We start from the raw sequence: 144,179 nt of genomic DNA on the forward strand, positions 1-144,179 counted from the left end.
GAAAAAGATAGAGGGATTGAATGCCAATTAAGGAGTATGAACTTTACTTACTAAAGCTTGGCACACCATGACACATTTTTAAACAAGAAAATGCCATGCTCAGAGCTCTGCTTTACTAAGAGAAATTTGGAAATAATAAGAAGTTGATTAGGAAAAGAGTAGGCTTGAGGTAGACTAGTTAGGATTCTACTGGTAGACTGGTTAGGAGTCTAGTTAGACTAGTCCAAAAGAAAATTAAGAATGGCTAGAATTAGAGATATGATACTGAGCTTCATGCAAGAAAGCATTCAAGGTTAAATGAAGAGCAGTTAGTTAAAATCAGCCAAACACAGAGTGGTAGGAAGCAGGTCAAGAGGAAAGAGTATGTAAAAATGTGGAATATAATTTAAAATAAATACAAAGTTTACAGTACAAGTAATATTAAGAAATTATTGTGAATCAATTCAAAATGGATAAAAGACTTAAATGTAAGTCAAGAAACCATAAAAATCCTGGGAGAAAACATAGGCAGGAAAATCACAGACATCTCACATAGTGGAATTTTAACAGATACATCTAGGTCAAGAGAAACAAAGGAAAAAATAAACAAATGGGACTACATCAAACTAAAAAGCTTCTGCACAGCAAAAGAAATCAGCCTCAAAACACAAAGGAACCCAATGGTCTGGGAGAACATATTTACCAGGGACGCATCTGACAAGGGGCTAATTTCCAAAGTGTACAAAGAACTCATACACTCAGCAAGAGGAAGACAAACAATCCAGTTAAAAAATGGGCAAAGGACCGGAATAGACACTTCTCCAAAGAGGACATACAGATGGCTAAGAGACACATGAGAAAATGCTCAATGTCGATAATCATCAGAGAGATGCAAATTAAAACCACCATGAGGGATCACTTCACACCTGTCAGAACGGCACCATCAACAAATCACCGAACTACAAGTGCTGGCGAGGGTGTGGAGAAAGGGGAGCCCTGCTGGTGGAAATGCAGACTGGGGCAGCCACGGCCGCACTGTGGAAAACAGTGTGGAGTTTCCTCAAAAGATTAAAAATGGAACTGCCATTTGACCCAGTGATCCCACTTCTAGGAATATACCCTAAGAATCCTGAAACATTAAGCAGAAAGACTATATTCACCCCTATGTTCATAGCAGCACAGTTTAAATAGCTAAGATCTGGAAACAGTCCAAGTGCCCACCAGTAGACAAGTGGGTAAAAAAGCTGTGGGACATTTACCCCATGGAATACTACGCAGCTGTAAAGAAGAAGGATCTCATACCCTTTGAGACAGCATGGAAGGGCCTAGAGAATATTATGCTAAGCGAAATAAGCCAGGCAGAGAAAGACAAGTATCACACGATCTCACTTTATGTGGAATCTAATGAACATAATAAACTGATGAGTGAGTGGGTGGGTGGGGAGAGATGAACCAAAGAATTTACATGCATATATGCACAACCCATGGACACAGACAATAGTGTGGTGAAGGCCTGGGGCAGGGAATGGGTGCCCAGTAGAAGGGGGAAAAAGAGAACATCTGTAATATTTTCAGCAATAGAAAAAAGACATAAATAAATTGTATGTAAATAAAATAAAGAAATTATTGTGAATCAAAATCAAATATGTTACTAACCCCTGCGTGGAAAGAGTGTTGGTGTGTTGCTGCCTGGCCGTGAGCTCCACCTACACACGGCTTCTCCTCCTTGAGACTGTCTGTAAAACTCACAGGCACTCCTTTTCCTTCTCTGAGGATGCGGAGCCATATGTGTGACTCATTAGCTCTCCCGAAAGCCCTTCACTTCTTAGACTAGCATGACCCACACTCTGCTACACTTCAACCACCCGCAGGTCAACTATGAAAGGCCAGTTTATGGCCACAACCTCGTATCCCTTTAAGATGCCATCATGAACATCAGGCGCCCTGTGACTGCTCCTTCTTCCAGTCTGACACCCACTTTCATCATGACTTTTCTTGTCACACTGCCACATGCTTTATGGCTTTCAGGCTTCTCTTTTCTGTATTGTCCACGTATCCTGCTGATTTGCCCAGAGTACTCCAAGTCAGGCTGCTTTCGCTTCTCCGATGCCCCCACTACAAGACTTCCTGCAGAAACTGAGTTTCACCAAGTTGATATAAATGCAAATTGATGACCTCCACTTGAACATTGCTAAGGACAAATTCTTTTTAATATTCCTGGTAGGCTTTTCCATCCTCAGAAGTAACAGATCACCCTTTCCCAGCAAATAAGCTTACCTACAAATTCACAGTGAAAACTGAGACAATGGAGTACTGTTAGCTTTAAATTCCACAGCTATAAAATACTATGATATTTATTTCTGTATATTTACTCCTTTCCTCAGTGGTCTCAAAAGAGAATTGTTATTTCTTGCATTCAATGATAATGCATCTATCATATCCATCAATCCCGCCCCATCCCCTCAGGGAAATGACCCTTCAATTATTCATTCTTTCCCCTGTGCTTCCCACCTCACGGTGTCTCCTGGCTCACTCTGTGCAGACTGTAAATATGTTCCAGTCTTTTTTATCTTAAAAAAAAAATCATTTTCTATCAGCCCAAAGATTTTTTATGAACCAAAGAAACATAAATAAGGTCATACAGAAACAATTTGAGTGTAAATATAGTTTATAATAAGCTGTGAGGAATTATAAGTATAAAGTCAAAGATAAAGGAAATTAACTATCATATGCAAGCCACTATTTTTCTGCCATTTACAGCTGAATCTAATCCTGCTTAATGCACAAATTTGAATGTGTCTACCTCACCATGTTTACTTTCTTTCTTTTCTTCATCTTGTACTTAATGCAATAAGACTTTCATCAAAATTACTCCACCACAATGGCTCTGGCTAAGATCACTTATGGCCTATTGACAAATTACAGGCTTTGTTGTAATTAATGTCTCTATGACATTTAACATTTATTTGACCTTCTGTTAGAGCTGCTTTCTTCATTTATTTAGTCAAGAGATATTTATATTCTAAACATTAGCTTGTGCTAACTATAAACTTATAATGATTAAAAATTCTTTTTTACTCCAGGGATTAGAGGCGGGCAAAACAGATGCAGGTGGTCGAAAGGTGCAAACTTCCAGTTGTCAGGTAAGCAAGTCGTGGAAGTGTAATGCGCAGCATGGTGACTGTAACACCGTGTCGTATATTTGAAAGTTCTAAGACAATAGATCTTAAAGGTTCTCACCACAAGAGAAAAATGCGTAACAAAGTGTGTTGATGGTTGTTAACTGAACCTATTACAGTAATTCCCTTGCGATGCACTTGTGTATCGAATCATCATGATGTACATCTGAGTTAAAACTAAGACCAGCCTAAAACTGAAAACAACTGATGTCCAATAGGTAAATGAATAAAGAAATTGAAATATATTCATGTAAATGGGCTATTACTCAGGAATAAAAAGAAATAAACTACTGATATGCACAACACGGATAAGCTCAGAAACATTCTGAGTGAGAGAAGTCAGAAATGTAAGAGCCAACTATGTGATTCCGCTCTATGAAGCTTGGGAATAAGCGCAGTTCATCTAAGCTAATAAATCCTCTCTATTCAGGGGAGAGATCAGGTAGAAAGGAGTAAGAACTTTTCCTAGGAAGGTCAAATACTCTCTATGAGCTGCGTGAATGAAATCGTTCACCAAGACTCACTGAATTGCACGTTTAGGATGTGAGCTTGTGTGATTCATCATACATAAGTTAATCTCAATTTAGGAAGAAAGACTAGAAACTTCAGCTTACAATGAAAGTAGTGGCCTACGAAGAATAATAATAGCTGAGCACTTGCTCTGTGCTGAAACCATGTGCAAGGCCCTGTCCATGTGAGTATTCTGTAAAATAAAATCTGTCATAGGCTATCTTTTCTTACCTTTATGTCTCCTCTCCTCAAGGAGATTTAATGCTCCAGAAAGCATGAGGAGGGTCTTCCTGTTTCCTAAAATGTTTTTCTCATTCCTGAGCTCTCCATGCCTGATATTGAGCTTCTGATTTAATTTTTAAAAGCTCTCAAAAACAAAAGATAGAAGATTAAAATGTCTCATGTATTTCCCTCTTCCGTTTAAGTCAGAATCTCATCTCTATTTCTAAGTAAGGGAAGAAAGGCAGGTCATGAAACGTAATGGGATAGGGGCACATCGAATGCAGAGCTAACTAAGATAAGCAATACAGACTGTACTTTTGAAATTTAAAAAACATATTATGGAATAAAAAATGGTTCCTGGGTCTTGAGAACCTCTCCTCTGAGATAACCAGTATGGAGATTAGCAATTTGAGAGACAAAGAGATGCTGAAGAAAAATAAGGGGCATATCAGAAAATTAGCAATTTTTATATCAAGGTCCCTTGGGTATCTTGTAAAACTTGGTACTTGGTAAAAAAGAGCTCAGTCTGCAATAGACTATTATTATTTTACAAAATATCAGTTCAAAGGTGCTTGCTGTTAACAATCACCGACTAATGTTAAAATAAACAAAGAGAGCACTGACTATCTGGAATTCTTTATTTAAAACTCAAGGGTGTATTATTTACCAACAGCACACTGAGCTCCAGGTGAGCTCCCAAACAAGAGTAATTAAAAAGCGCCAGATTATATAATCTTTTATATTCTCTCCAAGGTAAAATAAGGTAATTAACCACTCTCCATTGATCTCCAGCTATCTCAGTATTCCTACACTGCTCTCACTCTTTTATTCTAATAGGGATAATAGAATTGCCTTGACACTGTGATACCCTTTACAGGATTTTTTTCATATCATCTGGGTTTTTCCCCCAGTTTTTGTCTTTCATACTTCAACTTGTGTTAGTTCCTAAAAACTTGAGAGGTACTTTTATTTGCAACAGTGAAATGGAAAACTGACTAAAACTGAAGAGGTCAGGACACTGAAACCAATTTTACCAGCTTTCGTAAAAAGCTTAAAGAGTAACCTTCTGAGGCTGGGAATGCCTTTTTCTGTAGAAATGAAAAAGGCATCATAAAGTGACATTTACTGGGTTCATAAAATTCAAATGAATATATTATTACAAAGTTTCACAATATTAAAAGACAGATGAAGGAAGGAGAAGTGAAATATATGAGCAAATTGAAATTGATCATCAAAAATGCTAGAAATAAAAGCCCTAAAAAAATTCACTGGTAAACCAATTAGAATTATATTACAGTTCAAATGATTGCCATAAAATCTGATATAACTTAATATGAGGTTTCATTTTTCTATTTTTCCAAGGATATGACAGAACTTAGCCAAGTATACTTAAAATTCTTGTCATTTATCAAGTGTCTGATAACCTGAAATAAATCAAAGTCTGAAATGGTGATGTGATACAGTTATTCAATAAGATTCTGGTTAATTTGAGTAAAAAAGTTATGTGCCCTTCCTTCATTTTTTATCTAGTAACTAAAATGAACAAAAAGCTATCATTTGTATCTACGATGCTAATCATCATTTGTTCTGTCATTACATCTCTTCTCCAGTCACTTCAGGCCTATAAAATGGAAGCAGAAGCCAAATGAAGCTTCTATTACTTATCCGACTGATACCAACTATAAAATACTCTATGGAACTAAAACTGTCCGTGAAATCCAGCCTCAGGTAGGCTGCCGACCAACGAAATGACTCTCCCACAGAAGCAGCTCTCTGTCACTTATGAGCTGTTGGGGAAGGGCAATCATTTCTTTTAAGTACCTGACTGTAGAGTGATCGTACCCCTTTCTACACACTGATATTTTTTCAAACAACCCTATAATAGTGCTATTTCTATAATTAATTCTCTTCATGAAAGCAAAGCTATTGAATACGAAAATTAAAAATTTCCTATATAGTCCCTTCCCTCTCTCATCCTCACAATTGGCCCTATCATTAACATCTTGCCTTAGTGTGATACATTTGTTTCAACTGTTGAACCAATATTTACGCATTATTATTAACGAAGTCTATAGTTTACCTTAAGGGCCAGTATGTTGTAAAGCTCTGTGGGATTTAGCGAATGGGTAGTGCCACATAGTCATTGTTACAGTATTATACAGGATAGTTTCACTGCCCTAAACCTCTCTTAAGCGTCACCTAAAACCACTGATCTTTCTCCTCTCTCTATAATTTTGCCTTTTCCATAAAGTCATATAACTGGAAACATGTTATGTAGCCTTAAGTGAAAGAAGATTATATACAGAAGATTCCGTTATATACAGAAGATTAACAAGATTGATCATATCCAGTATTTATAAATCTATGGGAAATGGAAACTCATATATTTTTTATGGTGTCACCAATAGTTTGGAGGAAAAAAAATAGTGATATCTATGAAAATCTTAAATTGTCAAACCCTTTGAACCTGTAATTCATGTGGGGTTTTTTAATCCTTAACTGAGGATATTTTTTCCATTGATTTTTTTAGAGTGGTGAGGAGGAAAAAGAGGGAGGGGGAGGGGGAGGGGGAGGGAGAGAAAAATCGATGTGACAGAGACACAAGGATTGGCTGCCTCTCACACCTGCCCTGACCTGGGCAGGGATCCAGCAAGCAACCAAGGTATGTGCCCTTGTCTGGAATCGAACCAGGGACCCTTCGGTCCATGGACCAATGCTCTAACCACTGAGCAAAACTGGCCAGTGCTGTAATATGAAGTACCAAGAAAAGGTATAGAAAAAACTTGCTAATTAGAAATGCAAAAAACAATTTGTAGAATATTAAATAGAATATGTCCCCAATTTTTCTGTTTTGAGAAAATGATGGCCCAATATAGACAGAGTAATACCAAGGTAGCTAAACAGAATAAAAGGCTGAAAAAATATTAATCTACCTATAAATACTAGTTTCTATTGCTCTTAATTTTCTGTTTTTATGATGTGCTTTATTATTTAAATATATAATTTGTGAAAAAAGTTATTAGTATCTGTTTTCAGATAACTGACAACAGTTTATAATCAAATTGTCCTTTTCTGTTTTTATAAAAATGCTTTATTCAACAGATGTTCCATTTGTGTCAAACTGATAAAATGTATTTCACTTAAATGACATTTACTTTCTCTACCACCTTTTGCTTTTGAAGACTAATGCTTGAGCATGTGAAGTTGTGTGGCAGAGCCTTAGACTTTAAACAACATGTCAGTCACTTAAATTGCTGATTAATTTTTTCTTGGCACCACTTATCATTTCAGATCAAGAGCTTGATGAAATAATCAGTCATCTGTGCCCACTTTGAGAAATTAGCACACATGTTTATTTGTCAAAATGTCAAAGTGACTCTTTAATCCATAAAAGCTGTCCTGGGTCGTATATGTCAACATTTCTCAACCCTAAGAGAGGGACGCTCTCAAAGCACAAAGCACGGAGAACCTTGATTCTTACAACAAGACCACCTTTGTGAACTTTTTTTGTGTGTCTGTCGTCAGAAATTAAGCAGAGCTAGAGCTTCAGGCTGAAGTGATGCATTCCACAAAATTTTCATCAGAAACTATACTAAAAGTTAAACAGGTGTTTGTTTGTTTTTAAGAAAAAGGCTATTGGCATTCTTTTACTTAATAAAGTTATTGAATATAAAACAAAGTGCTATTCCAGGTGTTGGGGGAATGAGCCAGAAATGATCCCCATCGTGGGGGTGGGGGTGGGGAGCGGGGAGTGCTGAGCATAGAGTAAGCACTTTGAAATCAAATGAAATCCGTAATACGAAAATTTCAATGACTTAAAAAAGGAGTTGATGTCATTAACCCCCAATAGTAGGACCTAGAGTTTCATATACTTTTCTAATAGTAGATGGAATTGATGCTGATGCAATGTATTCTCCTTTGTAAGAACAATTTTATCATTAAAACGTATAGCTTTATTTAGTTGTCTGTTTGTGGTAAACTAGTAAAAAGTTTACCCTTCTCTAAATTATATTATCTGCGTCTTAAATATTCTTTCTATACGATGTATGTAGATAACATGAAAATAAAGCTAAACAGAAATTTTTGTTAACCATTATTTGAAAGTAGATTAATATAACCCCATAGATGAAAAGAAAATTAAATACATTTGAAAAGATATCACTACTTCTGACTGGGAAATGTAAAATCAATGCCAGAAATGAGAGATAGCTGTGTTGCAGTTTCTAACTTTTGCACACTCTGTATATGAGGTAGACAAAGAGTTGAATTAGAAAGAATAGAGACAATGTCAGAAAGATGTGATAAATGAGGCAGTCAAGTCCATAAATAAATATTTGCTGAGTGTTTATTATGTTACGTTCCAGACATCTGAATGCTCAGTAAACAATGTCTATTTTCATAGGGATTACTAATATAAAAGTTAAAAATTGCAAATATCCTTCTACGTGCTGCCTTAGCTGTATTCCCCGGCTTGATATGTTGCATTTTCATGATTATTCAGTTCAAATACTTGACAACTTCCCATGTAACTTATTCTCTTACCCATGGGTTATTCAGAAGTTTGCTGCTTCATTTCCAAATATCTGGAGTTTCTCCAAATAGTTTACTGTTGTGTGATTGACTGAATATAAATAAAATATAATTTATTTCTAACGTAATTTTATAGTGGTCATAAAAGATACCCTACATGATTTCAGTTCTTTTAAACATACTAAAATTTATTGTATGGCCTATAATGGGGTATGCCTATATTTATTAATGAACGCATGCCTTTGAACTACAGTTGTGGGGTGACGGGATTTGATGGGTAATTGACTGAGGTGTATGAGAATGAAATGGAGAGGAAAGTGATAAGCATGTTTCTTACTTGGAATAGTGCCTCTCACTGAAACAAAGCAGAAACAGGAGTGAAATGACAGGTGCGAGATGACGGTGTCAATGAATTTGTTTGCTGCGTACACAAGCATGCTGCAGAAGAAATGGTGACCAGAGATTGTACCTGTATTGAACGTGCTGAATTTGAGCCAATGGGAAACCCAAGTAAGGATGTCCAGTGACAGTTTGCTATGTAGATAGATCACTCGGGTGGGGGTTTTAGAACAGAAATATTATGGGGGGGGAAGTGAAGTAGGTCCCAGTGAGACTATGCAGGGGCGGGAAAGTAGGTTTACAGTTGTTCATATGGAAAGTAATGCAATAATTAATAAATAAGAATACAAGAATAAACTGTGTTTTGCATACTCACAACTGTAAACCTACCTTTTTTGCCCATCCCTCTATATGTTGAAAGAACAGAAAAAAATTAAGCAAAGGCAAGGTTATACATTTCCTGGATCAAATACTGGATTTTTATTTTAATAAGTTTACTATTATTTAATAATTTATTCATGCACAATACTGAGTCAACCTGGCAATTGTTTTTCATTTGGTATATAATAGCGAACAGCTCAGTGAAAAGAGTTGATAAGCCAAGTAAAGTCTAACAAATTCACTCTTGGAACAATGTCTGAGTTTTAAAATGTATGCATACATACACACGCCCAAATATAATTAATATCTCTTGCAAAATTTTGTCATTATTTTGATCAGGATTTATACCTTTTTGTCTTCTGATGAGAAAAATTACTAGTCAAATTATCTTATGTAAGAAAATATAATTACATTTTCAATGTATAATGCAGGAAGAGAGAGAGAGAGAGAGAGAGAGAGAATGGCAAATCTGTTTAGCCAGAGCACCATATTTCCAAAGGCTTTCCTTCCTAGGGTTACCAAAAAGCTGGGCTCCTCTCTTATGGGAGGTCTTTCTTTATAGAAGAAACAAATACAGGACTCGGTAAGGAAAGGGAATGCCCGTAGCCACCCAGATCAGTCAGTCAGCGTGGTGATCACTGAAGCACAGGGGCCACAGATGTACATCTTCACGTTTTTTAAACATAGGTTACAGAAGCCTTATCTTTTTATTTGAATCATGGCTATAAACATTTTTTCTAAGGAAAAAAAAAGAAGCATTAGTCATAGCCTCCTTAGGCAAAGACGCTTAAAGTTCTTGAAATCACAAGGCAATTAGGTTTGGAAAGTAGTGACATCTAATTAGAATGTTAAATTAAATCCAATAGTGTTACTGCGCTTGTTTATACATTCACACCAATTTCATTAGACTAAATTTAGCCAACAGAGATTATTTACTTTGTCACCACCCATTATAGTGAAATTATGAAGGAGATTTAGAGGTTTGATGGTGAGTGTCTAACTCTTCCCACTTCCCACTGAAAGATTCATTGAGAAGGAGGTGGGATGGAAGAAGAGCAGAAAAAGAGGGAGGGGAAAAAGCCCACCAGGAGATCAAAAGTCCTGACTGCTTGGAGACCAGCAACATTAATCAATGCTTTATCAAGTCTCAAAGAATTTCCATTCATCTAAGCATAATTGAGTTTCCCAGCACAGGCTTGGGGCGCCCCAGGCCTGTCCCTACCACAGCCAGGAGAACATCCACAGGCCAGTAAGTGCCACTAGGTAACCTTGGCCCACCTCACACCCTTTCCCAGAGATTTTGTTTCTCCTGTTGATAGTGAGAGATCTATGCACGCACGTGCCAATTTGAACGTCTCAATGAGAAACGACTTTGTACTTTTCTGATATGAATCAGGGCTCACCTTGAACTTTTACAAAGGGACCGCTTAAATGTGAATCAAAGAAAGAAGAAATTAAAAACAAAACTCTGCAGATTTTAATGTGGAGATTAACTGATTTGGTAGGAGCGTGAAGTGGAACAGACCCCTGGGAGCTTTGAGGTTGACATGTAGGCAGAATTCAGGAGAGTCAACGCAGGTGACTCTCAGCATTGAAACACATAAACCCGGGCAGGGGCATTGTGCCAAGTTCTCCCCAGCCAGTGGCCCTCAGTCCAGACAAATAGTACTGCTGATTCCTAAAGAAAGTCAGACAGTCCTAAGACAGTAAAAACATCAATTCATTCAAAGATTGATTGTAGATGAGCTGGGATCCCAAGAACAATGACACGAAACAGACAGCAGGTAGTCCATTGTCGTAATGACCTGGTGTGTTGAGTGCAAGACTAGTTTTATCCATCCATTGCTTAGAATCTTTATTTCTGGGAAAACTACCAACCCAGAATGCCTTCTCCCACTACGCAGCTTACCCCAGCGTCCCCTCCTGAAAGTATGTGGCAGGTAGGCTCAGGGCATGCAGGGTCCTCAGAGCAATTTTAATCTTCTTCGGTCCTCAAATTTGGGGAATCCCCTTTTCCCTCCAAGCAAAAGAACAAAATTTAAGAAGTTTGCTTGAGGCAGTTCCCTTGCCAATTCCCTTGCTCTATTTCATTATGATTCTCTGACTGGATGGTGGAAAAAAGGTAGCTCTTGTTTTTCTTTCTTCTTTCTCCTAAATTTCATTACTGCCTGGGGCATGAATTGATGTCTCCCAAGGGATATTCTAGGCTCCCTGAGCATCAGCAGCATATAGGAGCCTCCTGCTTCTAGATTTTTTTCCCCTTCAACCTGTGGCTTGGTTTTTGCTCCTCTGATACGAATGTGTTCATTCTGTTTTCCTCTCTTCTGTCTTTCCACATCTAAATCTTAAATAGTTATCCCAAAACAAATATGATAACATCTCAGCTATTAAACCAAAATAGCATCTTAAACCAAAGGGAAGGTTTAGAAAAACAGATATGTATATGAAACATTTGGGGGAAGAAAGAAGAATTTGGAGCTTTAAAAGAAAACAATAGTAGGAAGTTGTATAAAAGCCATCGGCGCACCTTTCCTAATTGATTTGGTGAGGAGAGTGTGTACATTTATCCCTTTAGATTTGACCCTGTAGCAGACATGTGTTTCTTGTATATGATTTTAGAATTACTTCTTCAATTCCTGTTGTAATTTTTATTAGAATTTCAATATAAAGTAATGCATGTCATTGTTTTGGCCACTTGAGTGGAATCTTTAGTGCACTGCAGCTCAGTGAATACACCAAAACTCTTCGTTTTCTCTCACATTAGCCAGCAGAAGCGAAATCTACCCACAAAGGAGTCAGTGGGTCTCCAGCTAGATCATTAGAACATCACCATCTTCTGCTTCCTCGCTCCTGCCTCAGAAAGGAATGAGTCCTAAGGGGTCTGTGCACCACCCTCTTCCTCACAGTTTTCCTTGTTCCCCTGACTTCAAGGCCTCCGCAGAGAATGACTGAAATGTACCTACTCTGTGCCGGAACATGGGCTGTTGTGAACATTCTTTCATCTCTTTGGCACACCATGCTCATTTTTTAAGCTGTTGACAGTTTCTCTTAAGCATTTGCATTATAAAGAATTCTCCACTAAACCAGTTCTAGTAAATTAGTTTTGCCCTTTGCCAAAGGTCATAATTCCTTAAATGGCAGAGCTTTGCAGGCCCCAAGCTCTCCCAATGCAGGGTCCTCCTCACTCAGATTTGGGGATCATTTGCTCTGTGTACTTTCACTTGAATTGCTTTTTTTAATCCTGAGCCACTTCTCCAAATGGATCGAGCTCGGTCCTTTCATTTTGCCTTCAGGACCATTTCACTGGATTACATTCCCTGCAGCTCCTATGCATCCACATTCGCTTTCTAGCTGGAACTTCATGCCACTTCCATCCCCACAGCATCTGAAAGTTTAAATCTGTACCACCCACATTCTTTACTAAGACAAGTTATCTTCTGTGGTAACTGTGTTAGTCAACATCTGATATGTTAAAATGAGAAGCCAGCTAAACCTTTCAGCAAATATATATTGAACACTCTCTGTGTTTTAGACAATGTGCTAAAAGGCACTAACTATTGAAAATACAATTGTCTTTAAGTATGAAAAAATTATCTACTTTCATGTTAATATTATGGGATGATGGAGCTTTAAGCATGTGCTATTAACTCTATAAGGTTTAGTAAAATTGGTTAAAATGTGCAGGCATTGCACTTGCTTGGCACATTCAGATATTACTTTCTTCAGTTGGAGATATTTTAGTCAATAAGTAATATATTATATTGTGTACATTCACATATCATCTAGAGCTATATTTTCTTTTTTAGGAAAATAGAAGCCTTTATAAGTTAATTTAATAAAGTATCTATATCTTAAAAGCAAGTAAATACTAATTTTAAAATAAGTTAATCTATGGTTTAAAATATACTCACAAGGTTTACTTTTATACACATATATTATCATCTCCAATATCTGAGGGTTTTTTTCCCTTTAAAAATTATAGATTAGGTAGTTTCTCTCTGGTTTTAGGAATTTCTGGTATAAAAAGTAACAAAGCACCATTTCATCTCTGCAAAGTAGTATCCCTTACTTTTCTGTGCAGAGATGAGGGGAAGATAAAACATGAGAGTGATCAGCATTTAAAAGTGAAAAAGAGCATGTTCTATAGCATTTCCTCTTCCTTTCCAACCGATCTTTTAACCTGAATGCCTATGTTCCAGTTTGGAAAACTTATTTTTCTCTTTAAGGGTCAGTCACAGGAGCATCTCACACCACTGCTCACTCTTTTATTCAACTAGATTATGGGCCTCGCATTCATTTAAAGTAAAATTCTGAGAATTAAAAGAGAAGATTTTTTATTTTTGATTGCCCCTCACTAAGAATTTAATAGCTTCTAGTTGGAAAGCTTTACAGGTGACTTTGTAAGGTAGATAATTATAAAAATTATCACTTTGCTTCCACCCAGAGCTGCTTGACACCTTAATACACAGTGAAGTGGAAATTCTGTAATTGTCACTGTTTTATAAGGTGATAATTTAAGTAGTTACCCAAAGGGATTATGTGGTCCCATCAGTTCTCAAGACGTGATGCCAGTGCACACCTGAGCATGAATACGGGGGTTGTCATGGCAACACTGAAATTTGGAGACCTGCTCGGGAAAGGGAAAGGGTGCCTGCATCTCAGAGATGCCTGACTGGTGGTTTCTGCTCGCGGGCTTTCCCGCTCACCTGGTCAGGATATTGCGGCCTCGGTGCAGTCAAATTCTCAGCTCTGTCCCCAGTTCTACTGGCTTTTGGCGCTCAGAGGAGCACTGCTCATTTGACCTTTGCTTCAATCACTTCATCACTCTCACTTGAATATTTGGAGAATGCATACTATCCAGTCAATTTCAAGATGGACTTTTGATTTCATTTATAGCAGTGCATAATTTGAAAAAATATATAAGTGAATGTTGGCCACAAAAGACATCAAGGAATGTAGTATGAGAATGGAATGGGATTCCAAAGGTGACTCTAACTGAGAACAGTTGGATCTTTCTTTTGTTTTTTCTTTTCTGGAGAATGAGGAATTACAGGTGAGATGAATTATTTTATAGACTCAAACATTTTAGAGATATGACCAAAAAGATATTAAGTGTTGATCTTCCATCTAAGTGAATGCATACTTATAAATGAACATAAAAAGCCTTGAAAAGCAAATATTTAACTGTTTTCCTCCAAAACAGAATAAAATGTTTTCTAAAACTTCAACTAGTATGCCAGCACAGTTTTACACCTTATGCAGTAATTTCTATTTGCTTCTAGAGTGAAATTTACAGCACTTTTCTAGAGCTTTTGAGATCTAGATCATAATTTACTTTCTTATCAAATTGGTCTTCAATATATTTTCAAATCACCAAGACCAGAGTGTTACTAGGAACTTGGAACTACTTGATCTGTCCTCAGAAGCAGAAAATTAAACAGGGCAATCAGACACTTCACTTCAATAACTCTTATAAGCTCTAAGCATTTTGCTGCATTGTAGCTGATGTCTCTTTAGAGAAGGAAAGAGGAAAGATGCAGGCAAAAAGGAAAACCTGAACATAGAACAAAACAGAGGAAGAGCAGGGGGTGCAATGCTCCCAGCCAACCCTGCCAGGACTAAAGGACAGCTGAAGGCTAAGACCCGGGAGGGTCTGAGACGGGAGCGTGAGGAAATGAGCTTAGGGAACAGGTTTGAAGCATGTTATAAAAGGCAGAGTGTTTTAAGAAGGGGTGTAATATAATCAAATTTGTAACTCTAGTATCTGTGTGGAAATGGATTGAAATAGAGAAGGCCAGAGCTGGGGAGACCAAGCCAAAGGAATTAAATAGGATAGAGCCAATAGAGAATAAGAGAAGGGATCTTGAATTTTATGTCAACACACACTAATATTTTCCAAGGGCTTACCGTGCATTTGCAAGACAACTGCTTTTCAAAAGATAGCCTCATTTCATCTGCCCCAAATTCTCCCCGGCGCTACTATCATCCCCTATTCATTGATGAGAAACTGAGGCACTGAAAGTTTAAAGAACTTCCCCCAGGTTCACACAAGAGAGAAATATATTTTAAATCAAATTCATCTGATTCCAGAGACACATCCATTGAACCGTAAAGAGGAAATGAGCTAATGTTTTGGGGGTTTTTTAGGCAACAAATCATTCTTCTCATTTTGGGCTTTCTATAATCAATACCTCTTTCTTTAAACACTTCCATTAGGTAGAAAAAGTAATGAATCCTCTGCAATGATTTCAATTAATTTCACACAATAATAATGAAATTGTGGTGCAGTTAAATAGAGGTACATTAACAAATATTATGATATTGAACTATTTTAGAGGCTGAAAAAGTTTCATAGAGTATAATAGTGTCTTTTCTTTCTTATTTTATCTTAGTATCCTCAATATCTAGCCCGGTGAACCAGGAAGACACAATATATTGTCCAACAGGGAGGCTGGGATGTCAACCTGACCAATCTTGTTGTTTTACAAATCAGGACCTGAGATCCAGCTGCATCCTGTGACTGGACAAGGCAGGGCATAAAACTCACATTGTCTGATTTCAGTGGCTCCAGGAGAATTTTTACAAGGAGTTAATTTATTTTAATAGAATACTTACGGAAATAGCTCGGAGAATGGGCATTACAGGTATGTGTTCACATATATAAGAACCCAACTAGGAAAGTGGAGTCAGTGGATGGAATGTATTCTCCAGGGTGGGGAGAAGCAGGTTGACAGTTGTGAGTACACACAACACAGAGTTTATTCTTTTATTATTTATTGTATTATTTCCAATTATTTATGAACAACTGCAAACCCACTTTTCCTCCCTAATGTGTATAATAAAATGTCATCCAGTTGTCACCAATAATAAATTTCCTGGTTTTAAAATACCCCGAAGTTGGCATTATCCAGAACAATTTAACAAGTTTACTTATGCCTGTTACAATGTGGGATCTCTGAAACTTGTTTACTGAAACATTTTGACTCGCCTTAGTTGCTATGTCCATAGATTTAAATTAAATTCTCACACCAGTGAAAATGGAAAAAAATAAGATAACTTGCTAATATCTGATGATTCCGTGGCCTGTGCTTTTATTTCTTATCATATACTTAGGCACCTCTGGTCCCACTGGGTCCCATGGAAAACTGCCAATAACAGGCAGAATAAATTTGTTGTTTAGTTGAAAATAAAATGTTTCCTCTCATAAAAGATTTTCACCATGTTGTCCACATATGCAGCAAGCTGGCAAGACACCTCCTAGCATGATTGTTATACATTTGCCATAGGTACCAGGCAGGGTGGTGAGATCAATCGGACCAACCAGAGAAGCCTCGCTTTGCTCCTGGGAAGCTTCCGCAGCAGTAAGTGCAGATCTGAGTCCCAGGCAAGGTTATTGCACCAGGACGCAGGAGTGAAGCCTGTGAGTCAGTAGGCTTGTGATAGGAGATTCCCCAGTGCCAAAGGACCCAAGCAGTGATGAGCTTCCTTCATTTTCCAGCCGAACATGCACTGTTATCGGCTGCTTTTATAGCTGGCTGCTTCCTGAATGTCTTAACACCCCTTGGTTTGTGGGCAACAAGGCATTAGAGCAATGCCATCTAAGTGTGGACCCCAAAGTGGCTGCTGACTGCAAATCATCTCTGAACAGATTGATACTAGAAAAGGAGCTGGAGCCAGAACATAAATCAGCTCTGTCACTAAGCACACCATGTAGTTCACCTGGCAATGTGTGTGTTGGGAAGGGGCACGACTTTCTCGCAAAGGGCAGCGGTGCATAGATTTTTGTTCTGGAGCAAGCCATCTTATCTTTGACCAGGTTTTGGAGAACTTACATGGCCCCTTTTCTCCTTCTGATGAAGGTCTGCTAGCTAGAAACAGTGACTAGTGCTAGAAAGCAAGCTACAGGCCCAGCAGAATAAAATGATTCATTTTCTTGACTAAATTGTACATGATTTATAGTTAGCCTGACATAAGTAAGCACTGCATATATTATGATCTTGGAAATAAAAAATATATATAACTTTAGTTTTCCTTTGATTGAAGATGTCATTTGGCTCTTTAAAATGTATTACATTGGCTTTTTGTAATTTATTATTTCACCAATGTTCATATTAATAGGAATTAAAAATGTTTTACAGCTCCTAAAAGTTGCTATGAAGTGTGCATACTAAGATGTTTGGAGGGATTGATAATTATCAACTTCATGTTCATGATTTCTGAGCTTCAAGTCAACCTTCACATTGCATGAGCAAGGGAAAAAACATTTTGTTTTCCGATTTTTCTATGGATTTTACCCTAGATTCAAACCAGGTTTTCCTTTCTTAATCTGGGCAAACATGTATTTTTTAATTATTCAGAATGTTCTACAATGTTCTACTTTGTCCCCCTAATGCTGGCTAGTTACGATATAACAGAAATGCAAGGCGTTAATGATCCCTGCAAAATATATTAGATGTATTTGGCCACTTCTTGAGTCTCAAACATATTTGTTTTTATTTTCATTCTTTCTTTTCAAAAAGCAATTTAAAAAGTGAAGCATAGTATAAATATTTTGTTTTCACATCAATTTCAAAGATAAAAGGAGTAGTTTAGTGGAGTGTGAGAAACAGCATCAGTTTATAAAGACATTTATTATTAGTGTAGAAGCTTTTAAGGACATTCCCTTTTAAAAAGAAAACAAGGTAGGAAAAAAATTTAGACTCTATATTTTTCTGTTGTTTTAAAACTATGGTGCTGTCATAGATTGCACACTATTCTAGATTAATCAACCATCTTATGGGGCTATAAAATTGAACCAGAATACCAGCACCATTTCAGGACTAAGCAAAAGCATTATGGAGAACTAGCATATTACACTTTATGGAGAACTAACATTCACAGTAGGTAAAGCTGGGTTCCCCTAAAAGACATAGGATTGGAAATTCATGAGTGTTTCCTATAGGTTTTCTCATTCTTTCAATCAAAAGTTAAATGGCTTGAGAGCCGGAGTGATATTAATCAAGAGTTATATATTACAGGTCTTCTAAAAATACCACCTTATTTGAAATAGTTGTTTCTGTGGTTAGTTGCAGACTTTTCAGAGAATGAGGACACAGATTCTAGCAGATTCCTAAGATCAACTAAAACAATGAGATACACGTCTGAGCACATTTTATACAACTACGTTTACCGCTGTAGAAACCATTAGTCAAAGCATCTGTTAATGGTGGAAAATTAGCAATCTTATCTGTCTACAGACAATAAAGTTTGTGAAAAATTCCTCCAATTAACAGCTGCTGCAAACTATTTTATCTTTTGCATGTGAAGCTGTTTTGAAATACTTTAGAAAGTCTTCAAGATGAGCTTTTAATTGGGCAAAAGCACAGTTTTGATAACTTCACATATAGGTACATCTATGTGATCCTACTTATAAAGGAGGGATGATCAGCATTGCAAGGTGCAAATTTTTGTGTGGAATTTATTGGGGTGACATTGGTTAATAAAATTGCCTAGGTCTTAGGTGTTCAATTCTATAATACATCACCTGTATCTTGTATTGTGTGTTCACCACCCCAAGTCAAGTCTCCTTCCATCATCATTTATCCCCCTTATGACCTCTTCTCTCTCTCCTCACCCCTTTTACTCTGGCAATCACCGCCCCCATTTCTGTGCCTATGAGGGGTTTTGTTTTGTTTTGCTTAATCCCTTCACCATTTTCACCCAGCCTGGCAGCAACTCCCCCCGCTCCCCTCTGACAGCTGTCAGTCTATTCTCTATCTATGAGTCTGTTTCTATTTTGTCAGTTTATTTTGTTCATTATAATTCCACATATGAGTGAAATCATACGGTACTTATCTTTCTCTGACTGGCTTATTTTACTAAGCCTTCAAGCCTTTTTTTTTTACTATTTTATGATATTTTAATGAAGTCTTACTTATCAATTTTTTCTTTTATACCAGGTGTTGCTGTTTTTTTGTCAAGTCTTAGAACACTGCTTAGCCCTAGGTTCTGGATATTTTGATGCATTTTTTTTCCCCTAAAAATTTTATAGTCTTACATTTTACATTTAAGTCTAAAGTGCATTTTGACTTATTTTGTGTGTGTATAAGGTGTGAGATTTAAAAAGTCAATGCTTGCTTTTCTGCCTATGAATATCAAATGGCACAGCACTTTCTTTAACAGCCTTCCCTTTCTCCATTAAATTGCTTTTGCACCTTTGTCAAAATCAGTTAATACTTGTGGGCCTTTTTTTGTGTCTCATTCTATTCCATTGATCGACATGTCTATCTCTTCTTCAGAATCACACTATCTTGATTACTGAAGCTACGTAATGTCTGAATATTGGGTAGAGTGAATCCTCGAACTTTATTCCTTTTTGGCAAGATTTTTAAAGCTATTTCAGGACCTGAGTGTTTCCATGTAAATTTCACAATAAGCTCGTCGATGTCTACAGAAAACCTTGTGGAGATTTTTATAGGAATTATATTAAATCTATAAATAATTTTGTGGCGAATAGACATTGTTATTTTACTGTCTTCCAATCCATGAACACAGTATAACGTTCCATTTACTTAGGTCTTTGTGTTCATCCAACAATATTGGTAATTTTCAGCCTCTTGACCCTGTACAATGTTTTGTTAAATATGCGTGAGTGGGGATGGCTTAGAGATGGGTGTTGACTTTGAGTTTTCTAAATTACATCTGCATGCAGGCCTTCAGTAGATTATGCATTTCCCCAAGTAGCTCTCAGCAACTGAGTACAGAAAAAATAGAAAAGAAAAATGCTGGAACTAGCGGAGAGCATTTTGTCAGGCAGGTAGGACAGGAAAGTAGTACAAAGTAGGGCTTCTAAGACAAGTGCACACCTGGTTATTGTACTCAGGAAAGGAATGATGAGGCCAGGCCAGGCTGTACAGATGGGGGAATAAAACATGATGTTGACTTCAGCTTGGCAAAAAAGTAGAGATAGAAATGTAGTGGAAATCTGTATGAAGGGGATAAAAGTTGAACAAATAGGCATCAGGAAACACATAGCAAATTAGAAACAAAATGACAAGAATATCCACAAGAGCAGGAAAGGAAATTAAGACGCTAAGAAAGAAGTTCTGGTCAACAGTTCCATCAAGAAAAATCCATTGTAATTTACCATTCGCCAGGTATCACCCCACCGGTGTTACAGAAGTTAGTGCAAAGACGGGAGCGATGCAGTGATGAGGAAAGCAAAGTCCCTGCTCTCCAGAAGCCCACGCCTCAGCACAGGCATGTGACAACTACGTCAGTCACCGCGTCTCCACCTAATAAGCAGAGCCCTGACTGCGGCACAATTAGAAGGGCCCCGAGCAAAGCCCAGAGCGAGACATCACAGCCAGCTGGGAAGTCAGGACAGACTCACGGGGGACGGTGGGACAGAGGTCCAAGGATAGACCGGACTCGTGTAGACTGAGAGAGAGGTAAACAGGGAAGCCTTAGAAAAGCTGGAGTGTGCCCAGATGGCAGCGAGCAACAGGGGTGAGAGGACTACAGCTTTCAGACAATTCAAGTAAACACCTTCTGAAGTTTTGAATCAATGGAAGTGCTATTTCCTTTGCAGGTCTTTAGCAGTTCAATATATCTGTTGGTTAATACACACACACACACACACACACGCACACATATATATATATATATATATTCTTATCTGCTAAGTCCCCACAGTGCTAAAATGTTTTTGTCCCTGATATTATGAAGAAAGTGTTACTCACACACACAAATCAGCTGTTATGGTATTTCCTGCCCAAGCATAGCTGATCATTTACAAAAAATAAAAATAAAAGAGCATATTGCCTACCATGTTTGGCAACAATCCACAAGACTAATATCATTTTATGCTTCAGGGTTTTTGCAAATATAAATACATTTTTTCAGGGTACAAACAATCTGAGGAACCACAGTGTTCCTTAGCTCATCACTGGAAATGGTAATTAGCACATCAGTAAATTACCTGCAGAATTTTATTCCCATGAACAAGAAAATAATGTTATCTCACTCAGTGCAGCAAGCTGATGTGAATTATGACTTTCAGAAAAAATAAAACCTATGATTATCCACCAAAGGTGCAAATTCAGGATGACAATGTTACTGTTCCAGAAACTCATTATTTGCAAATGCCCAGGAATGCTCATGGAATATTCTAAGGCAGCCCCTAGAATAGCTGGAACACAGGCATGCCCTGCTTTATTTCCTTCCCTCTGAGATTGGGGTTCCAACCCTTTTACTATTTCCCTTTATTTGGCCTGGTGTCCTTAAACAGTCCAAGAAAACCTCTTCAAATCTATGGCAAGTTGCTGTTGTACCACAGATGATTTTTGCTAATTAAAATTTCAAGGAGAAAGCTGGTTTAAAGGTTGATGAAATGATACAGGCTATTATATATAATTACCATCTGCACAGCATTTATGTATCACTTTAAATCTAAAGGTAGCTTTTAAAATTAAAAATAATTCTACTGGTTCCTTCATTTTTCAGTGATTAAAATTTTATTATTCAACAGTTTACAGAAAAGAGATGTGATTGTTTTGTGAAAATATGCCTTTTCTTACTGCGTTGAATTGCCCATTAGGAATCTAAAAAAATCCCTGTGACTAATTGCTTTGCAAAAAGTGAAATCATGAAATAATAGAATTAAGCCACTGAAGTGAAATCTTATAAAAAATCTGACTTTAAAAACCACCATGCTTAAATCCATTCTACATAGATCCCATCAAGTCTGTTTACCCTATGCTTCAATAACTCCATTCACAGAGAACTTATTTCCCTTAATACAGTATATTCTGTCTTTATATACTTATGGTAGTCATTCTTTTTTTTTAATACATCTTTATTGATTTCAGAGAGAGGAAGGGAGAGAGAGGAAAAAAAACATCAAAGATGAGAGAGTCATTGATCGGCCGCCTCCTGCATGCCCCGCACTGGGGATCGAGCCCTCAACCCAGGCATGTGCCCTGACTGGGAATCGAACCGCTATCTCCTGGATTCTAGGCTGATGCTCAACCGCTGAGCCACGCCAGCCAGGCAGTAGTCATTCTTTATATGCCCCTTAGGGGTTTATCTACTGTTCCACACTCCACCTGTGTAAGAAAATAAAATCTGCTTGTACATTATATTGCTGTTTCAAATTTAGTTTATTTGTTTCCAAATAATCTCTATCAATCTACAAATTAAAGGGATATAGATTCTTCTTATGAACTAATGAAGAACCTAAAAGAAATACTTAAAATAAATCTACTGATGTGTATGGTGATAAATGTCTTTAAAGATAATTAGATAACATTCTGTAAAAATTGAAGCAGTAAGATTAAATTTCTATGTTTAAAAAGTCAGAGTAAAGACAATTATTCTAATCTCAGGAAATCATGTAAGAAGCAATTAAAAAATAACTTTATTAAACAAATATGTATCATGTGCCCAACATGTTCCAGAGATTGTGCCAAGTACCCTTAGTACAAAAATAGATAAAAGAAACATGATTTATTTCCACGTGGAACATGCAATTGATTGAGAACTTAAAATCTAACAATATGCTCTACTGATACATCTTTGAATAATGAGAGGATTTCATATTTTCCAGAAATTATAATAAATAAATGAGGATACATAACATAATTATAATAGGCAGAAATTATTTAGTCATTTCTAGCTTGCTATGTGTGACAGAATTGTCTAAATAAGTGTGACAATGTTGACTCAGAGATGATTAAATTAACAGATTAGCATTTTTCCCATTTATTGCACTTTTGTTTTATGTGCAATGAATATTTTGCAATCTAATATTGGAATGTACTGTGTGTCATGTATAAAATTTTAAAAATGTACTGTTATGATGCCAATTCCTTTCAATAAAAAATATTTAGCCTCATAAATATCACTGAAAATTACAAATGGTTTTGTTTAGAAGATGAAATGTAAAACACTATAGAACGCAATATTATTTTATTCTTAGTTGAACACATAGGCAAAAATTATTTATCATTTAAAATAGTCACTATAAGCCTACTATGCATAACATCTCAATGTATTTCTATACATTTTAAGTCCAGGAATTTTACTTCTAAATAATCTCTATCAATTAAGAGAGAGAAAACAGTTTATTATCTAATAAGATATTTAACTATACAGATACTATATAGTGATAAATGTATTTTAAAGTCATTGAAATTCTGTAGTATTTCAAACAATAAAATTAAACTATGCTTTAAGAGGTGAGATTGAAGAAGTTTCCACATGTCCTCAGTAACCATCATTAAATAACAAGACCAAGAATCAGAAGCCCAACTCCATCCTTTAGATCTAAGACAAAGCTCACAGGTCACCTTTCTCCGAAGTGAGAGGGACCGTAGTGATATATTTTCACTTTGGTAGTCCTCCAGATACCTTCCAGGTTCATTGACGTGAGATGCTCTGCACCCCCCCTTTGTCTCCCTGGAACACTCTCCCCCAATTAGTTTACCTGGCACTTTGACTTATCCTTCAGGACTTTGCTTAAGGTCACTCCCTTCTTTTTCTGTCACTAAAGCATATAAGCATCCCTGTTATGGTATTTTCTTAAAAAAAGACCAACTGTTATTCACCACTTATGTTTTTGTCTGGTGGACATAAAAAAAATCCTGAATTTTTAAGGATAATGTCTCTCTCTATTATTTATCTCTATGTCCTCAGGACCTGGCCTTACAGCAAAGACTCAATGGATGTTCATGATTCTAGGTGTATTATGAAGTTAAAGCTATACTCCAGGTATCAGCAAAGGGCAAAGGGAAGGGGGTTAAGTTCCCAATAAGAGCAACAAGGCAAGGACTTGCTTAAGAAGAGCTAGGGAAAGTCATATCCATAGGTGGATAGGCTGAAATTAGGGACAGGAAAGTAAAAACATATCACATGACATAATGCTTATGTAAATAAAATACACTTTAAGATTGATAGTCCATCAGAGTATGGCATGTAATATACAGAAGCCCGTTTCAGATTCTGCAGTCTGGACAAGTACAATAAACAGAATTCTAAGGTGACCAGGAGACCCCCCCCCCCACCCCGTTACACACACTCCTCCTTTGAGGTTTTCAATGAAACATTCATCTAGGTACTTCTATAAAAGGATTTTGCAGAGATAGATTTCAAATCAGTTGACTTTCAGCAAGTTGACTTGATAAGACTGACCTAGTCATGTGAGCCCTTAAAAGAATCTGGGCTCTTCTTGACAAAAGAAATTTGAAGTGTGATAAAGATTCAACACAAGAAAGATTCTCCATTTCCAGCTTTGAAGGTGAAGAGGAACATGTGACAAGAGACTGAGAGTGAGTGACCTTTCGCAAGGGAACAGGAGGCCTCAGTCCTACAATCATAAGGAACTTAGGTCTCTATCACCTGAATGAACTTGATATAGGACCCTGAGCTCCAGATGTAAACACATCCTGTAGACACCTTGATCCCGGCCTTGTGAGACTGGGAGTGGAGAGTCCAGTTTTAGTGTGCCTCTACTTCTGACCTACAGAACTGTGAGATAATAAATATGTATAGTTTCAGCTAGTAAATCGGTGGCAACACACTGTGCAACAATGGAAGACAAATACAACAGGAAGCTAATTTTATAGCCCAATCCCTTCCTAATGTGTTTGGTCAGGATTGTATTAAGAACTATGGATGGGCCTTAACCTGTAGCTTACAGATCTTTAACATTTTCATGTGGACAAGATTTAGGAAGGCAGGATTGACTTTAGCACACCTTCTGTAGACTGAGTCCTATCACTGAGACTCAGTACCCATGACTGGAACCCAACCTCCTACTGTGAAAGGAATTTTCTGCTACCTCCTGTGACTGACAACCAACCCCCTACTGAGTTTTGAAGCTACATAGATATCTTTCAAATGCCATTCTATCTTTTAGTTGCTAAACGATCTTGGGCAAGACATTTAACCTAACCAAGCCCCTATTTCCTCATCTGTAAAGTGGACATTGGAATAACTATTTCAAAAGGTTAGTATGAAGATTAAATTACATAATTATTGTCTTTAAACTTTTGGCACATTTCCTAGATTATAGTAAACACTCATAAGCATTAGCTAATATTAATTCACTCTCCCAGACAAAATCTTTTCCTTCTCTAATGTTCTTTCCTGGCTTAAAAGACATAAATATATATATAATGGCCAAGAATGAACACCCATGTGTTCAGAATATAAGAGACAAAATTTTGTAAATAATGTCTGTCTATAAATGTTTGCATATAAATGCAAATAAACTTATCTGGCTTCAACAGCAGGTGGATTTAAGTAAGTAGAACATAGTTAAATAACTGGGATTGTGTCCATTTTACCAAGACATTTTGTAATATGTTGTCTATATTTTAATTGCAACACCTGCTACTAATTTCTGAACAGAAAAGTGTTGTTTATTTATACTTTAATTAAGTTAGACAGATAGATATTACCATGTTGCTACCCATCATATATTCTACAATTATTTAGTGTTTCTAAAAAAAACTTTCATTATAAGAAGTTTAATAGAAAATTTTAACTCAACAGTTCAATCAAGCATCCTACTAGATGCATGCTTAGCTAGTTGTGTGAAGATATTAAAAAGACATTGCCCTGCCTTAAAACTGAGGAGATACTGGGGTAAGAAAGACTAACTAGAAATAATTACTAAAGGAAGCAATATGGGTGAACTAAGGAAGGACAAGCTTAAGGAAAAGGGAGACACCAATGAAAAAATGTTGCTAAAATAAATCAAGGGAGCTTGGGAACCAACTGGGTGCAAAGTATGAGGAAAAAGTACGAGCAAACCCTGTCAAGTCTATTCCCACAACTCTGAAATCAGAGATTAAAAAAGAACACAATCCTGTTTAAGTTAGACAAACCTGCTGGTGCTTAGATGAGTCCTCTCAGAGACTCTTCCTTTTAGGTTTGGGATATTGCCTTTCACCTCTCTTCTCTGAGCACCTCGGCCTCACTCTCTATACAGTTCTCCCTCAGAAAATATATTCCATAATCATCTGTATCAGAATATTTTTTAAATCTATATAAGGTGTACACCAAAAAGGTAATAAAATGGATTTTTCTATGACTTATGCAACCATATCCAGTGCCACATGGGCCCTTTACCTTTCTAATCCTGGCTGCATGGCAGTGATCTAACATTTACTTTCCTTGGAGGTATACAGATAATCCTGCTTTCCAATACAGCTAAAATAAAACTCAAATATTTCTGCCAAATCACAGCTTTTTAATATGAACTGTAATATCATCCCACCCCCAAAAAAGAATCTAGAAAATTGATAGGCCTATATCTATTTAAGTCCCCTTGCCAAGAATGCTGTCTTCATGTTGGGCAGCTCACTCTTTCTTTAAGATCCATCTTCAGTTTGAAACATTTTTTGCCCTCTAGTCAAGTATGCTCTCATCCTCCCAGAACAAAATTCATCTAGGACATACCCCTGATTTCTGCATTTACAGAATTCCTTTCTGCATTGTGAATTACTTCCATATGTGAACATATGTTTTCCCACCATTAAATTGGAATTATCTCAAGAAAATGAAATTTCCTTAAAATCTTATAGACACACAGTTGTCGGCACTATTCAAAGAAGGTAGACCTCATTAAAAGTTTGTTTATGGTTATTTGCACCTTAGTGTAAATTGCCTTTTCAGCTAACTGGTTTTAGTGCAGTGAGGAAATGAAAAACTTGAGTTGGAGGAAGAACAATGTTGAAAGGAAACTTAATAGAGAGATTTAGTGTGGGCAGAAAACTCATGATCACCTGGAAGCAGAGAGGAGGCAGAGAGAGAAACAGGGGAGCAAACAGAGAATGGTAGAAGAGAGAAGACAACCTATTTGTTCAATTCACATTTTATTGAGGCAATCCCCTTCTTCAAAGTCAAAACTATAAGCTGCAGCACGCCTGACAAGTTTATGCACTTAGAATTTTTTTGTAGCATCTTATGAAAATATTCAAATATGCAACCAAGTTGAAAAAATGTTAATATACAACCAGTATATTCACTTCCTAGGCTCTGCCATTAACATTTTACTTATGTTTTGTTAAACATATCTAGTCATCTACATGTCTATCAATCTCTCTGTTTTTTATGCATTTTAGAGTGAATTGCAGAATTTGTACACTTAAACTTAAATACCTCAGATGCGTATTATAAACCAGAGTTCAATATTTCCTTATAGTTTCTTTAAATGCAAAATTGATGGTGTAAGATACCATTATCTGACAGTTAACTGGGATAGCTCTGTGCTTATTTCCAAAAATGCCTAGAAGTCTGGTACCAAGATAAGAAAATGTGGGCTAACTAAAGATTTATAATGTGTTGTTTAAATCTCAAATTTTATACTCAGGACCGACTTGTTTATTGACCACTTACACCTAGTGTAACTGGTTAACCACCCTGGCTTGGCTATGTGGCTACTGGGGCATAAAAGACTGCTGGATATTTTTCCTCACGGCCTCCTGAAACTAAGATTCCTGGCTCACATACCAGTGACTCACAGGCCACAGACTAAGCGCATCCGATGAGACTGAAACAGACCCCTGGAGCTGAGCCTGAGAGCCTCTCTGCCCCCGCTTGCCTACATTCAGATAATGGCAGACCATTTTGTCTTTGCTTTGACTAAAACCTTAGGTGAATGTGCTCTGTGAAGTATTGTAAGTCTTGTTGTTTATCTAATCCTGTGAAATCCTTACATCTATATACAATTAAATATATAAAACTTAAGTGGTATGTATTGAGATTTGGCAAATGGATTCAGCTGTGTAACCCAAACTCCTCTCGTGACATAGAATATCATTATTTAGCCCAGAATGTTTCTTCATGCTCAATCCCTAGTCCACCAGGGACACCTACTGCAAAACTTCATAAATATGGAAGGAACCATGCAATATGTGCGTTTATGTCTGCCTTCTTCATTGGCATAATTTTGGGATTCGTTGTGTTGATATGGTGTTTCTTTTTATTGCTGAGTTAATATGTCACTGTATGGATATACCACAGATTGCTTATCTAGTCTCCTATTGATGTACAATGTTTTTTTCCCCGTTTGGAGCAATTCAGAATAGATTAGTATGAATATAATTATAAGAGCCTTTTTGTTTTCACAACTTTTGTATAATACCAAAGATGAAAACTGTGGGGTCCAAGGATAAGTGTATGTTTAGTTTCACAAGAAGCTTCCAGTACTTTCCCAAAGTGGCTACTTCATTTCACATTCCCATCAGCGATGTATGAAATTTTAGTTAATCCATATTCTTGCCAATATTTGATGTTATCTGTCTTTTTAATTTTATTCACTCTAGTGGATGTATAGTGGTATCTGATTACAGTTTTAATTTATATTTTCCTGATGACTGATTTGAGTAGTTTTACATATGCTTCATGAACATTTGTATATTTTCTTTTATGAAGTGTCTGTTAAAATATTTTGCCCATTTTCTAATTAAATTGTTTGTCTTTTTATTATTGATTGTGGGAGTTTATTATATATTTGGGGTGCCAGTCTTTTTGAGGTTATATGTTTTACAAATATTATCATTGAGGCTGTTGCTTGCCTAGTCGTTTCTTTTATTAATGATATCTTTTGATGAGCAGAGATGTTCAATTTTAAAGAAGTCTAGTTTATCAAATCAATCCGCAGAATCATAAAAAATAATAAATCATTGTGGTTTTAATTCATAATATTTTGGGGGTGGTTTGATATCCAATAATATACATTGATACTAGCCTATATCCACAGATTAAAAGTGAAAAAAGAGGTTTATGTCTCATGTATCCCCTAAAAAATCACTGGACAAGTATAAAATTGAACATGTTTACTAGAATAAATATGGGTCATGGCTTTCTGATATATTCCCCCACCCACGCCTGATTACTGAATGCAAACCCCCAGGTGTTATGCAAGGCGGACGCACAAACCCTTAAAACCTCCCAGTAATGGAGCTCCACTTAATAATTTTGATTAGTACTTTTTTTAAGTGCTGGCTCTTGATAATTTGCTTGACATAACTAGCAGCGCCTCTTCAGTGTGAAAAAGCAGTTGACTAAAATTACATGAAGCACAGAAAAACTGAGACTAAAGTTATGTAATTATGGTTGTTCTGCCTATAATGTAAAACAATCAATTATAAAGACTGTAAGAGTGTCCTTTGTCATACGCACCAGGGGATAATACTTAATGATATGATAGACTCTTACTGAAGGTATTATCTAATGCCACTGAGGAATGTGATTTTTTCCCCTGAGAAGACAATTACAAACTATAAAGCTGACTTCGACTCATTTATATTTGAATACAAAGAGATGAACGTGAAAACATATTCAGTACAGAAATTATATTATTTTGATTTTTAAAGTCCCATGGCATTTTGTAAAAAAGAAATAAATAATCTTAAGAACAGAATGGCAATCTAATTTTTAGGGAGAGACGAAAAAGGTTTCATAATTTTCTCTCAAAGTAAAAAAAATCACAAAAATATACAGTATCATTATGAAGTGATTATATTATGATAAGGATACATTTTAAAGAGTTTTCCCTTATTCAGGCTAGATTGGGTCCTTTAAGATTTGGTTTTTGTCTTGAGAAGGTAGGTGAGGATCTACGTCCATTTACTCCTGCCCCAAATATCTACTAGGTGCCAGCTGCATACCACATATGGTTGAAAGCTCTGAAAATGCAAGGATAAGCAAACTAAAGGGTGGGAAAAGCCATTCCCTTAGCTTGCTTGAGAAAAAGTGCTCTAAGCAAAGCAAAAGAAAGGGTAAAGGCTTCGTGGGATTATGCGTGAGGCTGGAGCAGAGTGACATTAGGGAGATGACGCTGGAGCCAAACCAGCTAGCGTCTGTCAGGCGATTGTAGACTTTTGATTTTTTTTCTGACTGCGAAAAAAGCCATTAAATGATCTTGAGCAGAGGAGGGATATGATTTGTTTTATAATTCCCTCTATCTGGTGGTTGGAAAAGATCATAGAGAGTAAGAGTAAAAGGAGTGACACCAATTAGGGGACTCAGCAATCCAGTTGAGATGATTTTGCCTGAGGCCCGGAGAGGTAACAGTGGAAATGATCAATGGGCAGCTGCGTGATCAAGTCGGAAGTTCGAAGGAGAAGACTGGATCGGAGATGCAAATTGGAAGGGCCATCCCCACGTAAGTGGTATTTAAAGCCTCCAAAGTGGGGAAAACAACTTTCTAAGTTTGTGAATGAAGAAAGAGTTGAGAAAGAACTAGTTAAGAAATTAAGGGGTAAAGCCAGGTTGTAGGTCAACTAGAAGAATGTTGTTTCCCATCAAGCAAGTGAGAAAAGTGTGTCAGGAAACAAAGGAGGGACAATCAACGGTGTCAAACCCTAGGTTCAGCAAAGTGATGACTGAGAAATGGCATCGAATGTATCAACATGAAGGTCACCAGCAACGGGAACAATGTTAAGGGCTTGGTGTGGGCAAACACTCTAAAGAGTAGGATTGGAGTAGCAAACAGACACAGTTCTTCCTTGAACAAGAAAAGGAAATATATTTCTTTGTTAGAAAATTCTGAAACCTATTGGGCCATCTTTGGGAACACATACCAAATTCCCACTCTCCCTAGACACGGTCCCTCCATCAGGAAGCGACCATCCCAGAGAAGCAGCACTCGCCTCTCTCTGTAATATCACTACTCCAGCCTTGGCTTCCTAGCACATTTCTCTTCCTCTCCTGGCTTTTTTGGAAAAAGTGGAGAAAAACCTTCTCTGAGTGCAAAAGGAATGCACCTTCACCGTGAAAAAGATAGGTTAAAGAACTATAGGGAAAAAAATAGAGCAACATTGCTCAAATTTTTACCCCTCAACATTTTGGATTCATTTTGCAATTACTATGCAAACTGTTTAGCAAGCACATAAAATTTGCATTTAAAATGATGCAGCCATGATTTTTTAATGATAATAAAATGCTAAAGCTGTTTTATAGGTTATACATCCATTCACTGTATAGACACACCATTGTTGAGTTGGAAATATTCAGGTATTGCCTGACTTTGCCATTATGAAACAGGACTTTTAAACTCTCTCTAAATCTTTGTCTTCTCTGAGGAATATACCTTAGAATATATATTCAGAAATAGTATTTCTGGGTCAAAGTATGTGAGCATAGTTAGGCTGTAGGTCATAGTAACAGTTTCCAAAAAAAGTTATTTTCCAATTTATACATCCACTAGCACTAAATACTAGGGTAATTATCATATCTTTCATAATTACTGAAAATGGAATATCATAGTTATGATTTACCAACTCATTATCAGTACCAGTAATCTCTTTCAAATGTTAATTGACCATTTGCCTTTCTATTTTTGTGAATAGTGCACGAGTCTTGTCCAATTATCTGAAGCTTACTTTGGGGTATTTTCCCTTTGTGAAGTGGGTTAATGTCTTTATAAATTAAGAGTAATAACAATCTGTCACATTTTATTTCAAATTTTTTATTTAATTTAGGTTTTTTTTCTTTTTTGTTGTTTTGTTTTTACTTTTTTGGCCATTCACATATTAAGTTAATTTCACCAATATTTTCTGGGGTTTTTTTAGTTTCAATTTCTATGTTTAGCTCTTTCATTCTTTTATAACTTATTTTGATGAAATAGAGTGAAGTATAATCAAAATGGATTTTTAAATTAGCTCATCAATACTCTCAGCAATACATCTTAATAATCCATCTCTTTCACCTGATTCATCAGGATTTATTTATCATGCATTACATTGTGGGATCTGCTTCCATGAGAGCCATTCTGTTCCATTGATCTGCTGGTCTATTTTTCACCCACTAATTATGTAGTTTAATCATTTAAATTACACATTTAATTATTTTAGTCTTACAAAAAGCTTTATTATCTGGTAAGACTAGTTCCTACATATTCTTTCTCTCCAAAAGTTTTGAAACATTTCACATCTGCTTACTTTTTAAGATGAGAATGAAGTATCCTTTTTTGTTGCAGTTTTGTGCAGTGATTTAAGAGCACAGACTCTAAATCCAGTCTGCATATGTTCATAATTCCAGCCCAATCACAATGATTAAATATATGTAAAGTGCTTAGAATGGTACCTGGCAACATCATATAGGATACGATACAGAAGTGTTTCTTGTTATTATTGAGTGACCACCACTTTGCTAAGCCTTATGTGCATAACGTCATTGAATCCCTGCTTGGGCCTGCCCCTCAGGACTCTCCTCTGACTGAAGGATCCTGTGAAGACCAATCAAGGTAAAAAGTTTCATGTTTGGTTGTGAGCAAACAGTCTCACAGGGAAAAAGAAAATCCAAGATGTACATTTCCATTCCTCTGGAAATTATTTTCATAGGTATTGTCTCACTTGAGGCTACTTATTCTCTTGACTTTCCAACCAGCAAGGTGGGAAGACAAAAGGCAAATGCAAGTGAGCATGTGTATTTTAAAAATCATTCTTAACTCATTTTTGTTGAAATATTGCATTATCTTTATGATTTTATCTAATCTATAAAATAAAATTTTAGGAATGACCCTTTGCAGCTTATAGTTTGTCCCAAGTGCACACCTATATACATATATATCTATATATATACACACACATACACACATATACATGAGATGATCTTGGTTGGTGCTTTGTGATGCAGGCCCAATAGTTTGGGCTCTCCATTGAGAAAGAAAGAGAGAGGGAGGGAGATTTTTCAAGAATGCAGGTTAAAACTAAAGATTGCAGAGATTCTGGCTTAATAAATCTACACATTTAATAATGTACTCCGCCCCAAGTGATAGAATACAATGGTTCCAAAAAGATTTTGAGAAATACTGCCCAAAGGAGGAACACAGAGGCAAGCATCTGCCCATAATTGTGGCTGCTTCCTTATGAAAAAAAAACAAGACAAACTTCTCAGATTAAGAGAGATGTTATAAGATTACAGTGTGAAACAGAATGAGACCAGAATGAAAAGAAGATACACCTAGATGTGCTGATAGTATTGCAACTACAGCTGCCGAAAATCAACAGCTGCATTGTTAAGAGGGTCTGGAGATCACTTTTATTTTCCCAAAATATGAAATCCCTCCCTCAATGCCACTTCTCTGGTTTAAAAAAATGCTGAGGCAGTGAAAAGTTCAGATAAGGTCTCAACACGTCCTCTGTTTGAATTGTATCTTTCCATAATGACCTCAAAATTTAGAATGTAGCTTCTGTGTTTCCACTTCCCATGACTAAGTATGGCCACTTAGAGGGAGCAGGGGAAATCATTAAATCTTCCCATACTTCAGCATAAATATGTGAATAAGAATGTCTCTTCCAAAATGCCTCCCATTCATTCATACCTAGGATCACACATTCAGTGATATTACATTAATTGAGATTTTTAACTCTATAAATATCATCATCGATATGTTATATTTATGAATTAAACTGTCCACTTTTCCAGCTGGCCAGCAAAGAAGTCTTCTCTTGCATATATTACCTCCCTTTCTCTGGTCACTCCTCCTACCATCAGCACTTTATTGTAATGAATTCCACATGTCAGTTAGATCCATGGTATTTTGATAACCATTCTAGGGATTAATGTTTCAGAAAGTTCAGAAAAAGTGCAAAATTTGAGTAAGAACTATGAGAGAAATGGGTTCCCAGAGAAGAATTAACCATGTTTAACTTGCAACAAGTTAATATTTCCAAGATCTAACATGCTTCAAGCATATGATGAAATTTATAGACAGAAAATTATGCCTGTTTCTTTTTTCCAAGACTTAGTTATTATTCACTAAGTTTCTTTTACGGTTTAGCATTTGCTTAGAGTTTTACCCACCACCCATTGGTTCTGTTAGAAATATTCATCTTTAAATGATACTTAAGGATAGTAGTTTTTAATACAGCCAGTTATCGGGGCAGTGATAAAATGGTCTTAGCTAATAACATCCATCATCATCAACTCACTGAAGGCAGGTGGTTTCAGTGAATGAGTTGTACGTTTCACTGACCAATTTGCTGCACTTAGGAACCAATCTCAGTAGTAATATAAAGCCTGTGGAGCAAAACTTCAAAGGAATAACGAACGGGCAAAAAAGAATGGCATGAAAAGACTGAACCAATATCTAAGAACAAGAAAAAGGGAGGGTGGGGATTCAGTGAACATTAAAAATCTGAGGTGTGAAAATAATTGGCTCCTAATTAGAATGAAACAGAAACAGACTCTTTTTTTTCTTGGTCAATTTTAAAGACATTTTTGTGATATTAACTATACCTGAGAATAATTTCCAACCATGACAGGTAAACAGTTAGGAACCAACACTTTACAACATTGTCGAGGGAGGGAGGCTGCAAGGGGTGTCTTGGAGGCGAGATCCCCAGCGTAAAGAAGGCCCACGGAGCCGACAGCAAGAGACCGATTCCCTCCTCTACTCGAACAGCGCTGGTTATACAGACCACAGCAAGCAGCGCATAATGCAACATTTTAATACCCTGAAAACATTTGTTCTTATAAGCAGGAACCAGCTGTTGGACACTGCCATAGCCCACTCGTTCACATATATAATAACCTTTTACTCTCAGTGACTATGACTTTCCCACCCCCACCCTCATCTCACAGGCTGGTTTAATGCCAGTGGATACCCTGAGACTCCAAGGCCACTATCCTAGACCTCCAGGGGAACATTAGAGCTGAAACACAAAGCAGTTAGTCCAGAAACACCACGTCGCGACGAGGCCAACTTCCAGGTGGCTAAGGTACAATCAGAATAACCGCAGACATGGAGTGAGAAGACCCAGGTTAAAATTCAGGTTCTTCTGTTTCCTTTATGTGCAATCTTGAGCAAATCGCGTCACCCTCTAGGCCTCAGTTTCCTCACTGCCAAGCAGTGATGGTTACCCCTAACTCACACGATTCAATTTGGCAATGTATGTGAAATTGTTGTCCAGCACTTGACTATAAGCAAATATTCAGAATTATAGCTGGACCTAAATATAAATGTTGAGACAATCCAGAACCCCTTGTTTAGTTTCCGCACTCCCTCGGCTTCCAGCCGAGACAGCAGTGTGGGTAAATGAGGTACACGAATCCTCCCACATCCACATCAAAATTACAATTAAACTACAAAACAACCATTATTCAGAACTGCCTGAAATGTAGCTGAACAGAGGTCCTAAGACTAAGGATATAAAGAAGAAGCGACACCAAGACTGATAGGTGGGGCGGAGTCGCGGAACAGCTGGTTCCACACCCACGTGTGGCAGGTACAAATCCAGAGGATATCTCAGCTGTGACGGTCCCCATACAGGTACCCCAAACCCCCAGGGATCCAGTACCAGGAAGAGAAGTCCCCATGCCTCCTGGCTGTGAAAACCAGCAGGGACTGTGGCCAAGACAGAGGACCGCTGGGCCCCGACATTTCCCCTTAAAGGGCCCGCCCAGGTACTCACTCAGCCTCACTCTGACCCCAGGGCTGGGGAAGCAGCTTGAAAGGCGCCAGGGACACCCTGGGAAGAGCCGAGCTGTCTGGCGTGGGCGCAGGAACTGGCAGAGGCCTCTGTCGCATTTCTGGGCCCTGGGCACCAAGTCTGAATCTCCACGACCTTGGCTCACACTGCTTGCTGCCCTGATGATTCCCTCAGACCCCACCCCACGCAACTTGTGGCCTAGCCCAAGCCATTTCCAGTGGCTTTTCCATTCAAATGGCCTGTTTTCGCTCTCCTTCCGACTTCCCTAAGCTCTCTCCGACCAGCAGCGCCTGGCCTCCGCGGGCTGCGTAGCCTCACTAAGCGGCTCCGGGACCAGCACCAGCAGCAGCTGGCCTGGTTTGCAGCTTGGCTTCACCTGGGCACCTCCAAGCCCAGAACAAGTAGAAGCAGCCACCTGCAGACGGACGCGTAGCTTGTGCTGGGTAACCCGGTGGCTGACCTTGCACTGCCCCCCCGGCAGGCCCAGAGCCAGCACACCTGGCGGACAGCTTCAGGCCACGTGGAAGCGCCGCCCAACCGCCTCCACAGGGGACACACTCAAGGGGCAGTGGACTCAGCAGTCACCAGAGCCCTGCTGAAGTTAATGCTGCAGTTCCGCTTCTGGGTATTTATTCAAAGAAACCTGAAACACTAAATCGAAAAGACGTATCTGTATGTTCCTTGCAGCATTATTTCCAATAGCCAGGATATGGAAGCAGCCTAAGTGTCCATCAACAGGTGAATGGATAAAGAAGTGGGCTTATATACGATGGAATATCACTTAGCCATAAACAAGAATGAAATTTTGCCGTCTGCAACAACATGGATGAACCTAGAGAGTACTGTGCTGAGTAAAATAAGTCAGGCAGAGGAAAGCAAACGCCATATGATTTGATTTATATGTAGAATCTGAAAGACAAAATAAGCAAGCAGAATGGAAACATATTCGTTGATACAGAGAATATTTTGACAGTCGCCAGATGGAAGAGAAGTTAGAGGGTGGGTGGGAAAGGTGAAGGCATTAAGAAGTGCTAATTGGTAGTTATGGAATAGTCATGGGGATGTAAAATACAGCATAGGGGATATAGTCAAAATATTGTAATAACTATGCATGGTGTCCAATGGGCACTGTATTTATTGGGGTGATCACTTAGTAAGTGATATGATGCCTAATCACTGGGTTATACACCTGAAACTAATATGATATTGTATGTTAAAAAAAAAGGACTTCAAAGAATAAACTTGTAAATGTTCAGTGGCTGGAAGCTGAAGGCTATAGGCTGAATTGTATTAAAATAAAAGCCTAAGAGTTTGTTTCTATACGGGGGTGGGGGGGGGGCTGCTTCTCCAGTGCATACACAGTTTCAGCCATTGTCCACTTTGTTACCCATCAGAGGTCTGCAGAACCCTGGCACATATTTCCTGGGTAGTCCACTTGGTGGCAGGAGAAGTAATTTAATCAATGTTACTGACTTGAATAAAAATAATAGAAAACACAATGTGTCGGGCACTACTCTAAGTGCATTACCTGTATTAACTTATTTAACTCACACAATGAGCTAACAACAAAAAAAAAGAGTTAATTTCTTTGTGTATGCCTAAAGAATATAGGCAACAAAGAGAATAGAATCTCCTATGTCTTACAAATGCTTCTAAATAACAAGGAGCCTGATTTTGTGCAGCTGGTCTTCTTTGCATCTGCTTAGCTCCAGTTTGTTTTAAGATCACAGGAATCACTCCAAATCCAGGAGGCAGGATGCCATAGAAATGGTCCAGGTGGCTGGCTGGTTGAGAGAGGTGCATTACAGCTAGAATTGTGAGCGGTTGGAGCTAAAGTGGAAAGGTCAACCTAATTCAATCATAATACCATAAATCAAAACAACTTTTCCATAAATCACTGGGGATTCTAAAGGATAAATGGAAATTTTCTTCCTTTCACCTTTTACTGTGTCTTGATTTTTTGTGTGTGCTCCAAATCAAGAACTTGTTTTTTTCCACATTGATGGCTGGGATAGTTTTTTCTCAGGTTCTATGGGTTGGTTGGAAGTATTAAAAAGATCTCATTTTGAGATGTCAAAGAAAAAGAGAAAGGCATGCTCATGTTGAGAGTATGCAGGGCATTTAGCGACGTGTTCACCTTTGAAATGACTGTACTTCTTGTTTCCTCCCCACTAAACTTGCAGCTGTTATAGAAATGTTTGCTAGGATTCAACATTTTTTGCTTTAAAGTATGACTTTTTTAAATTATTGAATCGTCTTCCAGCAGTAAGCAAGATGTATTGTATTTGTACATTTTTGAAACAAGTACTTCAAAGCAGACATAGGACATTCAAAGGCATTTAACAGAATGTACAATGATTTTAGAAACCAATACTTTTCAAAAGGCTGAATATATTACATTTCCCAGTATGATAAGGGGGCAGTGCTTCTTCCTCTCCTATAATATCTCTTTTTTCCTATCAAATTGTCAGTTTATAGTTATTCTATTTAAAAAAAAAAAAAAGCTCATTTTCAGTTGTTTTCTTTTTCATTGCAATACCTTAATACAAATCTAAGAACTATGTTACTACTTTGCCAATGCCTGTTTCTACATCAATTAGATTCTCTTTCATTATATAATCAATTTCAAAGGGAAATTGTGTTCATCTATCTCTAAATTGATCTATTATTACTAAAGATTTTGGCAGCCATATAGTTTTAAATAATTTGGGGGGAATGTCATTTTGATATTAAGAATAAAGTGATTTTTAATTGCTTAAATTATTCTGTATCAATATGATATATAAAGCTATAGCTACAATTCATTTGAAATATACAATTAAGAATTTTAGGATTATGCTAAGTAAAATAAAACTGGGACCTATTCCACCTTGCTATATTTGGACATGCAATTGTCTTTAAAGTCCTAAATTATAAAAACGATTAAGCATTATTCTGATAAATAAAAGGTGGGGACATTAAATTTTGAAGGAAAAATGTTCAGGCAGAAGAAGACAAAGAAAAGTAGAGGGAGAAAACCCAACCACTGGCACGTGCAAAGGGCCAGTTACCACAGAGAACCTGCTGCAAGGAAAGACGGCCCTGAGCACAGGAACTGAAAGTATTTTTTATGTTGCTGAAGCAAAGAATTCAAGCTGGAGAGAACGGAAAGAAAGGCCAGGGGAGAGGTAAATCAGAGAGGCTTCTAAAGGCTGGACCATGAGAGGAGTCTGAACGGCTTCCGGAGCCAGTGTGGCTGGAATCACCGGAGGGCCTGTGAGGCCGGAGCGCGGGCCCCACCTCCAGCGTGCCTGATGCAGTAAGTCTGGGGTTGGGCCTGAGAACTTGCCTTCCTAGCAAACCCCTGGAATTGTTGATGCCTGTGATCCACACCTACACTCTGAGAACCTCTGTTTGAGGCAAACCTCTGAAGGACTTTCAGCAGGGGAGAGAATTGCTTCTAGAAAATTCCTTCCACTCTAGAGCAGGAAATGGCTCCGAGAGGAGGCCCGGAGGGTGTCAGGGAGCTGCTGCGCTGCAGGGGGGCAGCACAAGGGAAACTGCGGCCGGGAGGGTTTCCGAAGGGAGGCGTCAAAGATCGCCCCCAGGCTCTGGCCTGAGCCCCGGCAAACGTGATATTTTCTGCAATAACACTGGCAAAGGGTCACTTTCAGGGAGAAGGCAATGTTGGCCATGTGAAGGCTGAGGGATAGTGACGCTCCCGTAACTGGTTAACACCTGCTCTTCCAGGGCATGTGGGGGCATCTGGGTTTTAGGGCTCCCCAGTTCACATGGGTAAGTGTTCTCGCCACGGCTGATTTCAGGCTACCAATGTGATGTCACAGAACAGGGAAGAGACATGCATTGGCACCCATATGTAGCCTCCCCACTTATAGCTACAAAGCCCAATTCTGGAACCAGGAGCGCTGCTTAGGAGCTGTGGGCACAACTTAGGAGCATATTAACTTGCAAGTACAACTATGAGATTCCATCAGACAAACAAATCACGGACAAGGATCTATTTGTGACAGTCTAGGTGGGCCAGGGGTGACCAGGCAGTGGAATATGTCTTAAGAGATGTGAGAGGAGAGGTATGGAAGAGGGACTAGTCCTGGAAGAACAGGCCGAGTCACCGCGGGTACAGCAGGGTCAGCCATCAGCTAGCAGGCCGTGAGCATGGCCCAGCTGCGGTTCCAGGTCAGCGTACTTGCCCCCCCAGAAGAGCAGTAACTAGAATAAAGCAGTGACCGTATTAATTAATAAATAATGATATTAGGTTACTTAAACAAGGACTATGATATGAGGCAGGAAGGGGACCATGTAATGAATGAGGGGCACTCTATGGGGTATATTTTTTAAAAAGTTTTTTTTAAAAAAGCAAACTAGTTATTCAGATTGGTGTCCAAAGTCAGAGACATAGCCCCAGTAAGGGACAAAAATGCTGAGCTGTACACCACCGGGATCAGTCCAGTCCTTGGATCATGATAGACTAGGGTCAGGACATTTAGGGGAGGGTTATGCCTCCCGGGCGAGGCGAAGGGAGAGTTTAGGGGCTGGGAGTCCTTGAGAGTGTAACAGTGACACAGCTGGCTGCACTAATCCCTCCTGATTATCCCATAGAGCTTCTCTTCCTCCTGAATCGTCACGATCCACGGGTGACGTGACAGTTGTAACAATTGTCATGATTGATGTGATATGATCATGGGATTGTTTACTCCCAAGATATAGAAGAAAGGCACTTTTTCAGATGCAGTGTTTATGTGTATTGCTTATGATCACTTGTTAGTAGATTCCATGTGAAATTTAATTGTAAAAATAAGACATAAGCCCCAGCAAATTCCAAATACAGGGAGAGATCTTGAGTGTCCTAATATTAAATGTGTTAATTAGAGTAGTCAAAAATGATCATTGCACCTTGTAGGTCACATAGTAATTTCAATGAAAGCAATTGCAAAATTATCTGAATTATTAATATCTTGAGGAGGAGGGAGAAACAGGACAATTTTGTTTTCTAAATTTAGCACTGTTTTAGATTATTTCTTTACTGAGATCTGTTATACTCAACTAAAAAGCATGAAAAGTATCCTAGTCTATTTCTTGTAGTGGAACAAATCATTTCAGCTTCCTACTCATATATTTATTGTACTTACAACAATACAAATTCAGTTAATTTGTTTTAAAGGAATAGACTTTCAAGGCCAATTTGAACATATTTCTGTTTAAAAAAACAAAATAGAAAAGAAACTATCTCTCTAAAAAAGCCCAAGGGTGTCATAATGCTGCTGTATGGGGTAAAAATAATTAAGTTTTGTTTTCCCTGACACTTTTTTTTTCTAGTACTGTACTATGTTATTTTTACCTGATTTTTGAGACTGTTTCTTAAAAAAAAAAAAAAAAATCAGACATTCCACTTGGTTTCTATAGTAACAAAAACTAATTTCTGGGTTTCTTCATGAGCTATGGTCATGTTGAAACCAAAGAGGACTCGTGGGTCTTGCAAAATTCATAATGTCCCGAACAAATAGGACTGCCATCTTCTGGCATTTGTCGGAAATGACAGATAATTGTATCAGTTCTGCATCTTAACAGTAAGTTTCCCTACCCTCATATTTCTTCCTGCTATTTCTAGCACAGCGAAATGAGGTGGCACACAGGCAGTTCTTGGGTGACCTCATCAAGTTGCAAATAAGCCTTTTGTCCCAAAGTGAACATGAAGAAGTGAGGGTGTCTTCATGCAAATATTTGTTCCAGAAAGTTGAAAGATGGATACACCGGAGAATGAAGGATCAGAATCTTCCCACTTCTTTCGAAAAGTTATTTAATTGCTTTAGATTTTAAAAAACTTAAAGCACATGAGCCATGAGGTTCAAAGGGAAATTCTACCAGTGGTTACTAAGACAGAGTTTTTCTGTCCAAAGAAAGAATGCAAGGACGACTAATGGAAGAGGGCATTTGGATCTGGAGACTTCCTCCCACCCTTTGCAGCTGACAGCAGTGAGTTATGAGGCGTTATGGAGTAAAACAGAGTTACCGTAAGAGCTGTCCAAATAACTTATGGCGCTGAATCACAACACCATCTTCGGGAGATAATTCATGTCACCAGTGAACGTTTAGTAATATGGATTTTCTCCAAAGCACCATATTTAATAAACAACACCACAGAGAGGTGAATTTAATGGCAAATTAAATTATTTAATAGAATTGAACTGCACTGCAACAGGGAACAAGGGCTGATTAAAATGTATGCAAAGTTCATAGAGTCATTACAACTAAATACTGGTGTGTGTAGCAAGTAATAATCAGTCCAAAATATTAAGATGCCAGCCAAATCAAAGATTAAAGAGAGTAAGTATAAGTTTAATTAGTATATATGTGTGTATATATATATATTTCAACACTAAATTTCCATTATTACAGACATGACAGTAAATTAAAATTTAAACATATAAGGCAGATATTAGTTCTATCCGAATAGTTTATTGTTGCCATATCTGTTCTTTACAATATTAGGCACAACAAATAATTACTTGACTAAATGAATTACTTATTCTATTATTGATGTACCTTTCCTAAAAATATATATATTTCTCCATGATTCAACCCAGTGCAGTTGTGGAATTTCAGGCTCACAAAGTAAAATCGGTTCCACGAAACAATTGAAAGATTATTTGTAGTCTGTCCAAATGTGAGCTAGAGTGTGCTCATCAATAATAGATTAATTGCGGTAACTATGGGACATTCTAATGTGCAACGGTAGTAGTGAGATGTTACTGATTTTGTTTGAACAACATCACTGCCCTTGCCTCAGGTAAAACTGGCTCAAAAAGACCCAAGTAGGACTTTAAAGCACTTACCCCAGGTCATACCCCTGTGAGAAGAGTTGAAATATTATAGTTAGCCCTTGGTTTTGTCTCCACAATCAGTGCTGTTCCGGCACGAATCCCCAACTCTGATCCATTTCTAACTTCATCTGGTTAGCTTACTCAGCCAGGCTACAGACATTTCTGTGCACTTGGTCATGCTCGTGGATTTTTCTGCATTGTGTGGACTTCAAGTTTCTTTCTCTGAACGTTGAGTCTCAGTCTGGGTGCCCTTGCTCTCTTCCAAGATTAAGAAATTTTCTACTTCACAGGTTCCCTCTATAATAAGGCTAATTGTACCCGTCAGAAGTCTTATACACAGGCAATTATTAAAGTCAAGAATAAGTACCTAGTACGACTCAATATGCCTATTGAATACCCCGTGGGGTCCATTTATCTTGAAATTATTTTTGGCACTCACCATCTTCTTCCTATTCCCACTTCCAAGATCCTAGTCCAGGCTCCCCAGTGTTTATCAGCACCACTCTGAAAATGATCTCCCACTTGTGTCCTAACCATTTCTCCCCTCTGCAAACTATCCAGGCTACTTTCAGATTAGTCATCTGAAGGAACAGCTCTGATTAAAACATGCTCAATGTCAGCAACTGCCCTTAACTTGCAACACAGAATCCTCGTGGTAAACTGTGTCTCTCAAACTGTGCACAGTCTGACACCAACTTCCCTTCCTGACTCTTGTGTCTACAGTCGCATGTGGAAAGTTTACCCTCACAAGTATTGAGCAGGATTTTAGTTTTAAGTTAAAAATTATATAATTATCTTAACCTAAAATTATACATATAGTGATATTTAGATTTTGAATGATTTAAGGAAATGATAGTGTAAAGGAAAGCATATCATGATGAGATAATTTAAATAGAAAGTTCTCTGACACCAAAATAGTGTTCTAAGGAGACTGTAGAACTTGATTCCAGAACTTTGTGAATTTTGTCTTCAAATTTGTATCTTCTCCACCCTGATTTTATTAATTCAAAGGAAGCCAATATGGTATTCTAAAGCTGAGGTCAATCTAAAATAAAGAACTAAAAAACATCCAAAGTGTCCAAACATCTATCTTAATTTCCTATTTTTTATTTCATTCACTAATAATAAATTTTCCTAAGGAAATGTATCCGGCTATCCTGTGCAGTGAGATAGGCCAGAACATTTTTCCCCAACAGTGATACACTCCATTAATATGCTTCTTGGAAAACTGCCTGGAGAGGAGAAACCAGTTCTAATTTTTAAATACTCTAGACAGCTTGTTAGAGCTTAAGCTGAAATGCAAAACTAGCGCAGGCAGGTCAGGCGCACCTGAAATCCAGCATACACTCTGTATGGTCCTTGCTGATGCCCAGAGATTTCTTAGATCAAACCCATAAGCGGAAATAACATTCCTCTTAGTAACTTGTTACGTGAATAGATTTGCATTTTCACAGTAAGTTAGGAGCGTACACTAAATCTAATTTCCCATTGAATCGCATTAAGTATCTGCAAGGCACCATGTAGTTGTTTAACCAAACGCTTCCTCCATGGGAAACCAGGAATTGAGGATGATACAAGTCCAACGGCGACAGCAGGGTCACATTAAAGTGGCCTGTGGGCTTTCCTTTTCTCGCATCTCTGCGCTCTGACAGGACCATCTTCATGTACTCTTTTGCTATTAGACTGGCGCCTAAATGAACATGTGCAGATGGTGAAAGATGGGTCACACTGCCGAGGGCTGACACTGTTTGCCTTGAAGAACATAGCAGAATACCACATGCTCAGGGCAAAAGATCCATTCCTCATAGTCATCAGAAAATTAGAAGTTTTAAGCATAGGCTCAGGTTTCTTGATTAAATTTTTGCAGCTTAGGCAAATAATATGAACAGTCAAGTGTTTGATTTTCAGACTTGATTATTTACACTGCCAAAATACCTCGAATGATTACAGGTTTCCCATTTCAAATAGTTACATTAAGTACCATTCAACATTTTGTAAAATACTTTTTAAGTCCCTAAGTGGGTTAAAATTATATTATTTTTCTATTATGTAGAATAATTATTATGTTTATTGCCCAAGAGGAGAATTAGCTCCTAGAAATGAAGTCTTGGTTAAATTTTGCTGCACATTACTTCAAACACAATATATGGAAAAAAATTGAGCTCTTGGAACAACTTTGTAAAATAATTCAGAAAATAATTGGTATAAAATGCTGTAACCACAGTATATATTTAACGTTTCCTCCAATAATCATTAAAAATGCGGTTAAACCAGACTTTCTTTAGCACTCTTATTTTTATTCTGTAATAACTTTTAAAAATGGCTTTTCTGCACCCAAACTGACCATATTTACTCACAGTTTGCCCCCTTGTTTTGAAAAAGTGTAAAGCAAATATGCACACATGTTAATTTATTTGAAGTTGAAATGCACATGCTTGTTCTATTTTAAGAGAAGCCTGATGGTTGAAACATTTCATTTGTCAGAAGCTTAATAGAAATATTTCCTAAGTGTGCAATGAAGCCAGTAATAAAATAGTGGTAAATGGAAAAATTATACTTGTTCAAAATCCATTAACTATTTTATAGCTATATAGAACCACATAAAAATTTAAGACATGTTCTAACACACAAATAGTCAAATAAAATATTTGCATTGATATAAAAATGTTTTATTAATTTTTATTATTCTTCCCCCCATCGCCCATGCACAAAATGGAAAAACACATTTGGGCCAGATATTATGGTTATCAAAATGTTCACATGGCTGACCCAAAATTCAGGTTATTATTCTTACCCTAGGAATAATAAAAGTAAACTCAGAGAACCATTCCTTTTGTCTTTATCATCGGGTAACCTCTACGCTCCAGAGAGGAAAATGTTGGCATGCTTATCTCTGTCTTCCAACGAATTATGTAAATTCCAGGTTCCTGGAAGTATTGATTATAGATACAATATATAAATTTAAAGTCAGAGAGACAAGAGTTCAACAACAGGCTCCTCCATCCTTACGTTGTGTGCTTATTACCCAGAGTTTCCTCATTGACAGAATGGAAATCAGGATAATGCCTGCCTTGTGAGCTGACAAGAGGATATGATACAGGATCTGGCACATAGTAAATGTTTAATAAATTTTACTGCTATGTTGCTACATGAGGAAAAATAACTTTAAAACATGGTGATAAAAGCTACTTTTACTGGAAACTTACTAATGTGCCAGGCACCGAATGAGTATTTAACACGCATTATCTAATTTTTTTCGTGTGTTTGTTTCTTTTATAGATTTCAGAGAGAGGAAGGGAGAGAGAGAGATAGAAACATCAATGATAAGAGAGAGCCATTGATCACTGCCTCCTGCACGCCCCCCCCCTGGGGACAGAGCCCGAAACCCGGGCCCGGGCCCTGACCTGAACCAAACCATGGCTCCAAGAGAAGGTGAGTAGATAGTCGAACTCACCAGAATCACACAAATCTGATTATAGCTATAATCATCCAAACATCCAGGGATTTAGCAACATATCCAAAAAAGGCCATGCCAATGTCTGATTCACAGTTTTACAATTTGGAACAGATGATACCTATTTTACATTCACAATATACACCATATTCAGATGACACCTATTTTACTGTTTATAATATAAATGCCCTTGAACCTAGAAGTTACAATATGTTATTACTGGAAATTACGGTTTATCACACAAAGAATCACAATAAATATTTGCTTTTGGTTAAACTCCACCTTTGAATTTTCTATTATTTTATTCAAACAAAGGAGCTATATACATGCACAAGGTATGAATAAATTTCACCAGGAAAATATTACTTGTATTTCAAATATTAAGAGTTGGAATATCACACTCATTGAATCATTGAGTCAATACCGGAATTGATTTCCTGCCTCAAGTTAAAACAAAATTAAGATAACACTGGCATTGGCTCTAGCAACAGCTTAAATCCTGAAGCAATGCTGATTTATATACATGCAGAATTGGGTTTTGAATCACTTTTAATGTATTTATGTAACTTAAGGTTCTGTTCAGAGAAAAATGCCAGCTATGTTTGTCTTGCCTTTTTCTAAGTCCATCATGAAATTGTCTAATGAAATCACTCAAAAATATTCAGAAAGACAAAATTGCTTAGTTTTTCCCTGCTCAATAGAAATAAAAAGTAAGTTATTTCCAGGTAGTAAGCTGAATGGCCAAAATTACAGTGCCATTTTCTGCCTCATGCTGTGCCCATTTAGCAAAACAGAATTGGTCACCAGGTTCTTAGCATTGCTTTTCAGAGACGTCATACGCACTGCAGAAGAGCTGACCAAGTAGCTGGTGGATCTCTCCGGATAGGACTTCCTCCCACAGCAGAGCTGGCTGTTGAAGTGCCTCCTGAAGCTTTCACTGAGTAAATAAAGAGCAAATGGGTTGACGCAAGAATTGCAAAAGCTAAGAATCCGGGCGACTAAGGTGACAATCATGTGGCCCAGAGACGGATCAATCTTGTTATAGTTGAAAGACCTATACAGGTAGAGGATGTGATTTGGAAACCAACAGAAGGCAAAGCAGCCCACAAAGACCAGCACAATTTTAGCCAGGCGTTTCCGAGTTTCCATCTGCAAAACACAAGGCCCGTTGGTTAAAATGAAAATGGAGCCAGCCACATCCGAAACATCGTAATACAATATGGGTGAGCTTCTGATAGCATGCAAATGCCTCCAAAAATGTAAAAACCATTTATTTGCCTCAACAACTTGATGATTTTAACAATTTGATGAAGACTATTATGGTCACTACACTATTTCCATTCATAATATGTGACAGTTTATACAAGACTAGATGATAAATTATTAAGAAATGGCTATGTCTCTTTGTGAAAACTGTGATCTTAAAAAGTCTCTTATTTTTAAATATTTTCCTTTAGCTTAAGGTTATTGTGCTCACTTTAATTACCAGTCTTTTCTGGTGGTATTAAATCCATTGAATTGATGAATCACAGAATATATTCAACCTTAATTTTTTTAAAAATTAGAGTATTTTAATAGGAAAAATACATCTATTAAAGTAAGGTATAACTTTTTTTAACCTTTATTGCACACAAAAAGCCAGGTTTTAAGATTTAAATTCCAGACTCACATAAATCAAAAGCACCTGAAATAATTAATCCTATAAGCATTACTGTGTTGCTTACCTTTAAAAATAAAAATACAGTTTTCCTTATTTTCATAAAATTTACATACTGGGTCTATTATTTTATAGGCAGGTCTTCAGGAATATGACAGACAGTTCAAATATTGGACATTGATCTTTTTTAATCTAAAAATCATTTTCTAATATCTAGAGTCCAAGTTTAGCTGATATTTGCCTGATTTAAGTATTTAAATAAGGCAACATGAATGTGAAAAAAAAAATTATCAAAAGATATTGTTAGTAAGCGATATACTTTCTGAGCTAAAACTAATGGTAGTCAACTAGAATATGCCAGAGGAGACTGGGAATGTTTAGGAATCAAAGAGGTCTAATACTGGCGAGTAGTGGTGAGTGGTGACAGCAAAGAAAGGGGACGTGAAAAGGAGCCCAGTTTAGAAGGCACGACGGGGCGCCCCAGATGTTTCCCTGTGGCAGAAGTCAGGCGGCCCGCAAGGCTAAGCAGGGGAGCGTGGGCGCAAGGATTTCGTGGCGGTCTATACCTGGGCCTTCAAATGCTGCTGGCATTGAGAGTACCTCTCAACAAATGCCAGGCACAATTACCCAGCCTGAGCTTGTTTAAGTCTCAGTAGGGAAATTTATAAAAACAAGGCAGAGCTAAGGCCATCAGAAAAAAATGATGGTGGGGAGGGTAAGAGGAACCCAACTTTAGAAACCTGATCAAAAACTCAAATACCCAAACGGAGAGAAAAATCAGATCTCAAGGCTCTGACTTAAAGGATTATATAAAAAGTAAAAAGCACATAACCTGGACATTTTTCCTTCAATGATGTCAGATATTTAGGTAATAAATATATTAATTTATCTAACAATTACTTTAATGATTGGTTGATTTTTTTTGAGACTTTGAAGCAGACATGGTTCTCGGAAGTTGATGCTCATCAGTAAACAGAAGTTACCTTCCAAGCAAGAAGCCTTTATGAGATTCTGCTGTTGCTAAAGGGCCCAAAACCCCAGCTGGTGCCTCCAGCTACAATCTAGCAAATTTTAATGATCAGCAGTTAAACTTGTCTTCATTCAAATTAGGGAACAGTCACCTATAGCCTCCCTGTACCCTTTGAAAGAAGTTCCTTGCTAGGAGTGCAAAAATGTGCAACTTGAAACTTTGTCCCATAAGTACAGTGTTTCCATCTCTTCATGGATTAACATACTTTTTCCTTAAATTAGTGCTGCATTTTCTTTAAGGAAGAAAGTATGTAAGCTGCATGTTGCAACTTTTAAATTAGTATACCATCTTTACAGGAAAATCTATAAAGTTGAGTTAGACCAAGTAGGACTTCAGCACCAGCCTACCTTCGATCACTCCCACGTTTGCTGCCCGGTGCCCAGAGCCTCCCATTGGGCCTCCTACCAAACCTAACCCAGACCCGGCAGCATCCTACAGCCCCTCCCTGATGACTCTTCTCCCAGACTTCCTGTCATCCTTAGAGGACTAATGGGAGAAGAGACAATAATTAAGTTTATACTTAAACTGCGAAAATTTTCTGGTTTATTATGTGATTATTTGCATAAATATTTGCATGTAAAAAAGTTTGTTTCAAAACATTAAATTTTAATGGTTGTAGGCCCAGAGGGCAAAGAAGTAGGACTTCGGGGGACTTTACAGAGCTATGACATAGCCACACATTAGAGACCCCCGGTGCCCCTTCTAGTTCAGGCCAATGCATGTCCCAGTCAGTGCCCTCTGACTCAGTTCTAATCATTCCTGGAATTGAGAGCCCATAAAATTGATCACAAAATAGCAGTACTGCAGCTAACCAGGGCACCCCTAATACACGCACACGCACACGCACACACACCAAGCTTACCTGCTTTTTGGTATGTTCATTGTATTCTGCTGGAAGATTATGTGCACTTCTAATTAAGGTCTTTGCAATATGATAATAATAAACGCTAATAATAGCAAGGGGTATGAGGAAATACACCAAGAAGATGAGCACCGAGTGAATCTTGGGGTGTAACTCGTCAGTCTGAGGGTAGGGTACGCACGCCGTGAAGCTACTGTTATCCAAGCTATCGATTTGCACCACTTCGGAAAACACGGCTTCTGGAACAGCCAACAGCACCGACACCGCCCAGATGCCCACGGCCTTCGCGCAGGTCCACAGCGCCGCCCCCGACGCCTGGATGTCCATGGGGTTCACGATGGCTCTGTACCTGGGAAGACAATATGCCTCAAATTATGAAAGAAAGGAGGGGGGGCATGAAAGAGGAGGGAAGAAGGGAGGGAGGGAGGGGGGGGAGGGACTATCTGACAAGCAGAAGGAGAGAAGTGTATTGTGGAAGCAAGAGAGAGAGAAAGAATTTCAAAAAGAAGTCTAGGCCCTTGCATCAAATACTCCAAAAGTAGAGAGAAAAATCTTGAAACCAGAGCCTGTGTCTTCTCTCTGCTCTACCTGTAATGCAAAACTCAATGCCTGCCCCACAGTAGGTTCTTGATAAACCTTTACTGAACAAAGAAATATGGCCTGAGCAAAAAGGAGATGCTTCATTAAGAATAGAGTTGGTAGAGCGGGGTGGTAGCTGTTGGCTGTTAGGTTGTCGTGACCGTGGAAGTGAGAGAGGGAGAGGCCCAGTCTGCCGATGCCCAGGCTGGACCAGCCGTCAGAACCACCTAGAGAACTGAAAAAAGAGAGTATTAGATTCCGTCCTAGGCTCACGAGCACGAGTCTCTAGGATGTAAAAAGAGAGATTCTGCATTTTATCAGATTTTCAAGTAGTTCTGAATATAAACCAGGTTTAGAAACCGCCTTTTGAGAAGACTGAGTGGGGCAGCGAGCGTCCTTCCATCTCCCTGCGGCGCAGGGGCCGGTGCAGCACCCTGGAGAGCGTCAGGAACCCAGCGAGCCCGCGGCCTGGCCTCTACAATACGCCGTATCATGAGTTAAGAGTATGGATATCACAGAGCAGCGAAACTTACTCTGAACGAATTTACTAAATTTGTCACTTAAAAATATCAATGCATCACCATATAATAGAATGGCTAAAGCTATGAATAACCTTATTGAAAATAATGTAGTGTGTGGATGTCACTTTGGAAAGGATGAGAAATACCTTTCTCATTACAGAGGGGTCAATATTCTAGTTGTTCTTGACCGGAAAAAAATCACTTTATTCCTAACTCATTACAATGTACGCCTTAAATTACACAAACGTTTCATAAGGAGGGGAATGATCACAACTTATGTTGACGAAGACAACAGGTTGGAACTAGCCGGTCTATGAATAAAGAGGTTGAGGAGAGGCTATAGGTCTCAAGAGATTATCATCATTAATTGTATAAAAGTCTCATTTTCCTCTCCACTTCAATGCCTATTTTCTGATAATTAACTGCATATGTGAATAAATACTCATTTGAATTAGTGAGTCATTTTTCATCTTGACACATAGATGATATAGTAGTAGTTACACAGCAATCCAGTTTAAAAATGCTTTCACATTATTTCACTTGAGAAAATAATCCTGTGCTGCAAAACTGATTAGTGTGCCCATTTTACAGAAAGCTTACCTAGACTAAGGAATTACATGATGTTTGAATGATTACAGAGCCAATAGCGTACAACTCCAAATACACTCACATGTTATAACTACAGATTCTGTGGTTTAAACTGTAGCACATTGCAGAGAATGCAACTGAAGCATTAATTCTTTACCTACTCTATCCAGTTTTAGACAGTTGATCTCCTGTCTTTTTAAAGCCAATGGTATTTTTTCACTGCAGAGACTTAACTTATATCTGTAATTATGCTTTCTTAATTTAATGATCATGTTGACAGTAGAGAAGCTAAGTCTCAACAGTATCAGCAAATAATGTTTCATGTTCTTTTAAGTCATCTCTAAAAGCTGCATTTTCATAGAATCTGTGTAACTGTCTATAATCATTTCTAGATTGTGCTTTCATAATCTAAACTGGTTCCTAATGAGATGTTAAATGTTTGGTTCTCTCTTAAGATGTAGTTCCTTTTCAAAAATTAAAAATTTGAATTAAACCACAATTAATAAAATGTAGTTTTTCAAAATCCCCCCACAATTTTCATAAATGATAAATGTAAAAAAGAAGGTCTGTATTGGAAGTTAAAAAATATTCTTAATGAAAATCTGTATATGAAAAAATTAAAACTCAAAGGAATGAAGGGAAGTGCTAGGGAGAAATAAAGGTTTTGTGTTTATTTCTGCTCCCCATGAAGACCTAGGAGTGACTGGAAATACAAGATGCTGCCAAGAACCTCAATATATCAGTAGTGTTTACAAGGAGTAGAGTATGGACCTAATAACACTTAATATTTTATATCGATAATTAAAACAATAAGTTAAGATAGCTCATTAAGTTTGAAGCAAGCAAAATTAAGCTTGATCACCACTTTGGAGCCTGAAAATGAAAATAGTTTTGGTCATATGGAAACAAATGAGTATAAGGAAACAGAACAACCACCGGTAACAAATAAAAGGATGTTTAATGAAGACACGTGTCCTTTTGTACAGAAAACAAGCAAATGAACTTTGGAAATACCAGGTTGCCAGTGTATTTGGGATGTGAGTGAGGTTCTCCGAAAAGCTGAAAGCAATCTACCAGTTACGTGCCACGTTATCTAAAACCTACACAAGACCTTGGAAATCAGTGAATCTTCCTGGGCAATCTGCAGTTGAAAGGGCCAAGGTAAGTTATTTTGGGTTTTGAAACACACCAGTAGGAGTTGTACTTCAGGTGACAACTAACAAGGAAAATGTTGAACTTGACTGTCTGACCTCATGGCTCAGCCGGAACAGATGTCAAATACATCACTGCAGGCAAAAGAGGAGAGGGACATCTAAGAGGGTCCTTTTGTGCCACTGAGAAGTGTGCAAGTAGAACCGGCATAAATGACTAAATGGGAGAATTGTCTGCGCTGTGGTGACATGGGATAGTGCCACAGGCAGCAGACGGGGCCCTGGACTGAGCACCTAGTTGCCTCATCAATTACCTGGGTTCCCTGCTCTCTTTGGGTCACTGTTTGCTCAATACTCAGAGAAGAGGTAATAGGATCCCATCTTAGGACCCTCAGCTCTACGGTTGAAGACATTATTTTTTTATTTTGCAAATAAAGAAAATACTGATTTGTGGGCATGTCTTTTGTACTGTTTTATCATTTTCTCCAACTTGAACATTTGGGCATAGCAGATGCAGAACTAGCGCTCAGATGCCGTAAGCCCCAGCCTGGTGCATTCTCTATTTATATGGTGCGTCCCAAAGGTTTCTGATCAAGGTGGAAACCTTCAAAATCTATAAAGTAATATATAAATTATGGCAATAGTGTGAATATTGTGAGGATTATAAAGCACTAATTTAATGTGTGAATTAGAAGGGAACAAGAAATAAGCTGGAAGTATTGGAGACTGATGAATCAAATATATCTGATTATTGGAGTCAGATATAAAAACCTTTATTTAACAAAAAACTATATAAATTCAAATTAACTAATAAATTAAGTGCAGATTACAATTCATCCTGTTTCTGTGGTTATGTAAAGACAGCAAGTAAGCACTTGTTATGCAAAACAAATTGTCCTTCTGAATTGGCAGCTAGAAAGCTCTCAGACAAAAGTACTGTAGGGCTCACACTGTGTGCAAGTATGGGTCACTTTCTATTTTTACCTTTTATTTCCCTATACATGGTTTTCCTCTTTTTCATTCCCCACATATGTTATTTGTATCTATCTTTTAGATGCCTTAAATTCTTTTGGGAGGAGTTGAAAATAAATGTCATGACTCTGGAAACATGGGTTACCTGTAGGGTGAGTGTGAACCACTCTCTTGGGTCTGTATGGCCAGCCCGAACCCCTCTAGAGTTTAGAAGCTCACTCAGAGAGCGCATCTCAGCTATTGCTCAGGCTACGGACCAAAGAAGAAAGGAAAAGTCAGTACCTGAGCTTCTGTCCAGAGCTTTGGTGAGAAGCCAGCAAACAGAGAATGGCACTGCCTTTCACCACTGCACAAGGACTGAGAAAAACCTGCCCAAGGACTAGACTGTGTGAGACCCAGGGCCCATATTTGATGTGTTTCAACAGTTTAACAGATAATTATAGTAAATAAAATCTCTTTGCGTTGCTCTAACATGCAAGTAATGTTAATGATTCAAGGTTCATATCTAAGAGCACTAGCTCAGGTATGGAATTAAATATGTTCATCCTAACTAGCAAACAAAAGCCTGAAATTATTAATACACTAGCTCTTTAGTCTGATTAGATGCAATATTATGTTTGCATTCAACCCAACATTGGCTCTATAGCATCAGAAAAACAACATACATGATACATTAAATTAATAGTAATTTCACTTTTACTGTTTTATAGAATTTATAAATGCATTTTAGTTAACACATATAAAAAAAACAGAATAAGGCATTGATATCCAGTTTTGCATCTGTAAATACACAAAATGATAAAGTTTATAGCTTAGCACTAGGAATCTGTGGGAATTTTTGCTGTGAAGAAAAAAAGAGAACTCATTCTTAAAAGTTACCTGCATTTTTATTATGGGATTTTAGAGGCCAAAAGGTCTTCAAGGGTCCAAGAAATAATATCCTAAGTCTGGAATGCAGCTACTGTAATAGATAGAGAAGAAGATGTCTATAATGCCAACCGTAAGCAAAGTGTGGCTTATGGGGCTCCACCTGCCCAGCATCACGGCACAAGTCCCAACAGTGGGGGGTGGATGTGTGTGCGTGTGTGTGTGTGTGTGTGTGTGTGCGCGCACGCAAAACTGGTAGAAATGATACAACACACGCTATGCAAAAACTTTTAATCCACTATTTAATGCGATCAAGCAAAAGATTACATTTTCTTAACATAGTAACAAAAAAATTCATCAACATAAAAGTCAAAAGTGAACCGATAGGGCCACTACCACCATTTCGGTTTATGTGCCGTCTCCCCTCCCATTCTGGTTAGGAAATGCCTCTGAGGCACATCCCCAGTGAGCACAGGTGATCTTTCCTGAGGTGGATCGACTGAAATGCCTCAGAAGAATTTGGAAAGTCAAAGGTTAATAATCACAACCGCCACCCAGTGTTAGCCGTACCACCCATATCAAACAAGGTGACTTGGGCCTCGAGGTAGCTTCATAAATATCGTATTTTTTATTTCAACCTCTGCTACTTGGTGATGCTGTCATCAATGATATGTAATTAACATTCCACTTCACACTGGGACACACTTTCCAAAATCTAATTATTCTTTTCTACATTACTGTGATCTCTTTCTAAACTCTCTACCTCTATTTAGCTCATCTCATGAAGAAAGAATATTCAGTTTGGTTTAACAAGCAATTGAATTTATTTGTTTTAAAACTCTAACAACAGCTTATCTTTAGTGTTCCTATTGCTACAACTACTACTTAATTTTGAATTCAAGGTGTGTGTTTTTATTTGGCAGTTACATTTATGACCTTTTTTCATTCTATTGAATCTAATGAATAAGCCTTTGCAATTATTTTTTTCTTACTCTTGGTGCCCTTTTAAATGTAATTTTTTAGTCTGCCATTAAATAGAAAAAAATCAGTAATTTCTTACACCTGGGAAAGTAGTAATGTGGCTCATGGTGAAGACTGCAGGCCTGGAGCTGGGTTCAAATGCTGGCTCCACTGCGAGATCAGAAAATGTTGCTTAGTCTCCAGCCCTCCTTTCCTTTAAAGGGGTAATGATGATAGTGCCTGCTTCGTAGCAGTGTGAGAACAATGAACTCCCGAAAATCTTAGCACAGGGCTGTGTGCAGTTAGTCTTATTCTTGCTTCCACATCCACTAGAAATTAAAACACTTGGTGAGATGAAGTACGAGGAGATCAAGTGCAAGTGAACCCTTAGATTACTGGGCCCTGGATGAAGGACAGCAGTGTGTACGACATACAACAAACCGTTTCCGAGCCACTTACGTGGCTATTAGAGTGTATTGTGTGATTTCATCACCCGTGATTTCAGCTGCTCAATTTATATTTCCAGATACACACTGATAGGCAAGAGCAGCCTCTGGACCAAGCAGAAGAGGCAGCCCACCTTTCTTTATCATTTTTGTGAAAGCCTCCATGCTTTATTTTACAAAGTACCTGATGCACATAACCAACCAAAAGTCAGTAAATACGTGAGGAATGGCACTTTCCCTGACCTTTGTCAGGGCCGATTTACCTGGGTGTCTTCGTGACAAGAGAGAAAAGTGGTGTGAAATAAATTCAAGGCCTGGCTCATGTTACTAATATTACCTTTAGAAATGAAAGCATAATGATAGTGATTTTAACTACTATAGTGATAACTATAATTATGTCAAAAATATTCGGTTTGAAAAGACAACAGCTCTCAAATTTCCACTGAATATTTTCTCCCTTTAATGAAGACTAACTCTTAATCCCAACGTGATGTAAGGGTATTATTGCAAATACCAGGACATTAGGTGGATTTTGTTTTCATTAATAGCCTAATATGTAAGTTAAAGAGGGGGAGAGCGGACACCACTTCAATCACAAATAGTTTATCTAAATAGCCTGAGTAAACACCTCATCCCCAGGGGAATTAGACTACAGCTCCAGGCAAGGATGCCCATTGAACATCACTCTAAATTTGGACATGCCCAATTTTGCCCCCACTCCCATCCAGTCATCCCTGCTGTTTAAATGCCCAAAGGCACGTTTATAGAGAGCCTGAAGCACTGGCACTGGGCCCAGGGTCAGCAGGCCTGGATTCTCCTCCCAGCTCTGCCAGGGAACTTACATTCCTCGAGCCTCAATATCCTTACCTGGAAAATGGTACAGTTGGACTAACTGATCTGCAAGGTAGAGGAATGGGCACTTCCCACCCCTTAGCATATGCGAAAAGCAGATTTGATATCCAAGGTGTATTTTTACAACACTGTTTCAAGATACAAATATCTGGTACCTACCTGTTTGTCAAAAAACAAACAATATATCACTTGACTTGAGGCATTAAAACAAAAACAAATGTGTCAAGTCATCTGTCAGAACAGTTACTATTCTGGCTGGTTTTGCTTCAAATAAATAACAGAATTTAGTTGTTAAGCGTAAATGATGTTTCTCCTTACTTGGAAAAAAGTCAGAAATCAAACATTTCCCTAAATATTGAAACAGACATTCTTACCTATCAGGTTGTAAAGCTTCTAAATAAGCAAACTGTACACCTAAGGTTTTAAGCACACAGAGAAGGCTTATGCAAGACAGTTACACTGTAGCCCACGTCTCCTACAGCTTTTCTAGGAAGTGGAATAAAGATCCCAAAGTGGGTGGCAGGGAAGACGAAGACTAGGCTGTGCGATTTTAAAGCTACTTTCAAACTAATGCAGTTTTCATTATTTTCAAAGTGATGATCCTCGTCTGTTTTTCCAAGCTTCACGTGTCAGTAGGCTTCACCTTCCCCTCTCGTCCCCAGATGCCTCGCCCCCTCTCCTCGCAGCCTTGCCCCCCCCCCCCCCCCAGCTCCCCAGGTGCGCTCGGGCGCTCCCCACCGCCCGGCCAGCCCAGCGCTACCTGCGCCCTTACCTGTCGGCGCTGAGGGCGGTGAGCGTGAACACCGACACCCCCACGGAGGTGAGCTGGATGACCGGGATCAGTTTGCAGCCCACCTCCCCGAACACCCACTCGTCAAAGAAGTAGCGCGAGGCGTCCACGGGGACGCAGGTGAGCAGCAGCAGCACGTCCCCCGCGGCCAGGTTGGAGATGAAGATGCTGGGGGCGCTCCGCAGGGCGCTGGCGGTGGCGAAGATCCGCAGCAGCAGAACGTTGCCCAGCAGGCCCACGCTGATGAGGAGCAGGTAGAGGGCCGGGACCACGCAGCGGATCGCCAGCTCGGCGCTGACGGCCTGCGGGGCGGCGGGCGAGCCGCTGAGATTCCCGCCCGCGGCCGCGGGGAGGCTGCGCCGGGACTCGGCGGGCATGGTCCCCTCCCGGGGCCGCGCGGGGCTGTCGCGCCAGGTGCCCTGAGAAGCGGGCTCCGCGGCAAGTTTAGGGCGTGCGGGGAACGCGTGGCGCTGCGCGCCGGAGGGGCCGGCCGGGGAGGGGTCGGTCCACGCGCTCCGTGCCTCGCTTCTGGATGGGGCGCACCGGCTCCCGCTGGCTCCGAATTAAAAAAAAAAATGCAAAGCAGTTGGCGTCTTTGCTGCAGTCTCCACGGGGCTGTTCTCGCTCTTTCCTAGATGAGAAAGGCTCCTTGGTGAACCAGACCTACCCCTCGGGTTAATCAAAGTACCTGCCCCTGCCTTGGAGAGTGGACGAAGTCACCCTGTCGCTGTCCAGCGACCCGCGGCTGAAGCCCGCTACCTAGCCCGAGGCGGCGGAACTCGGCTCAGCCCGGGGCTTTGCATTGTGTTTGCAGTTTGCCGTGTCGCGCGGGTTGGAGGGGACTGAGAGCTCGCCCCCTCACGCCGTGTCCCTGCGCCCAGCCGCCGTGGCCGCCTCCGCGCAGGAGCCACACGCCAGAAGTTTGTGAGCCTCTGAGGAGTTGGAGGCTGGCAGCGCCTGTCGCTGTGACACTGAATTTAGGAAGGAAAACCAGCGACACAGGATGAAGGGAATGAATGGAATTCCCTCCCCACTTCTCTTCCTTGACCCACGTTTCTCACTTCCTACAGCTGGCATATTATTTTTAAACTTCTATTGTATTGAAGCCTATAAAATGCACAATCCTTAAGCACAGAGCTCGAACTAACCACCGTTCAGAACCCACAGGCTAACCACTCTCCCTAAGGTAACCAGCGTTGGCTATGCCTTTTATCATCCAAGGTTAGTTGGTCGCTCTTGAGCGTAACTTAAATGGCGTTATACAGTATGTAATCTTGTGCGCAGCTTCTTTCACTCAACACTGCATTCATGAGATCCACCCATGCTTTTTATGTAGAATTTTTCACTGCTGTATAGTTTTCCATTATAAATTTACCACTGTTTATTTACCCCATTTAAGGTAATTGACATTTGGATTTATAGTTTTAGATAATTTAAAGCTGTTTTTATAAATGTTCTTGTCGCCGTATTCCGGTGCACATTTACATCCCAGGTGTGGATTTGCTAGGCTACAATGATTATGTCCAACTTTAGCAGAAATTGACAATTTTTCAAAGCAAATTTCAACTTTTGGAGACTTGCTTGACAATATCTTTTAAGGCTAAACATATGTATGCCTATGACTTAGTAATGCCAGCCCTAAGAATACTCTCACTCTCCCCCATATATATATGTGTGTGTGTATATATATATATGTATATATATATATACATATATACATATATATGATGCTATTTTAAATAGGATGTCCTTAAGAACAAAATAACTTCCTAATTGACACCATCAGAGCCTAGTATAAACTGTATCATTTTCTCTTGTGTTCAGTTTAGTCTCCTGTTGTTTAGTTTATCATGGTCTCTAAGCATGCACAATCTATTGCTAATGTTTTCAGTAAGAAGTCACATCAAGTGATTGACCTGGAAATGAAATTAAAAGTGATTAAGGACTAGGAAGTTGGAAAATTAGTGATGGTTATTGCTCAGCAGTCAGGCATGTCCCATTCCACCGTATTAACTTGAAGACCAAGAACAAAGGGATGGAAGCTGTTAAAGGATCTGCTTCACTGAAGGCAACGAGACTAACAAAGTTCAGAAAGGGTCCTAAATCAAACTTGGAGAAAACGTTATTAAGGACCTGGGTTGAAGACCAGACACAGAAACACATCCCTCACAGCCCCGTGGCAATCACGACCAAAGCAAAAAGGTGTTTGTTTGTTTACGGGGGTGGGGGGGCGATGGTAAAAGAAAAGCCTGGGCCTGACTACAATGCTGAACTTACTGCTAGCTCTGGGTAGTTTCAGCAACTCAAGAATCATTATTTATTATATAATGTGAAAGTGAGTAGTGAGTCTGTGAGTGCTGATGTGAAGACAACTGAAGAGTTTTTAGAAACTCTAGATAAGCTGATTGTGGAGGAAAATTACTTGACAGAACAAATGTTCGGGAGATATGAAAGCCTCCCTATTCTGAAAATGGATGCTATGCCACCTAGATTTGTGTAAGTGCACTCTGTGATGTTCACACAACAAAACCACCTAACAACGCACTTCCCAGAATGTAGCCCATTTGTTAGGTGCTGCGTGACTGCACAACACCAAGGGCACAATCCGTGAAAGAAAGGATTGATAAGCTTGACTTAATGAGCTATCAAAATTAAATACTTCTGCTTTGCCAAAGATATTGTCAAGAGAATAAGAAGATACATCACAGACTGGGAGAATATTTTATTCAGATCAGTGAAAACTCAACAGTATGAAAACAAGTAAAGCAATTTAAAGATACGCAAAAGATCTATCTGTACCGACACCTTACCAAGGAACATGTAAAGATTGCAAATAAGCACATGAAAAGCTGCTCAATGTCATATGCCATTAGGGAATTGCAAATTAAAACAATGATGCAGTCCCCTTTGTTTATTTTTTCCTTTTGTTTCCCTTGCCCAAGAAGACATATCAGAAAAAAATATTGCTACGATAAATGTCCAATATTTTACTGCTTATGTTTTCTTCTAGGATTTTTATAATTTCAAGTCTAACATTTAAGTATTTAATCCATTTTGAGTTTATTCTTGTGTATGGTGTAAGGAGGTGGTCTAGTTTCATTTTTCTGCATGTATCTGTCCAATTTTTCCACACCATTTATTGAATAGACTATCTTTAACCAAATTGTATGTTTTTGCCTCTTTTGTCAAATATTAATTGTCTATAAAGGATGGGCTTATTTCAAGTGGAGACAGACTCATGGATACAGAGAACAGATTGACAGCTGTCAGAGGGGAGGGGACTGAGGGCTGAATGAGAAGGGGGATGGGATTCAGCAAAGAAAAACAACAAAGGCTCATGAACACAGACAGCAGAAGGGTGATTGTCAAAGGAGAAAGGGGAGGGGGGAGATAGCGGAGGGTAAAGGGTGGATAAGTGGTGATGGAAGGAGACTTGACTTGGGGTGGTCAACACACAATACAATATACGGATGATGTATTATAGAATAGTATACCTGAAACCTATATAATTTTATTAATCAATGTCACCCCAAAAAATTCAAAATTTTTTTTTTAAAAAAGAACCATGAGACACTACTACACACCTATTAGAATGACCCAAATCCAAAACAGTGATGACACCAAATGCTGTTAAGGATGTGAAACAACAGAGACTCACATTTATTGCTGGTGTGAATACCAAATGGTACACCCACTTTGGGAGACAGTTTGGAACTTTCTTACAAAACTTAACGTACTCTTACCACATAATCCAATAATTGTGCTCCTTGGTATGTATTCAAATAGGTATGTATTTCAAAATTTAAAAACTTACTTCACACATAATCCTGCACTGCACATGGGTATTTATAGTAGCTTAATTCATAATTGTCAAAATGTGAAAGTAACCAAGATGTCCTTTAGTGGGCAAATGTATACACTGTGATATATACAGACAATGGAATATTACTCAGATTTAAAATATAGGGTATCCCCCAAAAATGTATACACACTTTACAGCTGATAGCTCAATTGATGTGTCTTTCTTTTCAAATTTAACCCATTGGAATTAATAATTATTCAAAGTGTGTATACATTTTTGAAGGACAACACCTTGCATGAGCAAACAAACCATGAAAAGACATGTAGGGAACATAAACGCATATTACTAAGTGAAAGAAGCCAATCTTAAAAGGTTACCTACTATATGATGCCAACTGTATGACATTGTGGAAGAAGCACAACTCTGGAGAGAGTAAAGGGAGCAACAGTTGCAGGGGTTACCCTTGGAAGGATGCAGAGAAGAGGAAGCTCCCAGAAGACTTTCAGGGCAGTGGAGCTACTCTGTCGGGAATCACAATGGTGGATACAGGTCATTACACATTTGTCAAAATCCATAGAATGTATAACACCAAGGGTAAACTCTAATGCAAATTATGGACTTTGGGTGATGATACAGTGTCAACGTAGGTCCATTAATTAGAACAAATGTTCCACTCTGCAGGATATTTATAATGGGGGAGGTTATACATGTGTGAAGAAAGAGGGTATATAGGAATCTATGTACTTTTTGCTTTTTTTTTTTTTTTGGGGGGGGGGTGAACCTAAAACTTTTAAAATTGCTCAAAAAATTAAAAATAAATATGATAAAAATTACATTTATCTAATAAGGTGCTTCATTTTATTTAGATATCTATGTTTATAAAAACTACTTGATAGGATTATCTGCTTTATATTTTACTGTCAAAAGAAGTCTTACTTGAGCTTTTTTTTAAAAAAAAATACACACCTATGGCTGAGACTGGATGGACGTGGCTCAGTGGTTGAGCGTCAACCTAGGATCCAGGTGATGGGGGTTCGATTTCTGGTGGGGGCACATGCCCGGGTTGCGGGCTCGATCCCCAGTCGGGGGCATGCAGGAGGCAGCTGATCAATGACTCTCTCATCATTGAAGTTTCTATCTCTCTCTCTCCCTCTCCTTTCCTCTCTCTGAAATCAATAAAAATATATTTTAAAAAAACACACCTATGGATAAAAAAATTGTACCAAGGAACATCATAATCAAATCACAATGACAAAGAAAAAATATTAATATCAGCCAGTAATATAAATAAAATAATAAACAAGCAAACACACTTAGAGACACAAATAAAACAATGACAAGAGACACTTAACTGGAAGCAATGCAAGCCAAAAGGCAGTGGAGCAGTATGTTAAAAATACAAAAAGAAAAGAAAATGTCACTTAAAATTTTATACAAAAAAACAAACAGCTAACTTTACAAAATAAAGTTTAGATACATAACTTTTCACACATACAAAAGCTCAAAAAGTTATCACCAGCACACTCATACTAAAAGGCCAAAAGAAGTTCTTCAGATATAAGTAAAATGATTCCATCTTTATCTGCAAATATGAAAAAAAGCATGCAAATGGTAAATATATAAACTAATTTCTTATGATTTAAATCCCTTTAAAAGATAATTGAGTAAGTAAGAGTAATATATATTGTGTAAATTATAACATACATAGAAATAAAACATGATATTAATAAAACAAAGTAAGGGAGAAGGGACATGCAAGTATACTCTTGTAAGGTTCTTATCTATATGTGAAGTGGTATCATAGGACTTGAATGCTGACTGGGACAGACTAACTGGGATAATTAAGCTATGTAGGTTGATAGCAATACTATCAGCCCACTTGAACTAATTAGCATTTATAAACTATGTCTCTAAACATCAGAAGTATGTGCATTCTTTTCTACTGCCTACAGAGAATTTCAATGATAAAACATTCTGGGCCATAAGAAAAAGTCTCAATAAATATACAAGAATTCAAAACTTAAAAGTATGTTAAATAACAGCAAAGGCATTAAATTAGAACTCAATTATAAAAGGTTACTTGGAAAATCCTCAAATCGATGTAAAATAAATAAAACATTTCTAAATGACTTATTCAAAGAATAAATTAAAAGGTAAATTGGAACGTAATGAAAACAAAAGCACAATCTATGTAAAGGATAAGGAGTGATTAGAGGGAAATTTATGGTACTAAATGCCTATAATAGAGCAGAATCAATGACTTTAGCTTATATCTTAAAAATCTAGAACAAAAGCAATAAACCCAAAGTAAGCAGAAGAAAGGATATAAGATAAAAGCCAATTCAATGAAATAGAAAACATAAGAACAGTAGAAAAATCAATTAAAGCAAAAGCTTGAGATCAATAAAATTGATATGCCTCTAGCCAGACATCAGAATAGAGAAACACAAATGAGAAATACCAGTAATGAAAGATATGAAGTCAATATATTCTATAGATATTTTTAAAATATATACAATATAATGAATAATTCTATGACAAGAATTCAACAATTGAGAAGAAATGAACAAATTCCTTTGGAAAGAAACAAATTACCCAAGCCAACATAAAAAGAAATTAATAACCTGAATAATCTCAGTAAACAGGCTATTAAAAATTTGAAAACTTTCCCACAAAGAAAATTCTAGGCCTAGATGACATCACTGATGCATTCTGCCAAATATTTATGAAAGAAGTAATGCCAATTTAAAACAAAGATTATAGAAGTACGCAAAGAAAAAAACAAAACAAATGCTACAAGAAAATAAATCAGAGCAAGAAAATTTGATGAAATGATTTGATTTTAAACAAACTCTTCTATAAAATGGAAGAAGAGGGGATATTTCCCAACTCATTCTATGAGGCTGGCATTACTCTGATACTAAAAAAACAAAAATTATAAAAAAATTAAAATGTTAAACTGGAAAACATTTACTTAATACAAAAGAAAGTAATAAATGAGGAACATAAGAACAAAAAAGATTTGAGACATACACTAAAGTCACACAAAACTCTACTACTATATCAGTAATAATATACAATGTGAATGGATTAAACAATTCAATTCAAAAACAAAAGTTTTAAAACAAAAGTTTATTAGAGATAATAAAAGACATTTTATGATGATAAAAGGGTCAATCCATCAAGGCAGTTTAACAATTATAGACACATATGCATGTAACAACCAAGTACCAAAATACATGAAGCAAATAACTGACAGAACTTAATGGAGAAATAGACAATTCAACAATAACAGTTGGAGTCTTTAACACCTCACTCTCATTAATGGATAGAACACTACACAAAAGGGCAACAGGGAACTAGAAGACATAACACTATCAACTAATTAGGCATAATAGACATCTATAGAACAATTTACTCAACAACTGCAAAATAAATATTCTTCTCAAGTATAATTGAAACGTTCTCTAGGCTAGATCATATAACAACATTTAATAAATATAAATTCATCGAAATCACATACAAAGTATGTTTCTGACCACAATGAAATAAAATTCAAAAGCAATAGCAGAGAAATTGGGGGGATTCACAAATATATGGAAATTAAACATACTCCTTGATAACCAATGTGTCAAAGAAGAAATTGCAAGAGAAATTAGAAAGTATTTTGAAATGAAAATAAGTTGCAGCATACCAAACTTACAGGGATGCAGTGCTTAGAGAGAAATTTATAGCTCTAAACACTTATATTTAACAAGAAGAAAAACCTCAATTCAATATCCTAGCCTTTTATCTTAGAGCAATAAAAAAGAAGAAAAGCCTAAAATTAATCAACCAAACAGATGGAAGGAAATAATAAAGATTAGAGCAGCAATTAATGAAATAAAAAATCAGAACTGACAATACATCTGATTTTCACTCTGAATGAATAATGGAGTCAAAATTCAAAAGAAATTTTACAACTTGAAATCTTTGGCCTAAATAATCTGCTAGGTATCTCTCAAAGATAAACAGGATTATAATTTCTTGTGAGTTAGTAGCTCCTAAGAATCTCATTTGAATTTTATATTTGTGTTTAATGGGATCACCACAATGTGATTAGTTAGTTTCCCCTCTTGCAGCATATGACTGGAAGACAGTTCATGTAGGCAAACAACTAGGCCGAGTTTTCAGTGGAAGAAGGTGCTTTATATATATCTTTTTCAAATATGAAGTAAATAAGAAAGACTAAACATTATCTTCAAATCCAGTATAAAGTTTGAATTGAATGAATCTCTAAAATAATTTGATGTGACATCAGCATGCCTCAAATGAACAAGAGTACGATTAGCCTGTCTTTATCCCTAACATTCTTATTACTAAACTATAATAATAAATGTTTGACAATAGGTGACAATTCAGTATTTTATGTCTCATTATCGCCACCTACCGAGTACTGGTCACATTTCATGTCTCAGAAGTCAACTTGCTATAAACACAAAAGGAACCAAATTGAAGTAACAAAAGGATGACAATAGAATGATTATATCTCCAGCATTTTCTTTTCACCCAAACTATTTTAGAATAGGTTCAGTAACTAGGGCAATGAATGCCAGGAAAGAATTAGCTCTAAATTTCATTTATATGTGATAATTTAATAAAAAGAGGCTTTAGCTTGATGAAAATAAAAATTAAGCCATACCTGCCTTACCTGTATCACTGATTTATAATAACAATTATATAAAATAATGCATGTGAAAAATATTTGTAAACAATTAAAAATTTTAAAATGTAAACCACTTTATACAATTTAACCCATAATGAAATGGCATTTTCAGTTTATTTAATTTTTTTCCAAACATTTTTAAAATGCTACTACTAAATTTTTAGTTGAAGCTAGGCTGCTACTTTAGATTCAACTGAGCTAAGCATTTGGAAAAGCTGAAATATTTCACTTCACTGGAAAGAGATTTCCTACATTTGATGGTCTGGAACTGCTTTGTTAGTATCTTTTCATTTCTAAGAAAAATGAAGGAGTTATTTTTATAACTTAAAGTCATTTGTTTTTCAGTTCTAAAGATGCATTGACTCATACACATTGAACATGACCTATGAAAAGCTGGTAGTTCAAACTTCTGATTTTGCTGAAACTATTGAAGAATCATGAAGTACATGAAGAACTTATATGTGGTTAAGTATCAAGTTCATTGATATTCAACTATTGGTGAATTTTATAAAACAGAATGATTCTATATAAGAAAAGTTCTTCTCAAAAACTTTAGCTCTTTCACTACCTTTATGTAGACCTTGTCTGAATAAAGTAATAATCATAAATCAACATAACATTATAATTAACAATAAAGTAAAAATATTTCCATGTATCTGATTAAATACCTCATCATACTCATTTTTTCTACCATATACCTAATGCAGATAGAACACCAGGACTGAGGAATCAAGCAATGCTCACATTGCATATATTCTTATCTATAGTCCCCAACTGTTTAACAAGCAGCTTACCCATTTGGAAACATCTAAATATCTGTAAACATTTAAATATTTGTCATTTTTGCTTGGATTGTCAGTTTTTCCCAAATGTTTCCTTTTCACATAAAGACTGATATATTGCAAATATAAGCCTAGCCAAAATATCAAAGTCAATCACACTCTGCACATGCAAATATATTAATGTTTAACAGAAATATTCCTTTTCCCAATTCCCTCCTACATTCACATTTTCCTGGCTGCCCCTCCTAATCCCCCAAAGGTTTCTCAGCATAAAGAAGCCAATTATAAAATAGGAAAAGCTCCACTCAAAGCTGATATATGCAGTTACAAAGTGCTCTGGAGAGGTTAAAAGATTGATATGAATTTGGTCCACTGGATATAACCTGCAGGGATATTGCCAGAGAAAACAAGAATTTGAATGAGTCTAGGTTGAAAAAATAAATTACCTTATGGCCTTGAAGGCAATCTCCATAGGTCAAGGCTAAGGCTTTTAACTTTGGTGTTGCATGGAGAATCATCTCTATTGCCTTTTTCCCCCGCAGATAACTAAGAGGTTTTGACATTTTTGTGGCCAGTGATCTGATATTTTTTTTTACAAATTGTCTTTCAGAGAATGGGAAGTGTTCTCATTAGTTGAATGGGGTGATTGATCATGCTAACAAATGTCTTTCCCAAAATCCACCATAATTTTAAGTCAAGGTCAGGGTATTAATAAGACTATTACCTTTTTCATATTTATTTTCTCTCTCTGGGTTCATACGTTGGTATGTGTCCAGCTAGTGTCAACAGCAGATAAAAATGCATCATGGTTCAAGAAATGTAGTTGTGTTAATATTTATTTAAGAGGTACTGACCTGATAATGATCATCAGTAAACATTTCAATCAAAAAATGCATTTGTGTCTACAAATACTGAATTTCCATATCAGAAACTTCAATTCAGTGAGAAAAACAGACTAGCCCTGAAACTAAGGGTGGTAGCATAAAACATAATAATCGTAAAGGTCAGTACTATTTACTGATTAGGGTTTATAGGTCAAATATCCAGCTAAACAATTTACATTCATTATCTCATGTCATATTCTTACAGCACTACAAACTCCATATTTTTATCCCTATTTTCCAAGGGATAAAGCTAAATCTAGAGAGGTAAAGTGATATATCTGAGGTCATCCAGCTAGACAATGACAAAAAAAGGGGACTGAAGTCTAGGGAATCTCCATTTGCTAGGCCACGCATCCTGGCAAGGTGTTAGAGGTGCAAGAATTAAGAGTTCCTATTTTCCACAATAAGTGAAACCATATGGTATTTACCTTTCTCTGGCTGGCTTATTTCACTTAGCATAATACTCTCTTGGTCAATCCATACTGTTGCAAAAGGTAAAATGTCCTTTTTTTTTTTTTTATGGTCAAGTAGTATTCCATTGTGCTAATGTACCACAGCTTTTTTTTATCCACTCATCAACAAAATAAAAGAATTCCTTTTTCCTAATTCACCTATAGTCAGTTTGTTCACCAAGGTATGTGCCTGTGGGACTATCTGCTCAAATGGAGTGACTTTTTCCACTTTACACAAAGATCTCAAACGCCCTCGTATTAAGCCCTGCGTGTTGCCAAGCATTCTAGAAATTCAGACAGAAAAGCTTGCTGTTAGCTCAGTTTATCAAGGATGGGAGCATAGACATAAAAATTTAAATTAGCCTGAAAAACAAATGGGATTTTAATGGGGAAGATGAACAGTATTGTGTGTGTGTGTGTGGTGGGAGGGGCGTGGAGAACTGGTGTAAAATAGGGCCTTTTGGAAACTGCAAAAGATCCATATGTGGATAAAAATAACACACCTTTGGGGCATAAGGGATAGTCTGAAGTGGCTGAAGCATAGATTTTTCCAGAAGGATCAGAGACCAAATGAAAAAAGCCAACTTGTGGAATACTCAAAATGCTAAATTAAAGTGTGTAGCCTGTGGTTAGTAAGATTTGGAAAGCAAGAGAAGGTTCTGGAAGGAAACAATAAAGCCATATATGAGGTATCATTCTAGCATTGGGTGCAGAAGGTTTCGAGCAGGTCATATGGCAATAAGAAGACAATCGGGGAATTATTATACCAGAACCAAGCCACACGACTATAGAAGTAGTGGAAGTAAGAGGAGGGATAATTTATACCAGAAAGCAGTTTTGTTCTGTCTTCCAGTGAACCTTAGTTTTTTTAAAGTTCTTAGCTCTAATATATGTCCATGTGGGCACCAAGTTAAAAACACTAAGATCTTTTGGAATTTGACATAGGGGTAATTAATGGTCGTGGAAAAATATTTAAAGACCTTGAATTGCGATTTGATAGAATTATTAAATCCAAGAAAGAACTTTAATATCCATTGTTTTCTGCAACTTCTGTTCTTAAATTTAGTTTTTTAAATTTATGTTTTTTGTTGATTTGAGAGAGAGGGAGGGAGATAGAGAGAGAAACATGGATTTGAGAGACATCCACAGGTTGCCGCCTGTACATGCCCCAACCGGGGATGGAAGCTGCAACCTGGGTATGTGCCCTGACTGGGAATCGAACCCACCACCTTCTGGTGTAGGGACGATGCTCCAACCACTGAGCCACACGGGCCAGGGCTACACCCTCTTAATCCCACAGAAAGATACACCTATTCAAACACCTGCACCTACACCTACACAAAAATATAGCTTCAGCCTACAATTCCTATAGGAAGCTGTACATAGAATATTTGGCTCTAAGGGGATGTTTAGAGTTTTTAAAATCTTGTGTGTACACAGACAGGTAAAGGTCTTCAAAAAAATTCTGTTTGTAGAGCCATTTATGAAGGACTCACCCTTAAACCATACTTCCTCTAACAGTCTTGAAACCCTAGAAGGTTTTGAGCAGGCAGTAAAAGCTCAATGCTCTTGCGTTCCGACCTATCAGGAATCAATGAAAATTCTCTGTATCATAAATGTGACACCAGTTGATTCCAAATCACTCTACCAACTCAGGGGGAATTCATTTCAGCAGGGTGTTGCTTTTGCAAAAGACCTGTGTCATCTGACAACTGAAAAGCAACTTTCTAGCCACCTGTTATTTAAGCATCTTTTTTTATTTTCTTATCCATTTAAGTTTCCATTCATAATTCGGTTTTACATATTTTTAATAGACCTATTGGCATAAAATCATCATTCAGATTATTAGTACTATAAATTTTATCCACTGTTATCCAAATGACCCCATAATTATTACCTTTGTTGTTAGCATAATTGCTTTTAACAAACTATTAACTTCTAACATCATGATTAATAGTATTAGAAACCTGCCACCTCACCCAAAGTAAGTTAGGAAGTCCTATAGATAAAAAGTGTTATTAGAAACTTTCAACACATAACTTCATCTTAAATTGTATCACAATAACGTAAATGCTGAGACTGGTTTCTGTTCATTGTAGTGCGCAAGAATGCCTGCGACGATAAGGTCACTAAAGGTCGCTAGACAGTCACAAGACCTTTCACTACACCTTGGAAACTACATACTTCTAACATTAAAAGCTGGAAAAATCATTTCTTCTGAAACTATCAGAGAATATGTGACAGTTTTAGTTCATATGAGTCATAAAACTCAGATAATTATAGTCAGTAGAATATTAATACAATCATCTCACATATGGTTTCATATTTCACCAGCTCTAGCACATTTGCATCTCAAGATCTATATTAACATTTTAAAGATAAATTAGCACATCTTAATACTTAATAAGTAGAAATTCATAGAAAAATGGGCATTAAATTTTCCTTGTAAAAGGGAGCAAAGGTGGTTTTATATTGGGTGTTCATAACAGGGGAATACATTAATCAGCTTTCAAAAGCTAAATTTGTCTCAAGCTCATTACTATTCAAAGCAATGAATTTTCCCTGGTAACATGTCACAAAGGGAATAAGGAACGGAAGTTCTAATGACAGCCCAATAATTTAGCACAGAGTTTTAATTCCGTAATCTGGAGTTTATGAATCTAAGAATAATTATATACACTAAAGCTTGAATCTACAAGCATTTCATAAATTAAAGGAATGCTATGTATATTGTAATATAAAATACGATTCAATATATATTGAAATTAAGAAGCAGTCAGACTATACTGCTTTGCCAAACATAAACAATCATTAACTTTCCCCACACTAAGGCATGCAACAAAAGCATTTATACTTTCTCATTATGTCCAACATTGAAAAATTATAATGAATTGATGGCTTGTAGAACTTATAAAAATTGAGGTGAAGTCAAGAATAAGCACTGACGAATGAGTAGTATGAAGCTGAGCTCCTGAGTTTGAGTGTACAGCAAATAATTTCACAGAAACCACAGACTACAGATACTTGGTTCACAGAAAACAAAAAATAAAACTGGCAGCCACAAATAAAAAATTCAGTATTTTTCAGAAAAAGATGAGTATGAACCTCCAACTAATAAATCTAAAGGACCCAGTTACAGTGCATAATGCTCACTATCTCCTTGATATAAACTGAAATAACCTGAAAATCTAAACATATTGAAAGATATGTGCTAATGTGTTCATATTTGTAGTCATCACTAAGTTTTTAGTAAAAATATTAATCGTGTTCATGTAGCCTAACTTAATATATAAGTTCCTCATTTGTTAATGGCAATTTGTGATAACTTCTGATAAGAGCCCTCCGAAGAAGTCATGTTTATATGATGTAGATTGTCTCATATCAGAAAAATCTCAGTTGAAGAATTACCCTAATACTGCCTCATGTTTATCTAGGAATCGCTCCTAAGAGAAATGTCCATGTCTAAAGATATTTTGAAAGATGTGAATTATTCAGAAAGTCTCAGGAGACCTAGAAGCTTTTGGGAAGTTGATACAAATCTAAGACCTAAGAAATATTCCATCTTCTGGCACATCTGAAGGACAAACACCTCAGATGCCTTAAGTTATCTTTTGTCTTGTTTGTTTTTTTACTGCAGAAGGGACGATTGTCTTTCTCCACCAGAGATCAACATTTAAGGAGCCTAAAATGGATTAAATTTGAAGGGCAGAGTACTACAGAGGTGGGACCCAAAGAGAGAGAGAACTTCAGAGGCCTGCAGGGGGTCTACTTGAGATTTTGACTATGTACTAATCAGATCATACATGAGAAAAACATCTCGTTACCAGAGGAAAAAACACCCATAAAAACTTGAAATATAAACAAGGCTGAGAGTAGTTTGTGTTTACACACCCAGAGTGGAAAGACCTTGTAATGCAATGCTCATCCTGTAGAATACTCAGAGGCATATTACTTTAGTTATGAGCCTAAATTTGTCCTGTACCACAAGCTAATCTAAACCCATCTAAACAATGCTTAAATCAAGCCTCAAGGGTGTCCTTTTGATTCCAGTAACCCTATCTGTATGCCAGTGCAAATTTTAACACTATTTAAAGGAAGATGATAAAATGCAGCAACCAACAAAATGTCAGGTATTCAGTTAAAAATTATCACGTTAAAGAAAACACAGAAATATATAACCCATAATGAGGAGAAAATTGATCATTAGAAATAGACACAAAAAAGTCAGAAATGCTGGAACTAAGAGAAAAATATTAACATTCTGACTAGAGAAATGGAAGATTTAAAAAAAGACCCAAATTCAACTTCTAGAGATGGGTTGGCTCTAGAAAGTTTGGCAAATTTTTTTCTTAAAGGGGCAGATAGTAAATATTTCAGGATTACGGGCCATACGATCTCCATTGCAACTATTCAACCGACCAACCATAGACATTACATAGATGAATGGGCATGACTATGTTGCAATAAACTGTGTTTTACTAAAGGTATGTCTAATCAATGGGCAATAATTCAATGACCCCTGATCTAGAGGTTAAAATATCAGAAATAAAAAGTGCCTTAAATAGAGTTAGCTACCGCTGAAATCCTCTAGAAGAAAACATCAATGGAATTAGCATCATATCTATTCACAATGAAACACAATGAGAAAAAGTATTTATAGACAGAATCGGGTACATTTGGGACCCTATCAAGCAGTCTAACATATATATATGTAATTGGAATCCCAGAATAAAAAAGGAAGGGGACAGGAAAAGTATTTGAAGAAATAATGGCTGATTTTTCCCCCCCTAAGATTTCTTGACAACAAATTCACAGAATCAGAAAGCTCAACAATTCCAAGCAGATGAGAAAACTGAGGCTTAGAGTTGCTAGGTTATTTTCCGGAGGCATTTTCATGACAAGCTATGATTCAAATCTGTTGCTGATTCAAAACCTAAGTTTTTACCTATTTGCTATACTTCCTCTCAAGCATGACAGAATGAGTCTAGTCTTCACAACAAGAGCAAAAATCATATTTATTGAGAAACCAGCTATATATCAGGTGCTGTGCTAGATGTTACCTCATATATTCTCTGATTTCATTACAATATCTCTGTTAAGTGTGAATATTTCCCCCCATTTTACAATGGAAAAGCTTCAGGTCACAGAGCTAACATAGAATGCTTAAGTAACAAGCAATAACAGTAGAAAAAGACACCACCTCAGATCTGGATTTACAGACTGTGTTCTCCTACAGAGCTTGGCTATATGGATGAAGTAGCTGAAAAAGAAATAAGGTCTATGCATTCTGTAAGTAGAAATCATGTAGTTTAGAAACATTTGAAACGCAAACCCTCGATTTTACCATTAGTTCAAGCAATTACAGTACAAATTACTGACAATAAATTTCAGAGCTAGTACAATAGCTCCCGGTACGGCTGTAATAGTTAGGATTGTAAAACCATAGAATTGTGAAATTATTTACAGATTGTAGAATCCAGTCTATTCCTTTTGGGGAAATGGAAACACAACCCAGAAGGCTGTATCATTTGTCTAAAATAACATCATTGGTTATTGACCCTCTCTTCTTAGCAGTCCCCAATTTCATTCCCAAAAATATAAATTATTCATGCAGAAAGACAAACCCAATTTTGGCAAGGCAGAGATTTCAATGAGATGTGAATTGGTTAAGGACTGTGATTTATGAATCCAGGCAGCTTTCCAGATTGCCTTATCTCAGCTGTCCTTCTGTGAAACATGCTATTTTGAGTACCTAAATTGACCTCTCTTCCATCCTATTCGACAGTCATCGCCCCTTCATGAAGAAGGTAAGTTGCTGTAACACCATGAAAATTCTGAAAATCAAAGGATGTTAGAGAGGAAACTTATATAGAGATCATTTTTCCTTTTTGTCAGATGTAAAATAAGCCAAAATAGTTTGTGAGTGTACTCTGAAGGATTAAGTATAAATGCTTTATTTTAAGCAAATTCTCAACAGTATGAATGCCAACCAAAGATGTACATATATACATACATACAGACGGACAGACATACGTGCTTTTCTGTAAGCCCCATGAAGGCAGAGGCTACATTACTCACACACATTCCCAGCACCTTACATAGCAGCTGGGCAGCCGGTGCTGTAGGTGCTCAATATTTATTGGGTGAATGGAAAAAAAAATGAGTGAATAAGTACATATGGAAAAGCATAGCTCTAAAGCAATACGTGTAGCTAGATTTTAAGTAGATTGTAAACAATAAGTAACATTTATGAATTGATTTTCATGTGTTAGCTATCACAGATAGTGCGTTTCCATACTTTAATTTCATTCAATCCTGTCTTGGGTTCTGAAGGAAATTAGAGTTGTATCCCCTTACTGGGTTCGACCACACAAGTCTTAATTTATGTTTTTAATCTTAGGACACCTGTTTTTAATCTTAGGACACCAAGAATATCTATTCAAAAACTATATGTGACTTTCTGGGTTTAGAGTAGTACTGAAAGACAGTGGTGATCAATAAATGTCAGCAATTTGTGTGTGTCTGTGTCCGTGTCCGTGTGCCCGTGTGTGTGTTCACAGTGGTAGTTGTAGATCTGAGCCTGCCTTCACTCCTCTATCTTGAAATTAAAAGCTCCCAGCAAATTTGAGCAAGCAAGCTGATGTGGTTGCCTCAAATTTTAGACCTTTACTCAGGAAATTGATGGAGATGTTCTGGTCACTTTTTAAATCTTTGGGGCTTGGAGAACAGAAGTAGTTTTAATGGTTAAATTTACTCAAAGCATCCCTGGGGTTCAGATTCACCAGTCCTTGCTGAGCAGAAGCCCATGCCCTGGCAGCTTAATAGACTCTAAAGGAAGGGGCACCCCCTCCCAAAAAGATTGACCAGAGATAGAAAAAGGAGAGACATTGTAAAAAGACATAAAATGTTCTACTCTGGTCAACATGAAGATTCTTTACACTGAAGAAGTAGTGACTCTTCCTTGCTTAAGAAAGATTATTAATCTTTTAATTTTCTGTAGTCTACATAAAAAGAGAAAATTAATAGAAAAATACTCAAACTCTCTTATTCAACAGCTCTGAAGGATTGTTACGTTGCTCTTTTTTATTTTTTCCTATCCAGTACAAGGCCACTGTCCCTTGCCCATTGGTGACAGTTACATGTTAAGCAGCCACTTCTCCAGTTGCTGAGAAGAGCAACGAAGTTGTCTGTAGTTCCAACTTTCACAGATCACAAACAAAACAAAGATGAGAAAGGCAGATGAAGAAAGAAGATTTGATTCACCACTGGCTGTATGACATTCTGGGTGGATGGAAGATAGTAAGCAGATGTATCCATCTGAAGGCAACACTTGTCTGTCTTGGTCCCAGCTGACTGTGAGCACCCATAACAATGTCTAGCGGATCACATATATCTACTGAAAGACAAAAGAAAGGGCGGAGGAACTGTTCACATGACTTGCGCCAGATCCTGGTCTCACCTTGGTTAGCAGGACCCTGTCTTTCTCCTTAGAAGGGAGTTCTAACCAGATTTTTCCATGTCTGTGGTAAACGTTCAGCCAAAGACAAAGAGAGAAACACATCGGTATTCAATAATGTAATACCTATCATAGCCTATGTTCCAAAATTCTTAAACTTCCCAGAAATTAGTTCTATTCCATGGAAGTAAACAAGAAAGAATCAGGGATATTTCCATGTACTTATTTGTTCAGACACATGTAAAGGGAAGCCAATAAATAAATAAATAAATAAATAAATAAATAAATAAATAAATAAATAAATAAATAAATAAATAATAGGACATTTTTGAGAAAATTCTAAGCTACAGTTCACTGATTTACATATAGGCAATTCTCGGGCAACTGAGAGGCACTGAGTGCTCAGAGCCCAGGTCGGGCTGGCCTCCTGCTTTGCTGGCACTCCTGTCTGGCAGGCTGTGCTGACAGCGTAAATCAAGGGATTATTAGATTGACCATATGCCCTAGGCTTTTGTTTCTTTGTTTTTGTTTTGGGACAGAGATAGGAAAGTTGTAGGGGGCCCCAGAGATCTATGAAAAAGAAGACAGAAAAGAAGGGGGAGGGGAAAGAAATTTGCAGGGATAGGTGATTTCTGCTGTAAAAGTCTGGACACAATGTGAGTTTGGTTCCGGCAGAAGCCAACTGGCATGTGGGTCAAGAATTAGCCTACAGGGATGCGAGGATAACATCTCCTGAGTATGTCTCTAAATTACATCAGAAACTTCTGTGAAGGATGTGTGAGTATTATACAAATAACAAAAAATGGTGTGAGTACTGTTTGTGTGTTTTAACCTGATTTTTGTGTATTGAATAAGTTCCTCTACATATACGGAGAATCACATATTAACCATATACTTCAAAATACTCTGAATTTAAAATTGTAACTAGGACATTTCAGGAAGTACTTTTAGCTTTGTTTTAAAGTAGCTCACTCTCTTGCAATTCAATAAAGGAGTAGAAAATAAATTGTAATGTGAAATAAATAAACATAATTTGGTTGTTAAGCTAGTGCGCATGAGTTTAACATTGGATGGGTTATTTACTTTTCCAAAACAGGTCCCAGATAGTCTCAGATTTCCATGATTTCATTACAAAAGGATTGGGGATATTAATTGAATTGAAAGCTTTTTAAATATTTCCAAAATTATACATTTCATTATTAGCAACGTGTCACTATTTGACTGTTGCACTTCATATTTTCAGAGTAAAAGGGGGTGAGAAATCTCCTAATGCAGGGCTTGCATTGGTCTTGATAACCGCTAAGGTTCTTTCTTGCTTCAAAATTTTATGAACCTTAAATTTTTTAAAATGTGGCATGAAAAAAATCCTTTAAAATGTCCTCCTTTAATGTTTGTTTTCAAAAGATTCTTTTCTCCCAAAACTATAACAGGTGAAGCCTCCAACCGTGGTCGGTCAATTCCACACACTTTTCTTTGGATCCGTCCGAATGTTCTTCCTCGGGGTGTTAGGCTTCGCGGTCTATGGGAATGAGGCTTTGCACTTCAGTTGTGACCCAGACAAGAGAGAAATAAACCTCTTCTGTTACAATCAGTTCAGGCCAATCACTCCCCAAGTAAGTTTCTCTGTGTTCCCATAAAACTGACTCTGCACCACACAAAATTTGTTTTGTTTTAAATATAAATTAGTCATAATAACATTAAAATCATATGTAGGATATAAAACTGAAACTTGTGGACACAAACAGCAGTGTGGTGGCTGCCAGAGGAGGAGGGTGGGGAGTGAAGGGGGCCTAATATATGGTGATGGGAGAAGATTTGACTTTGGGTGGTGGGCAATGTACAGATCTTGTATCATAGAAATACACACCTGAAACCTATATAATCATACGAACCAATGTCACCCTAATAAATTTAATATAACAGGTATTATTTCTAGAATTATTACTATTTTTTAACTAGCTGTTGATTTCAGGTAAATTAATTTGAGTTGATTGAGAGTTCCTTCCAACTCCAACATTCTATCATCTATTGATGTTAAAATTATACTCCAGGCGTGTAATTAGAAAATGGAAATTAGACAGCTAATAAAATAAAGTACTTCATCATTATCAGTTCATTGGTAGGTGATGATAGTACAATATGACTACATTTCACAATTACTAAGATGTTTAGTGTTTCAAACATCTTATTAAAAGAATGTTCTTCATTACTTCCTTCCTTCATTATATTATTTTTATTGCTTATAAGACTTATGAAACTTGGAATTTTTAAGTTAGCCTCTCTTGATAATCAGTGGTTTTTTTAAAGTGTACTTTTGGTTATATGTTGATTGATTTGACTAAGATATTTCTGACACACTTTAGGTGTTCTGGGCATTGCAACTAGTGATTGTCCTGGTTCCTGGGGCTACTTTCCATCTTTACGCTGCGTGTAAAAGCATCACTGAAGAATGTATTCTTCAAAAGCCCATCTACACTGTGATTTATATAGTCTCCATTTTATTAAGAATCAGCCTAGAGACGATATCATTTTGGCTTCAGATTCACCTCTTTGGTTTCCAAGTCAAGCCTCTCTACCTGTGTGACGCTGGAGCCCTGGGGAAAAATCTTACTATTATAAAATGCATGGTGCCAGAACACTTGGAGAAGACCATTTTTCTCATTGCAATGTATACATTTGCTGCAATTACAATGGTATTATGTGTTGCTGAGGTTTTTGAGATCACATTTAAAAGATTATGCTTTCTAATTAAGCAGTGACCCAAATGGTGATTATCTGCTGTCATGGCACAGTTATTTATCAATCATTTTAATTTGTTTTTACCTTATTGAGTATCTTAATTTCAAACATAAATATTTATTCTTTAAATTTACCTCAGTGTGTCTAAAATTTACGTCTAACATAAAATATAGTGCTAAATTCGAAGGCAGGGATTCTTGAACAACCATTTCATTCTATTTTAATTTTGTCATGCACTGGAAAACAGACATAGAACTAATGTTAACTCATGCTTAAATAGTACCTTTACAGAGTTCTCTCACATACAATATCTTAATAGATCACAGTATTTTGTGGATAGAGAAGCTTTTATTATCCCTTTTATGCAGAGTGGAAAACTGAGGCTCAGAGAGGTTAATTCATACAACCAGACTAGAATCCAGACCTCCTTAACTCTAAAGCCATTTCCTTTTCCACTGAACCATGCAGCTTAAACTTTGAGGATGTAATTATATTTGCAGTCATGTAAAGTATAACATATTTAAGCACAAAAGTTGTAAGCTAATTACTAAAAGTCATTCTATATTTGATCACTAACTTAAAGAAATATGGCAATTACATTTTTAATAGTATACTCTACTGTTTTCTTAAAATTCTAAATACTAAACGATATGGTAATGTAGCCTCCAAATAAATTTTTTAGATGCTATGAAAAATATTGTGCAAAGTTTTCTTGTTTCTTGTTGAAAAAAATTAAAACCTCTGTGCTCATAGATATAACTATTGCTTCTATATTCAAGATTATTGAAATGGAAAATTATATTTATATTAAATTAGACTTTCTAAATGGCCATGAAATTATTTCAAAGACAATTTTGTGTATATTCAGTGCATTTCTTTTTATCTGCCTGCCTTACCAATAATCATCTTCATTTGATGTCATTTAAAATCTTTATGTATGATTGCCTTATACTGGTGCTTTATTAGGGAAGTAAGTAGAGTCAGTCAAATACTGAGACTTTCAATCTTTTCCTCAGTATTATTCAGCCTATTTTCAATATCATGAATTTCCAGATTTAGGATTTTTTTCATTATTGAAGCTTTTTCCACATGAGTACACAGGAGAAAAATCCAACTTACCAACATTCAACAAATAGCTGCTGAGTATCATTTACCATTTACTGCATTGAGTTCATATACAAAGATAACTAAGATTTAGTACCTTTATGAGATCATATTCTAGTGGGACGTTCAGTGGCATGACAAGGGGTAGAAATAGCCCACGCTGTGCGAAGGACTATTTATTCACTGTCTTTGTCTAGAATCACTGGCCCCTAGTGCTAATAAACAGCAACAAAGTTTAGTCCATTTTGTTCTTATTTTTAAATTCTTTAGAGATAATACACGTTTTATTGCCTGCCACCAGTGTGGTCTGCTCCCACCAATCCTCACACATACACATACATCTTCATTTTGAGTAATACTTGCCTGCACCTTTGGAAGGCTGGTAATTTTTGCCAGACTGGGTGTTTTACTTTGTTGGATGCTGGATATTTATTTTCTTACCATAAATATAGTTAAACTTTATTCTGAGGCCCAGTTGAGTAACTTGGAAACAATGTATCCTTTGTGATTTATTTTAAGCTTTATTAGATGGGACCAGTGTAGCCCTGGTGAAGGGCTGACTTTGCCCCATTACTAAAGTAAATAAGGCCTCCCTGTGCGCTCCATCAGATTCTCCTTTGGTGCATCAGGCATCAGAACCATTACGCTTCCACAGGTCTCACAATCTCAAATTCCATCCTCAAGCTGGTAGAGCCATTGTCTTAGTGCATTTGGGCTGCTATAACAAAATACCCAGCCTGGGTGGCTTATGAACAAAATAAATTTATTTCTCATAGTTCTGGAGGCTGAATCTCTGAAGTCAGGGTGCCAGCATGGTCAGGTTCTAGTGAGCGCTCTCTTCTGGGTTACATATTTGCTATTTCCTGACAAGATGGGAAGAAGGTAAGAGGGCTCTCTGGGGTCCCTTTTATAAGGATACTAATCTCGTTCCTAAGGGCTTCGCCTTCATGCCTAATCACCTCCCAAAGGTCTCACTTCCCAATATCATCACATTGCAGGTTAGGATTTCAAAATACGAATTTTGGGGGAACACAATCATTCAGTGCATTGCACTCACAGTTGCAATGTAAGCTGCTGCAGCTACAAGCAGCAGGTCTTTTCTGCACCCAAGGAAAGAAGGAAGAAAGGGCAAGAAATGTGCCCAAATATTTGAGAAATTAACAATACAATTTTATTTGCCCATGGATCAAAGAAGAAATTACATGGAAAGCTGAAAGACACTTTAAGCAAATGCTAATACAAACACAATTTATCAAAATTTGTGGAAAGCAACTTGAAACTTGCTTGGCAAAAAATTAAAAGTTCTAAATATTATGTTGTGATAAAGATTAAATGAGTTTACAGAAAGAGCCTAGAAACATGCATGATGCATAGTATATGCTCAATATATGCTGGCTGGTTAGTATTACTTTGGTGTGGCAGAGGTGAGGTGAAACAATTCCTTTTTGGTGGTCTTAATCGCAACAGCAGTGAGTACAATCTTTGACAGAGGCAATCAGGGCAGAGGGCATGGCTTGAAAAGAGTAGAGAAGGCTTGAAGAATCAGGTGTGTACTCGTGAGTCACCAGGGCAGTTGTCCTCGACTCTAGATACGCCATTAAAAGTTCTTGAAGACTTTTCCAAAATACTGACATTTAGGATCCTACCCAGAACAATTAAACCTGAAAGGCTGGCGGTGGAACCTAGATATGAATCTTTTAATAAACGTCTGAGATGATAGTTAAGGGCAACCGTAGTTGAGAAGCAAGAAGTAATACAAAGAGAATAAACGAGAAGGCATAGGACAGAGAAAAGACGTTTATGGTTGTCCCACTCTGCTTTGCTTCATTAATTTCTCTACCAATCCAGCAACTTCTGACTGGAAAGTCAGGACCATGGGAGTAAGAGAAGGCAATCATAATGCCTTCGTTTGTTTGGGCTGCTATGAGGAAATAACACAGAGCGGGTAGCTTATAAGCAACAGAAATGTTTCACCTCCTAAAGGCCCCGCCTCCTAATACCATCACATTGGTCACTGGGTTTCAACCTATGAATCTGGCGGCGGCGGAGGGGCACAGATATTAGTTTCCCAGCAAATACCTCCTCAAGTGGTAGTCAACGTGATGCTGAGACGGGAGAAGAAAGGGCTCCGTTTCTTGCTGGGGGGGGGGGGGGCGGGGGGGGGGGGGGGAAACGCAGGCCCAGAGTAAGGTGGTGGACTCTGCAAACAGGAATAGACACAGGATGTGGAGTGGGGGTAATGTAAGGACATACAGCAGCTCCTTCAGGGGTTGGGGACAGTTTGGTGCTGATTAGAGCAGAGGAACCGTTCAGGGCTTGAGCTCTTGTTTCTTGGAAATGTCAACGAAAATCGTTTTAAGATGAACTCTCAAAAATGTGGACTAAGTTAAAATAAAGAAATAACGGTCATTCGAGGAGGTAACTAAAGTTAAAGGTGATAATATGGGATAGAGGGGAAAGAAAAAGAAGGGAAGTCGTGGGTGGCAGGAGGAAGGCTGAGGCCTGACGGGCTGTGGGCAGCAGCACTGGGCCCGCAGCGCCCGGGGCCCCCTCTCCGCCGCGGACAAGACCGCGAACGTCCAGACTCCGCAAAGTTTCATCATTTCCCGAAAATGAACGACTTTCAGGCCATCCATTCCCTAAAGCATACACTATCCAATTCACCACGAAAGCTCACTTTTCTTCGTTAGGAAAAAAACAAAAAACTGCTGGTTACTTTATCAATGTGTCGGTGTAGAAGAACGTAATTTAAAAGGTTAAACACATCGCCTCTTACCTAAAGCAGGGACTGAACGTACAGTCTCTAGGACCAGAAAAGCTGCCATGGACACTGCTGATACAGCCTGAGGACTTGGGAGCGACCATTTCCTGAATGGTGCCGAGGGCGATTCGTGCCTTTATCTTTTCTCCCAGTCAACAAACATTCCCTTCTTTTTGTTTTTCCTACAAAAGGGATTGAGGGCGGGGGGGTGGTAAACAACCCCCCCCAAAGTAAAACAAAACATTACCCCCCCCTTCCTACCAGCAGAGCGCGCTGGCGTCTCTCAAATTTTAACTTGCCGGGAACCGAGAGCGCTGAGGCACTTCCGGCGGGAAAGCCATAGTTGACTCGCTGTTGCGGAGCAACGGACGGAGTGGGCGGGACTTGCCCTGCGCGCTCGTGCGCGTGACCTCCCAGCGGAAGCGGAAGTGTCGGCGGCGCGCGAGTAGGAAGTGGCGAGTCCCGGAGTGGAGATGGCCGCGCTTGCTCCTCTGCCCCCGCTCCCGCCGCAGTTTAAGAGCATACAGCATCATCTGAGGACCGCTCAGGAGCATGACAAGCGGGACCCTGTCGTGGCCTATTACTGTGAGTCTTTCCGAGTCCCCGCGGCCTCCCGTAGCTTCCGGGGCCCACCCGCCGCGCGCGGGTCCCCGGGGCAGGCCCCGCCCCCTACCTTTAGAGCCGAGCGCTAACCTCTGCCCCGCCCCCCTCGGGGGTCCCGCCCTTCTCTCTGCGGGGTCGCAGGTCCCAGAAATGCACAACTCCAACAAAAGCACCGTGGTATCCACCGCTCTCCTGTAGGGGGCTTACAAATATTCCTGAGCTGACTCTACGGCCTCCCGAGCCCCGAAGCACGCTGGCCCGGGGTGTTTCTGTTTTGTGTTGTGTTTTCTGTACGCACAGGAGCCTCTCGTCTGCACCAGGGAAGCCTGAAAATAACCTGGGTAGTTAGTAGTTGAGTTGGAGCATCGCAGGTGAAGTGTCCCAGAGGCAGGAGTGATGCGGCCGAGAGGAATACAGGCCCGTTTTGTGGGCGCAGCAGCAAGTGCAGGTGGACGGTGACCCGTGCGGGCCGGTGCAGGAACAGACGCGCTTCGGTGGAGGGCGTCTGCCCCGCAGCCGGCGGTCGGGTTTTACCCCTTCCCACTTCTGCAGCCACACTGCCCTCTCCCGCCGGGGAGGACTTTCAGTCTCGACTTAAATAAAGGCCTGGGGTTGAGACGTTTCGTGGCCATATGCTCACTTGGACGGGCTGTCATACTTACCATCTGCAGTCGGTGGGAAGCACGGGTTACAATTGTTCCAGCTTCGTCTTTTGCGTTGAAGAGAGTAGTAGCAGTGTTATGTCAACTTTAGTCTGTGTTCTGTGCTCGAACTTGACTGCAGATCGGTAGCCCAGCCACTGTCAGTCTGCTGAACAGGATTTTTAGAGTTAAGCTCAATGCAGTGTGTCCTCTCCTGTGAGTGCTGTCAGGTTAGCCAAAGTCGGATCTGCCGTCCCCTCTGCCCTGCGGTTGTGCCCGCTTTCAGTGCCCACGTGGGCAAGGCCCCTTCGGAATGGCTGCCTTTTTTCTCCACTTGGCAAATTAAAGATCTAACTTAAATGTCACCTCTTCCCTGGTCAGTAAGTTGAATACTGACTCTCTAGGCTTTACCTCATTGTGCTCAAGTCTCACAGTATTGTTTCTACCGTACTTGTTCGGGGTCCTCAAGCAGGGACCATGAATCCTTCAGCACATATCTGTTGAGCTTCTACCTGCATCCAGCACTACCAGGCACCGTGGCTACAGCTCCCGCCCTCGTGGAGCTCACGCACAGTGGGATGGGGAGGTTACGCACTAAGATGAGTATGTTATGTAAAATATTAGAAGGTTATGGAGGGAGAAGAGGCAAGGAAAGAGAATAGGGAGTACCAGGAGCGGGGTGGCAGGAGCCAAGGAGGGAATCTCACTCTGAGAGTGGTCTGGTAACTGTTTTGCTGAATTCATATCTGAGCAAAGACTCAGAAGGAAGGGAAAACAGGCCTGACTTCATCTGGGAAAGAGTCTTCTCTTTTCCCCAGAGAGGGAATTACAAATACAGAAGTCCTGAGGCGGGGCTCCTTGAAGGAGGTTCAGGGAAGCCATCGGATCTGAAGTAGAGCAGGGAGAGAAATGAGGTGGTGTGGACAAAGGTAGTCTGCTGTAACAGTGAAACAGGAGCTCCCATCCCCATCTAACTAATCCCTATTCCTGGGCTGTGCATCCTATACCTTCCTGACTACCCAGGGACCCTCTATGGCCTGTGTCATTGTCCTCTCCCTTTGGCCATTTCTTTCTAAACTTACCCCAGTTGCCTTTATTTAAAAAATAAAAGAAGCTCTCACTAGGACATTCCCCTAGAGTCGCATCCTGGCTGCCCAACCTCAGAGATGAGCCTGAAATAGCTGTGTGCAGTAGTTCTTACACCCTGATCCCCTAGGTCTTTTCAGCCCGTTGAAGTAGGGTTTTCATGCCCATTATTTCACTGAAACTGCTCTCAGCCGGGTCATGAACAAATATTTTTAGCAAATATTTTTGCTAAATCTAAGTGGCACTTAAAAAATATTTTGTAATGAAACATATGCATTACAAAATATATAGTGTGTGTATAAAGTTTAAGGCATAATAAAATGAACATTAATGAACCCACCATGTTTGATATTATTAGACTGTTTAATTTTTGCCAATATGGTGGACTCCAAGTGGTGTGTCATTGGAGTGAAATTTGCAATTCATTGAGTCTTAATGAGATTGAGCATCTTTTCATTAACCATTTGTGATTCCCTATCGAAAGACCCTGTATTGCTTTTGACCATTCTATTTCACCATTTTTCTTAATAATCTAGATAACTGTTCCTTTGTTGTATGCATTGCAAATGTCTTCTCTGAGTTCATAGGTTGATTTTTCATTCTGTGAAGTCCTTTGATGTTGAAAAGCTCTTAGTTTTAAATTATAGCCAATTTACCAGCCTCTTCCCTATGATCTGTATTCTGATTTTCTAGTCCTTGATTTCCTTTTGTGTAAGTAGTACCTTGTTTGGGACTTTGGCATGTTGTTCTTCCTCTGTTGTCTATTCTCTACCGAAATTTTGATTAGACAGGTTGTACTTTTCTCCTTTATTTCTTTGTCTCTTAATGTTTTCTTAGTTTGTCTCCCTTTGTCTCTCTGAGCTACATTTGGTGTAATTTCTTTAGGTTTGTGTCCATCTCCATGTAGGTTACCTATTGTATAGCCCAGTTACCGTGTTTCTACTTCAATTTTTTTTAAAGGTTCTTTTTTTAAAATATATCTTCATTGATTTCAGAGAGAGGAAAGGAGAGAGACAGACAGACAGAAACATCAATGATGAGAGAGTCACTGGGGATCGAGCCCACAACCCGGGCATGTGCCCTGACTGGGAATCGAACCACCATCTCCTGGATCCTAGGTCGATGCCCAACTGCTGAGCCACACCTGGCCGGGCTACTTTGATTTTTTTATTTCTAGATGTTTTGTTGTTTTTTGTTTTCAAATTGGCTTTCCCATTTCTGATAGTCCTGTTACTATATTTTTAAAACACTCTTATTTCTTTAAATGCTTTGAATATATTTATATTCATATATGCTGCCTGATAATTCCTGTAGGTGCTGTATTTGTGGGTATGAATCTGCTGTTTAACAGAAGTCTGCTCATGGTGACTTCTTTCTCTGTAACGTGCTCTAGACAAGCTAAAGCAGTGCTCTTCAAACTTCTGTATGCAGGTAGTTCTACAGGAATCATTTTCTCAGTTCTCAGTGTTTCGTTCCTGACAAGGTTCCTTTGCTTACAGTAGCAAAATATGCTGCCTTCTCTTTTCCCACATCCTGTTCACAAATGCTCTTCTGCTAGTTTAAAGAATACAGACATACCCATGTGCATCTGAGTATTTTTATGGGGGAGTTGCCCTGGGGAAGAAGGTGGAAAACCTCCAGGGTCCAGAAAAACAGGACAATTCAAATTACTAGTGTTAGTGAAGGTATTGGGTAGAACTTTCTGTCTTTCCGTGTGTTATGTGGAAGAATATCAGTCAGAACAAAGAATAACCCTTTATTCAGAGTGCTAGGGATGAGAAAGGATGTCAGAGGACCATTCTGATTTGGGGAAAGAGAGCAGCAGTATGTTTTATAAAGGGGATGGGGAAGTCACCTGGAGTTTATCTCCTTTCAGGAATAATAGGTCAGGAATGAATCTCCGAAGATGGAAGAATTGTTCTTAGAGATTAGTACCTTTTGTTTGATCATTTTAGATTTTATCCAGAGGGGTAAGGAGGGACAGTTTGGGACCAGGGTCATTTGCAACAGGTGTGGGAAGGATTAGCTGTGGGGACAAAAACGCTGAAGGATCACACTAGAAAGAGTCTCTTACACTCTTATACATAACTCTCATGATGAAAAATAAAAAACCTGGCCTGTGTTGCTGTGTGCGAAATTCCCAAAGTGGTAGAGAGCTTTTATGAAATGACCTTGCCTTTCCGCGCTCTCTTCCTTAGTAAGGAATGTCATTCTCGAGAGAAGAGGCAAAAAGGGCAGAAGAGAAATGCTTAAGGGGCCAGGTGCCTCTCTGCATCCAGGTGACAAGCTCACATAGGGGTCTGTGGGTTATCGAACTTTAGAATTGGGATTCGCATGACGGGGTGTGTGGGGACATGGGTTAACATATTTATTTGAATTGGAAAGTTAAGTCATATTTTTCTGAAAAAGTAAGCCTCATTGGCTGATTGGTTGGGCATTAACAGATTTTGCCATTTGTCATAAGGTAGACATTCTTCTTAAACTAAATGAGCTATGTCTTCAGCTCTGATGTGTTCTATTTTTTTCAGAAATACATTTAAAACAAGCGATAAGATATATTTGTCAGAGGATGTTGAAATAAATGGTATTTCAGTTTTCCCAATCCTGTGTCAGTGTCTAGGATAAACAAGAAGCTTCTGACTGAAGAAAAAAGGATCTTTGTAAGATCTTTTTTATATGCTTCACGGGAATTGAGAAAATGAATAACTTTACTGATGGGGGGACAAAGTCTTTTCTAGTTTTAAAACAGATTTTGAGGGAGAGCTAATTGAATAGTCAGCCAAGAGATTATTAAAAATAATACTTGATGATAGGTGATTTCATGGTTTTTAGTCTATACCCAGAAGGAATATAAAGAATTCAGTGATTTTGCTATGACAAAACTTTCATGCTCATCTGCTGCTTTATGTGAATGAATTTTCTCCCTTGTTACAGTGATAAAAATGAAGGTGGAAATAGAACTAGTATTTTTTATAGTTCATCATGACAAATCATATGGATTCATCAGTATGCAACTTAATTCATTATAAGATGCATTTCTAATACAATTTTACTTTTATATTTAATGATTATTAAAATATATAAAATTTATGTTGTTTGATCAATTATGCATATAATAATTATAAAAACTCAATTCCAGAAGAAAATTTTAATACTTAGCACCTTATCCCACAGGAAATTTTGATTAATTTAAATTTTAACTTTTGCAGAGACGTATGATAAGCAAGTTATGAATTTTAAGCATACAAATATATACATATATATTTTTAATTGTGATTTATTTATTTATTTAATCAAACAAGCAACCTTTTGGTGCACAGGACAACACCCACCTGGCCAGGGATACAAATTGTATTTTTTATAATAACATTTTATAGGATAAGTAAATGGAAATATGGGCTAAAATAAAATACAACAATGTATTATTTCTAACTCTTAGAAAAGAGCTTTTTTGTTTTTTTTGTTTTTTTTGTTTTTTTTTAATTTTTTAAAATATATCTTTATTGATTTCCGAGAGAGAGAGAGAGAAACATCAATGATGAGTCACTGATTGAGCCCGCAACCCAGGCATGTGCCCTGACCAGGAATCGAACCCCAATTGCCTGGATCCTAGGTCGACGCTCAACTGCTGAGCCACGCCCGGCTGGGCAGAGCTTCTTGTTTTTAAAATAGTTGTGATAGATATCAAATTGCTATATTTTCAGATGAAAGAGTATAATTTTTAGATCTCAGTATTTGATATATAGTAGTTACATTCTTTGTACCTATTTAAGCATCTGATGAAAAGTGGTAGATGTTAACTTCAAAATTTACAAAGGGATAATCTATGTTCTTATAGGAGACAAAATTAATAAAGGACAGGCTTGAACTCCATGTGTCTCTCTCTTTCGATTTTTTCTTTAATGAAGCCAGAAAATTTTTGAGTCCCTATTAAACAGGGATGCTATATGATAAATATTTTGATTCTATCAGGTTTGGTGTTGTAGATAAATCTAAACCCAGAAAAATTTCTTTCTTTTAAATTTGCTTAATTAACTAAACATATAGTTTCAAGTTTGGTTTGTTAAAGTTTCCTCTAGGGGGTGACATTGTACAATTAATAGGCTTTCATGACCTTGTATAAATGTTCCCTGAGAGCCATTTGTTTATATCATCATAGAAAAAGTAAAATACAGTTTTCAGGAAGTTGTAAATATTTATGGTTATTTCAATTCTGGACAACAAATGTAAAATTGTAGTGTCGTTTAAATAAAGTTTAAATAAATAATTTTGGATTTCTTTATTGATGGTGTTGAGCTACATGGATGTTAGGATTAATAATTAGTTGCCTCTTTTTTATTGATGTTAATCACACAGAAATTGGATTTTCTAAAGCCACTCAGACATGCTTAATTAAGACTAAAAATAAGCACTTTTCTTTTTTGTTGATTTCTAAACCTGTAAGATTAATCAGAACCCATAGTCATGTTATCTAAGTACTTATGTTTTATTAGCTAATTAAGGATATTTTACTGTAGCAACGAAAGGTTAATAATAAATAGAAAACAGAAAGTTGGACCATTGATGTATCCATTAGCATTCCAGTCATTTATATTTGTTTTTGCAAACATATATATACATTAATTTTATTTTGTAAAAATAGTCATTTAATAGTTACTCCTTTTTTGAGTAAGGTGAGTCATCTCATTTTTAGGTTCTTTTAACCTGTCCCTAAGATTGAAGGGTCAGGGTTAGTGGAATCAAGTAGCTTGTCCTTAACTGTCATTTTCTTTTCTTTTGGTACTCATGCGAGTTTAAGCATCTTCGGTTAGGTTCATATTTTATGACAGTTGTGTTTGATTATTTAGGGGGAAAGCTTACATACTCTGGAGCAGCACAGGATTATATATAAAATGTTCAGTGTTTGATAATTTTCTGCTTTCATTCAATTTGTCTTTTTTCTGTGGCTTGGCAAGGTCTTTTGGTTTTTAAATGTTTTTTTTTTAACGTCAGTTAATTATTATTTCGCTTTGGAAGCACTTGCATTCCATTGTACTTCCACTTGGGATTGTTAGATATTCCTTGTTGATTGGCTGCTCTGATATTTACAATAATTTGTCTGTTGTCGTATAACACGCCATATAAGGTGAGAACTTGGCTTTGTTTCCTCCTCTCCTAGCCTTTGGTTTTGATTGACATACTTTTTACTTATACATACGCCACAAAACCTGGAACACATTTTTTTAAACTTATGTTTTAAAGAAATATATAAAATAAGAGAATAAATTTTAAAAATATTCTCTCACATAATTACCATTTTCAGCACTCTTCATTGCTTTGCATAGATCCAGTCTGGTTATTACCTTCTTTTGTTATAAAGAACCTTATCATTTCTTACGAGGCTTGTAGACTGAATTCTTTTCTTCTATTGTGTGAAATAAACTTGTATTTCATTTTTATTTTTGAAAGATATTTTTGCTGAGTAAAGATTTTAATTAATTTATTTTTTCTTTTGGCACTTTTTTTTTTTTTTTTACCACATTTTCCCATCTTTTATGGGGGGGATCCAGTTACACTTGTTAGAACACGGTATTTTCCCACACCTCAGCGAGACTCTAGTTTTCCTTTCTTTTCAGTCCGTTTTCTCCGTGCTTTGTTTTGAGTAGTGTCTGTTGCTGTGTTCTGAAGTTCACTAATCTTTTCTTCTGTGGTATTTAAGTTTATCCAATAAATATTTTAGATATATTTTTCATCTCTAGAAGTTCCATTTATATTCCTTTGTGTATGTTCTATTTATCTCATTTCATGGTTGCCTTTAAAATACTTTATAATGGTTTCCTAGTATTTTAATGTCATCTACTATTTCTGCTATTTTGTCATTGTTTGATCTTATTGGGCTGTTATTTTTCTTATAGATTATATTCTCCTGCCTCTTGCCATCTTTAGTAATTTTCTATTATTTTCAGGACTCTGAATTTTTAAGTTCTTAAATATCTGGAGCTTATGGTCTTTCTTTGAAGGGAGTTGATCTGGCTGACAAGTTATTTGACTTTCAATTTGATTCCTTTATGCCTTGTTATTTTGTTTTGTTTGGTTTTAGTTTTTGGGGGTAGGTATAAAGTAACTTTTTTTCTAGGGACAGGTAGCGCCTACTACTAAAGAATATGGTTTTTGGTTTCTCTACTGAATATCCTGGATAAACATCTGGAACTCACTATGTCTAGTTGAATGCGTCGTAGCCCTGTGTGTGCTTTGGTAGCAGTTTGGCTCACGTCTTTTGCCTATTTTTTGGCCTTGTGGAGTTTTCTCCTACACATGCACGTGGTGGGTGGTATTTGGCTGAGCCTCAAGGTTACCCCCATACAGATTTCTGGGTTTCTTTTCTGCTTAGCTCTCTCTTCTTCAGAACTCTGCCCCTCAACTTACAGCTGCCTCAGTCTGTTTCCTCAACTCAACTGGAAGACTATACTCTGTTTAGGATGCCCCTCCTATTCCTTAGTGTGGAACATGTAGCCCATCAAAATGCTGGGCTGACCATTGGTGTCACCTCATTTGTTTCCTTACTCCAGGTGTCATGGTTTTCTGTTGTTTCCGTTGTCTGAAAATGGGCTTTCTATATTTTGTCTTAATTTTTTGTTTATGGTAGGATGGCAAATACAGCAACTCCCGTCATGGCTGGAATTAAAATCGGTGGTCTCATTTTAATAATCAAATTGTTAGTGTTTGCTGTGTACCAGCATAGTCTTTTTTTTTTTTTTTTTTTATCCTTGCCAGAGGATATGTTTATTGATTTTAGAGAGAAAGGAAGGGAGGGGGAGAGAATGATTGGTTGCTTCCTTACCCCCCCCCCCCCCCCCCCCCCCCCCCCCCGATCAAACCCAAAACCTAGGTATGTGCTAATATTGGGAGTAGAACCTACAACCTTTTTGGTGTATGGGATGACACTCCATCCACCCAAGCCAGCCAGGGCTGTACCAGCACAATCTTTTCTTAGGAATTCATTAGTAAGGTTTTCTTAAAGCTGCTAATTTATATACATTATGATGTAATGAGCTCCAAAATGTTTGTTTAGTGAAGGAATGATGGAAGTAATATCCTTTCTTAGTAGACGTTCAGTAATGCTTTCTTTTAAATGTTTTATTCAAAAGTCCCTACACAAAAGGCAACACTAACCAATAAGCAGATATTTACAATATACTTAGAAATTCAGTTCTGTTCATTGGAATAAAATTTGCATTAGACATCAATATATACCATAATGATTCCTATTTAATAGATTTATTAATCTATTAAAGTATCACTCTTCAGAATTGCTATTAATGTATCTTTTTTGTGTATATCATGTATTTCATACTTTTATATTTCTTGTGTGTAAGGAAGGATGTGTTAGAATATTAATGTTTAGATTTTATGGAACTTTGAGTTACACATACCTTCAGGATTAGTAAATGTTTGTCACCAAATGCCTCACATTAAATTAAAATTGAGTTGGAAAGTATTTAATCCATTTGCAAATATGCCTCATTACTCATCTTCAAATAATATTTATTCATAAAAATAAACACATTTCCTTGCTGGAATGAGTCAAATATATTTTCTTATAGATGATTTTAGCTACACATTTATGTTGTTTTAGTAGGTAATTTCCATGTTAGACATTAATTTTTCATCATCTTGCTGCTGCTACAATGAGTTACTTGTCTTGAACGGAATTCTATATGAATGTGATCCTTTTTTTCCATTCCTTATGGCAAAAACATGTTTGTTAATTTTCATAAGTAGATTTAAGTTCTTTTCACTTTTATTAAAATTACAGAATGCATCTTGTGATACATTTTCTGTGCGTAAGACTTGTAAACTACATAAGATATTTAAAAATGCAAAAGCCAGGCCAATTTTTATCCTAAATCTTTCCAATTCTGAGATGATCCGGTTCTTCAATTAAACGTGTTACTGTACAATAATGTCCTTGTAATAGCAAAGACTAAATGTACATCCAAACGAAGAAAAAATGCATTTGGAAAAACCAATAAACTATATAGTCATTACACTGTATTACGAGAATCTGCCATCTGTGTTGAGGTTAACTTTTAAAGGACAAAAAGCTGATATTTGTTTATATTTGCGTTGTGAGGGAGGATGGTCATGGCTTTTGGTGATAGCGAAATAGAAATAATTTGATTTTTGCTTCAAAGGAAAAAGATGATAGATAGGCTCCATTTTTATTGTAAGCAATAGTAGAAATAAAGAGTAACAAATTTGAAGCTAAAAATTGCATTTTTTACATAGGAATAAATTTCCTGTTCATGGTAACAAGAAAATGCTGGGTTAATTTTCTGCATTAGTCTACTTAATCGTTAAGTTCTGAGATGGCTGCCACTAAGGCCAACATGAATCCAGGAATCAACCTCATTTCATATTATCTGGGCCATTACCTGTGCTTGGTAGCCATTTATCCCCAGAGTTGGTCTACCAAGTAGCTGACTACACTCCAGATGGTAGGAATCACATAGTGTTCACTACTATGTTAGAAAATAAGGAGAAAGACCTGGGAAATGAAACTCGGTACTGTATTTCATGTGAGTACAGTGCTTAATGTTACCATGTTTTACTATGTCAGTCAATATTACATATAGGTAACAAATAGTTAACATCTTAAGTTTTCTGTGTGTCTTTCTGGATCAGGTTTTTTTTAAAATGAGACTCAGATTCTTTGAAGTAGTCATTTGGGAGATTGGGAAGGCAGGTAGTAAGCTTAATTGATAATTATGATCTTTCTACTGATGCTAATATGGCAGTGGTCTCTGTGGCTTCTATGTAAGTATAGAGAAAGAAAATAGATGGCTCTATATATGAGTATGCTTTTTACCAGAGGGATGTAAAAAAAGAATCAGGGGTAGAAGGAGAGAGAACAGTAATGTTCTAGAAAAATACATTGTAAAATCGAAGCTGCTTGCAGCCTTAGCCGGTTTGCTTCGGTGGTTAGAGCGTCGGTCTGCTGACTGAAGGGTCCCGAGTTCAGTACCGGCCAAGGGCATGTACTTCCGTTGCACGCTTCTTCCCCGGGTCTGGTCGGGGTGCATCCTAGAGGAAACCAATGTGTCTCCTTCATATTGATGCCTCTCTCTCTCTCTCTTTCTTTCTCTGTTCCCCTCTCCCTCTTTCCCTCCCTCTCTATAAGCACGTCCTCAGGTGAGGATTAAAAAAAAAGTTAAATTATGTATATCAAAGAAGGAATCATAAAATCATTAGAAAAGGAAGTGTTATTAAGTGAGTTTTGAGATAGGTGCCAATAACTTGGGGGGATATGTAAATGAGATTAAAGAGTTATATTTGAAATATTAAATTATAAGAACAATTAGAAAAATTGTATAACTGAATATATTGTGTAACTGGAGATAAAATAACTTTCCAAGCTTAGAACTGATGGGGGGCGGAAATAGTAGCTTTGAGTACATAAGTATTTGAAACTTCTGTTTTAAACAACATGCAAAAATGGAAAAACAACATAGTATTTGTAGCCTTTATGTTTATTTACCTAAAGAGCTTGTGATACACTTTAAAAAAAATGCCACATGATCCCACTTATATGTGGAATCTAATGAACGAAGTAAACTGATGAACAAAATAGATCCAGAGACATGGAACAGACTGAGGAATCTTAGAGGGAAGGGAGGGGGGCAATTAACCAAAGAATTTATATGCATATATGCATAACCCATGGACACAGACTGTAGTGTGGAAGGCCTGGGGGTGGGGGTGGGGGTGGTGTGGAGGGGGTAGGAGGGGGGAAAATGGGGGCATATGTAATAGTTTGAACAATAAAGATAAATTAAAAAAAATAAAACAAAAGTAATACCCCTGCGCCTAAACACACTCAAAACAGAAATGCTGGAAGTAAAGACCGAAGAACTCACAAAGAAATGTGGGGGAGTCCAGTGAGTTTTAAGAGAACAAAGCTGACTAAAGCAAGCACAGAGCTTGAACAACGCAAAGGAAATACGACTGGTGTAAACGGGAGGGCACTCACTGGTGCTTTCAGAGGCCTGCGGGTGGAGGAGTTGGTGCTTAAAGCCTAATAGATATATGGAGAAGGGACCAAAGCAAGTTGCTAGAGAAATATGACTAGTTAAGAGAAAGAAAAAAGGGAAAATTTGGTAACATTTGTGATTAAAGCAATGGATATTTAAACTAAAATAAGTGCTCATTCTGCTTTTTAAATTAGCATATCTCTATTTTTGTGTCAGAGTGATGTCCAGTGTGGGCACCATGCAGTGAAAATGAAATGCTGTGTTTTTTCACTGTGTGCCAGTGTACATCTGTACAATTTCCACTTGTTAATCCCTAGATGGATCAAATCCTTAAATTTGATTTGTGGAAACAAATAAATTAAACCTTAGACTCTAAACCATGAGCTAGCCCTAAAACCCTAAGCATTAAAAAGTAGTTCCTTCAGGTAGAGTTATTAAAATTAAAAGCACACAGAATATACACAGTATTATGTGTATATTAACACATTTTTAAAGGAGATATGATTGGGTAGACATAATTGAATTGGAAATCCTAAGATACCTAGGATCCAGGCGATTGGGATTCGATTCCTGATCAGGGCACATGCCCGGGTTGTGAGCTCAGTCCCCATTCGGGGACCTGCAGAAGGCAGCTGATCAGTGATTATTCTCTGATGTTTCTATCTATCTCTCTCCCCCTCCTTTCCTCTCTGAAATCAATAAAGGTATACTTTAAAAAAAATGCCAAAAGAGAATGCCTTACTTGGTAAAACTTTGTTAAAATCGTATTTTGTGTTCTTTATCTTTGTAAATAAGATGCATAGTAAATCAGTTTTATTTCTAAATTTACTTACATTTTAAATGATTTCTTAGACAAAACGAATTTTAAAAATTCAATCAGCAGATGTTAAAAAATTAAATTGTTTATTTTTCTTCTTTCTGTAGGTCGTTTATATGCAATGCAAACTGGAATGAAGATTGATAGTAAAACTCCTGAATGTCGTAAATTTTTATCAAAGCTAATGGATCAGTTAGAAGCTGTGAGTTAAATAGTGATAATGTATTTTCTGATTAATGTTTAAAATGATATTTTATTTCATTTGTGTGTGTATGTGTTGTCATTTTAGTGCTTTTCCTTGCTGCAATCAGCAGTGTCATTATAGCTGATGAAGAAAATGACACAGGTTTTTTGTTGTTTGTTTTTTGTTTTGTTTTTTTAATATCATACTGCTAAGGAAGTTATAAGGAAAATTCAAAATAGGCCCCATTATCTTTGCATATACCATTATATCTTGTTCTATGTTATTATAGATGGCCCTTGAGTCATCCTTTCATAAGTGATGCACCCTTTCTAACCTTTCCTCATGCAGTCGCATGGATGACTGAAATGGGCTATTTATTTAGTGAAAGGAACAATGAAGGAAATGATACCAGTTGTCTCTCCTCTCTTCCTCTCACACTTGGTCCCAGGGTAAGATGCTCTTCGATCCATGCATTCTTGCCCATTTGAAGAAATGTGATAGGTGACTAATGAGTCACCTTGAATTTCACAAGTTATGGAGAGATACCAATGTATAATTTCACAGGTTATTATAAATGTTGCAAGTTACTCTGATCAAAGCCTGGTTGTATTAAGCAGTCACGGGCAGTAGTGTTCTCTATAACTTGGTATAGGTGCCTGGCCTTCAGACCCCCGTCATCTGCTACTGTTGACCACCCAAGGTGGTTCTGGTGTCACCACTGTGGGAATTCAGCTGTCCCCATAGCCTGTCTGGCCTTACACTTCTAACGCTACTTCTGTGGATGCAGGAAAAATTGGAGTGTTCTTTTTTTTTGGAGGGTGGGGTTAGATAGCCGGAAGAAGACCATGTCTTACACATAGTGATATATTTGTAAAATCCATCTCTAACAGAAATTTTATATAGAGTATATTTCTCATTTCACAGTAGAACAGTAATAGGTAAAATAATAACTTTTGAATGAGACAAAACTCAGTTCTTTGTAATAAGCAGAGTATAAAATCACATTTATAAAGTGAATCATCAGGAGTCTATTATCTAAATTAAATAACAAGTAGAGTAAGCTTATTTGGTGGTGAGAGCACAACTGCCTAATATATTTGTATTACATTTGGAAAATTTTTAGTATATTATATTTTTGCTACCAGGTATTTTATGTTGAAGCTGAGATGACATACTCTTACTAACTTATTTCTAGAATTAAATCTGCCTATAGAATTAAATAAAGAATTAAATGATTTCATGCTTTGGATACAGTAAACTAGTGTTATCCATAGGCTTTTTTTTTTGTTTAGGAAAATCATAGCTAAAAATATCTCTAAATTCCAACATTGAATCCCTTCTGGACATTAAATTATTCTGTTGTAATTATGAGAATATTTACTTTGTTGATTTTATGAAAAATCCTGAGACCTTTTTTAAATATAATTTTTTATTTTATAATGTTTTGAGAAAAGCAATTATAAAACAGTAGTATGGTGCTAAAATGTAATATTCCAGGTGGTTTATTTCAATGTGACAATCTGAATAAAATGTAGGAATTTAGTTTATTTTTAAGATACTTTAAATTATTGTATGTGTAGAAAAGGGATATACTAACTGGAAATGTACACAGTAGTAAATTGTGTTGCTTTGAGGTGTATGTTTTTCTAAATTTAAAAAACTTTCATAATCCAGTTCCAGGTTTGTCATGTATACCTTACTTAGAATTAGACCTCTTATTTTACACGTTCTCTGAGAGATACTATTATAGGATATAGTGATCGTTTAGCTTTATTTTTTTTAATGTGATAAGAAGAAATTGAAATGGGAATAAATTAAAGTTTTAAATTATATATGGTTAGGAAAGGTAGTACATTGGATGATACATTATTTTGAAATATTTGTGATGCTTTAAAGTAGATACTTGGATGTGTTATGTTTTTATTCTTGGTTATTTTTATTTCTTGAGTTAGTTATACTTTCAGGTTATCGTATGTATGTTTCTTCAAAAATTTGTGAACATTGGATTTTGTTTTAAATACCCTGGGCTGAGGCAGAGCAATTTTTTTCTTTGAAGGATTTCAGTGATACATCTTTTACTGAAATGAATATAAATAATTTACTTAAAATGATTGTAAGTCCAAAATCATAAGCTTTGTATTTGATTTTCTTTTAGCTTAAGAAACAGTTGGGTGATAATGAAGCTGTTACTCAAGAAGTAGTTGGTTGTGCCCATTTGGAGAATTATGCTTTGAAAATGTTTTTGTATGCAGATAACGAAGACCGGGCTGCACGATTTCACAAGTAAGTAAAGAAAGAGGAAAATAAAAATGGTAAGTTTAGTTGCTCTAAACCAGAATTATCCAGTTTTGTATTGAACACTTTCTGACTTCCTGATTAATGATTTAAATTTTTAAAAAGTACTTGTAGAATCTCAGAATGATTTTGAGTATCAACTGTAATCCTCTCTTTTTAGAGAAAATGACTGAAAAAATCTAACATTTCTCAAAATCTAAGTTGATTTTAGCCAAAAACAACCTAGTTCAGTGATGCTGATTTTAAAAACTCCCACTCCACCAGTTCAAATGGTTTGTCATTATTATAATAATACTTAAGTGCAAAGAAATGCACATGGCTTGATATGCATTATCTAAGATCAAATGTGTACTATAAAATCTTACTGTATAGTACTTACCTATAGTGTAAGTATTGCTACTTTCTCCTAATAGCATTATAAGAGGAGCTCCATTGTGTTCTTAAAATTTTATTTAAAATATTGATTGCAGAATGCTTTAATAAACATTGGAATTTTTTTTATATAGTTACATAACTAACCCTACATCTTAATGTTTTTTCTTTAAACTAGACCAGCTCTCTTTTCTATTCCAGAAACATGATCAAGTCTTTCTATACTGCAAGTCTTTTAATAGATGTCATAACAGTGTTTGGAGAACTCACTGATGAAGTGAGTATATATTCTTTATTGTCTTAATAGCTAAAGATCAGTATTGTTGCTGTTTATCAGTTTTATTATAGCAATGTTTATTTAAAGCAGCCTGTCCATCTGAAATGCAATGGAAACAAAAAATTTAATTTTAAAATTACTGCACATTTTTCAAAGTATAAACAAAAGAGGTTGTTTTAAATAATGTATGTATATTTATTTTTGTAGTAAGTTTTTTAAATTCAATATGTATTTTATACTTTAGCAAATGCATGACTACTGTATTGGGCAGCACAGGTTTTGAGTTTGATTTTATTAAGGGTTTAAATACTACTAACCCTGTATGCTGTTAAGTTCCTTCACTGTTATTTGGTATAAACATACTGGAGGCAGAGATGACTTAAGGACTTTTTCCTATTTCATTTCTATCCAGAAATATTATTATTTATGATTTGTTTCTATTGTAAAATACATATATAACGTGCTATTTTACAAGGTACTTCATATTAATTTGTTTCTCATAATCTAAGATAAGTAGAGTGCATAATCATTTTATACATGAGCAAATTGAGGCTAAGTGACAAACATTGCTGTGATTTCAGTGTTGTTTTCACTGTTGCAAGAAAATTTGTTTTCTGAGAGGGGAGATGTTAATCTAGAAAGAGATAGGGAGGGGGAAAGGAGAGCCATAATGAGACTGATAAAGGCATGTTATATTGGTGATTTGAAATCTATGAAGAACACTGCTTTCTGTGGTAGGATTTTTTCAAAATGATGAGCAGTTCATAGTAAAGTTCCAAACAAAACAAAGTATAATCTATGAAATATTTGCAGTTTTGTAAAACAATATATCAAAACTGTGCAAAAAATTATTTACGTTTGTATGTAAAATGAAGTTAAGTTCTAGGCTTGGTGATTTAAGCATGGTTTTTGCATTGCAGAGTTGTGCAGGACTTTCAAAATTGTGTGATTGCTCCTTTTATTTCAAAACACCAAAGCATCCCTGGCCCTTGACCTACACAGCATTACCAGTCATTCAGATAACCAGAAACCACCCCCAGATATTTTCAAAACACCTTCTAGTGTATGGGACAATGCCCATTGAGAGCCACTGCTGTACAGTTTTCTGGAGACAGAGGAGTATAAGACGAAACTGAGACCTGGAGTATGGAAATCTGCAGTTCTTCTCAATGGCTGGCACATTTTGTGAATCCCGGTGGATCCACTCTGTTTAGCAACCTTTCTACTCCTTTCTATTGACCTGCATTTCTTTTCCGCTCTGTTGCACATGTATGGGGCACTATACTAGATACTTGAGGATGCCGAGGTGATTTCAACTTGACATTATGGAAAGCTTTAGCTAGTTCAGTACGGTTTTAGTGAGCACCAAGCAGGCACCAAGCAGGCACAGGAGAAGAATGGACCTCAGATTAGCAAAGTAAGTCATAAACCAGATGAGAACAGATTCTAGTAGGGAGAAGAGAGACGGGTAACATAGCAATATGGGTGGGTTCGTGTTGAGAGCAAGCAAGCTGCACACCTGAGGCCGTCTGTATGACATTTGCACATAAAGGTTTTTAATCTAATTAAATTATCTTTACTTTTCTTTTGAAAAAATAGCATTTTTTTAAAAAGGCCCTAGGTTCATGGCCTAGATAACTACAATTTACATAATTATTTTTATACTATTTTTTTGTTCTTTTTCCATGCAACCTATTCTTCGCTGTCATTGTTTTGCTGAAGAACCTATACGGTCTTTTTATTTCCAGGCATTGCAGGTTCATCTTACTTGTGGGACTTCTTACCAGTCCCATTCATGTTTGTCAGGCCAGTCTGCTCCCAGCTTTTACCACTGGGAACTGTGTCTTTTGAGCCTGCTTTACCTGAGTCTTACATTCCCTTTAAGCCTTAGCTACATTTTTCTTATATGAATTTCTCCATTCTCTCAACTCTTCCACCTTTAGAGTCTCAGCTGTGTGCATATTACACTATAAGTGTATTGATTGAGTTTTATATATTACATTTTGGAATAAGTTATACTGCAAGTCCTAGAAGGGGAACTTTGTCTCATTCTGCTAGCTCTTCCTTGGCATTAAGTGCAGTTTACACACTGAGTAGATGTGGTGGCTAATCAGTTACTGTTTCAAAAGTTGTTATAGTTTAGCTTTTTATTTTTTTACCTGTAGTTGAAAATAATGTTCAGACCTGTTTACATAGAACTTCTTTAGGTACACCTATTGAACTCTCTTAACTGTGCCTTACATAATTCCATTTCAGTATGTTATTAAATGTGTTGCTATACACACTTTCTGTAGCTTTCTTGAATTCAGTGTCCCAGTTTTAGGTATAGAGTCACCAGAATATATATATGTAAACTTTAAATTTGTATTATAAAGCAAGAAATGTTCAAAACTTTTTATTTCCTACTATATCTTATTCTATTTATGGTCAATGTTATTAATAGGCTTTTTCTTGTATTTTAGATTTATTTCACTTTTAGCAGTGTGTAAGGAGCAGATACCATTTTACCTTCTTTGCTTTGTAGTCTTTAGATTTAATACTGCTAATTTAGGAAGAATATGAAAATCACTTAAAAGATAATGATACTGCTTTTACCTCTTGAGTTTCTGCTAATTTAAAAAATCAAATGCATATGGCATGTTTTCCTGCCCTCAAAGACCTTGTGTTCTGACTTGGAAAGAGAAGCAAAATAACTGACTATAATGATATGTGGCCTAGTAATGATAAAATACAGGGAAGGGATCCACTTCTACCACTTGACAGGCACTGTACTTAGACCCTTTAGATATATTTTGTTTGACTCTGTGATAAAGGTCCAGCTTTTATGTTTTTAATTTGCAATTTGTTGCAGACTGATTGTTTTGTAAAATACAAGTAATAATTGAATTACTAGGAAAATGAAACTTAAAAGACACACAAAAAGTACAAGCCTAATTTGCTGTAAGTTTCCTAAATACTCTCAATTTGTGTACTATGTTGTCACAAACTGGTGTACAGTTTGCAGACTAGCACTGGTTCTGGGACCACATTTTGTTTAGCACTGATCTAGACCCCTCTATGGAAGACCCCAGTGAATCCTGTTTATATCCCAATCTAGGACTTTTGCTTCTGGAAAAGCAGGGCTCCAGCAAAACTGGACCAATTGTGTATACGTGTTGCCATCTGGAAGGAGGTAGTCTGTTTAAGGTATCCCTTTGTATTGGAAGTTTCTGAATTAAGCAACATTGTATATATTAAGATGAGTTTATTTAGAAGTAGATAGGCATTATGTATTGCTACTAACTGTATTTGGAGGTCCAACATGTCTAATTGGAGTCCCATAAAAGAGAGCAAAAATAAAATGGAGAAGAAAAGGTTTTAAAGAAATAGTGACTATAGATTTTCTAAGTTGGTTGAAAAAACAGTTATGGATCCAAGAAACTCAGTGAACCCCAAATAAAATAAATACAAAGAAAACCATATCTGAGAGCATCATAGCCAAACCAGTGATGTTCAACTGTAGGAGGCCAAATCTTAAAGAGCAGTCTTAGGAAACAACACATTATGTACAAGGTAACAATGCTTTGAAGGATGGTTGACTTCTCATTTTTTAAAGTATTGGCAGGAAGATAGTGAAATTGACAACATTTAGAGTACTGAAAGAAAAAAACAAGCCAATAAACCCTGTCAACTCAGAATTCTATAAGAGGAAAAGTATCCTTCAAAAAAATTAAGGTAAAATAAAAGACATTTTCAGGCAGATTAAGTCATTGCTTTCAAATCTGCACTGAAGAGCTAAAGAACTAAACAGCAAAAAGGAAGTTTTCAGTCTGAAGGAAAATAATACCAGATGGCAACTTGGATATTGGGAGGAATGAAGAACATTTGACATGGTATGTACGTAAATACATTAAAAAAAACTATATATATATTTTTAAATTTTAAAAAAAGGTATATACCTGTTTAAATAAAAATTATAACTATACATATCTATTTGGAAAACCCAAAAGAAGGCAAGAAAAGAGAGGAGAGAGAAACAAAAAGAGATGAGACTAATATAAAACAAGTATCAAATTTTGACCTAAATATAGCTGTATCAGTAAGTACTATAAATAGTAAATGGACTAACACTACAATTTAAAAGTAGAGATTTTTAGACTAGATAAAAAAACAAGCTCTAACTTTATGTTGTTTACAAGAGACACTCTTTAAATACTGAGACAAATGTTTTGTAAATGAAAGAATGGAAAAAAATATTCAATACAGATATTGAGTAAACAAAATCCAGGTGGCTGTATTAATATTAGACAAAGTGAATTTTAAGATGTGTTACTAGAGGTAAAATGGGATATTGTAATGATAAAGGGTTCAGTTCATCAAGAAGATATTAGTTTAGAATGTCTTTACCAAATAACATATAGTTTTAAACTATATGAAACAGAAATTGATAGAAATAAAAAAATATGCATAAATTCTTAATCCTACTTGGAGATTTAACACCCCCACCCCCCAATCATCAGTGTAATAAGTAGTTTTGAAACAGTAAAATTAACTAAAATGAACAGACTGGCCACATCAAATATTGGCTAGAATCTGGAGAAACAAGGGCTTTCTTACATTGCTTGGCGAAAATGTTAGACATTATAACCACTTTGGGAAAAGATTTGGCAGATTTTTATAAAGTTAAACACACCTACCCTTTTACCCAGTAATTCCTCCTTGGTGTTTATTTAAGAGAAATGAAAACATTTTTCCAGAAAAAGACTTGTTCAAGAGTGCTCATAGGAACTTTATTCATAATAGCCCAAAGCTGGAAACAACTGAGATGTCCACCAGCAGAGGAGTTGATAAATAAATTGTACTACTGCTAAAGTATAAAAAGGGACTACTGATATACCCTACAACATGAACGAATCTTGTGGATGTCTGCTGAGCAAAAGAAGACTCAAAAGAATGAAAACTATGAGTCCCTTCGTATAAAAGCAAATTTATTCTAGTGAAAAAATTAGGTGGTTTATTTGGGAGTCTGGGCAAGGGAAAATTGATCTGGAAGGGGATATAAAGGAACTTTCTGGGGAACTAGAAATGTTATATTTTGATAGGAGTATGTTTTACACAGACAAATCTGTCTGTCAAAGCTCATCAGATTATACATTTAAGATTTATCCATTTCAAGGTATGTCAGTTTTACTACAAAAGAAAAATAGTTAAATATTGAACTGTTATTTGTAGGTTTGGTTTTTCTTTATGGTATTAGGTTGTCAGTTCTGAAACTGCTTACTCTGTGTACTAGAATTGAGCAAATGAGTAATATTGAAGGAGCCAGGTTTCTTACTTCTGGGAAAAGAACTTAAAATATGGGATTTGAATGTACTACATTGTATTTGTGTTGAATTAGATTTGGAGTTGTCCATATTAATTTATGCTTTTAAATGTATTAGATAAATAGAGCAAAATCGATATATGTATATAGATAGTATATATGTATACTACAGACGTGTGTATATACAATATATGTATGCGTTTGTGTATACAGTCTGTATCATAGCTGTGTGTACACATGCACATGAAACATAGTTCCTATGTCTCTGTACTGAAAGGACCTGGAAGCAGTCATGCATCAATAGCAGTGAGCACCCCTAGTGTCTGATTTGGGGTTCTAGATACCATCATCTGTAAAAGGAGTCAGGATTCTTATAGAAAGGGCTGAGTCTAGGGCTGGGTCAGAGAAAGTACTAGATGAAGTTAGACCTGCTTATACCAGAAAGTAAAGAAGTGTTGACATAATCACAGTAACATGTCAAAAGAATCCAGAAGCCAGTTTGAAAGGGTTTCCACTGTCCCAAGTCAGGGACAATTTGGGCCTCAAAGTAAGAATGATACTAATACATGATAACCATTGAATAAAATAAGACTCTGTGGGTCTCTACTGAAACATACAATGAAGTAAATGACTGACTGAAAGAATGAATGAATGAATGAATGAATGATGGAATAACAGAGAAGGATCTTTACAGTAGAATTCTAACTAATAAGTATAGAAGTAAAGATGAAGTTAGAAATCATTTAAGGAATTTAAAACTAGTTGGTGTAAAGTTTGTTGAAGAGCAGGATAGGGCTTTGCTAGAAGAGGGTATGTAAGATTATTTGGAGGTCAGATAGAGGATTAGTAGGCAGGACATAGGAAGGAAACAAGACTGGAGTGTCATAAAAAGCAGGAATAGAGAATGTTTCACAAAGGTTGGAATGGTTCAGTGTTTATTATGCTTCTGGGCAATTTGGTGAGATGATCACCTGAAAGGTGTCCTTTGGATTTGCCAGTGTGATAGATCGTTGCTAACATTAGCAAGAGGAATTCTTCAGGTAAACTGATGACTTAAACAAGGTGGAGTCTGGCACATGTAGAATCCCTCCACTGGAATGCATGGATACATTCAAATTTTCTCATCTTTTTTTAATAAAAATAAGAACAAAATGAAAAAGAAAGAGAAACTTTTTCTCCCTAGAATGAATTGGGTGGTGAAGTAAAGACTTTAAATGTGGATGCTTCTTTTGGAGAGCTTTTTTGTGAAGTAGAACAAATTATAATCACACCTGGAAATTGGAAATCAATGTATAGAACCTTTTTTATAATGGAATATATAAGAGGATTATTTGATAAGAAAGGGGAAAGTAAATATGGTACATATTCAGTAATTTGGGGAGTTACATTTTAGGGTTCTGTATACTAATCTGTAGTATCTGGAGAATCTCACATAAAATACTCAACTAAATATCAGGACTGTATGCTGTATTTGTACTCATTGGTGACTTAGTGGGTTTTTGCAGAAGGCAGAAACTGTGTGTCCCCTCAAACTCCATTGTGCATGCAGATCCTCTGGGGATCTTGGTACAGTACTGATTGTGATTCAGGTGTGAAGACACTGCATTTCTAACAAGCTCCCAGTTGATACCAGTACCACTGGTCTGGGAGTATCATAAAGATCTATTAACTATATGAACTAAAAATCACTAGACCATCCAAAATTCTGACAGATTTTACTCTTGTATATTTTCAAACAAGACAAAATATTTTGCCTGATTTTATAGCATATAGCATAAATTTTAAAGGCAGGAAAGAAGAGGCAACTAGCAGGTTCTTCACTGATACTTTCAGTTCTCACAATAATCCCATGATGTATTACTTCCCCCTTTTTGGAATTGCTGTAATTGAGACTCGTGTTCATTTTTCTAGATTTGTACAGATTAATTTTTTCCTCTGTAGTGATAATAGTTTAATATATTGTTGTCCTTTATATTTAATTTTAGAATTCCATCTAGCCTAGTTCTCCCCTCTGCATAAAAGTTGCAAGTTTTGCTTGCAGGACACTCTCATATTTCCATTGCAGACCTTTTCTGAAATTCAAAACCATAAAAGAGAACTGGGCATGTATTTTGAGGAAGATAGCTTTTCATGAAGCCTGTTGAGCCTTAGACAGTTGGTAGAATCCAGTAGTAGGATGGGGAGGGCGTCAGACTCTTTCAGAGCTGTATAATGCAAAAATGGGTTTTATCTTAAAAATATGGTATAGGTTATCATAAATGTATTTTTACTTGACTTTTTACTGCAATCTAAATACCGATATAAAAATCTTTCTTTTAGAATGTGAGACACAGAAAGTATGCAAGGTGGAAGGCAACGTATATCCATAATTGTTTAAAGAATGGAGAAACTCCTCAGGCAGGGCCTGTTGGACTTGAAGAAGATAATGGTATGTATTTGTTTATCTATGTAAAATGATGTAGGAGAGTCATAATTGTTCAGTATATTATTATTTAAAGTTTTCTGAAGGAACCATACAATTGTTTCCCCCCTTCAGGCCCAAAATTCATGAAAATCATGTATAAAATCATAAATTTAGGGATAGTGAGAAATTAAGGCCAAACTCCTCTAATGTCTAAAAAGTCTTGTAAAATATATAGTATTTAATATAGTATTTACTAGTTCTGCTTTTGTTTATTTGAAACTTTATTAAGCACATACACCTTTATAGTTTATTTTTTTGTTGATTACCAGCCGTTTTATCATTATGAGCCATCCTGTTGTACCTCTCTTAATATTCCTTGGCATGAGTTCTGTGTTTTCTGTTATTGAAATTAGCACTTCAGCTTTTGTCTGCTTGGTATTTACATAGTATATCTATTTTTGTCCTTTTATTTTAAAAATATGAGTCTTAAGACATATAGGTAAAAAAGGCAGCTGTCAGAAAATAGAGTTCTTATTGGGTAGCATGAATGTGACATGTTTTGCCAAAAATGTCAATTTTTTTAAAAGTTTAAAGAGTGGGTTTAAAGGAAATTTATTTTTAGGAAAAATATAGTATATGCATAGATTTTACAGAATTAGAATTATAAGAAGTGATAATCATATTGTTAGGCATAACTGTTTAGAAAATATTTAAAACTATTATTTTAAAAGATAGAGCCTGCTTATCAACAGCATAAAATAGAATTGCATTTGAAGGTCTGTCATGCCTATATAGCAAAATAAGAATATTCAGCATTTTTATTTCAAAATACATAGTTTAACATCACATGTATATTCTATAATAGATGTTGAGGAAAATGAAGATGTTGGAGCAACCTCTCTGCCCACTCAATCACCTCAGCCATCATCTTCAACTTTCGACCCTGGCAACATGCCATCAAGTAACTATACTGGAATACAGATTCCTCCCGGTGCACACGCGCCAGCCAATACACCAGCAGAAGTGCCTCATAGCACAGGTAGGAAAGGACTTCTTTCCTAAGTAAGTAAGAACTGCGCCTCTTACCGTAACTGTGCCTCATAATGATGTCATCAAGCATGATCAGTTCTTTAATTCCATTTGGACCCCCAAGAAAACATCAAGTTCTTTTTTTTAATGTTTTGATATCAGTTATATTTTAGTTTTATGACAAATGACAGAACATTTACATATATTGATTACTATTTATATTTTATTAATAAGAATAGCTTCTGTGCTTTTCATGTGTGTTGCTTATTTCTTTTTTTCCCCCCTCCTCTCCTTTCCCCTTCACTGTTGTTCAAGAATAGCACTAAGGTGAGGGGGCTATTATGGAATTTATCAGTCAGCGTCCCACTGTGATAGCAAGATTCGAGTTTTCCTCCTCATTTCCTTAGGACCCTGCTCTGCCTGCAACATGGGGTTGTTCATGAAGGGGAGGCGCAGAATCTCAGTAGCAGTGGAATCACAGATTAGTGAAAGGAGAGGGTTTGAGTTCCCTTTTTTTTTTTTTTCTTTTCATCTTAAGATTACAAATGTGACTAAAACAGGGAAGTGATGTCTACTGTCGGAATAATTCAGGACTATATGTTTTCATAGAAAAAAGATCTGACAAAACTAGTCTCCAATAAGTTAATATCAGTAGATGAAGACATTTTTTAAGTTTTAAAGAGATACACTTCTATGTACTTCTGTTGTTAACATAGCATCAGCCCTACTTCCAAATAGAATGGTATTTAAAATGATAATTTAAATCTTTAACTTATTTTAAATTTTTAATAAAAATTGTTCTTAAAATTTTGCTTTGATTTCAGCATAAGGGTAATCTGTGGTAGTAAACTATACAAACATTTCAGAACATGTAATTGATATAATGAGTCATCCTTTGAGTCCTGATTTCTAGTCTTTCTGTTATGTAACACACTAGTAGTTCATTGACCTTCCATTGTCAGCCTCAGTTTACCCATACCAATTAGGTTATTGTGTATGAGTTGAATAACATGTAAGTTTTCTGTTTTGACCATTTTAGCAGCAATTATGATTAGTCTCTTTCTATCTGTTTTAAAACTTTCAACTTTATATTATCTCCAGATATTGCTCATAATTTTAATGAAGGTAATTTTAACACTGATCTCATTTGTGTCATCATTCTGTATATTTTACTTTGCCTTTTCATTGGTTTATCATATATGTGTTGACATTCATAGGCAAACCAATTTGAATTAGTTTGTAAATCAAATTTTATAGAACATTGTTTTAAGTATTTCATCTTTTAGAAATATTGAAAATTTCTGTAGAATGTGATCAGTAAAACAGCTACTTTAGGTGTATGAGACTTAGATGAATACTGTTTGAATTATACAACTAAATTTAAACACTACTCAAGAGCATCCCTATAGAAGAGTAAAGTGAGCATAAAATGCATTGGAGTCAAGTAGTATTGGTTATTAGTTTCTACCCCTTGCTAAGCCACAAACTCAACTGTTGTTCAGCTTCTTTTGACCTAGGTTTTTCCTCTTCCTAAAATGAAATTAATCACACTTCTCATGGTTGTTTTAATTATTAAAGGGGAAAACAAATGAAAATTGACTAGTACTGTGCCTAACACAAAATCAGTGTTCAGCAAATTAGCTTCCTGTCCCTTTTTTCTCTTCCTTCCTATTTCTATGCCAAAGCAAGTCAGGGTATTTAATAGCAGGTTAATAACACTTAAAATAATTTTGTGAATCAAAGGAAGTGTTACATGTGGGGATATGATATGACCTTAAAAAGATTGCCAAAAGGGGTGTTGCTTTAGACAGTATGTCTTAGGGCAGAGTAGTGGTATAGCCATATACACATATTTTATTTGTAGACATCCTATATGTACATATGCAAGGGAACATATATTTCCAATAGAAAGGCTATATCAGGTTGAACCATATGAAATTGCTATATTTGTACAACAAAAGTGATAGAATATTGGTAGTTTCATATGTTCAAACTAACAGACAATAACACCTGTTTAGAATAGGCATCACATAAAGATAGATATTAAGGGGGTGTATTCTATTAGGAAATTTTATGGTATGAAGAGTTCATTTTGATCCAGTTAAGTCTAACCTTATTTTTTCTCTCTCTTTTGTTCATTAGAATGGGGACATAAAACTAAAAACCTATAACCTCTCTTAAGATAAAGTCCTATCTTGTTACTTGATACACTCTTACAGACTTAGCATCAAAATAACCATAACTATTTTATAACTCTATTCTTATAGAAACTGTATTAGATATTGTTGTCCTTAATTTACTAACAGTAAAGAAATTAAACAGTTATCCCAAGGAATACTTGTATTTTAATACTAACATACTTAGTAAGTAACAGAACTAGGGTTGAACCCAAATCATTCTGATTTCATGGTTTTGGAACCTTTTTTGCCCCTTCCTCTAAGGAGTTAATATTCTGTCAAATCAAAACCTACTTTTTTGATATATATTTCCCTCTTACATTGATTTGAGATGTTGGAATCTTCTCTTAGCTGGCAGAATTTTTTTCTATTATATTTAAAACAGTTTTTAAAAGATCAGTTTGTAGTTGCCTAATAGAAAATGAAATAAGATTTTTAGTTTATAAATATAGCAGATGTTTCCCCTCTTACTCACTTTAAGAATGATTTACTTTCTCTCATATAAAGGTCCAGGATACACTTTTATCAAAGGGAAATCCTTAAGATAGCTGAAAAGAATAGTATGTACTAATATACAGTTTTGAGTTCCTCCACAAGAAAGTAACGGAGTGCAATGAGAGCAGGGATAGTGGTTGTTTAAAGAGGCCATGAGTTTCCCCTTGTGCTTTAACCAATGTAATATCAGATGTGGGCAGTGCGGTGTGCTGTTTTCTTTCTTTTGAAATTCACTTTTTATAGCTAAATGTAGAGGAAGATCTCAGTGCAAAATCTAAATTAAATAACAATTTTATAATGAATGCCAGCCCTTTTAATTATAAATGCAGCTCACCTCATATATAGATTAAAAACTTAGCTCTTTTATTGTTCTGAACGTCAGTAGTACTGCATTGGAGTTCTTATGTACAGCTTTCAGAGTTGTTTATGTTCTGGCCTAATCATTTGTATCAGTGCTATTTTCCATACCTGTTCTGAAGTTTCACTCAATCCAACCCTCCTATTTTCTTACCTTTATTCACAGTCTTCCTCATGGTTAGCATGTCTTCCTGCCTTTTCTCTGCCTCTCCAAAAGCTACTACTTTCAGTATTCTGTTTAATTACACTTTTTGTATAGTCTTCTCTAATTTTCTACGCGACACCCATTTTCCTCACACCGTTTAGTCAATAGAACAACTTAGTGCTTAATTAGAAATCTTGTAATGTTTAATTTTTGAACGTGTATTAATCCCATCTAATAGGATATGCAACAATCGACTTAAAAATTAACCAAAAGTTACTTTTGAATACTTCTTTTTTGTTAAGTAATAGAAAGAAAGACATTTTCAACATACTCCAGGAATGTTCACTCCAACATATTGCAGTCTGGGGGGCTGCAGCCCATTTGTGAATTGACAGATGAATCCTTTCCAAATCAGAAAAGAAGGAAAAAAACTATATTTGGGCATCTCAAAAAATAATGAACATAAACTAAAAAATGATTTTTACTAATGTGACTGGTATTTAGGCATCTGTGTTGAGCCAGTATGCTAGGCTACTATGGCAACATGCTATGATAGTTGCCAAGAGGACAAGCCTTGGCTCGTGTGTCAAGACGGATGAGGTGCAGTACCTTCTGACTGCTGCATGAGGCATGTTGGGCACCCTGTGTGTTAGTTCAAGTCTTAGTTGAATTACAGTGACCAGAAGTTCTTACTAAAATGCAAACTACCTATTTTTCTAATATTATTCAAATAAAATTTTACTACATAATTACATTTTCTCTAAGTCTGTTTTGTTCTTGTTAATATTGCCTACTTGATCAGATGGAGATATACAAATATATATTTAAAAATTAATGCAGGACACTGACCATAAATAGTATGCCTTTTCCATACAGAAAGGGGTTGGTTTGGAGGATTTTAATTTGGGCAGAAACAACTTACCTAGCAAGGAATGGCATTGATAAGATGGATCTGTGAGAGGGCGGTGGAACACTTCCTTTTGTTCACAAGTACATTGGACTGGGCACACACAGGCTTGCGCGCTCACAAGTACATTGGACTGGGCACACACAGGCTTGCGTGCTCACAAGTACATTGGACTGGGCACACTCAGGCTTGCGCGCTCACAAGTACATTGGACTGGGCACACACAGGCTTGCGCGCAGGGAAGGGCGCCCTGGAGCTGGAGGCGGCCCTGATGGGGCCTGGAGTGGGGATAAGGAGGCGGCTGCGCAGGCACGTTTTTTTTTCACTCTTTAAAAATCATACTTGACTTTTCATATGTATACCTTTGTACTTCTAAAATTATTAGTTAAATTTTTAGTTAAAAAGTATTTTCATGCTTTAATAGTTCCAGAGATGTAAAATGAAACTAATTTGCCCTAAATTATAATTAAATAAGACAAAACAGTATATATCTAAGCCACTTTTCTTTTGGGTTGGTAATGAGAAGGTCCTTCAAAGTCAGCACTTTGATCTGCATACTATATTTTAGAATTTAAGTCAACCTTTTTGAAACCATCGTGATAGACCTCTCATTGGCTATGGTTTTGTTTTCCTAAAAACTTCTTAATTTCTTTTCTTCCTTCCTTCCATTTTCCTCTTTTTATTCCATTGTCTTTCCCCTTTGACCTTACTACAAATTGCCTATTCGAATTTAACCTATTAGCTTGGGGCAAATGAATCCTGTTTTCTATTTGAGTGCATTGATTTAGAGTAATCAACTTTTTTTCTTCATTTGCTTTCTTGCTGATTGAATCATGTAAGTCTCTCTGGGAAGTTTCAACAATTTGTGTTAATGTTTAGGTGATTAGTAATCCTCAACTCTATTATATTATTTATGATTAATCAAGAATGCTATTCACTGAATATGACAGTCATAACAAGTTCTAATAGGAAGTCAAAACTAACTGCTAATTGGATATATAAAAATATCATCTTAAAAACATGTTAACTGGAAATTTGGAATGTATAATTGTTAATTTTATGCACAGTGGTAAAATGAGTCTTATCCTATAAGTTAAATTAAATCATAAGTATATCCCACCTTGTCCCCAAATTATTTAATTGACTAAGAAATTAAAAGGTAGGAAGAGAAACTATTACTTCTACAGGTATTTGGTAAGCTTTAATTAATAGACAAGTTGAAACATTAGACATGACAAACAAAATACATAATAGGAAATGTGTAACCAATACATGTGCGTAAACACTCAAAATGTATTTTCCTGCATATTTTCTATACTGGCCTCCAACATCAAATAACTATTTCAGTTTAGAATTCATTAAGGTTTCAAGGAAGTTAGTGAAGCAATGCAATTCCTCCATGATCCTTTAAGTGCTTTCCTGCTGTGTAATTAAGAAATACAAAACTTTAATCATCATTTGTGGTTTTCTGATTTGCAGGTGTAACAAGTAATACTATCCAACCTACTCCACAAACTATTCCGGCCATCGATCCTGCACTTTTCAACACAGTTTCCCAGGGTAAGTCATCTGAGTGTTTTATAAGATATAGTGTATCTTTTATTTTGGGGTGTCGTTTTGTTATTTTACCTTAGGAGTGTCTGGGTAATTTGAAACACATTTCTTTGAATGCCCATGTTCACTGGATTCTCCAATGAATCAGGATTGTTTCATATTAGCAAAAATGCCAAAATCTAAAGGCATTTCCTTTATTTTTTGCAATTCCTTTTTTCATATACTGCTGTATATATATAAGTGGCACAGACAGTTAGCCAAAGATATCATGGAAACTCATTAGTGTAGTTCAGAATTGCCGTGTGTTGCCCTGGCCTGGTGGCTTGGTTAGAGCATCGTTCCTTACACCAGAAGGTCGAGGGTTCGATTCTTGGTCAGGGCACATACCTGGATTGCGGGTTTGATCCTCGGTCCGGGCAGGTACAGGAGACAACTGACCAAATTTTCTCTCACATCGATCTCTCTCTCTCTCTCACTCACTCTCAAAATTAATAAAAACATATCCTCAAGTAGGTTAGGATTAAAAAAAAATTTTAAAGATTGTCATGTGTTTTGATTATATTTCTCATCTGTACTGAGAGATTACCTAAGAAGAGAGAACTGGGTATAATTGAAAATAAAAATCACTGAGGATAATTATTTTGGTTGGTTCATAGGCTAGGTGATTGGCTTGTTAATTTTAATCTTCCCCACTTTTCTGACTTCTCTGTTGTCCCCCCCAGTCCATCATTGTGTTTACTTTGGTCTTTCTCATTCAGTTTTCTTCATATGTCTGGAGGGACTTAGTCCTTTGTATTTAGAATGAAAGCCTTGCTCTGTTAGTTTCTGTTGTGAGTTTCCACGATACTGTGTGTGCAGGTCTGTTTCCCACGTGATTCCCGGCGCTCCCACTGTGAATGGGAACTGGCTGTTGAGCTACCTGCCTCTCGGTCACGGCCGGGGAGAGCTTTCTTTTGGAAGGGAGATGGGAGAGGGGTCACATCTACCTCAGTGGTATCATTATGAATATAACATGAATTGCTTAAATTGTATTCCTCTAATTCTGTATTCACTCAGTCGGCTTACTGGTGTGACACCGAAAAGATTTATTTGTAGTTGGTTGAGATTGTAATGAAAGTTAGGGGAGATGAGTGGTTGGAGCACAGTGCACTCACTGCTGATGGTAATGGTGTCTCCAAGCACTGAGGACTGTGTTGGTGACTATACATTTAAAATAGATGCAAAAACATGTCTAAAGATTTATAATGTTAATGAAAACGGAATACCTTTTGGGTGTTGTTGGTGGGACTATAAATTGGTAAAACTTTTCTCAGTAGCATTATGTCAGTATTAGAATGGCAAATATAATTTTTTTGACCCAGCTATTATACTTTTAAGAATCCATCTTTAAAAATTACTTAGACATGGGTATAAAATGTATTTACAGAGATTTTTATGTCAGCATCAGTTGTAATAATAGGAAAAATCTTTAAGTGCTTATTAATGAAGAAGTGGTTAATTAGTTATGATCTATCTATACTAAGGAATACTGTGCCCATACTTAAAAAGAATGTGATAACTCTCATGTGCAAAGCTCTAGACACAGTAGGTAAAAAAGCAAGTTGCAGAACATTGTGTAGTATGGCCCTGTTTAGGGGGGAAAAAATGTAAAACTAAACGGTATCCTCCTGTGTGTACAGATGCGTGTAAGTGCATAAGAAAAGTCTAGAGAAACCACAGAAATAGTGGTTTCATAACCACCCCTGCACTACCACCTCTAGTACTTCAATACCCCCTTCCTGTTACATTTTTCTCCTTACTGTTTAGTAGTATTGCCTTTTAATACACATGTAACATGTGTGTGTTAGTGTTAATATATTTTAAATGTTTTTGTAATGAATTTTTGGCTGTCTCTGGAAAGGAGAATGGAATTGGAAAGGTAGGTATTTGAAGTGCAGTATTTATTTTTTTACTTTGTATACCTCTGTATAGTATTAGAGTATGAATAACAACTTAGAAAAAATTTTGAGAAGTAAATGGAGTATCTAAAAAGCATTTAGCATAGTACCTGGTGTAATAAAATTCTACCTTCAGTCATTACTACTGTCGTCATTATGAAGTGACCTATCTTGGCAGTGCCTGGATATAAAGTAAGGTTACAGTGCTATGCTTTACATTTATCTCCAAAATGTACTGCAGGTCAGATGGTTCCCGTACGATCCTGCCTGTGCATCTGTTAAGTCAGAGAATCGTAGAGCACATTAGGATCAGATTATCCAAGGTCCTTGGTCTGAATTTCTAGAACTACCTGGTTAAATAGGAAAGAATTGCTGAAGACTCATTTTGGAAATATTTAGAGCTAAGTGTTATTCCTTGGAAACTTGATAAGTCAACCTTGGAAATGGATGCTTATGCCAACTGAGCATGCAGGGATTTCTCTCTACACCAAATAATGTTACCTTTGATTCAGCACTGATCAAGGGTATCTTTGCACTCTAACAGAGAACTTGCTGGATAGCTCTAGCTGGCTCCTGTTTGAAGGCTTGCTGGATAGACCTTGTCCGGCCGGTGAAGGGAGAATCGGGTCTGTGTGACAGGCAATGTGGACTGAAGCCACCTGGAACTTAAAAGCACAGATTTCAGAAAAGAGATACTATGTTAAGCAACCTCTCTGATTCTTGAAACACATCTTAGGGCCACAACATTCTCTCTGTCTCTGGTTCTGACTATGGAGTCTGGTAAATTTTAAGGATAGAAAAAAATTTTACTTTGGTTCATTAAACAGTATTTACTATTTTGAATAAAAAAATCAGATAAAATGAAATTAAACTTTTTTCTTCCTATGTCTTATCCACTTTCTGTGTTTAGCTTTTAAATACTAATTTAAAAGAACTATAATTAGACAGATTTTATTTTTATTTAAAAATTTTTAATTAAAATGTTATATTTTAATGACTTATACATTATACTTTTTAAATGAAGGGAAGCCTGAACTGTTACAAAATACCAGAAGTAACTTTGACATGGCTTAATAAGTTCTTTGTATTTGTGATTGTTGAAAATAAATTACACCTCTAAGTCTGTAACTTACATTTTGTATCTAAATCATAAATTGGTTATTACCCAGTTATTTTTTGAGTTACAAATTTGTCATACATGTCTATTATATTTATTACATATCAGTAACTATATTTTTACTAAAATACTTTCATTCACATTTTATAAATATTGAAATACTCATTTTATAAGAAAATTCAACATTTGTGTTCTAAAATAGTTTTGTCATTGGTGGATAAGTTTAGTTTATAAAACTAAAATAGTAACTGAATTCTTGCCACTATCCACATTTTACCTGATTAATAAATAAGTGATATGTCAGCAAAACACTGCTAACGCTAATGCTGTAAAAATAAGATTAGCCCTGAGCATCAGGGCTTTCTTCCAGCAAGTCCAGTAAATTCTGGATGGATGCCTTATGTGTTTAAAGATTGCCCCGAGATAGGAGCACAGGATATTAAAACACAAAATGAGCAGTGTTAAGGTTAAGTTAATTTTTAAAGGTGTCTCACTCACCTAGATAGCATGTATATCTCAGTTACTAGAGCCTCTTAATATATGTTGCAAAACCGTTGTTGAATCTGGTAGGTATTTTCAAGCAAAAATAGACTGAGGCATGCCTGACTAAATTACCTGTAGAACTGCAGGATAATTGTTTTTTAGCTTTAATGGATAACACACAATATATTATCTTTTTGTTATAGCCTATGCCCCTAGCGTTCTGATCAGTTCTCTTAGAATCCTCATAAAATTTCTAAGGAAAATGCTATTTATTTCAAAAGACAAAATACAAAGTAGTATTTAATTTCATCTTTAGAAATATATATTCAAGGATATTCAAATCCTAGATTGAATGACATTTTTTTAGTATGGTTAGTTTACCCAAATTATTAGGTTGGGCTGACACATATCAGTCACATGTGTAAGTGGAAAACTTGCTGAGAAAATACATTTTAGAGAAATAATTTCTAGGGGTGGTTTACATGCCTAATTGTGTAGTTTAATGATATAAAACCTCTGTTAAACCTTAGAGTTTTTTATATGGATGGCACAAAAATATTTTTTAAAAAATTTATGCTTAAAGAAAGTTAAACAACTTATGTAATATTTTTACATAAAGTTTGTTATTCCTTTTTTTAAATTTGAGGGTTATATTTCCAGTTCAAATGAAGGTTGAATGGTTTAGTCTGTGTGTATTGTTCCATGAAAAGAGAGGCAGAGCGATTCTAGCATAAACACAGAGCTTCTGTCGTTGTTTTACAGAGTATAATTTTTGTAACTAATTTGCCAAAATATAAAGGCTTCTAGATAATTACTTCTGAAAGAACAGTCTTGCTCATGTAAGTTATTGTGTATTGGTGTAAGTATGGTTTATATTAGTAATAAAAAAAATTGATAACATGAGAAAATTTATTTAAATACAACTGGGATTGAAATAATCCTTAATGTTTTTATATAACCTCTAATATTTTCTGTAATCTTAAATTTAAACATTTACCTAACCTGAACAGAACACTTTTTATATTCTTATAGCTATCTTAACCATTCTTTTCCTCTAGGGGATCTCTGTCTAACTCCCGAGGACTTTGCGAGAGCTCAGAAATACTGCAAATACGCTGGCAGTGCCCTGCAGTACGAGGATGTGAGCACCGCTGTGCAGAACCTACAGAAGGCCCTCAGGTTACTGACGACGGGCAGAGAGTAAGGCCTTTGTGCGGCAGATTCCTGCATTTCTGGCTTAAAGAACTAACAGTCCACTACTCTATCTGCAGCCTATCGGGAGCACAGTTGTAGGGAAGTCTTCCGTCCCATTGACTCTGACAATGAAATCTGTGTCTGTACCAGATTCCTGCTGAAGCATTCAGCGGCAGTCTCAACCAGTTTTCATTGCCTGTAGTGGGCCCAGTAATCTCTGGATAAATAGGGCTGATGTTAGCAAGATCCTAAAAACGCCCACTGAACCCTCCTTCAAAAAACGAAAATACAGTTCTATAAGATGTATTGGGAATAAGCTTTGTATCTTAATTTACATAATTTAAGGAATATTTTAATTTATAATTTGGACAAACAGATCATAGTACTTTGCTATAAAATTCTAAACTTAACTTTTAATAAAGATTGCCAGAATATTCCAGATTAGAGATCATGTTTTTTCTTTTCCTCAGAATTTATAAAACAAGTATGAACATCCGAAACTGTTGGATGAATCTGAAAGAGATTATGTTCAAAATTCAATTTATGTTCATGTTAAAAGTTAAAATTTTCATGGAGAAGAAGTAAGGTAAAGAGGTAGAATCACTTTTAAACTTAAGAAGATGTTGGTTTCCCAGCCGCTTTCCCTTATCCATTGACATTTAAGGTGAATTGGTATGTGCTTCATAGGCAGCTTGGCTGCATGTGTTAGAGAATGAAAAACAGTTGTAGCGATGCCTGGAAACCCGGTGCTTTGAGGTAGGGTTCTCCTCTGCTGCTATGGAATGGACTCTAGAGTGTAGCTATGAATGATGCCGAAGCTTGTAAGAACTTAGATTCTCAGTTGTTAGGTTTATAAGTTTTGTGGGGAATTTTGGACTTAATGTGTCACCTGCATTTGTGCTGTGTAAAAAAATAAATACAAGGATTCTTTTCACTGGTTCAACTTACTACAGAGCCAAATGTCTGTTTTGATTTGCATGCTAGAATTGTCATTTTTTATGTCATTATTTTTAGTTACAGGAATATATTTCTGTAGTAAGACACAATTTTCTTTTAAAAAGGCAAATTTGGCAGATTTACCTGTAATTTATCTGGTCCATTTGATTCCACTAAGATTAAAGTACTTTAACCTATGGGTCAGCAAACTATGGTCCATGGCTTGGCCACCTGTTGTTCAAATAAAGTTTTATTGAATCAAAAGTATACCTGTTCTTTTGTTTTATCTTTTGTTTTATCTTGTGTTTGCTTTCCACGACTGCAGAATTGTATTTCCCACAACTCTAAAATATTTACTCTCTGGCCCCCTAGAAAAAGTTTGCTGACCCCTGATCTTTGTCTGAAAGAAAATGAATTATTAACTCATAATCATTTGTGTCTCAGTTTTTCGTTACATAAGTGTAATGTTGTTGTATAGGTTTGATAGAATGAGTATTCAGACAGAATAAACTGTTCTAAATTACTGAAAAACAAGCCCCAAATATCATGTGTCCTAAAAAGTGTTCTTATCTTTCACAACTAAATTCCTAGAGCATTTGTAGGACTCAACATTTACGTCTAGAAACCCAGTGTGCTGATATATTCTTTAGAACTTTATTGCAGTAGAGGAGTGGCTAGAATGATTATTAGTATTTATAAGAGGTAAACATTATAATTCATATCTTAACATGTCTGGGCACTAGAAAGAAAACTGTCACCTCTTATTTCACACCCTATTTTGTTGCTTCCGGCTGGGAGAGCACATGGAGGGAAGAAGTGTGGGAACCCTGGAGCCTGCTGATAAGTGGGCGGGCAACACTGTGACAGCCCTTATCTGTCAAATGGAAGCAACACCACTTGCCACCTGAGTTATTGCTAAATGAGATAGTCTACATCCAGTAAACAGCACATAGGAGCATTCCATAAATGTTTATTGTTACCATCAATGTTACATTAATAATGTAAATTGTCAATAATTTATTTCTTGAATATCAGGAAATCCCAGTTGTCTCTGTGGTCTGTTGCTTAAAAATGCTTTCTTGTGTCAGGGATTAAACTATAAAGTTTTTTAACTTTGTATTTCAAAATCTTACAAGATGAAGTTAGAAATTTACTGATGTAGCACTAGGATAGCAATTTCATTTAGTCATTCAACATGTATTTATTGAGCAGCTACTTTGAGCCTGATAATTATCTTTTACATGAAGAAATCTCAGAAAACAAGGGGGGAAAAGCCTGCCTCATAGACTTTATATTCGAATGAGAGGAAACAGAAATTTAATAAAAAGTATATCATGTATTCAACTGTGGTTTTTAAAGGGTAATTGTTAAAAATGCAAATCTCAAGTCCTCCCCTCCTCCCCCCAGTCCTACCCTATCAGAAACTCTAAGGGTGGGCCTGCCTTTCTAAGTTTTAAGAAACACTTTAGGTAGTCTGGTGATCCCTGAAGTTGAGTGGTTTAATAGTAGCTAAATCAGAAACGGAGTCTGGGAGAAGACAGATTCCCCTAAAGTAGTGGTTCTCAAGTGTGGTCCCTGGACCCCCAGCATCAGCATCACCTAGGAACTTGTTAGAAAGTTCTGGGGACCACACTTTAGGAACTTCTGTATTAGTGATAAATGCAGTGGAGGAAACTAGGATATAGGATAGGAAATGCTGAGGTGTGTGTAGGTGTGTATACTTGCATCGAATAGGATAGGATAGGATAGGATAGGATAGGATAGGATAGACCTCACTGAAGGACATTTGAGCAAAGAAGGAAAGAGGGAGGTAGACAGAGAAGAGGTCAGAGGGTGGAAGTGAGGGAAGCTTGTGAAGTTGCTAGGAGGGTTATGACCATACAGGGCTTTTTTGTAAGAAACAGCTTTTACTCTAAACAAGATGGGGAGCTACTAAAAGATTTTGAGTAGAAAAGTACCTGATGTGACTTAACTTTTAAAAGGATCATATTGGCTACTGTGGGAGGCTGATCAAGAGTATTACAATAATTGCTGTGAGATATCCTGATGGCTTAGGTCACGGGTAGCAGTGGAGATAATAAGATGTAATTGGTTTCTGGTTATTTTTTTAAAGTAGAGCCTCAGTATCTCTGCCACGCTGGACCTGAGGTCTGAGCATAGGAGGAGTGAAAGTTGACTCCCAAGTTTTAACCTGAACTCCTGGAAGGAATGAGTAGTCATTAGTTGCACTGGGAAAAGTTGCTGAATTCTGCTGACAGGGAGGCTGAAGTACAATGTTCCCAAGTTCTTGTGACCATCTCAAGTAAAACTACTTGATAACATTGTTTTTTCAATGCACACAGAGGGGGAAGAAAAAATAAGATAAGTTCTATCTACAACGATTGTCACAGACATCTCCCCAAATCACTGCTGAACTGGAGCTAGAAGCCAACGACAGTTCCCATGGTTAGCATGGCCAAGGAAGTTTGCAGGCTTCAAGATTACACCAAGAAAAAGACCCCAGTTATAGGTCTTGAAATTGATCTATATAAAACAAATAATATAAATAATACATTAATAAATAATAACAGAATAGACTGTTTCACGTACTCACAACTCTAAACCTACTTTTGCCAATCCCATCTGTGTACCAGATAGTAATCTTGAAAATAATTTTAGAATTATGTGGAACAAAAAGCAAAGAAAATCAAAATAATTTTCAATTCTAGTAACCGGAGGGCACAAAGTTTCGTTAGAATTCTCTGCTGCTCAGTAGCTTAAAATCTAGTTAGTGATGCAGATATGCACAAATAAGCATAATTGGAGGCCTAGTTTTAAGAGCCAAAAAGAAAAAATTCATGAATTGCTACTGAAACTTAGTAATTTATTTTCTCTAAAATGGGGAAGCTGGAGCAGGACATTTGGAGATGGTGGCATTTGAGTTGTCCTTTATCCCAATAGAATAATTTTCTCTTAAAAAAAAAATATATAATGCCTGCCACTACAAAGGAGTCTGTCGACAAAAAGGAGTGAATCTTACGAGGAGTGTGTTGGATTTGGTCACTATTTACCTTCTCAGGAAAGTCAGTGTTTGAACGTTTAAATTTTTAAACAACGTGACAAAGCTGAATAATACTGGAAACTTGAATTCAGTCCTAATGAAGTGTTAAAAATTTTATTAATGCTGATGAATACAACATAAACTCTTGGTTCACAAACTCTTAAAGATGGAAGGACCCCTAGAAATGATCTAATTCAATCTTTCCTTTCTATGAAGCGCAAAATTGAGGCCCAGGAGAGAAGTAGTTACTTACTCAGGATCTCAAAAGCTGGTTATTGGAAGAGAAAAAGAGAAAAAATTCCAACTCTCAGACCAAGAATCTTTTCTTAGAATACACCTTGTTGTGAGACCTAGTTCAGAAAGACTCTCAGCTAAACACACACATTCCTGAAATGAACCATTTTACCAAAATACATATATGCAAGTCCAATGAGGGTCATTAATTGGTTAACTGGTCAATCACATCATAAACAATCACTCATTATTACCCTGAAAAGCCCTTAAAGTTCCACTAAAAAAGATGTGTATCATTTCTACTTATAGAGATTCCAATCTTCAAGGTTGTAAGAAAACTTCACATGAGAGATGTCTCCTGCTAAAATACAGCATGTCCTCTCATCGCGAAAGTGAACAACAAAGCACAGTAATATTAGCAATTCCTGTGACTCTATCACCAATAAAAATTACAGATACTATCATACCTCATTACAGCTGTTGCAGCCGTTACTAATATATTGAAAAGTCATTTAGCACTATTTTGAATGTATGGACATTATTAGATGCTTTAGATATTATGAATGTGTTAATAAAGACATTATATCACAAATTTGGATTTTAATGTATTTTTTTAATGATTTCCACATAATTATTTTTTATCCATTATCCTAATTAGGCAGTATAACAGCCCCCAAAGATGCCCATGGCCTAATCCCAGGAGCTGTCGATATGGTACCTTACATGGCAAAATGGGCGTGGCACCTGTGATTGAGGTTAAGGACCGTGAGGTGGGGAAGGCTCCTGGGTTATCCAGGTGGGCTCAATCTCATCACATGCATCCTTAAAAGCAAAGAACCCTTCCAGTGTGGTCAGAGAGAGGATGTGAGCAGGACTCCATCAGCCTTTGCAGACTGAAGTTGGAAAAAGGGAGCTGTGAGCCAAGGAATATATGGGTGGCCTCTACTGGAAAGGACCAGGAAACAGCCCCCCTTCCATCTTCCAGAAGGGCACGCAGCCCGTCAACACCTCCATCGAGCCCAGGGAGACCTCTGTCAGACCTCTGACCTTCAAAACGGTAAGATGATCATTTGTGCTGTTTAAGCCAATAAGTTTGTGGTAATTTGTGATGCAGCAATAAATAGAAAACGAGTATACTATGGTATGCATTTAAAAATATTATTTTGAGAAACTCACCAAAGGGGGTTCATGCACAAAAATAGGTTGAAAACTCCAGCCTAGTAGGTCTGTTGCTATAGTTAAGAGGAGAAACCTTAGGTAGTTTGACATTGACATTGGCCGTTGTCTTTTGGTTCCCTAAAGGTTCATCTGACATGTTTTTTTGACAATTGTCCAAATGTTCCAGTAAAACTTTTTGCAGCAAAATCACAAATAATAGTTCTCATTCAAGCTTGGCGTTTTCTCCGCACTTTCTTTCTCAATGGTTCTTATTTTTTCTGGCTTCCACCTTTTCCAAATCTGGATTGCACTCACATAGGCGGCTCGTTCACGCAGGAATGGGTGCCAAGGGAAGAGTGACTTTAATCCTTTTAATCGGCATTATTACTTTATTAGCTTCCAAATGAAACCGGCTGCTACTAAAAGATCATGCTGGGGAGTTGTAGGAAAGGGAAAACCCAGGAAAGGGGACCCATGCCAAAAGAGATGTTTCCCATTACCAAAGGCAAGAGTCTCCGGTGATTCCTTTAATGAAATTCTTGGGAGCAGTTCCTAATTTGTTAAAACATGTTAATACAGAGAAGATTTTGAAAAAAGTTTCCATATTCCTACCTGTTAAATGTACATAGCACATTTTGAAGTAGCTGGTTAGTTAAAATTGGTACTGTCTGTAGAGTTCTAGGAAGATGCCTTGTAGAACTTCGGCAGTGCACTATCTGTTAGTTTGAAACATAGCAGGAAAAAAACGTTGTAATCCAAAGCAGATGTTTCTTCACTTGTGTAAACTACACTCCTGAAGGAACCAACGTGAGTCTGCCTTTTCAATAGCAGTGTTACCTGCCTGCTACTAGGCACAGCTTGCGGCACTTATCAACAGGCCCACATCCTCTTGTGACAAGCTGTCTTGTTATATATGTGCAAATAACAAAATTAAAAGTAGCAAGGAAAACATTATAAAATTATTATCGATCAAGGTGCTTTTAAAAATGTGGATAAAACGATCTAATAATTCTTCCCCAGGGCTAGCTCCTGTAAGTAATGCAAGGCGGACATGCTAGTTTCACAGAGGTCAAAACATCCGGTACATAGCAAAGTGTGATATCTGGACCTTGGACAAGGGAATGGCCAAACTAGAAAGTTGCCAGATTTCCACTCTACAAGGTCTAGTTTTGTCGATACATCTGCTTTCCATACTTCATAAAACTCATTGCATTTTCAGAAATTTAAAGCTAATATTTCTTGTTACTAAAGATGCATAGGTATGAGATGTTTTTTAGGTAAGAGAGTAGGCAATTGCTTTAATAAAAAAAATAATTGAGAAGTCTGTGGAGCACATCTTAATTTTTATGGATTTTTCAGCTGAATTTTTGCATCACTACTTTTTTTACATTTTAGAAAACACTCTGCAAGACATTCTGAAAATGTTCCGTGTTCAAATAGATGTCATTTAACTCAACTTTATGTATCCAACACCATGTTTTTAAATATATTGTCTATCTCCCACTATATATATCCACTATATATACCAAAGGCATATGATGGAGCCCATTTCCCAGTATTATTTATATTTTACCTTTACAAAATGACAAAGCATATTTTATTTTAATTGACTTTTCTTTTTATTATTAGTGAAGCTAACTATTTGCAGTTCTTGAGAGCTGTTTGTCTTTCATATCTTATGAATTCCATGTTATTGTTCATTGCCAATCGTTCTATGGAAATTTAGTTTTATTACATTATATTACATTAATTTGCACATGCTCTTTGCATAGGGATATCAATATGTTTCCTGTTTGTATTTTATCCTTATGTATGTTTTTATATGTACATAGTAGAAAAAAATAAATTTTAGATGAGTCAAACATAAAGGACTTTTTCAATCCCAGTTGTATTTAAATAAATTCAGTGCCCACCTTTCTCAGACCTAGATGAAGACAGGCAGATTGACATGCTCAGCTCATTCATGCATCAGAATTTTATATCGTAGAACACAGGTCAGCCAACTGTATCCCACAAGCCAAATCTTGCCCACCACTAGCCGTTATCAATAAAGTTTTATTGGAACACAGCCATCCTTATTCATTTATGTACTAGCTGTGGCTGCTTTCATGATGAAATGTGAGTAGTTAAGTAGTTGTGACAGAAATCATATGGTCAGAAAGCCTAAAATGTTTTCTTTCTGGCCTTTTACAAACAAAGTTTCCTTACCCCTGTCATAAAATATAATGACAAGGATTTTACCTTAGAGAGTTCAGTGCCAGGTAGTACCAGTAATCCAGTATGAATTCTTCAGAACATCGGGTCTAAATTGCATTCAATTCTGATGGACCTTCCAGGAAGACTTATCTGCAGATTTTACCAAAGTAACAGAATCAATTGATTTGTCTGAAGAGTTACTTGAGATTTTACATTAATTGAACATTAGAAGATACCTGCCAAATTTCTGTGTGTGTGTGTGTGTGTGTGTGTGTGTGTATAAATTAATGTTATGATGTTGAGCTGTCCTATCAGGGAGTAATTTACCATCAGGGCCTATTCTTAAAAATTTATCTTGGATTATGACAGGAAAAAAGCATCATCACTGAAAAAGAGAAAGTTTTTTGATGGTATTGACAAGTTGTCAGTGTCCAACTTATCTAAAAACAATCATTTAGATATTAACAAGAGGCAGGCTTGTGCCTCTCTCTTTTCCAGCACTTAGCATTGAATTCTGATCTGCCAGGAGGCTATTTCTTTACTCGCCAACTATAGCTGTAGCATTTCGATACTTCCTGTGAAACAGTTGTTAAAAAATTGCCTTCTCCCAGTCTTTTAAGCTGAGTATACTTAGTAAGCGCATACTTATGTGCATAAACTATCTCTAATTCTGTGTCTTTAGATGTGTAATAAATATTGATAATAATATCCCCTTGTTGAGAAAAACAAACAAATAGTAAAAATATAGGCCCTGGGGTCCAATCACCAGAATAAAATCAGGATCGACAACTTACCAGCCATGTAGCCATAAACAAGTTACTTAAAACAACAAAACTTCCATTTCCTCATTTCTAAAATGAGGAAAATAATAGTGCAAACCACAGAAGCTTGCTTAAATAAAAATAGAATGTTGTGAAGCACCTTCGTGATGCCTGGTGTGGCCTAAAATGTAAGTTCGAGCATTTCCATCCATGCTGATGATGAATCGTGCAGGTGGGCCTGTCAACCTTCCCGTCTCCGGACATTGAAGCAGGTGATAGATCAGCAAATGGCACGAAACGTCCTAATCAATGAGTGATGAAAAGTATCGCAGCTTCCGAATCCGCTTCTCAGCGAGAAGAAAAGCACAGCTGCGATCAGTAGGGGAAAAGCTACCCCTGCGACCTGCTTCCTCTTTTTGCACGGCCTTGGGCTGACATCCCAAACTGCAGCATCTTAAGAAAAAGGCGTCAAAATGTGAAGGAATGTCTGAATAAAGTGTAAAAGACAAAAAATTACTTTTCTGAAAACAGAGTGGACTGATGCTGCTGGAATGTTCCTCTCCAGAAGGCAAGGGATCGTGGTTCCTGCCACCCCCCGTGTTCCGGAGTGGAGCGGGAACACGGACTATCTCTGAAACCATGAAGCGTACCTTATGATTCACTGCAACGTTATATTCTGCATCTTAATTTTTACATTTGTTACTTACAAATGTCCTTAGAATCTCAATAAACAGATTCATGTACATTTGAGGGCTTCCTGCCACCCTGGTACTTACCAGGGAAGCACAAATTGCACAGGGACTTGTCTATGGTCTGTATACTTGTTGAGAAAATTATCTCTAAGGAATAAATTAATTTGCGAGGGAAAATAACGTATCATCTTGAACAGCATCCAAACAGTTCGTTATAATGATACTTTTTCCCTCAAGCCCTATGAAGTTAAAATGATGTTGGGGAAACACTATTTCAATAATCCTCGGAGTGGTAACCAACCTGCAGTACAGATGTGCGTAGCCCATCAATACCGTGTACATCGTGAACTTACACCATGTTATATGTCAGTTACATCTCAGTAAATCTGGGGAAAAGTACAAAATAGTCCCTTGGGATTATTGGTAGATTTCTATTCAAGTAAACCAGAAGCAACCTTGAGCTTAGGAAACTATTTGTACAATGGAAAATCTGAGGATCTTGCCGTTGGTGTGTTCAAAACCTGACTCTGCCATTCGCTGTCTGAAGTCTGACTCTTGATTTCATCATCTGAAAAGAATAACAATGAATGATCAGAAATTATGTGCTTAAAATGCCCAGCTCGGTTATGACATGAGTTAGATGCTCAGTGTAATAGAAACGGCAGTACTCTATAAGGCTTTATTTTATACTTTATACTTCATAAGATTTTATTCATTCATTAGTATGTTCACTGATTCCTACTGATGGGCCGACGGGTGTGTCCCTGAGACAGGGTGCAGAGTAATAAGCTGAATACTACTCTCGACACACATCTTCTTGATGTCCACTGCAGAGGTGTCTCCAGACACAAGCATAGAACACAGTGTGCATTGCCCCCGAAATAGTCCAGAACAGTTTGAACAACTTATTTATCTATGTAGCAATGAGGTTACAATTCCTGTAGGTTTGGTGTACATGTAGGTCCATCTAAAAATAGTTATTGAGCTTTTGCTTTGCAAAAAATCATTGTACTAGCCATAAAATGCAAAGGGCTGCCATAAAATGGAAGTACAGATTATAAAGAGAGCCAGCATTGCTGTTCCTAACTTCTAAGGAGCTCAGCTCTAAAGGAGACTAAAATGAGCATGCATTAAACCCAGTGCATTTGTTCTTTAACAAAATACAATGAATCTAGACTCTGGGAGTGTTATTTTCTCAAAGCTATGAATAAAATTTTTACATAAATGGAAGCACCCAAATAAAACTAGGCATGTCAGCTCCACAATTGCTATGTAGTTGAGGCTTAGAGACCATCTGTCTGGAAGGAGGGCCAGACAGATTTGCCTTGAAGCTTGGTCTACCTGTGCTCTGATTTTATTTGGCAAACCTTTGGTGATGGTGAAGGAGATTATGGAGCAGATTTAACCACAACCTTTCCCCTCCCCACTGATCCCACCCAGTGACCCCCTTAGCACCACCTCTGACATCTGAGTTTTAGAACTGGTTTTATCCCTACGTCTGGACTCTAGATATAACTTCTGTTCTTTAATATATAGTGAGTGGCTTATAAGTACTATACCAGGCGCCAGGCAAAGCCACAGTGTTTTTTCCCAAGGGGCTTAGGGACTGGTTGAGGGGCAGAGACCTGAACACAAATAAGCACAGCTGCAGGATAAGCATCCAGCTGGACCTCATTCTTTCCCAGGTGCTGTCAGTGGGGTGGAAAGCAGGCCTCCATCCAGAAGACGCAGGGCAGTCTTCACAGAGCTGGGCTTGCTGGGCGTAAATCCTGAAGAAAATCTTTCTACACAGCACTATTTCTATAAAATAAAATGTTTACTTTCAAACCACGTTTCCTATAAATATTATCTTCGTGAGAAAATATTTTCAGTGGCGCAAAATACAAAGATTTGCATAAAACTCTCCAGAAGAACTCAAGATTTGGAAAAAACAAATTTACTAGTGCTTTACCACGGCACTGGGGGAAAAAAAAGGTACTCTGACTATTGCTGATTCAGTTATTTGGTGCCCAATGAAAGCGGAACCTTGATTAATAAAAAAGTCGTAAATATTGAGGGACTGCCATGAGCCACAGACGTTGCTGAGTGATTTACATATATTATCACTAGCAGAATTCCAAGAATAGTTCCTCTTATACAAATTTCTATCTCAAAGCCCTGAATTATTCTTCCCAGCAATTGTTATGACTTCGAGGAATAGCCTTACCTACCAAGTATCACTTCAAGGGGAGAGTTTGAAAAGGAAAGCCCCGAAAATCTTAATTTCCTTTGATTTTGGTCTATGTGGCATCACAAATATTTGGTTTAGAATTGATAGCTTCCATGGCACCTTAAAAGAGCCAAATGCTGATGTGGGTCTGACTGAAACATTTGCCAAAAGCTTGAGGCTGTCAGTATAATATTGACTTTATAAAAATAAAAAATAAAAAGAATTTCACCCAAGTATAAATGTGCTCTTCTCCTTTGCCTAAAGAGTAGTTAGTTCAGGAGGAAAATGTTTAATAATATATCGAATAAAGCATGTCTTTGTATCTCAAGTTTATCCAACATCAAATCATGATCATCAAGATCAACATCCACAAAGAAAAGTCATGTTGATTGTATATACCCTTAATATGATGTGATGAAAAGAGATACTTTTCCTCTCTGGTCTTTCTCTCAAAACTTATCATCTTTGTCTAATCATGAGGAAAACATCAGAAAAATCTCAGTGGAGGGAAATTCTACCAAATACCTGACCAGTACTGTACTCTTCAAAACCACCAAGGTCATCAAAAACAAGAAAATCTGAGGAACTGTCATAGCCATGAGGAGCCCAAGAAGATAGGCCAACTAAACAGAATGTGGTATCCTGGAAGGATCCTAGAACAGAAAAAAGACATTAGGTAAAAACTAAGAATATATGAATAAAGTATGAACTTTAGTTAATAGTAATGCATAAATATTTGTTTATTAATTGTGATAAATGTACCATACAAACATAAGAAGCTAATAATGGTGAAACTGGGTGTGGGTATATGGAAACCCTCTGTACTGTCTTTATAATTTTTCTGTAAATTTTAAACTATTGTAAAATAATAATTTTATTTAGAAAATGAATTTAACATTTTTTTCTCCCAAAACTTTTTTTTTCTATGTTTCCTATTTTTGTCCGTATAATTACAGCGGGCAACCAGGACTCTGCCCTGGGGTATCCACATTTATTAGGCACATAGATTTTAGTGAATGATGTTTTATTCATTTTAAAATGTAATATCTGCATTTAGCATCTGCATATTGAGAAAAAAGTTAAAATAAGAAGCTTCCAGATAGCCCCTATTTGTTTTTGACACAAATCTGGACACCACACCATGAAACACCGCGTTGATTTGAGGCCATCTATAGTGAAGTCAAAATGGACCCACTATGACGCAGCTTCAGAAAACTATAAACTTATTTTCCTATAGCTTAACTAAACTGCTTTACATAAAGACCACTCCACAGGACTTTCTGCCTTTTCTGTTTGCCAATTTAAATTTATTAAAGTCATTCCATTTTAAATCCTAGACCCCTCTTCCTGGTTAAATCAGTACCTTTGGCATAAATACTCAGCCCCCAAGTTCCTCTTCTGCTTTCTACTTGTCTGACCAGACATGATTTAATGTTTGAAGCAGCCAAAGTGCCCGTTGCATGAGGATAGAAGGAACTCCTGGCCTGCGTCCAGCCCCTGGCCTAGTGGCCTCTTCTGGGGTCCGCACCAGGAGCACAGCTGGGCCACCTCGTCTCTCAGGATCCACCCCTCTCCCAGGCTGACTTCTCCGCAGCGGCCTCTAGTGCTGCTGCTCTCCCTTCAGCCTCTGCTTCCTGACCTCTGACCTCTGACCTCTTCCAACTCTTACTATTTCCACACTCCTTTCCAGGCCACAGAGAGAGTTCTCTTTCCTTTGCACTCCTCATCCAGGACCTGACACCCAGGAATGGTCTCTTTGGCCACCTACCCAGCCGCTTCGTGTTTACTGGTAATCGCCGCTCATTCATTGCCGCGTTCCGGGGACGCCTCGCTGCTCTGGCATCATGCTAAACGCAGGCCTCCTCGAAGGGTCCTGCCGTAGGAAAGGAGAAAATCCTCTGGCGTAGGGATTACCCCACACCTACTGGGTTTTTCTATCCTGTGCCCAACACCAGGTCCTGTCCCCTCTTCACCTTAGTGAGGTGACAGTGGAGCATGGCCCAGATACCCTCCTGGCTTCTCTCATGCATCATGGTGTGAATTGTGCTCATGTGCTCTCTTTCTCCCCCTCTCCCCACCCACCTTCCCCCCAGCACCCCTCCTTACACATAGAAAGAATTTTATTTTCCTGCCTAATCGGAAGGGCCTTCATGCCATGACCTAGTCTACAGTTTACGTGAAAACTTCATGCCACAGTCCTCTGTGGATGGCTCTTCAGACCCAAAGCCGAGATTTAGAAATTGTAAAAAAAAAAACCCCTATCTCTCTCATAAAGCAAGGCTGTTTCTAAGCAAAAGTCTTTTTTTTCTTCTTCAAACTCTCGTCTCATCATGGACTTCAAGAATCTCTTTTTGAGGCTGAAAGAAGCGCTTTCACTTCTTTTGAGTTGTCTGCGTAGCCTGGGCAGTGCCTGCCCTCCGCTGCCCTGTGCGATAAGATTAAGCTCAGCTCTTAGCCCTCACGGCAGAAAGCTGCCAGGGACAAATCTCAATTACTCAGAGAGAAAATTCCACCACGTTATATTTAAGGTATTATCCCAAAATAAATGTGTGTGTGGTTTTTTTCTTTGTTTGGCTTTGATTCCAACAATGCAGGCCAGGGCTCTGGACAGAACACCCACCTGCGTCTCCTAATCACCAAGACTTACAACAGCGGCTTTCTCCCGACTTCTTTCTTTGCCCTCAGACTCAATAAAACGTCAAGCGTGGTCCATTCTGTCACTGCAATATCCCTATCATTTTCCTCTCTCCCCAGTTCCCATGATTCACCTTGTACTTCTCACCTAGATTATTTTTGTAAACTTCAAACTTGTTTCCCTGCCTGAAGTTTCTCCTCCTTCAGTTTCTTTCAGACACTTGTTCCTTAGGTTGGGAACACGAACCTTGGAGAAACCAGAGGTCCAAGTCTACTTCTGCGTTTGCTTGTTTGTGAATTTGAGCCAGTTTTTAAACCTGTTTGCTCCAGCTTAGGAGGCTGTCATGAGGATGAGATAAGATAATATATGCAGAGTGGTTAGCATGGTGTCTGACTGAGGCAGAGCGGCTGCAAACGTTTATCATTATAATTCCGCTCAAAGGTATCACATGTTCCGTGAGATTCGCGGGTGAGGTGGACACTGACGGCACGTAGGCTTCAGGAAACTGCCGCAGCGGGGAAGGCCGTGAGCACAGGTACAAAGGCGGGGACCACAGGGCAGTGAGCAGCAAGGTGCCAGCAGACTGTCGGGAGGGAGGAAGAGAAGTGCTGGGGAGGTTATTACAGAAAGCGCAGAGGTGATGTTAGTTTCTAAGGTTAAGAGTTTGTATTTTATTTCATAGGCATTTTAAGGGGTTTTCCTTTCTACTAGCAGCAAAGTTGTGTGGGTACTGTGAGCACAGAGGTATGCGAATTCTGAAAATAAACGTAAAAACAGAAGGTTCAAAAGATAGCAAAAGCTAATAGAAGGGAGAGAGAGAGAAACATTATAGGATCAGAGAAAAAGAGAGAGAAAAATTGCCAAAGTAATAAGATTGGAAAAAACCCAAGGATAAAATTTTATGCATGAATTTCATGGGAAGTGGAGTTGCTTAAGCGAAAAGGCAGTAAATGAACTCACATGCCTGGGAACAAACATTCAATAACCCTACCGACAGATAACTCAGATGGAGGAAGGAGACATATAATTAGGCAGATAAGGGCCCGCATCCATTCATCTTCAGACGCAAAAGGCTCCAGTGGACCCGGCTCATCGATAGTCATGCTGGCAGGAGGAATTCATGATTCAGCGCAGCAGGTGACCTATGGCCAAGCTCTTAGCAGGAAGAAACCAGGCCTTATTTTTTGCATCAGGTCCTGTCACTAACACATCACTGGCCTTCAGTAAATTTATTGAACTGAGCTAAACTGAATACCTGAGGGTTGGAGAATGTGAACTCTGGCCATGGAACGGGCTGACTTTTTCCATCCCTCACAAGGAGTTCTGTATTATTCCCCCCTTGGCTACAATGGCCTGGCCTGTCCAGTGAATTGAGTCAAGTCTTGTTTAATTTTACATTCTGCCCGAGGAAAGTTTTATGGGTTTCTTTTTTCCATATTGCCCATCAGTGTGGAGAGCATTTATTTATCATGACCTTAAACTCAAGGATACAATTGTTTCCTTCTATCTAGGTTCTCAGGAGCTGCACAGAATGGGCCAGTGCTTGGACCACTGTGTTGTCTGGAAAGACAGTATTCAAAGTTACAATCCTTATTAACTCCATTGTCCTTCCTAAAAGGCCATGAGATGTTCTCCAAGGAGTTCAGAATTACTAATGATAACGGTGGAAAGGAGAAAGGTTAAGAATGCTAAGTGAGTGGGTTAATAAAAAAGTAAAAACTTGAAATAACATTTTGTATTCTTTACCCCATGTCCTTCAGGCTCCTAATTACCCTCTTCAGTGTAAAAGAAAAATAAGACCTTAGCTCCCGGTGGATAGGCGTTCTTTGAACCTTTATGGTGCTCTTGAATTACAGCTATTAATAATGAGATCATGGAAGAATGAATAATTCATTCCTACTCATTAAAGTTCTCCCAAATGATACATTCCAAGTTTTAAGTCCCTTAAGTGACTGTAACTTTCCATTAAAAATAAAGAAAATTTCCTTGTTTTAAAATTTCTAGGATATGGGGCCTTGAAATACACCTACCCTAAAAACAGTCAGTTCATTTGTTATGAATTACCTACTATATTTTTTCTTTCCTTTCTTCTCTCCTTCCTATTACTGGGGGGAAGGGAGGGTGACTAGAGACCCAGTCTTTATTGCTGGGCCTCTCTAAGAGGTTATGTGAAGATCAGTTAAGGACTCAAAAAGTCTGAACATATTAAATAGACAGATACTATTATTATTGACATTTTTTTGTTATTCCTATTGCTCTGCTAACTTCTGTTTTACCCGTTATGTTTCCATTCCCAGTCTGTAGTTTTATCCTGTTCTTGAAAAAGTCATAATTTTTATCAATGTTTGCTTTTTAAATATCAGATAAATAACAAAATTTCCCCCTAAATTTTGATGAAAATAGAAATAAAACAGTAGAAAAAAAGGGGAAAGGGTTGGGGAAAATATGCTCCTTGAAGAGTTATCAAACAGATTTGTGGACATCTGTGGCCCAGGACAACTCTGATTATCTAGATCTTTCCATTTGTTTCTTTTTTCCTTGTGATGAGAGCTTTCAAACATACAATAGTCATGATGCTGTACATTACATTGCCATGGCTTTTGTTATTGTATCCCTGGAAGTGTGTGCTTGTGAACAGCTTTACTTATTTGCCTACTCACTACTCTCCACCTCTGGCAACCGCCAATCTGTCCTCTTTGTCTCTGGGTTTGGGTATTTGGTTTTTGGTGTTTTTTTTAGGGTGTCTGTTTTTCTTTTTCTTTTATTTGGTTTAGCTTCCACATATAAGTGAGATCATATGTTGTCTACCTCTGTCTGATTTATTTCACTCAGTATAATACCCTCAAGGTCCATCCATGTTGTCACAGGTTCTCTCAGTTGGAAAAGCAGCCGCATAATTTTATTATTCAGTTTGAAAATCTGTAAGCGTTTTCTCAAAAGCCATGAAAGTGTGTGTGTGTGTTTTTAAAGACACAGAAAATCCACACTTAAAAAAATTCTAATCTACTTGGGCCTTAAAAGAGCCCCTGTTCAATGTGCTTTTTCCCAGGCAGCTGAGGCGCTTCAGAGCTGCAGGGGGAATAGACTGAAATGAGCTGAGACTGGTGTTGATTGTGAAGGAGAATTTTCCAGTTTTACTTTTACCCAAATTCCTGATGGATGAAGCTGCAGCACCACCTGGAAAGGGGGAGGCGAGGTTGGTCAGGGCGCAGGCTGAGAGCCTGCTGCGGGGGAGAGGGAAAGTCGGAGGCCGAGCCAAATTCATGTGTCTTCTGTCCACCATTCCCCCAGGGGGCTTACAAATAAAATACACGTGAAAAAATAATTGAGTAGCTATGAGTCCCATCATAAAAGCTTCCCAGTGGGAATAGGCAATAAGTTTATTAAAAATAAACCACAACAGGCATCCTTGATGGTGGAAAACATTACAAAGAACTCAAAAGCTGGCAAGAAATTGCAACCAATAGGCGTGTTCTAAGAATAGCAGGCCGGGAGAGGGAAGCTACCTAGAATAAATGATTTCCAGAGGAAACTCCAATTATTAGAAAAAGGCCAGCAAAAGAGGTGGAGATGGCCTGAGTTCTAGCATACAGGCCTTGTTCCTCTCCACTGGCTTCAATTATTAAGAATAATTTTTTTTTGCCCAGCCAGTGTGACTCAGCGGTTGAGCATCGATCTGTGATCTAGGAGATCCCAATTCGATTCCTGGTTGGGGGCTCGATCCCCAGCAGGGGGCATGCAGGAGGCAGCCCATCAATGACTCATCTTTGATGTTTCTATCTCTCTCTCCCTTTCCCTTCCTCTCTCTGAAATCAATAATGACATATTTTAAAAAAAGAAAATGAATTTTCTTTTAATTTCCCCATTATGAGTAGTTTCAATGCTTTAGTATAGCCAGAAGACTCACATGTGCTTCTGTATCTTGAAGAACCAGCGATAGAGTTTACAGATGAAGCCAGATGGCGGCTATAAGTACTAGTCCTTTACGAAATGTAGGCATATAAAGAACACATGTCAACGGTCCACTAAGAGTCAGAAACTGGGGACTAGGAGTCAAACAAGACCTTGGCCTTTCCATCAATGGTTATGCTTGAGTGGAGGAGACAGACAAAATCAGCAAGATCACACACAGACCCGACCGTGCCAAGCAACCACTTAAGCCTGCGGCTCTCAATATCAGCTGAATGTTAGAATCACTGTTAAAACTAACAGTGCCCCGTTCCACCACCCACCACCCCTCATATTATTATTTAAGTTCCCTGGGTGATTCTAATGTGCAAGTAGGTCTGAGAACCACTGGCCTCAGTGCTGTGCTTTCTGGGGCAGCCCAGAGACTAGATGCTTTGATCCCTTTTAAGCAAAGTCTAATACTAGAGCTGGATTCATTCAGTCAAAGAATTTGGCTAAATATAGATCTCCCTGAAGGAAAAATATTTTGAGCAGTCATTAGTCACTTACACTTTAGTGCAGCCCTGTCCAATAAATCAAACTTTCTATAATGATGGAAATGTTCTGCATATAGTGTGATATCTGATTTGATAGCCCACTAGCCACATGTGGATTTTGAGCACTTGAAATGGGCTAGAAAAACTGAGCCACTGAATTTTTAATTTTATCTTATTTTAACTAATTTGAATTTAAATAGCTACATGAGACTAGTAGCTCCTGTATTATAGGTCAGTACAGTTCTGATGAGTAAAAGGATAGCAGACAGGGTACTGGATGCATGTGAAAAGGAGTGAGAGGGAACCCTGAGGATAGAAAGACAGGAGAGAATGTGTTAGGGCTCACTCTGAAAACTCATTCCCTAGGAAGAGTAGGAGGAGATTCTATGGCAAAATGTGGTTTTAGGAATTTCTGTCACTCTCTGTGCCACATTCAAATAATGGTGAAGAGGAATTTCTCAGGATGTGACTGGCTATCAGATGTCCTACCTTTGTTCTACAGATCAGCAGCCATGCAAATAGAAAAGCTCACAGAAGTCCTTGCATTGTGTCTGTTACTAGGAAGGCAGCAAATGGTACTGGAGAGATTAAAGCCCCTGGAACCAGGCAACCTGGCTCTGCATCTCAGCTCTGCCCTTACAAGCTAAAAAAGTCACCTGGTGTCTCTGAGCCACTGTGGGTTTTTTTGTTTGTTTTGTTTCTATTTATAAAGCACAAGTGATAATACACAAGGATCTACTTGACATCATTTAACATATCTGATATTGTTGGATTAAATAAGCAACTGTAAATGGAGGCCTTTTGGACCCTAAAAGAAACATTGAAATATTATTTCAGTATGATGATCTGATCCCACTTAAATACCACCCCTTCCAAAAGTATTTCATAAAGAACTTGCAAACACACAAAGGGTGTGATGCCTAATGACATCAAGAATGAAAGGAATATTCAAAGCATAAAGTTAGAGCCTACAACAGGCAAGTCAGCCACACCCTATAGATAGTTACCTACTCTATTAACTCTTTTTTTCTGTTTACTCCAGTGGGTTTATTGAGACAAGTTTCATATATAAGTCCAGGGCAGAAGGGATGGGGCTTATAAATGAGAATCTGGAAGAGGGCCTGAGGGCACAGGGTAGAACCCAAAAAAGACAGTGAAATAAATAGAGGAAGAGAGTGGAAGTTCCAGGGAGGAAACAGTTGATAACGTGATTGGGAACAGGGCTTCATTAAAGTCCCATTTATTTAAACAGATATGCAGGGAGTTATAGGGGCCCAGAGGGCTCCACTCTGCTCTCCATACCCCAGAGAGGGGCAAGAGAAAGCCATCTCTCCCCAGGGGTGAATCCACTGGGGGCTGGGGAAAGGAGCTGTCCTTTGCAGGGTGTTGGAAGAAGGTAGGGGTGGGTGCCTCCCTTCTATTAATTCTTGAGAACTGTTCTTTGCCTTCAGCCCAGAACTGGGGAGTTGACCACATCTGTCTTTGAACAATAATGGTTTTTAAGTTCACAATGTGCATTGAAAATGGGTTCATCTAGTTAAGTAATTCTGAGTTCAATAACTAGGTAGGGATATTTAGGTCTTATATCTATCCTCAAATCAATTTTGTATTTTTAAACTTGCCATTAAAGCATAGGCAAATAGAATATCTGTATATTTTATTTGGATAATGGTCCCAGAGAATCTTGGCATGCATTTGGACAGGAGAGTAAAAGAGGTTCAGGAAAAAATAAAAATAAAAACAGAGAGAAAGATGAAGGTAACAATAAGATTTGAATAGAAGTGACAGTGTGACCATCTGCAACACCAGGATATATCTGACGGCCCTTGACAATGCATCATAAAGCATTGTTAACATATTTTGCACTGTGGCTTGACCTCTAGTATATTCCCTCTGATTGTGACTGCATAGCTGTCCTTCTCTGCTTAGTCTCATCAGCCTCACCTTGCATGTGTAAGGCCCAGACCCAGACCAAGGATCTACGGGATTCCCCATACAGATTTCTAGAGTCTTCCTTGCGAGCAGCACCTTCCCTAACTGGTCCTTCTGACTCCAGTCTCTTCAGCAGCTCAGAATTCGCATCTCTCCTTCCTCTCAGCTCAGTGGGGCCAGAGTATTCCTCCTGTTTATATTCCACCTCTCATGCCCTGGTCAGAAAGCTTTCTCAGGCACAGAGCCAACATGAAGTAGGGCTTATTTTGTGATTCCCTTTTCTTAGTGATCATACACTTGGACTATCCCTTGTCCAATATCTGAAACAGTTGCCTCATATATGTTGTCTAATTTTTTAGTTTTATGTTTTTTAAGAGTGGAAGTAGAAACCACTTCTGTTTTATTGGATTTTTAACAAGCCATTGAAATATCGTTTATAATAGAAACATCAAAATATAATGAATATATATAAATAGAGAGATAGAAAAAGATAGACCTGGAAAATACTACCAAGGAAAGCTAATGTAGCCCTATTGATAAAAGGGACATACAAATAGCATAATATTGAGCAAAAATAATTATTTATATGTTACTAACAGGAAAATTCATGGGAAAATACTACAAAATTGAATCTGTGTGTACTTAACAACATAGCACCCAAATACAAAAGCAAAATATTTAATTAAATACATAGGAAAAGTTATAAATATTTTGTCATGGTAAGACATTTTAGCTCACCTCGCTCAATAATTGATTGATAAAGCAATCAATTGATAAGAATATCTATTTTGGAAGCACACAATTAACATGCTTTATCTGATGGACAAATGTAGAACTCTGTATCCAGCAATTGAGAATATACTTTCTGTATAAACGCACATGGAATGTAAATAGTGAACATATAATAGTTCACAAAACAAGTTTTAGCAAATAATGAAGTTACGTATATGTTAATTATATACATATCAGTAATTTTAAAAGTTTAAAAACCTCTTCTAGATGATTTTATTTTTAAGAAAATAAATACCATAATGTAAGTTAGAAACTATTTAGAACAGAATAACGATGATAGTATATATGAAACATTAAAAATGCAGCTACAGAAGTAGTCATAGGTAAAGGTATAGTCTTCAATACTAATATGAGAAGAAAGGTTGAAAACAATGAGGAATCAACAACTGATAGTTTAGGAAAAAATCAAACTCAAAGGTAGAAGAAAGAAAATATTGATGAGCAAAAAATTATGTAATTATGTAATAGGAAACAAAATATTTAGTATTAGTAAAACCAAAAGTGGTCTACCAAAACTAACAAACCTCTGATAAGAATGGTCAGGAATAAATATGAAAAGGGAGGCACTATATTTATAATAGAGATTTATTAACCACAGAAAACTACATGAATATTTTTATACTTGATAAATTTGAACATAGATAAAATAAAAATTTGAGGAGAAAGATATAAATTTTAATTTAAAAACCGAATTTGTATTAAAAAATGTTCCTGACAAATACCAGATCACACTGTGTTACATGGCAAATTATATATATCTTTAAGCAACATATAATATGTATCTGAAAAAAATTATTCCAGAGAGTAAAAGTATGGCCAGATTTACTAATATATCTCAGGACGTTAGGGGTGGAATGAGGAACGGGGAGGCGAAGTAAAACTTTCCAGAGTTCTCACGGGGGTAGGAAGGAAAGTTACACGGAAGAGGACAGTGAAAGTTTTCTAAAATTCCTATGATATTGGGATGGTAAAAAAGTAGGGGGGAAATAGAGTCTCTTGAAGAGTGAACTGAAATTAAATGGCACATGTTTGGGCTATTTGGGATTGATTGCCTGAGCAAAGAAAGGAAAGTTAACTATTAATGAAATTTAAAAACAGTAGAATTTCCACAACAAGGTAGTGGGAAAAAATGAATAAAAATGTCATCAAACTGCAAAAATAATAAGCAAGAAAGAGATGAAAAAAGAATCTAAAGTAAAATACATTTGAAGTAAGATGGGAAGAGTAAATCAAGAGCACCTGTGGTCACGCGAAGTCAGTGGTCTACATTCTATATTCCCATAGGAGAGAGTTTCAGGTTACATCTTACAAGGTGTCCAAAAAGTTGGAAAACAGGATAAAGTTATTTTTAAGCAGCAATTTAGTTATAATTTCAAAATAGTATTCAACATTCTTAACAAAAGCCCTCCAGACACATTTTCAAGTGAGGTACCTCTGGATTTAAAGCAATGACTTCAATTTAGAATTCACTACAAACTTTTCCAAAAAGTCTGAAAACACAAGAAAAATCATGCTCTTATTGTACTTTTTCCAGATTAACAATTGAGACTTAGAGGTAAAATGTAAAATGAGAATAATTTTGTAAGAGTATCTAGAAAAGTCCATATCAAACATAGAGGTAGAGAAAAATTGTCTTAATACTGGAAATTTCAGCATTGTCTAACAATTTTAAAATTAAAATTTTATAAAAACTTTAAACTGTAGCAAAAATGTTACAAATGAAGTCAGGAGATAATAACAAAAATGGGAAAATATTTGTAATGTAGATGTTAAAGAATTAATATGTGTGCTATACAAAGGGTTATTAAAAATTTACAAGAAAATAACAGACAACCTAATAGAATATCCAATAGCATAGCCTAGGAGTAAATAAATCACTGAGTTAATCCAAGTGGGCAAGATATACTTGAAAGAAATGCTTATTTGGAAAAAAAAAAAAGTGTTTAAAAAACCAGAAAGATAACACTTTGTATCCATCAGACGCTTAAAATTTAACAAGAGCTATAAAACCTATTGTTGGCAGAATGAGGGGAAAGACTACTTTCATATATTTTCAGTGGAAATATGGTGTGTTAAAAACTTTTGGAAGGCAATCTGGCAAGATACACTAAAATTAAAAATAAATATATCCTTTGACCTAGCCATCCCTCTTCTGGGACTCTCTCCCAATGAAATAGAAGAGCCAACATGTAAAAACAGATGTGTAAAGCTATTTGTTGCAATCATGTTTTAGTGGCAAGAAAAAATTAATAGAGGAGTAGATGAATAAATTATGAAATACTTTTTCTTGTTCATGAATACTTGTTCATAAAATATTATTCAGCCACTAAAATATTATTGCTAAACTAGTTAACTTGCAGATATTCCCATGAGATACTGTTGGGCAGGAAGAAACCAAGATATAAATATATATAATGTGATCCCATTTTTGTAAAACAATGATTTTTTTAAACCCTCTGCATATGTGTGTTTATATTATACAGAGAGAGGAAAGGAGAGTTCAGTTTCTCAGTTCATTCTTCTAGTCCAGTAGTCTAGTGTAAATGGGAACTTGATTATATTACAGATCACAAGGGCATTTCAGATCTATAGAGAAACAACACATATTTAATAAATGGTTCTGGAACAGTTAACTATGGGGGAAAATATAAAATTAGATCTGCAAATCAAATACTAATATAAATCCTGGGAAAAATCAGCGCCAAATTTTTAAAATAAAATTTTTCTTGCATGAACATGGAAAATATTGTTACGATATTGGGTGAAAGATTTCTTCTTTAAAAGCATAAAAACGCACAGTTTATACAGGAAAAATAACAAAAGACTATTTTTAATTAGAAATTTCTCTACACCAAAAGGTAATTTAGAGTGGGCAAAACAGGTCGTAGGTTGGGAGAAGATATTTAAAACTTAATATATTCATCATATAGAAGAAAACCACTAAATATTAATGCAAAAAGACAATCCAACAGAAAAATAGGTAGAAGACTTGTATTAGTTAAGGCAATGCTGCTACCTTCTCTAACAATAAACCTCCAAATTTCACTGGATTAACACAAAAGTTGAATTCTCAGTCATATAACAGCCCAAAGGGGAGCGCTCCTGGCTGAAACGCTGCAGGGCGCAGCCACCTGCGGGGGGGACCGTGGGGTGCACGCTGGGGGTGCGGCGAAGGCCGCGGCTGGAGCCATTTGTCGAATATGCTCCCTGCGGAGGATCTGAGTGCTGTGTCTTTTATGGTTACCACAGGGAAAGGATTTAGAAGTATCCTTTTAAATGTTCCCGTCCCTCCCTGGTAACAGATGGGCATTTTCTCGTGCTCTCTGGAAACAAGGCTCTGATCGCGTCTACCCTCGTGCTTCCCAAGCTTTTCCTTGCCTTGGCAAACTTTGGAAATGCTGATATATTAATAGCACATTGTGATAAACAGAGAGGGGCAGAGAGGCTCCAGAAACCCAGAGGACTGGCGGAATCGGTATCTCAAACTCTCTTAACACATTTGAAGCGCACTGTAGGGCAGCTCTGATCTCACCCACCAGGTGTTTTACAGAAGGCGTTTCTCTACACAGCCATTCTCACCCGTGGCCGTGCTTTAGGGTCACCCAAAGAGCTTTTCAAAAGTAGTGAATGACCCGATCCCACCCTAGACCTATCAAAATCTCTGGGGTGGATCACAGGCCCTGGCACAGTGATTTTTATTGAGAACCACTGTTCTGGGGCCTTCTATAGTGACAGGACAATGGAAAAGAGATTTTTGGACAGGCAGGCCCTCAAAGCACATATTCTCGACTCTAAATAGAGGTGGCTCTGATGAGAATAATAATAATTAAGATTAGAATAGTATTGCTTTCACTGCGCTCTTTTCCTGTTCCTTGTGGCTTTGTAGGAGCTGGAAGGCATGGGCTGTTTCATAGCTGTGCCATCGTAGCCCGTCTCTCAGCTAGTGTTTTGGTGCTGATTTTATATGGAAAGGCAAAGACCCAGTAAAGCCAACATGATACTGAAGAAGTTTTTAAAATTTTACACCAAGGAAATTGGCAAACACAGCAAATCATGATTCTTCTTTTTTCCAAAGAGTTGATGTAACAGCACACCGCTATTTTTAAGCTTCTTTTAATTTTTAGATTTCTCCTTCCAATTCTAGTTCTATATTGTTGTCATTTAATTTGTTTGTTGCAGATAACTTTTTTTTTTTTAAATATTTTTTTGTTGATTTCAGAGAGAGGAAGGGAGAGAGAGAGAAAGAGAAACATCGATGATGAGAGTCATTGACAGGCTGCCTCCTGCGCCCCCTGCTGGGGATGGAGCCCGCAACCCGGGCATGCGCCCTGACCTGGAATCGAACCCCGATCGCCTGGATCCTGGGTCGATGCTCAATAGCTGAGCCACACCCGGCCGAGCACAGATAACTATTTTTGCTGATTATAACACACTGATGCGGTTTTACATGTATCCCCTATAAATAAGCAGTATGAGCAGCTTTTGGTTTTGCTCTGAAGACTATTCCTCGGTCTTATGTTCTATAAGGAGGTTTTAATTACTGCCTCTCCTTCTTCCATGATGCCAACAGCCATTGATGCTCAAGAGCTCAACCCATTGGATCACGATACCGTTCTCACTCTCACTGCTTAACTGGACCACGTCTGTAAAGACAATCCCATTGCCCCCAATGTGGTGGCACAGTGGCATCGGTGTTACAGGAAGGGCAGGACACATGTTTGACTCTTTTTCTACATTTTCCAGTTCTCACAGCAATCAGTCAGTGCCCAGCATCCTCTAAGGGTAATCATTAGGCTGGAGTTGGTTTGTTTTCTTCAGTATTAGTAAGACTTGTGGATATGAGCATATCTACTGTGTTTTAATTCGTTGTAGTTATTATCCTTACAGACGTCCCATGTTTGATTGGTGGGACCACTTCAGATTGGACCCTGAGTACTTTTGACCCAATTCTAGTCTTTGATAGAAGGTTCATTGCCATCTGATGTGATAACATCTTCCAAGCTCATCTTATACATTTCCTGTTCCAGTCCTAGGAATCATACATATCTCTAAGATATGTTCCTTTTTGTGGGAAATTGCATTCGGGGACCACAACCCAGGCTCTAGAAGTACTATTGCTATTACTAATTGTTTCTAGGCATTTTCAATGGACAGATACAGAAATATAAATTAATTCTGTTACCCACAATATAAATTCAGAACATTATGGTTTTTACATATATCTCTTCAACTATCTTAAATTTCTGTCTCTTTTCTCCAGTGCCAAGAATTCTGGTTTTTAAGAATACTGAGAATGCTAAAATTTAAACATCACATAATTTATTATTTGATTTAATACACATGACTCACAGAACACTCAGAATAATAGCATTATTACCACTAACAATATAATTACTGAAAGAACTAAACATTTTAGCAGTTCTTCTATCCCTTGATACCCCACGAAAACTATATGAATTCCTCTATTTTAAAGTAATTTGAAATAATTGTACTTGGTGTAGTTGTGGCAAAATAGGTACAAAGTAGATTCTTTTTTTTTTTTTTTTTTTGGCTATTTAGAAATTCTTTTTTAAATTTAAATTTTGTTTTTAATTCTGTTAAACATATATATGTTTCAAAATGCAAATCTATAAAGAGAAGATATTTTCTAAAAAATCTAGTTCCTATCCCTGTTCCTTCTAGCCTATCATCTCTCTCATTATTTAATGGGAACCATTTAAAATAATTAAGGCTATCCTTCCATTTTTCTTATTTTATATAAGGCATGAATATATATCCACAGCCTCTCTCCTGTTTTTGCTAGATAAACAGTAACATCCTATACAAACTTACCTTTGCTTTTTCGACTTAAACTTTAGGGATTATTCCATAGAAGTATATGTAGATATTCTTCATTCTTTTTTACATATGGGTAATAGTCTATTGTGTTCAGTGCTTTTACCAACCATTCTCTTTTGATGGA

General features: G+C 37.2%; 3 protein-coding genes across 4 annotated transcripts; 2 read left to right on the top strand and 1 right to left on the bottom strand.

The window, feature by feature from the left end:
• Positions 1-44,997: 44,997 nt before the first annotated feature.
• On the bottom strand, positions 44,998-81,964 carry NMBR (neuromedin B receptor). The gene is made up of 3 exons (XM_087817190.1): positions 81,817-81,964; positions 49,391-49,739; positions 44,998-46,990 (listed from the first exon to the last, which is right to left on the bottom strand). The coding sequence occupies exons 1-3, from the start codon at positions 81,903-81,905 to the stop codon at positions 46,589-46,591; spliced, it is 840 nt and encodes a 279-aa protein (XP_087673316.1). The 5' UTR covers positions 81,906-81,964; the 3' UTR covers positions 44,998-46,588.
• Positions 75,936-77,956, top strand: GJE1 (gap junction protein epsilon 1). Of its 2 annotated transcripts, none has more exons than XM_087817189.1 (3): positions 75,936-75,974; positions 76,628-76,822; positions 77,561-77,956. In XM_087817189.1, exons 1-3 carry the CDS (start codon positions 75,936-75,938, stop codon positions 77,954-77,956), a joined length of 630 nt encoding a protein of 209 aa, XP_087673315.1. The 2 variants fall into 2 exon arrangements, with proteins under 2 accessions (XP_087673315.1, XP_016079464.2); XM_016223978.2 differs by having other exon boundaries at positions 76,628-76,810.
• Positions 81,965-82,262: 298 nt separating the features above from the next.
• VTA1 (vesicle trafficking 1) lies at positions 82,263-118,665 on the top strand. The gene is made up of 8 exons (XM_016223964.2): positions 82,263-82,386; positions 95,066-95,160; positions 97,298-97,425; positions 98,011-98,086; positions 105,708-105,816; positions 106,658-106,831; positions 112,382-112,462; positions 117,052-118,665. Exons 1-8 carry the CDS (start codon positions 82,275-82,277, stop codon positions 117,195-117,197), a joined length of 921 nt encoding a protein of 306 aa, XP_016079450.1. The 5' UTR covers positions 82,263-82,274; the 3' UTR covers positions 117,198-118,665.
• The last annotated feature ends 25,514 nt before the right edge of the window (positions 118,666-144,179 follow it).

Source organism: Miniopterus natalensis, chromosome 5, assembly GCF_054644295.1.
Source record: "Miniopterus natalensis isolate mMinNat1 chromosome 5, mMinNat1.hap1, whole genome shotgun sequence".
Classification (NCBI taxonomy): domain Eukaryota; kingdom Metazoa; phylum Chordata; class Mammalia; order Chiroptera; family Miniopteridae; genus Miniopterus; species Miniopterus natalensis.

Bases quoted from the DNA above. Each gene is read 5' to 3' on its own strand.
- GJE1 (XM_087817189.1), top strand. From the start codon at position 75,936: ATGTCTCTAAATTACATCAGAAACTTCTGTGAAGGATGT. The intron at 75,975-76,627 runs GTGAGTATTATA...AAACTATAACAG, and splicing joins GAAACTTCTGTGAAGGATGT to GTGAAGCCTCCAACCGTGGT. The intron at 76,823-77,560 runs GTGTTCCCATAA...GACACACTTTAG, and splicing joins CTCCCCAAGTAAGTTTCTCT to GTGTTCTGGGCATTGCAACT.
- NMBR (XM_087817190.1), bottom strand. From the start codon at position 81,905: ATGGTCGCTCCCAAGTCCTCAGGCTGTATCAGCAGTGTCCATGGCAGC. The intron at 49,740-81,816 runs GTAAGAGGCGAT...TTGTCTTCCCAG, and splicing joins ACGTTCAGTCCCTGCTTTAG to GTACAGAGCCATCGTGAACC. The intron at 46,991-49,390 runs GTAAGCTTGGTG...TGTGTTTTGCAG, and splicing joins ATGAACATACCAAAAAGCAG to ATGGAAACTCGGAAACGCCT.
- VTA1 (XM_016223964.2), top strand. From the start codon at position 82,275: ATGGCCGCGCTTGCTCCTCTGCCCCCGCTCCCGCCGCAGTTTAAGAGC. The intron at 95,161-97,297 runs GTGAGTTAAATA...ATTTTCTTTTAG, and splicing joins TAATGGATCAGTTAGAAGCT to CTTAAGAAACAGTTGGGTGA. The intron at 105,817-106,657 runs GTATGTATTTGT...ATTCTATAATAG, and splicing joins TGGACTTGAAGAAGATAATG to ATGTTGAGGAAAATGAAGAT.